The sequence below is a fragment of the Anomaloglossus baeobatrachus genome, chromosome 2, assembly GCF_048569485.1.
Source record: "Anomaloglossus baeobatrachus isolate aAnoBae1 chromosome 2, aAnoBae1.hap1, whole genome shotgun sequence".
In the NCBI taxonomy this organism is placed as follows: domain Eukaryota; kingdom Metazoa; phylum Chordata; class Amphibia; order Anura; family Aromobatidae; genus Anomaloglossus; species Anomaloglossus baeobatrachus.
The window spans coordinates 764157053-764301231 of record NC_134354.1 but is presented as its reverse complement, the minus strand read 5'-3'; the positions used below and the strand labels follow the sequence as shown (position 1 = coordinate 764301231).

Below are 144179 nucleotides of genomic sequence, written 5' to 3'. Positions count from 1 at the left end.
AAGGGATGGTGCTGTACATAACAATAAAGTACACTATGCTAAGGGATGGTGCTTTACATAATACAATACAATACACTATACTAAGGGATGGTGCTATACATAACAATACACTACACTACACTATACTAAGGGTTGGTGGTATACATAACAATAAAGTACACTATACTAAGGGTTGGTGCTATACATAACAATAAAGTACACTATACTAAGGGTTGGTGGTATACATAACAATAAAGTACACTATACTAAGGGTTGGTGGTATACATAACAATAAAGTACACTATACTAAGGGTTGGTGGTATACATAACAATAAAGTACACTATACTAAGGGTTGGTGGTATACATAACAATAAAGTACACTATACTAAGGGTTGGTGCTATACATAACAATAAAGTACACTATGCTAAGGGTTAGTGCTATACATAACAATACAATACACTACACTAAGGGATGATGCTATACATAACAATACAGTACACTACACTAAGGGATGATGCTATACATAACAATACAGTACACTGTACTAAGGGATGGTGTTATACATAACAATACAGTACACTATACTAAGGGATGGTGCTATACATAACAATACAGTACACTATGCTAAGGGATAGTGCTATACATAACAATACAATACACTACACTAAGGGATGATGCTATACATAACAATACAGTACACTATACTAAGGGATGGTGCTATACATAACAATACAGTACACTATACTAAGGGATGGTGCTATACATAACAATACAATATACTACACTATACTAAGGGATGGTGCTATACATAACAATACACTACACTATACTAAGGGATGGTGCTATACATAACAATACAGTACACTGTACTAAGGGATGGTGCTATACATAACAATACAGTACACTATACTAAGGGTTGGTGGTATACATAACAATACACTACACTACACTAAGGGTTGGTGGTATACATAACAATAAAGTACACTATACTAAGGGTTGGTGCTATACATAACAATAAAGTACACTATGCTAAGGGATAGTGCTATACATAACAATACAATACACTACACTAAGGGATGGTGCTATACATAACAATACAGTACACTATACTAAGGGATGGTGCTATACATAACAATACAGTACACTATACTAAGGGATGGTGCTATACATAACAATACAATACACTACACTATACTAAGGGATGGTGCTATACATAACAATACACTACGCTATACTAAGGGATGGTGCTATACATAACAATACAGTACACTCTACTAAGGGATGGTGCTATACATAACAATACACTACACTAAGGGATGGTACTATACATAACAATACAATATACTACACTATACTAATGGATTGTGCTATACATAACAATACACTACACTATACTAAGGGATGGTGCTATACATAACAATACACTACACTATACTAAGGGATGGTGCTATACATAACAATACAGTACACTGTACTAAGGGATGGTGCTATACATAACAATACACTACACTAAGGGATGGTACTATACATAACAATACACTACACTAAGGGATGGTACTATACATAACAATACACTACACTATACTAAGGGATGGTGCTATACATAACAATACACTACACTATACTAAGGGATGGTGCTATACATAACAATACAGTACACTGTACTAAGGGATGGTGCTATACATAACAATACACTACACTAAGGGATGGTACTATACATAACAATACACTACACTAAGGGATTGTGCTATACATAACAATACACTACACTAAGGGATGGTGCTATACATAACAATACACTACACTAAGGGATGGTACTATACATAACAATACAATATACTACACTATACTAATGGATTGTGCTATACATAACAATACACTACACTATACTAAGGGATGGTGCTATACATAACAATACACTACACTATACTAAGGGATGGTGCTATACATAACAATACAGTACACTGTACTAAGGGATGGTGCTATACATAACAATACACTACACTAAGGGATGGTACTGTACATAACAATACACTACACTAAGGGATGGTGCTATACATAACAATACACTACACTATACTAAGGGATGGTGCTATACATAACAATACAGTACACTGTACTAAGGGATGGTGCTATACATAACAATACACTACACTAAGGGATGGTACTATACATAACAATACACTACACTAAGGGATGGTGCTATACATAACAATACACTACACTAAGGGATGGTGCTATACATAACAATACACTACACTAAGGGATGGTACTATACATAACAATACAATATACTACACTATACTAATGGATTGTGCTATACATAACAATACACTACACTATACTAAGGGATGGTGCTATACATAACAATACACTACACTATACTAAGGGATGGTGCTATACATAACAATACACTACACTATACTAAGGGATGGTGCTATACATAACAATACAGTACACTATACTAAGGAATAGTGCTATACATAATACAGTACACTATACTAAGGGGCGATACTATATATAAGGCTGCATTCCTGTATCTGTAGAAAGTGTCGGTGTACTGCCTGATTTTATTCTCTTACAGATCACCGACCCATGTCCTATTCATCATAATTAGATCAGAACAGCATGAGTCTGTGTCATCAGATAAAAAAAATTCAGACTGTACATGGACATTTCACACAAATGTGGCCCAAACAACAGAATTACTCCATGTCCTACAGTACAAATACAGAATAATATTTCCGTCCATTGACCGCTGACGTCTCGTCTGTTTAGAGTCGTTTTCTGTTGTTTCTTCTCCGTCCGGTCAGACCTTCATGACGACATCTTCCGGCCACAACTCGTCTTGTTACACTGATCACCGCAGCCCTGAAAATAACAAGGTCACATTGTATACATATATTTATCTCCTGAATAAAAATCCCCCTCCACTGCGCCTCTGACTACAAATATGTACCCCATCATTAATATATTAGCCACACACCTTATAAAATGTAAAGTGATACGTCAATACTGTGTCCTTCATTAACTATAATTTCCACTGCCCAATAAATATAAAATAATCCATCTCTGTGAGTCTGCCCACCAATTCATTGTAAGGCTGTGTGCACACGTTGCATTTTTGTTGTGTGTTTTGCGATCTAATTTGTTGCCGAAAATTTGCAGCGTTTTACAGTAGAAGTAAAGTGAATGGGATTCATGAAGCCTCATGCTCACGCTGATTATTATTTCCATGCAGATTGGTAGCAGATTACAATCTGCGGCATGTCAATTCTCAGAGCGGTTTTGCAGGATATTTAACCCATACTGATGAGTGCGGAAAAATACGCAACAAAAACATATTTCCTGCAGCGTTTTTTCTACCAACACATCAGAATTTGAAGCAGAATTTTCTTAGCTGTAGTCCCTGTCCTGTGTCCCCCCCCCACATTCATTATAAGTCCCTGATTGTGTGATTATGAATTAGGGTATAGGAAAGGAGGCTATCAGGTACAAAATTTGGACCAGTGCCCTACATGCATGATGGTTAGATGTATAGACCCATGTAGTGTTCTAGATCCTGTAAACATGTTTGTCCCCCCACATGTGATGATTTCCCTAATCCTGTCCCCAATCCTCGAACCCTTTCTGGTATAATCTCCTCCATCCTGGAACCCCTCCTGATATAATGTCCCCCATCCTGGGCTCCTTCCTGGTATCATGTCCCCATCCTGGAACCCTTCTTGATATAATGTCCCCCATTCTCGACTCCTTCCTGGCATAATGTCCTCCATCCTGGAACCTTTCCTGGTATAGTGTCCCCCATCCTAGGCTCCTTCCTGGTGTAATATACCCCATCTTTGAACCCTTCCTGGAATAGTGTCCCCCATCCTGGAACTATTCTTGATATAATGTCCCCCATCCTGGAACCCTTCCTGATATAAGGTCCCTCATCCTGGGCTCTTTCCTGGTATTATGTCCCCCATCCTGGAACTCTTCTTGGTATAATGTCCCCCATCCTGGGCTCCTTTTTGGTATAATGTCCCCCATTCTGGAACCCTTCCTGGTATAGTGTCCACCATCCTGGGCTCCTTCCTGGTATAATGTCCCCTTTCCTGGAGCCCTTCCTGATATACTGTTCCCCATCCTGGAAACCTTCCTGGTATAATGTCTCCTATCCTGGAACCCTTCCTGGTATAATATCCCCCATCCTGGGCTCCTTCCTGGTATAATGATCCCCATCCTGGGCTTCTTTCTGTTATAATGTCCCCCATCCTGGAACCCTTCCTGGTTGTTATGCACATACCTGCTCAAACACGGGTAAAGGAAGAAATAAAGTCTACAACACAACAGCCGTACCCACACCCTACTGGTACAGGCTAAAATATCCTTAGCCGCAAAACTAAAAACACCAACTCAGACCTGGCTCCCTGAAAGGCCATCGAGCTGTTTCTCATTCTTCCTAAGGAACCAGAAGGGAGGTGTGCAGAGGTTGACGGGGGACTCATGGTGAGGAAACTTAAGACACATGCTCAAGAGGGAAAAATGAATAATAATAAATAAAAGCAAAGGAAATCTAACCGGCGACCGAGCAAAGGTGTTGGGAGGGTAAATGAGTGAACACAGAACAATAAAAACAACTGGTCTCTGCCTAGCTGGCACAATCCTTTAGTTGCAGGGCTGGAACTCCTGAGCTCCTTAGAAATATAGCCAGCAAAGAAGACTGGTGCAAGGTAATTATAAATGTCCCCACCCAAGCTGTGATAGGATAGAGACAAAAAAGAAAGAAAAGCAGTTGGACACAGACCGACTAGGCTGCGGCTCAGCAGGGGAGGAAACTGGCCACATAGCAAAAGGTCACCAGATCGAGTCCCAAAACTGAGGCATAACACTCATGTCCCCTATTCTGTGCCCCGTCCTGGCATAATGTGCTCCATCCTGGGCCCCTTCCTGGTATAATGTCACCCTTTCTGGGACAATGTATGCCATCATTGGCTTCTTTCGAGTATAATATCCCCCATACTCAGCCTTGTTCCTGGTATAATGGCCCCCATCCTGTCCCTTTCCAGTAATAATGTTCCCCATCCTAGGTACCTTCCTGGAATAATGCCCACCTCCTAATCCTGACTGCTTCCTGATATATAATGTTCCCAGTTCTACTCTTCATATATATATATATATATATATATATATATATATATATATATATATATATATATATATATTTATTCAAAATAAGTCCTCTTACTTTCTTCCACTCCATGCCGTACGGTTTCCTCTTCAGTGCAGGAGCCGATAGCTGACTTCAGCTTACCGACCATGGTGCATGAAGTCATAGCCATGTGCCAACCATCACCGGCAGGCTGACATCAGCTGCTAGCCTCTGATTGGCTGGCGGGGCATATTGCAGTGCAGGGAACTGGTGGGTCTCTGCACCGCAATACATTTCAGCTAAATTTGTGTCCTCAGGAGAGATTCGAAATGTATTCGTAGCAATCAGTGTTATGGAATTGTACTAATATTCCTTTGTTACACAGGTTTACAAGCTTTGGATGTCCGCACAATTGTTTCCATTCAGTGACATCAAGCAGATATTTTGAAAATTGTAAAGAAACCTGGGAAGATGGATTTAGTACAACTGATGATGATCTTTAGGGGGTTGATCACGATTTGACAAACACGTTTTCTTTCTTTCAGAAACAGCGCCCCCTCTCATTATGAGTTGTCTCTGGTATTGCATGTCAGACCCATCTTGGTGCATTTTTGCTGTCGATCTGCGAGAAAATGAATTATTTGCCGGTTATGAACTGCATCATAATCTGCATTACGCCAATTTTCAGTAAATTATTTACATTTTTTTTCTTTTTTGGACACTACACTTTTTGGCCACCAGAGGGAGATATTTGCTAGCAAAAAATAAAGTCCAGTGGAAATCACGACTGGAACCAGAACTTACACTGGTTGATTTGAGGATATGATTAAGTGACGCATGCATCTTCTAAGCGGCCCATAGCGGAGCTCCTTGGAGAAAGGACTAAGGGGCATAATTACTTTTGTGTCTTTCTGTGTATAATTAGGACCCTTAAGCTTAATATCTTCTCATGTGTGCACGCTCCAATGTAATCACTTTAGGCTGCTATCATCTTGTCCTTAGGAAGAGCAGCTCTGAAGCACAAACTGCTGATCTAAGAAGTGAAATGCTGTGCAGAGAACTGAATACGGCAGATTCTTCGGCACCCTGAATATGTAAACCCCTGGATATCGGTAACGGTCCAGCCATGCACAGCTCCGGTGACCTCCAGGTATGGCGGGGGACGTGTAACCAGACGGAACGCTTCATCGCAACGGTTTGGAAACAAAACCCCAGTGTGCGCTCCCATGACATTTCCCATTAATCCTCCCACATCCATGTGTCTCCATTGCTGCCCACTCAGTAATAACCAGATTTGCCATCTGTCACTGGGCATCTAGAAATGTGAAAAAAGACGATATTCCTCAAAGTGGCATGGCTAGAAGTGCAGTTAGCTAGTAACTAACATTGTTCATCCTGATCCTCCTGGTTCATGAACAGAAAACCAGAACTAGAGGCAGGAACGCACCTTATTAATGCAGTTTTGGTGCTTTCCAAGAGCATTGAGTCCCAGATCCAGAATCTTAATAAGGTTTGGAAGTTTCTGAACTCCAGAACCCCTGCACATACATCCATCATTCATATGATAAAATTATTCATCCCTTTATCCTTCACAAGAGGGCGCTCAAGAATAAATGAGTATGCAGGGAGCTCCCCCTAGTGGTGACAGTGAGATTTCATCTTCTCGTTTTGCATGGAGCCCCAGCCAGTGTTACTCCTCTGTGCCAGGCCACCATCAGGGCATAGCAACCATGACTCATGTATGGGGCCCGGGTAATTACTTAGTTTTATTAAGCCCTGGGTACGGGCCGGGCCCCCCTCTTCACCGGGCCCCAATCACAGCCGTAGCACAGGAGCCCAGCAGTGTTGCTTCGACTATTCTACATGGATAATTTGGGCAGCACATGCAAATTAGTCATGTGCTGGAGGCAGGGTCAGTGGTGCAGAGAAGGACACCGGCGCGTCATCCAGCGGCCCAGCATGCAGCAGCGTGATGTGGTCATCACTCAGCAACCTCATCGCACTGCTGCAATTAACAGAGCCGTGGAGATAGTGAGGATGCGGCAGCCGGCGGGGACAGGTAAACGGTGAGTTGAAGACAGGAGCGAGCGGGACGATTGCTGGGGCCCACCGACCCCAGACCCTGCCTTGCTTCAGCTGGATGTGCTTTGGTGGATGCACATCCAGCTGAATTTCCTCAGAGAGGGCAATGTGGGCGCTGGAGAGGGTGAATAAAATATTTTGCTTTTTTTCTTACGGCAGACAAATATGCCACGAGGGGCACAGGAAGGGGAGATATATACCATGAGGAATGTATCTCCTAGAAAGGGGACAGAAACCAGGATGGGGACATATATACCAGAATGTGCTCAGGAGGGGGATATATATACTCGGAGGCCCCCAGGATGGGACATATATACCAGGATGGGGAAAAATAATCCAGAATGGGACATAAATACCAGGAGTGGCCCAGGAAGGGGACATATATACTAGCAGGAGAACATAAGTATATACGAGGAAAGGGACAAATAAACAAGGATGGAGACATATATACCAAGATGGGGACATATATACCAGGATCGGCCCAGGAATGGGACATATATACCAGGAAGGGGACATATTATATCAGGAGGAGGACATATATACAGTGGAACCTTGGTTTAAGAATAACTTGGTTTGAGAGCGTTTTGCAAGACAAGCAAAGCTTTTTAAAAATTTGTAACTTGGTTTAAGAGCAATGCTTTGCAATAAGAGCAAATTCCCACCGTGCACCACTTCCGGTTCTGTCCTTTCACCGCGCTCTGACCCGCCCTGGAGGTAACTTTCTGTCCATATGTACTGTTTACTGTATACAGTATGCCATTGTACAGTACAGTATATACTACCGTATATATCATGTCTATCAATTTGCATTTGTGGATACATTATTGTACTTTTTCGGGTAACCAGTACAGCACATTGCTTGGACTGTACGTCTTACACACCAACAATTTTATTGTAAGCTAATGTATAGTTTTATTTGTTTTACATGTTTTTTACTGTACAGTATTTTGTATTAGTGTACTGTAATAAATGAATACAGGACATTATTTTGTATTACTGTAATAAGTTTGTATAAATACAGTAAATATTTTTGGGTTGTGGAGCGAATTGTCTGCGTTTCAATTATTTCCTATGGGAAAATTCACTTTGATATAAGAGTAACTTGGTTTAAGAGCACACTCCCGGAACCAATTATGCTCGTAATCTAAGGTTCCACCGTACTGGGAAGGGGACCAAAACCAGGATGGGGTCATATATAGCAGAATGTGCCCAGTTGGGGGGACATATATACCAGGAGGGGCCCAGAAGGGGGACATATACACCAGGATAGGCCAGGATGGGGACATATACAAGGAAGGGTACATATACACCAGGAGAAGGACATATATACCAGGAGTGGCCCAGGATGCAGGATGGAGATATATACCAGGAGGGGATTTTTAAATATATATATATATATATATATATATATATACACTTGGTTTTTATTGATACAAAAGATATAAGACTGACAAAAACTAAGGTTGAACCTACCCTAAATTGACTTACTGCCACATTGCCTTTAAGGTGAGATTCTGCAGCCAGGTATTGTGTGTTTTGGGATGTGTGTGGGGGATATTATACAGAGAGGCAGTGTGTGTGAGGGGATATTATACATAGGGGCTTTGTAGGAGAGATATTATGGAGAGGGGCAATGTAGAAGGTGTAGAGGGTGTATTATGGAGAGGAGCAGTGTAGAGGGTGTATAATGGAGAGAGGCTGTGTAGGGGGTGTATTATTACTTTTCTGAGGGAAATACTTCATTTTCTGGAACAACTACAAGGGTGCTAACATTTTTGTCCATGCCTGTGTGTCCATATAGTATATACAGTATATATGTTTTTCCAAGAGTGGTGGTGAGACGGTGGAAGGTTTATGGGTGGCAGTGGAGCTGGGGTGGTGCCTGGGTGGAGTTTCAAGGGAGCCCAAAAATTTTGCCAGTATGGGGCCCTGAAATTCCTAGTGTTGTCCCCGCCTCCGCGTAGATGGATGCCTCACTTTGGCAAGTTATAAACCCACCATGTGCAAAATGCTGCCCCTGCAGGTTGGGAAGGGTACTGCATGGGTTGAAGAGTTCATCTGACCCAACAGATGCCACTTTTCATATTCCTGGTTGTCAGGTGTCATGTCTGTGTCTGTGTCCGTAAAACAGGAAAAAAAAGTGTTGTAAAGTGTTACTGATTTACAGCAGCCGCTTGATACAAGGGTTCATCAGGATCGGATAATACAGAATTATGTGTTTCCATGGACCTGATGTTAAAGATTAACACTTTATGATAATGACAGTGACGCTCCCAGGATCAGAGGTCAGACGAGGTGCGGAGACCTGGGGACAAGGATCTGATCGCCCCCAGATTTATCGCTTCTATTGATGACATCACGTGGTCCGTCCTGACAAGTGTCCGCCTGGTAACTATCGCATGTTCCCTCTTACACCCCCTCTCTCGGACGCTGCTCCCTGTCCCTCTCTTTGTCGCCTTTTCTGCTGTTTTTACTTATATTGTAGCACAGGGTAGACCTCAGATCCCCCGAGCGGCTGGAAGTCTTCAGGTTTGTGGCCATCGATGATTCACATTTGTACGGAAAGTTTGTTAAAAGCCCAAATTCTGCTGTGTAGCATCCGGTATCGATATAATTACATTATCCAGAATAATGCACTCTGCAGATATAGATACTGACCCCGGGGGAGGCCGCAGACCCCCCACACCGGGGTATAACACAAGAATAGCCTCCATGTCCCTGATTCCGCTATGTTTATGTTCTGGGTCCCCTGTACGAACTAAGAACCAAGATGTCTCTGAACTTAAAGCGCACCAATCACCAGGATTTTCGTATATAGCCTAAAGCCAGTGCTATACGGGAACTATCAGGCTGACTCTATACACACTTGTAGTGGGCAGCTCGGATGTTTAGGTTTTGAAATCCAAGAAAGTAAAGTTTATAAAATCTGCAGCTTCTTGAGTGACAGCAGCTGAGGAGCAGATAATATCTAGGCGGGATATTCAGAGTTATCCCATCCCCTGTTAGAATTAGCATAAGTATTATACAAACAACCTAGCGTGACCTGTGGTGAGGCCATACCATGTGACCAGAAGAGGCGGGGCCTCAGCCAACTGAAAAATGTTGCTTTCTGATATCAGCTTTGTTGGCTGAGGCCCCACCCCTTCTGGTCACATGGGTATGACATCAGCACAGGTCCTGCTAGGTTGACTGCATAATGCTTATGCTAATTCTAACAGGGGGAGGGGATAAGTATGACTCCCCCCAGGTATTATCTGATTCTCAGCTGCTGTCACTCAACAAGCTGCTGATTTTATAAACTTTACTTTCTTGGATTTCAAAATCTAAACATCCAAGGTGACCACTACAGGTATGTATAGACTCAGCCTGATACTGCCAGTATAGCACTGGATTTAGCTTATATACGAAAATCCTGGTGATTGGTGCCATTTAATAGGAACCAAAGGCAGATGGAAATGCCTATAGGGATATGTTCATATATAGATAGAGGGATAGATAGATAGATGGATAGATAGATGGATAGATAGAGGGATAGATAGAGGGATAGATAGAGGGATAGATAGATAAATAGAGGGATAGATAGGTAGATAGATAGATAGATAGAGGGATAGATGGATAGATAGATAGATAGATAGATAGATAGATAGATAGATAGATAGATAGATAGAGGGATAGATAGATAGAGGGATAGATAGATAGAGGGATAGATAGAGGGATAGATAGAGGGATAGATAGATAGATAGAGGGATAGATAGAGGGATAGATAGATAGATAGATAGATAGATAGATAGATAGATAGAGGGATAGATAGAGGGATAGATAGAGGGATAGATAGATAGATAGATAGAGGGATAGATAGAGGGATAGATAGATAGATAGATAGATGGATAGATAGATAGATAGAGGGATAGAGGGATAGATAGATAGATAGATAGATAGATAGATAGAGGGATAGATAGATAGATAGATAGATAGATAGATAGAGGGATAGATAGATAGATAGAGGGATAGATGGATAGATAGAGGGATAGATAGAGGGATAGATAGATAGATAGATAGATAGATAGATAGATAGATAGATAGATAGAGGGATAGATAGAGGGATAGATAGCGGGATAGATAGATAGAGGGATAGATAGGTAGATAGATAGATAGAGGGATAGATGGATAGATAGAGGGATGGATAGATAGAGGGATAGATAGATGGATAGAGGGATAGATGGATAGAGGGATAGATGGATAGAGGGATAGATAGATAGATAGATGGGATAGATAGAGGGATAGATAGATAGATAGATAGATAGATAGAGGGATAGATAGAGGGATAGATAGAGGGATAGAGGGATAGATAGAGGGATAGATAGAGGGATAGATAGATGGATAGATGGATAGATGGATAGATAGATGGATAGATAGATAGAGGGATAGATGGATAGATAGAGGGATAGATGGATAGAGGGATAGATGGATAGATGGATAGAGGGATAGATAGATAGAGGGATAGATGGATAGATAGAGGGATAGATGGATAGAGGGATAGATATATAGATAGATGGATAGATGGATAGATGGATAGATGGATAGATGGATAGATGGATAGATAGATGGATGGATAGATGGATAGATGGATAGATGGATAGAGGGATAGAGGGATAGAGGGATAGATGGATAGATGGATAGAGGGATAGAGGGATAGATATATAGATAGATGGGTAGATAGATAGATAGATAGATAGAGACAGTGTCTTGAAAAGTTTTCATACTCAATTAACTTTTCCACATTGGTTTTTCACGTTACACCCCCAAACTGTAATGTATTTTATTGGGATTTTATGTGATATACTAACACTGAGTAGCAAGAATTTGTGAAGTGTAAAGGAAATTATATAGGGTTTGCTAAATATTTTAACAATATAAATCTGATATTTGTTATGTGCATTTGTATTCAGCCCCTGAGTGAATACTTTGTAGGACACGTTTTGCTGCAGTTACTACACTGAGTCTTTTGGGGTCTGTCTCTTCAGCTTTGCAGATCTAGAGGTGACATTTTTCCTCTTCTTTGCACACAGCTCTCGCTCAGTGAAATTGGATGGAGACATCAGGGAACAGCAATTTTCACGTCTTGTCACAGATTCTCAATGAATTTAGGTGTGAACTGTGACTGCGCCGTCCATTGTGGCTCTGGCAGGAGGTTTAGAGTCATTGTCCTGCTGGAAGGTGAATCTATGCCCCAATCTCAAGTCTTTTGCAGCCTCTAACAGGTTTTCTTCCAGGGTTGCCCTGTATTTAGCTTCAAACAAAAATAATCTAGGGTGTCAGCAGCAGCCCACCACCAGGTAAGGAGACGAGCAGACTAAGGCACACTGAAAGAGAAGCCCCTGCAGAGGAGAGCCGCCCTCTATGTGCCTAGTCCCCATGCTCCAAAAAATATAACTTCACCAGGTCACGAGTATGGTCCTGAACACATCATCCACTAGTAGGATTTTCCATTGCGTCGATACTATGCACCAAGCGTTCCACGTGTGATACCTAACCACTCCGCTAACTAGAAATAAAGTGCAGCGGTCCCGACCACCCAGGTCTATGAATGCTCCATAGGCCCATTCCACATAGGAGAGACCGGCCAACCGAAGCCAGCCAATGGAAGTGCCCACCATGTTGTATCTTTGTGTTAAAGGCATGTTGTCCATCCTTTCCAGCATGATATCATAATGTTCCCGAGGACAGTTACTATCCTCTGAGCTCCTACATTTAAGGTTGGCCCTCACTCACATGGACCAGCGCCAAGCCTTGTCTTAAAAGTTCAAGTGGATCCTGATAGAATCCAAAAGATGTAAACCCACCCCAAGAGCCTGACTTTGGCAATCGTTGAGCACCAGAGGCTTCTGAAAATGGGTCATCAGAAACCTTTTGTCAAGGAGCTTCCTTGACAGAGTCCTGATCTCCCACATTCTCAGACCCCACCGGAAAGTTAACTTCAGAACCAGGGTAGCATAAGCTGGAAGAAGTCCATGCGGTGTGCGAAGATCCTTCCCTTGCCCTCCTGTCTCCCATTCCTAGAAGAAAGGCTGAAACCATCCACTACAGGGGAATACCCATGGAGGAGCCCTCTTTTTCCAGAGGTTTGCAATATGGAGCTTAATGAAGGCGTTCACTAGGAATACCACAGGTTTGACCATAACCAACTATTTTAGCCTTCTTGTATGGCAAGTAACCTCCCTCATGACCAGGTTCAGTCTATTCTCCCTTAACAGTTGGAAAAACAAACTGCTGACCCAAATTACTTCTAACTGTATCCCAATGTTACTTTTTTCCAACACAAATGTTGCTTCAGCCCCATATTTCTTTATTTTCACAAGGATAATAGGAGAAAATAGACCTGACAATGTACTGTGCAATTTCTCCTGAGCACGCTGATACCCTATATTTGGTGGAAAACTACTGTTTGGGCGCACAGTAGGGCTCGGAATGGAAGGAGCGCCATTTGACTTTTGGAGTGCAAAATTGGCTGGAATAGATAGCAGACCCCATGTCGTGTTTGCAGAGCCCCTGAGGTGCCTAAACAGTGTAAACTCTGCACAAGTGACCCCACTTTGGAAACAAAACCCCTCAAAGAATTTACCTAGATGTTTGGTGAGTACGTTAAGCCCACAGGTGCTTCACAAACGTTTATAACCTTAATCTGTGGAAATATGAAAATACATTTTTGGCACAAAAATTATACTTTAGCCCCAACGTTTAGATTTTTACAAGGTTAACAGGAGAAAACAGATCATAAAATTTGTTGTGCTATTTATCCTCAGTGTACTTATACCCCATATGTAGCAGAAAACTACTGTTTGGTAGCATGCCAGGGCTCGGAGGGGAAGGAGCGCTATTTGACTTTTGGAGTGCAAAATTTGCTGGAATACATAGCAAATGCAATGTCGCATTTGCAGAGCCCCTGCTGTGCCTAAACAGTTTAGTGCCTAAACGGTGGAATTCCCCCACAAGTGACCGCATTTTGGAAACTATATTCCTCAAGGAATTTATCTAGAGGTGTGGTGACTATCTTGAACCCCCAGGTGTTTCACAGAATATTATAAAGTTCAACCGTCAAAATAAAAAAAAAAAAATCACATGTTTTATTTTTACCAGTGTAACTGAAAAAAATGGACAATAAAATTTGCTGTGCAGTTTGTCCTGAGTACACAATGCCCCATATGTGGGTGAAAACTACTGTTTGGGCGCACTGCAGGGTTCCGAAGGGAAGGAGCACTATTTGAATTTTGGAGTGCCATTTTGGCTCAGATAGATTGCAGACACCATGTCACATATGAAAAGCCCCTGACATGCAAAACAGCAGAAGCCCCCACAAGTGATCCCATTATGAAAACTACACCTGGAATGGTTCTGTGAGATCGGGAACACAAAGCAGGATCAGAAGCAACCACACCTGTAATTATTAGAGTGAGAACCAGCTGATCATTGCTGCACTCACTATTCTGCTGGTGCAGTCACTGTGTACACACATTACATTACTTATCCTGTACTGATCCTGAGTTACCTCCTGTATTATACTCCAGAGCTGCACTCACTATTCTGCTGGTGCAGTCACTGTGTACATACATTACTGATCCTGTACTGATCCTGAGTTTCCTCCTGTATTACACTTCAGAGCTGCACTCACTATTCTGCTGGTGCAGTCACTGTGTACATACATTACATTACTGATCCTGTACTGATCCTGAGTTACCTCCTGTATTATACTCCCGAGCTGCGCTCACTATTCTGCTGGTGCAGTCACTGTGTATATACATTACTTATCCTGTACTGATCCAGCGTTACATCCTGTATTACACTTCAGGATTATTCAGCGTTACATCCTGTATTACACTTCAGAGCTGCACTCACTATTCTGCTGGTGGAATCACTGTGTACATACATTACATTACTGATCCTGTACTGATCCTGAGTTACCTTCTGTATTATACTTCAGAGCTGCACTCACTATTCTGTTGGTGCAGTCACTGTGTACATAAATTACATTACTTATCCTGTACTGATCCTGAGTTACATCCTGTATTATACTCCAGAGCTGCACTCACTATTCTGCTGGTGCAGTCACTGTGTACATATATTACATTACTGATCCTGTACTGATCCTGAGTTACCTCCTGTATTATACTCCAGAGCTGCACTTATTATTCTGCTGGTGCAGTCACTGTGTACATACATTACATTACTGATCCTGAGTTACCTCCTGTATTATCCTCCAGAGCTGCACTCACTATTCTGCTGGTGCAGTCACTGTGTACACACATTACATTACTGATCCTGTACTGATCCTGAGTTACCTCCTGTATTATACTCCAGAGCTGCATTTATTATTCTGCTGGTGCAGTCACTGTGTACATACATTACATTACTGATCCTGAGTTACCTCCTGTATTATCCTCCAGAGCTGCACTCACTATTCTGCTGGTGCAGTCACTGTGTACACACATTACATTACTGATCCTGTACTGATCCTGAGTTACCTCCTGTATTATACTCCAGAGCTGCATTTATTATTCTGCTGGTGCAGTCACTGTGTACATACATTACATTACTGATCCTGAGTTACCTCCTGTATTATCCTCCAGAGCTGCACTCACTATTCTGCTGGTGCAGTCACTGTGTACATACATTACATTACTGATCCTGTACTGATCCTGAGTTACATCCTGTATTATATTCCAGAGCTGCACTTATTATTCTGCTGGTGCAGTCACTGTGTACATGCATTACATTACTGATCCTGTACTTATCCTGAGTTACCTCCTGTATTATATTCCAGAGCTGCACTTATTATTCTGCTGGTGCAGTCACTGTGTACATGCATTACATTACTGATCCTGTACTGATCCTGAGTTACATCCTGTATTATATTCCAGAGCTGCACTCACTATTCTGCTGGTGGAGTCACTGTGTACATGCATTACATCACTGATCCTGTACTGATCCTGAGTTACATCCTGTATTATACTCCAGAGCTGCACTCACTATTCTGCTGGTGCAGTCACTATGTACACACATTACATTACTTATCCTGTACTGATCCTGAGTTACATCCTGTATTATACTCCAGAGCTGCACTCACTATTCTGCTGGTGCAGTCACTATGTACACACATTACATTACTTATCCTGTACTGATCCTGAGTTACCTCCTGTATTATACTCCAGAGCTGCACTCACTATTCTGCTGGTGCAGTCACTGTGTACATACATTACATTACTGATCCTGTACTGATCCTGAGTTACCTCCTGTATTATATTCCAGAGCTGCACTTATTATTCTGCTGGTGCAGTCACTGTGTACATACACTACATTACTGATCCTGTACTGATCCTGAGTTACCTCCTGTATTATACTCCAGAGCTGCACTCACTATTCTGCTGGTGCAGTCACTGTGTACATACATTACATTACTGATCCTGTACTGATCCTGAGTTACATCCTGTATTATACTCCAGAGCTGCACTCACTATTCTGCTGGTGCAGTCACTGTGTACATACATTACATTACTGATCCTGAGTTACATCCTGTATTATACTCCAGAGCTGCACTCACTATTCTGCTGGTGCAGTCACTGTGTACATACATTACATTACTTATCCTGTACTGATCCTGAGTTACATCCTGTATTATACTCCAGAGCTACACTCACTATTCTGCTGGTGCAGTCACTGTGTACATGCATTACATTACTGATCCTGTACTGATCCTGAGTTACCTCCTGTATTATACTCCAGAGCTGCACTCACTATTCTGCTGGTGCAGTCACTGTGTACATACATTACATTACTGATCCTGTACTGATCCTGAGTTACCTCCTGTATTATACTCCAGAGCTGCACTCACTATTCTGCTGGTGCAGTCACTGTGTACACACATTACATTACTGATCCTGCACTGATCCTGTGGTATACACTGAAGTCACATTGAGTTCACTGACTGCATTTGCTGCGGACCATGGCTCCCAACATTTGAATCCTCATTTGCCTCCTATTTTTGCATAAATCTCGCCCCGTCTGCGGACTAATCCATAATGATGTGATGATTGGGATGTGTGCCAGAGCCGTTTGCATGGAGCCTGTGGCCTATTTCTGCAGAAAAGGCAAAAGCTAAAAATCAAATTTCTATCATTTTTGTACCTTTTTGCTATGACGCACGGCTTCCCCCTCCTACTATTAAAAGGGTATTTTTATATTTAAATAATTATTTCTTTATTTTAAAGTTTGTAAATGAAGGTTATGGAATTTTCCAATGTTTTCCCAGCTGTTATAAGAACTTTGCTTTCATTCAACTTCATTGTTTACTTTAAATTGATACAAATTGGTGAAATTGATTAGAAATTGTAAAACTTTTAATTATAGATAGATTAACCCTTATTTGATTAACTGTAATGCCGCCCCCAACATAGGACATACACGTAGATCCCACGTGGGGTGTGAGTATATGCAGCCGGAAACTCCCTCGATCGGCACTGCTGTCTAACAGGTTAGATACAGTTGTGAATGTCTGACAGCAGCATTAAAGGGAATATCTGAAGGCCAAAGACATTTTCATCTAAATCCTTATCTATTTAGTGCAGTAATCTAAACTAATTTCGACTATCCCTACATTAAAAATTCCCTCTCCTTGCCTAATTGCACTATTTTTTTTCCTATTTCCTCTGATGACGTTTTGTTTGAGAATCTCAGTGCATGGTGGGGTACTCAAATTAAGCGTCATCAGGGAACAGAGGCTGCGGTCACTGACACAGCTTCTGTCCGCTCCCTGAAACGAAGCATCATCAGTGGCACTTATTTCAGGGGCTGGGCTCGTCCCTGCGTACTGTGCGCAATGACAGTGCACTCTTTACTAGTGATCTGAGCAGATTGCACTGTCAGTGTTTCTGGTGTGGGGAGACCTGATATGTCACTTGTGGAATTGGCATTGATCTTTGTGTGCTTATTATTCCACCAATACACACTTACCGTGCACTCTTCTCTGTGGCTGGCTCGTTACTACTGATCTGAGCAGGCACCAGAGCGTGCTGTCATTGTGCACATCTCACAGTGCACAGGGAGTAGCTCATCCCCTGAATAGAGCATTACTGATGACGCTTCATTTCAGGAAGGAGTCAACAGCCTCTGCTCCCTGATGATGCTTTGTTTGAGTATCTCAGAATATACTAGGATTCTCAAACTAAGCGTCATCAGAGAGGAGCTAGGAAGAAAAAAATACTATAGCATTTAGCGTAGTTAGTGAAGGAGAGATAATTTTTAATGCAAGTACACTAAAAATTTGTTTAGATTATGGCCCTAAATAGATAGGGATTTAGCTGATTTTGGCCTTTGGACCACCCCTTTCAGTGCCGTTGTCAGAGATTGACAGCTGTATCTAAACAGTTAGACAGCAGAGCCGATCACCATTAGAGAAAGTTGCCGTCTGTGTATGTCTTATGTTGGGGAGGGTATTACAGTTTATCAACTAAGGGTTATTTTATCTATAATTAAAAGTTTTACAATTTCAAATCAAGTTGACCAATTTTAAATGGTTCTAAATTGTATGGACACTCCGACCCCTCTCCAACCTCAATAGTAAGTTATCGATGGGTTACGATGGCAGCCAAAGGCTCACTGAATCCCCCCATCACCACCGTCTTTGTGCTGTTTTCAAGTCTACTAGGGGAACTAAAAATACTGTGTGTGTAAAAAGTAGGTAAAAAATGTAATATATATTAATATAACTTTTATACATATATTGTATATACTTACCACTTTGAAGGAGCCTGGTTGTGGAGAAGTTTAGGTGTAGTTTAAGTTGCAGCTGTGAAGTTTCATGCTGAAAAAACATAGGAGTATTTGTTGTATCTTTCATCACCCGTCTGTTTTACCTTCGTTGTGTTGTTTTATTGTAGTAGTGGGACTAGTGTCTTGCTGAGCAACTCACTAGTCAGGGGCAGCGAAGGCATAAGGCACCTGATGGCGAACCGGGGGAAGGACCCATCTAGGGATGTTAGGGAGCTCAGGGATCAGTCACAGGTGAGTGTTAGGTCGTGACTTCTTTTCTCTACTCCCTATTGCCAGGGCCTTCCTCTATATCCTCCCTGGTTTTCCCTCTGTGTTGCCTCACATGCCCAGTCACTCCCTCGCACTGGCGTGACACAAATACAGTAGACAGTAAAATTGTTTTAAAAATATTGAAAAAAAATTATAAAAATTCAACTCACCCTTTTTTCCACTATTAAATTTGGAATTTCTATTAGGATACAATAAAACTTTGACTCCTTTGAGACTTAACAGTTAAGTAAAGAGATGTCATATTACTGTGTATAAAGTACTAGTGTTAGGTTAAAACTCCACCCCTTTATAGTGGCCCCTCCCCTCTGACTACTTTCCACAGCGCCTTGATAATCTTGTCTAGCTCATGGTCGTTATACCTGTAGTGTTTAATAATTGAGTCCTTTATAGTGATGAGCGAGTACTAAAAAGCTCGGGTGCTCGAAGCTCGGGCCGAGCCTCCCAAGATACTCGTGTACTCGGCCCGAGCAACGAGCCCAATGTTATCCTATGGGAGACCCGAGTATTTTTGTGAAATGACCCCCGGCAGCATGGAGAAACCCTAAAAATGGCACAAAAGTCTCAGAAGAGTGCTCAAATGACATGGCAACAGCATGGGGAAGACCCCTTGAAGCATTTATCACTCAAAAGTCACAGCTGTGAACAATTTTGTCCGCGTTTTACGCCATTTTTACGGACTCACCAGAAAACCTTCCAAAATGACCCCAAAATGATTTTTCATGGCAGAAATGTTAAGGGCACATACCCAATAGTGAGATAGAGCTGGTGTATGTTACTTTTTGAGATTAATACATGAAAGATTTTACGTGAAAACATTGTGTGGCACTCCGATGTCCCTGAGAAGAGACGTACATGAAGGCCTCTTGAGTCTAATGTGCCCATTTTGAGGAAGTGAGTCTTTGTAGTATTTTCCTTTGCCAGGGCAGTCCAAAATTGTGAGGTTCACCAATGTCCCTGGATAGAGACGTGCATGATGGCCTGTAAACCTGAAGTGCCCATTGTAAGGAAGTGGGTCTATTTTAGTATAGCCCTTTGCCAGGGCAGCCAAAAATTGGGAGGCTCCACATTGTCCCTGGATAGAGACGTGCATGATGGCCTGTAAACCTGAAGTGCCCATTGTAAGGAAGTGGGTCTATTTCAGTATAGCCCTTTGCCAGGGCAGCCAAAAATTGGGAGGCTCCACATTGTCCCTGGATAGAGACGTGCATGATGGCCTGTAAACCTGAAGTGCCCATTGTAAGGAAGTGGGTCTATTTTAGTATAGCCCTTTGCCAGGGCAGCCAAAAATTGGGAGGCTCCACATTGTCCCTGGATAGAGACGTGCATGATGGCCTGTAAACCTGAAGTGCCCATTGTAAGGAAGTGGGTCTATTTTAGTATAGCCCTTTGCCAGGGCAGCCAAAAATTGGGAGGCTCCACATTGTCCCTGGATAGAGACGTGCATGATGGCCTGTAAACCTGAAGTGCCCATTGTAAGGAAGTGGGTCTATTTCAGTATAGCCCTTTGCCAGGGCAGCCAAAAATTGGGAGGCTCCACATTGTCCCTGGATAGAGACGTGCATGATGGCCTGTAAACCTGAAGTGCCCATTGTAAGGAAGTGGGTCTATTTCAGTATAGCCCTTTGCCAGGGCAGCCAAAAATTGGGAGGCTCCACATTGTCCCTGGATAGAGACGTGCATGATGGCCTGTAAACCTGAAGTGCCCATTGTAAGGAAGTGGGTCTATTTTAGTATAGCCCTTTGCCAGGGCAGCCAAAAATTGGGAGGCTCCACATTGTCCCTGGATAGAGACGTGCATGATGGCCTGTAAACCTGAAGTGCCCATTGTAAGGAAGTGGGTCTATTTCAGTATAGCCCTTTGCCAGGGCAGCCAAAAATTGGGAGGCTCCACATTGTCCCTGGATAGAGACGTGCATGATGGCCTGTAAACCTGAAGTGCCCATTGTAAGGAAGTGGGTCTATTTCAGTATAGCCCTTTGCCAGGGCAGCCAAAAATTGGGAGGCTCCACATTGTCCCTGGATAGAGACGTGCATGATGGCCTGTAAACCTGAAGTGCCCATTGTAAGGAAGTGGGTCTATTTCAGTATAGCCCTTTGCCAGGGCAGCCAAAAATTGGGAGGCTCCACATTGTCCCTGGATAGAGACGTGCATGATGGCCTGTAAACCTGAAGTGCCCATTGTAAGGAAGTGGGTCTATTTTAGTATAGCCCTTTGCCAGGGCAGCCAAAAATTGGGAGGCTCCACATTGTCCCTGGATAGAGACGTGCATGATGGCCTGTAAACCTGAAGTGCCCATTGTAAGGAAGTGGGTCTATTTTAGTATAGCCCTTTGCCAGGGCAGCCAAAAATTGGGAGGCTCCACATTGTCCCTGGATAGAGACGTGCATGATGGCCTGTAAACCTGAAGTGCCCATTGTAAGGAAGTGGGTCTATTTTAGTATAGCCCTTTGCCAGGGCAGCCAAAAATTGGGAGGCTCCACATTGTCCCTGGATAGAGACGTGCATGATGGCCTGTAAACCTGAAGTGCCCATTGTAAGGAAGTGGGTCTATTTTAGTATAGCCCTTTGCCAGGGCAGCCAAAAATTGGGAGGCTCCACATTGTCCCTGGATAGAGACGTGCATGATGGCCTGTAAACCTGAAGTGCCCATTGTAAGGAAGTGGGTGTATTTCAGTATAGCCCTTAGGCAGGGCAGCCAAAAATTGGGAGGCTCCACGTTGTCCCTGGGTAGAGACGTGCATGAGGGCCTCAAAACATTGTTCCCATTGCAAAGGAGCGGGTCTCCTGTCGTTGTAATGTCCATTCTGCAAAGAATGGGCGAAAAAATTTACCACTGGGGGTATACCTGAAACAAAGACCTAACTATTGTAACGGTCATCATGATGGCGCATGAGGAGAAGGAGGAGCAGTCCAGCGATTATCCAAAGTCGAGAAGTGTACCCATGGGTGAGTGGAGGTACATGGCAAACTTTAAACTCCGCTCTCATTTGCTGGTGGTGTGGTGAAGTCTGGCCCAATCCAACCCTTGTTCATCTTTATCAGAGTCAGCCTGTCAGCATTTTCAGTTGACAGGCGGGTGCGTTTATCTGTAATGATTCCACCTGCGGCACTAACAACACGCTCTGACAAAACGCTAGCAGCAGGGCAGGCCAGGACTTCCAAGGCGTAGAGAGCCAATTCATGCCACGTGTCCAGCTTGGATACCCAATAATTGTAAGGCACAGAGGAATGTCGGAGTACAGTTGTTCGATCTGCAAGGTACTCCTTCAGCATCTGGGCAAACTTAGGATTTCTTGTGGCACTACCCCGCACCTCAGGGGCTGTGGTACGTGAGGGGCTGAGAAAACTGTCCCACATCTTAAAGACTGTTCCCCTACCTCTGGCGGATTGGACTTGTGCCTCTCTCGGCTGTACGCCTCGGTTGTCCACTGATTCCTGACCTATGCCGCTAGCGTTTTGTGAGGGGAATGCTTTGCCTACTTCCGTGAGTATGGCCTTCCGAAACTGCTGCATTTTGGTTGACCTCTCCTCCACGGGAATAAGAGACAAAAAGTTCTCCTTGTAGCGTGGGTCTAACAGTGTTACCAACCAGTAATGATTGTCGGCCAAGATGTTCTTAACGCGAGGGTCACGAGACAGGCAGCTTACCATAAAGTCAGCCATGTGCGCCAGACTCTTAACAGCCAGGACTTCAGTAGCCTGACCAACAAGATGACTGAACATGCTGTCCTCCTCCTCCTCCTCCTCCTCCTCCTCCTCCTCCTCATCTACCCTGTCCTCTGGCCAGCCACGCTGAATCGAGGATATGACTGGTGTGCATGTCATATCCTCAATTTGGCCGGAGAGTTGATCCATGTCTTCATCCTCCTCCTCGTCATAGTCCTCCACTGCACGTTGTGATGAGACGAGGCTGGGCTGTGTGTTATCACCCACACCCACTACTGTTTCTTGCTGCAACTCATCGCGCTCCGCCTGCAATGCATCATGTTTGTTTTTCAGCAGGGACCGTTTTAGAAGGCAGAGTAGCGGTATGGTGACGCTAATAATGGCGTCATCACCACTCACCATCTTGGTGGAGTCCTCAAAGTTTTGGAGGATGGTACATAGGTCTGACATCCATCTCCACTCCTCAGGTGTTATGTGTGGAGTTTGACCCATTTCCCGACGGCTTAGGTGATGCAGGTACTCAACAACTGCCCTCTTCTGCTCACATATCCTGACCAACATGTGCAGAGTTGAATTCCAACGCGTGGGGACATCACACACCAGTCTGTGAGCCGGAAGATGCAAACGGCGCTGAAAGCCGGCAAGGCCGGCTGAAGCAGTAGGTGACTTTCGAAAATGTGCAGACAGGCGGCGAACTTTTACCAGCAGATCAGACAGCTCTGGGTATGACTTTATAAACCGCTGAACCACGAGGTTGAGCACATGGGCCACGCATGGAACATGTGTCAGCTGGCCTCGCCTCAAAGCCGCCACCAGGTTCCGGCCATTGTCACAAACGACCTTTCCTGGCTTTAGGTTCAGAGGTGTGAGCCAGTGATCTGCCTGCTGTTTCAGAGCTGTCCACAGCTCTTCTGCATTGTGGGGTTTGTCACCTATGCAGATTAGCTTCAGCACAGCCTGTTGCCGCTTCGCCGAGGCAGTGCTGCAGTGCTTCCAGCTTGTGACTGGTGTGGAGGGCACAGTGGATGAGGATGCGCAGGAGGAGGAGGAGGCTGAAGAGCATGACATTCCGGAGCTGTAGAGTGTGGGTGAAACACTGACTGAGGTAGGGCCTGCAAACCTTGGTGTGGGAAGGACGTGTTGCGTCCCTCGCTCAGACTGGGTCCCAGCTTCCACAATATTAACCCAGTGTGCCGTCAACGAGATGTAGCGGCCTTGCCCACAAGCACTTGTCCACGTGTCTGTGGTTAGGTGGACCTTGGGTGAAACAGCGTTGTTCAGGGCACGTGTGATGTTTTGTGACACGTGGTTATGCAACGCGGGGACGGCACACCGGGAGAAATAGTGGCGGCTGGGGACCGAGTAACGTGGGACAGCTGCCGCCATCAGGTCACGGAATGCTTCTGTCTCCACCAGCCTAAAAGGCAACATTTCCAGCGCAAGCAGTCGCGAAATGTTAGCATTTAGAACTGTGGCATGTGGGGTGTTGGCAGTGTATTTGCGCCTGCGTTCAAAGGTTTGCTGAATGGATAACTGAACGCTGCGCTGGGACAAGGACGTGCTTGATGATGGTGTTCTTTCTGCGTAGGCAACTGCAGGTGCAGGAGTGGAGGAGGCTTGTTCGCAGGCAGCATGGACAGAGGATTGGCTCGCATGCACAACCAGCGAAGACGTAGCAGTGACATCAGCAAGCACTGCTCCTCGACTCTGTTGTACTTCCCACAAAGTCGGGTGCTTGGCTGACATGTGCCTGATCATGCTGGTGGTGGTCAGGCTGCTAGTTTTGGTACCCCTGCTGATGCTGGCACGGCAGGTGTTGCAAATGGCCTTTTTTGAATCATCTGGATCCAACTTAAAAAACTGCCAGACTCGTGAAGACCTAACATTTGTACAGGCACCTTGTGTCGTCGTGTTGTTCCGGGGAACGGTTGCCTGACTTCTGCCTGGGGCCACCACCCTGCTTCTTACTGCCTGTTGTGATGCTACGCCTCCCTCCCCCTGTGCACTGCTGTCCTCGCTCTGCATATCCTCCTGCCAGGTTGGGTCAGTTACTGGATCATCCACCACGTCGTCTTCCTCTTCCGCACCCTGCTCCTCCTCCTGACTTGCTGACAATTGTGTCTCATCATCGTCCACCACTTGTTGAGACACGTTGCCAACTTCGTGAGAACGTGGCTGCTCAAATATTTGGCCATCTGTACAGACGATCTCCTCATGACCCACTTCAATATGAGCTGGCGAGAGGCCAGAATGTGTGAATGGAAACGTGAACAGCTCTTCCGAGTGTCCAAGTGTGGGATCATTAATGTCCGAGGAGGACGTGTACTCAGCCTGGTGGTAGGAAGGAGGATCAGGTTCAGAAATGTGCGGTGCAGTATCACGGCTACTGACACTTGACCGTGTGGAAGACAGAGTGTTTGTGGTGGTGCCAATCTGACTGGAAGCATTATCCGCTATCCAACTAACAACCTGTTGACACTGGTCTTGGTTCAAGAGCGGTGTACTGCTGCGGTCCCCAAGAATTTGGGACAGGACGTGCGAGCGACTAGATGTGGCCCTTTGTTGTGGCGAAATTAGAGCTTGCCCACGACCTCGGCCTCTGCCTGCACCACCATCACGTCCACTTCCTTGTTCCTTGCCAATGCCCTTGCGCATTTTGCAATGCTGTGCACTGCTGACGTGTATATTCACTACTTGTGCGTTATATCAAAGTTTCTGGAAATTGCACACAAGTGCACCTGTACGCTGCCACCGACAGGCACACACGTGCGGTTTTTAAATGCAAGCACGGACGCAATAATAACCTAACACAGGTTTTAGGAGCAAAAATTAAGAACTCTGACACTATCAGCCACTGCTGACTGACGTGTATTATACACTACACTTGTGCGTTATATAATAGTTTGGTAAACGCACACCAGTGCACCTGTACGCTGCCACCAACAGGCACACACGTGCGGTTTTAAAAACCAAGCACGGACGCAATAATAACCTAACACAGGTTTTAGGAGCAAAAATTAAGAACTCTGACACTATCAGCCACTGCTGACTGACGTGTATTATACACTACACTTGTGCGTTATATAATAGTTTGGTAAACGCACACCAGTGCACCTGTACGCTGCCACCAACAGGCACACACGTGCGGTTTTAAAAACCAAGCACGGACGCAATAATAACCTAACACAGGTTTTAGGAGCAAAAATTAAGAACTCTGACACTATCAGCCACTGCTGACTGACGTGTATTATACACTACACTTGTGCGTTATATAATAGTTTGGTAAACGCACACCAGTGCACCTGTACGCTGCCACCAACAGGCACACACGTGCGGTTTTAAAAACCAAGCACGGACGCAATAATAACCTAACAGGTTTTTTTGGGGAGCGACAATTACAGTACAGACAAGTCAGACACTATCTGGACTGTTTTACACTGTGTACACCAGCCCCAGATATGAAGGCTGGTATACGGTCACCACTACCCTGCCTGCCTGCCTGCCTGTATACTGCTACAATAGTCCTGACAAGGACTCTTTTGGTCACTAGCCTGTATTCAGACCTGGCTATACCCTGCCTGTATATAGCAACAATAGTCCTGAGAAGGACTCTGCTACTGTACGCCGACCTGGCTATACCCTGCCTGCCTGTATACAACTAGAATAGTCCTGAGAAGGACTTTTGGTCACACTGTTTGCAGCCCTGCAACTGAAAAAGCTATAAAGGGCCGCAAAGCTTTCCCTGAATCAGCGACACTCTCCCTGCACTCACTGTCAGAATAGCTGTGAGCAGAGCACAGCGCGCCGGCCTATATAAAGGCTCGGTGACGCTGTGCAGGCCGGCCAATCACTGCAATTCCACAACTAACAGGGCTGTGGCATTGCAGTGGTCTGCCAGCCAATCCCTGCATGAGGGCTGGCTCTCAAAAGAGCGCCAACATGCAGAAATGAAGACCACGAGTAAAGCACGAGTATCGCGAGATTACTCGTTCCCCGCCGAGCAGCCCGAGTACAGTGATACTCGTGCGAGTACCGAGTAGTGACAAGCATGCTCGCTCATCACTAGTCCTTTATAATATAAATCATCTCCCCAGGTGCCGATTTCTTGCTGAGCTTGTTCTTATGCAGAAGAAGCCAATCTGAAAAAGCAATGCTGCAGGGTAAAGCATGAGGGTAAAGTAGCAGCTCTAGGCTCCAAAAAATCAAGAAGTATATTTTTTACTATTTTAGATTCCAACAGATGAAGGGTTGAGCCCCCAATTATAGTTTAGTTGTTATGACAAAGCTGAAGATATGTGGTAGCCTCATTTAGAAAACCTGCATGATTTATTACAGGTAGGGTCCCCTATCCTCTATACAGTATCCTCAACTAAAGCAAAGAGTGACTACAAAGAGGGTCTCTTGCTCTGGAGGCCCAATAGCCAATCATTTTAATGAAAAATGTGCAATGCTTTAATTCGCCTATAGGGGCGCTGCAGCAAGTTTGCAGTTCCCATAAAAAGGTTGTCATTGTGATGATTTAGCTACTTCCTGTTACTTTCTGTCACTTCCTGTTCTAAAACATAGAAAAAGACAAAGGTTATAACCTCCAAGATGACCAAAATGTTTCTAAAAACTTTACAGAATGAATAACTTAGTGTTTTATTATTTTTCCCACTTCTTCTTTTCTAAGTGGAAATTCCCTTTAAGTGATGTCACTACAGCCGCATTGTAACATCAGTATTTTCCGGTACTTTATTAGGAGCGTCTTAGTTACTAGACCGGGATCTTTTGGCTAATAGAGTGAAGAATGGCTTCTAAGAGCTTCTTTTACTAAGGATCCATTCATTTAAAGAGATCCTTTCATTTCCCATAAATATTTTCTTCCCTGGTGTAAATGCCGCTGTTCTCCTGAATTCGACTTTGTTTTTCTCATGTTTCTGCGCCTCTCTGTTCCTGAGATATGGCCCTAAATTCCCTGTAAGTAATTCTAGTTGTTTTATACAAGTGGGCGTGACCCATTCAAAATACTTCCCAGTTGTCTAAGAAGACTATATTTATATGCCAGGAAGAGGAGACCGTATCTCAGGATCAGAGAGGTGTAGGAAAAAAAGAAAAACAGCGCTGGATTCAGGAGAACAGCGGCATTTACACCAGGGAAGAAATTTACATATCTATGGTAAATGACAGAGCCCCTTTAAATGAGAAGAGTCCTCTCCTGCCAGATTTTTCTTCAGATTTCCGCTGATCTATGCAGCGGGACACTATGGGTTCAGCTTATTATTGGGGAATCTCTCTAAAAGGTATAATCCAAAATGGAAAGCCCCTTTAAATTCTCAGTGAAGCAGAGATACGTGCTGTTCTACCTGGCGGGAGTGTCCTCTGGTATTCTTGTTATGTCTATATGTCATAGACGGTAGTTGTGTCCTCGGGGCATTTTGCTTCATCGAGTGTATAATATTAGATACCAGTCAGGTGTATTTCTGTAATTGTGACAGTGTACCCGACCAAATGTGTCCATCCTAATAAGTTTTCGTAAAGATCATCATATCGGAGCTCATGTATCAGTAACATCAGTGCATATTTCCAATATTGATATATTAAGAGAAATATAAAGCATCCTTACAAAGCCATTCTTTTAAAAAGATAGTGCTGAATTAAAAATTCATTCGATGATTTTTTCCAAAAACAGCGCTATACCTGTCCAATAGATTGTAAGTAGTATTGCGCCTCAGCCTGATATAAGACATACTGGTGTGAGTCCTATGTCAGGAGCTGGTCTCTGACAGCAGCATTTAATGGATGCAATTGTGTGGCATACAGTTAGGTCCAGAAATATTTGGACAGTGACACAATTTTGGCGAGTTGGGCTCTGCATGCCACCACATTGGATTTGAAATGAAACCTCTACAACAGAATTCAAGTGCAGATTGTGACGTTTAATTTGAAGGTTTGAACAAAAATATCTGATAGAAATTGTAGGAATTGTCACATTTCTTTACAAACACTCCACATTTTAGGAGGTCAAAAGTAATTGGACAAATAAACCAAACCCAAACAAAATATTTTTATTTTCAATATTTTGTTGCGAATCCTTTGGAGGCAATCACTGCCTTAAGTCTGGAACCCATGGACATCACCAAACGCTGGGTTTCCTCCTTCTTAATGCTTTGCCAGGCCTTTACAGCCGCAGCCTTCAAGTCTTGCTTGTTTGTGGGTCTTTCCGTCTTAAGTCTGGATTTGAGCAAGTGAAATGCATGCTCAATTGGGTTAAGATCTGGTGATTGACTTGGCCATTGCAGAATGTTCCACTTTTTTGCACTCATGAACTCCTGGGTAGCTTTGGCTGTATGCTTGGGGTCATTGTCCATCTGTACTATGAAGCGCCGTCCAATCAACTTTGCGGCATTTGGCTGAATCTGGGCTGAAAGTATATCCCGGTACACTTCAGAATTCATCCGGCTACTCTTGTCTGCTGTTATGTCATCAATAAACACAAGTGACCCAGTGCCATTGAAAGCCATGCATGCCCATGCCATCACGTTGCCTCCACCATGTTTTACAGAGGATGTGGTGTGCCTTGGATCATGTGCCTTTCCCTTTCTTCTCCAAACTTTTTTCTTCCCATCATTCTGGTACAGGTTGATCTTGGTCTCATCTGTCCATAGAATACTTTTCCAGAACTGAGCTGGCTTCATGAGGTGTTTTTCAGCAAATTTAACTCTGGCCTGTCTATTTTTGGAATTGATGAATGGTTTGCATCTAGATGTGAACCCTTTGTATTTACTTTCATGGAGTCTTCTCTTTACTGTTGACTTAGAGACAGATACACCTACTTCACTGAGAGTGTTCTGGACTTCAGTTGATGTTGTGAACGGGTTCTTCTTCACCAAAGAAAGTATGCGGCGATCAGCCACCACTGTTGTCATCCGTGGACGCCCAGGCCTTTTTGAGTTCCCAAGCTCACCAGTCAATTCCTTTTTTCTCAGAATGTACCCGACTGTTGATTTTGCTACTCCAAGCATGTCTGCTATCTCTCTGATGGATTTTTTCTTTTTTTTCAGCCTCAGGATGTTCTGCTTCACCTCAATTGAGAGTTCCTTAGACCGCATGTTGTCTGGTAACAGCAACAGCTTCCAAATGCAAAACCACACACCTGTAATCAACCCCAGACCTTTTAACTACTTCATTGATTACAGGTTAACGAGGGAGACGCCTTCAGAGTTAATTGCAGCCCTTAGAGTCCCTTGTCCAATTACTTTTGGTCCCTTGAAAAAGAAGAGGCTATGCATTACAGAGCTATGATTCCTAAACCCTTTCTCCGATTTGGATGTGAAAACTCTCATATTGCAGCTGGGAGTGTGCACTTTCAGCCCATATTATATATAGAATTGTATTTCTGAACATGTTTTTGTAAACAGCTAAAATAACAAAACTTGTGTCACTGTCCAAATATTTCTGGCCCTGACTGTATATGTTCTGACACCCACAGACCCTCTCCTGCTGCAGGAAGGCCCCTTATGATCACCAGCTTTGATATCAGCAGTTTCACTATATACTGCAGTACTATCATATTGCAGCATATAGAGCAAGCAAACAATCACTCTCTTAGGGAAACAAAAAAAATAAAAAAAAATAAATAAAACCCACCTTCTCCAAAGTTCAGTGGTGGCAGCTTTACACTGCTCCATCCATGGCTCAGCATTGTGCTTGGTGATGTACGGCTCAGCATTGTGCTTGGTGATGTACAGCTCAGCATTGTGCTTGGTGATGTACGGCTTGGCATTGTGCTTGGTGATGTACGGCTCAGCATTGTGCTTGGTGATGTACGGCTTGGCATTGTGCTTGGTGATGTATGGCTCAGCATTGTGCTTGGTGATGTATGGCTCGGCATTGTGCTTGGTGATGTACGGTTCGGCATTGTGCTTGGTGATGTACGGTTCGGCATTGTGCTTGGTGATGTACGGCTCGGCATTGTGCTTGGTGATGTACGGCTCGGCATTGTGCTTGGTGATGTACGGCTCGGCATTGTGCTTGGTGATGTACAGCTCGGCATTGTGCTTGGTGATGTATGGCTCAGCATTGTGCTTGGTGATGTATGGCTCAGCATTGTGCTTGGTGATGTATGGCTCAGCATTGGGCTTGGTGATGTACGGCTCGGTATTGTGCTTGGTGATGTATGGCTCAGCATTGTGTTTGGTGATGTACGGCTCGGTATTGTGCTTGGTGATATACGGCTCGGCATTGTGCTTGGTGATGTATGGCTCGGTATTGTGCTTGGTGATGTACGGCTCGGCATTGTGCTTGGTGATGTATGGCTCGGCATTGTGCTTGGTGATGTATGGCTCAGCATTGTGCTTGGTGATGTACGGCTCGGCATTGTGCTTGGTGATGTACAGCTCGGCATTGTGCTTGGTGATGTACGGCTCGGCATTGTGCTTGGTGATATACGGCTCGGCATTGTGCTTGGTGATGTATGGCTCGGCATTGTGCTTGGTGATTTATGGCTCTGCATTGTGCTTGGTGATGTACGGCTCGGCATTGTGCTTGGTGATGTATGGCTCGGCATTGTGCTTGGTGATATACGGCTCGGCATTGTCCTTGGTGATGTACGGCTCAGCATTGTGATTGGTGATGTACGGCTGGGCATTGTGCTTGGTGATGTACAGCTCAGCATTGTGCTTGGTGATGTACGACTCGGCATTGTCCTTGGTGATGTACGGCTCAGCATTGTGCTTGGTGATGTACGGCTCAGCATTGTGCTTGGTGATGTACGGCTCAGCATTGTGCTTGATGATGTACGGCTCAGCATTGTGCTTGGTGATATATGGCTCGGCATTGTGCTTGGTGATGTATGGCTCGGCATTGTGCTTGGTGATGTATGTCTCGGCATTGTGCTTGGTGATGTACGGCTCGGCATTGTGCTTGGTGATGTATGGCTCGGCATTGTGCTTGGTGATGTATGGCTCGGCATTGTGCTTGGTGATGTGCGGCTCGGCATTGTGCTTGGTGATGTATGTCTCGGCATTGTGCTTGGTGATGTACGGCTCGGCATTGTGCTTGGTGATGTACGGCTGGGCATTGTGCTTGGTGATGTACAGCTCAGCATTGTGCTTGGTGATGTACGGCCCGGCATTGTGCTTGGTGATGTACGGCTCAGCATTGTGCTTGGTGATGTACGGCTCAGCATTGTGCTTGGTGATGTATGGCTCGGCATTGTGCTTGGTGATGTATGGCTCGGCATTGTGCTTGGTGATGTATGGCTCGGCATTGTGCTTGGTGATGTATGTCTCGGCATTGTGCTTGGTGATGTACGGCTCGGCATTGTGCTTGGTGATGTATGGCTCGGCATTGTGCTTGGTGATGTATGGCTCGGCATTGTGCTTGGTGATGTGCGGCTCGGCATTGTGCTTGGTGATGTATGTCTCGGCATTGTGCTTGGTGATGTACGGCTCGGCATTGTGCTTGGTGATGTATGGCTTGGCATTGTGCTTGGTGATGTGCGGCTCGGCATTGTGCTTGGTGATGTATGTCTCGGCATTGTGCTTGGTGATGTACGGCTCGGCATTGTGCTTGGTGATGTATGGCTCGGCATTGTGCTTGGTGATGTATGTCTCGGCATTGTGCTTGGTGATGTACGGCTCGGCATTGTGCTTGGTGATGTATGGCTCGGCATTGTGCTTGGTGATGTATGGCTCGGCATTGTGCTTGGTGATGTATGTCTCGGCATTGTGCTTGGTGATGTATGGCTCGGCATTGTGCTTGGTGATGTACGGCTCGGCATTGTGCTTGGTGATGTATGGCTCAGCATTGTGCTTGGTGATGTATGGCTCAGCATTGTGCTTGGTGATGTACGGCTCGGCATTGTGCTTGGTAATATATGGCTCGGCATTGTCCTTGGTGATGTACGGCTGCTGCAGCTACTCGGCCATGAAGCTCCCGGTAGGCGCAGTGTTTGTGCTGATGTTACCAGAGGAGGTCCGGATTCTGCAGTTAATGGGTCAGCAGAATGTTGGTGACTTTTCTTCCCTTTGCTCCTCATCACTCGGCCCCCCGCTCTGTTACAATACAGGGTCTCCACTTCGTGGCTGAGTTGCTGCGGCTCCTTCCACTTCTCGATAATATCACTCACAGGGGATGCAATCAGGGGGCCATTGTCTGACCTTATTCACTGTTGACCTGGGGCAATCATGTTATTATAAAATAGCGGCTTGCTGGAAGACTCACATTTGGGGTGAAGACCTGCGGCACTCGCTCAGTAGAAGCCGCCCATGATGCTTTCTTAGCCAAGACTGTGCACACAAAAGTGCACCTTTTTTCTGTGGTTTTTAAAAAGTCCAGCAAAAAAGCTAAGATTTTCCCACAATTGAGCAATTAGCAGTTCTCAGTAAAATACACATCTTCTAATGTACCTCTTAAGATTTCTTCCTCTTTCTTGACTGGAAGGCTACATTCCAAAAAAACAGTAACCGTCATTTCATCCTCCTCCCCCCTCCATAAATCATTACTACTCATCAACCTTGTAACATACAGTCATGGCCGAAAGTGTTGACACCCTTGAAATTGTTCTAGAAAATGAAGTGTTTATCCAAGAAAATGATAGCACTTATCCATGTTTTGTCATACACGTTTATTTCCTTTGTGCGTATGTTTTGGAACGACACAAAAGGAAACAGAAAGGAGACAAAATTGTTGTCAGCTTTCCAAAATTTCTGAGCAAACAATTTTGTTTCAAGCACGTGATGCTCTTTTAAACTCATCTGTGGCAAGTAACAGGTGTGGGCAATATGGAAATCACACCTGAATCCAGACAAAAAGGGGAGAAGTTGTCAGTCTTTGCATTGTGTGTCTGTGTGAGCCACACTAAACATGGAGAACAGAAAGAGAAGAGAACTGTGAAAAACATAAACAATGTCATGGTTACAAGTCCATCTCCAAAGCTCTTGATGTTCCTTTGTCCATGGTGCGCATTATAATCAAGAAGTTTACAACCCATGGCACTATAGCTAATCCCCCTGGACATGGAGAAACAAAATTGATGAAAGGTTGCAACGCAGGATAGTCTGGATAGTGGATAAGCCACCACAATCAAGGTCCAAGAAACTCAAACTATCCTGCAGGCTTAGGGGTCATCGGTGTCAGCGTGAACTTTCTGTCCACATTTGAATAAACTGAAACGCTATGCATGAGACCCAGGAGGACCCCACTGCTGACACAAAGACATAAAAAAGATAGACTGCAGTTTGCCAAATTGTACGTGAGTTACCAAAATCCTTTCGGAAAAGCGTCTTGTGAACAGATGAAACCAAGATAGAGCTTTTTGATAAAGCACATCATTCTCTTCTTTACTGAAAACGGAATGAGGCATACAATGAAAAGAGCACAGTACCTACAGTCACATATGATGGAGGCTCAAAGATGGTTTGTGGTTGTTTTGCTGCCTCTGGGTGTCGTTACTGTGCGCAAGACATCATGAAATCTGAAGATTACCAAAGGTTTTGGGTGGCAATGTAGTGCCCATTGTCAGATGCTGGGTTTGTGTCGTAGGTCAGGCAGGGGTCTTCCAGCAGGACAATGACCCCAAAAACTTCAAGAAGCCCCAGAAGTGGATGTAAACAAAGCACTGGAGAGTTCTGAAGTGGCAGCAATGAGACCAGATCTGAATCCCATTGATACCTGTGTAGAGATCTAAACATTGCTGTTGGGAGAAGGTGCCTTCAAATCTGAAAGCTGAGAACAGGGTCCTCAGTGTCCCCTCAGAGTGGGAGGGTGTAATACTATTGTATGAACTGAGGATTTCGATTGCGTTAGGGCAATGACAACCAGAGACAGGTTCTTGGTGCAAAGAAGTTTTATAATATGCAACCAACAATATGTACACAGAATAGAACATAAACACGGTATATACCTGCCAGGTTCGGAGCAAAGGGGAATTCCCGGGACCGCGCACCGGACTCCCCCAGGGAGGCCACCAGGAGCGAATCCCTATACAGGGGCTGTCTGGCGATCACCCCAAAGGCCTAAATGCGCTGCAGCCGGGACACGAAAGGGCAACAGGTTATCGTCCAAAAATGTCCGTACTGGATGTGGAACACGGGTCCTAGGGTGGATATGTACCGGAAGGGACCGGGCACAAACGCCAACTGGAGACGGCAGACAGAGTCCGGGATCAGCGAGGGCACAGCTCGATGAGACCAGGTGGAGTCCAGGGCCGGTGTCAGGTGATTCACCGAGATCCAAAATAGCAACCAGGAAACGAGAGCAGCGGGGCAGGAGTAGACAGAAAGCAGTATACTCAAGCAACTAGACTAAGCTTAGGGGCGGGCTTTTAAACAGATGAACAGGAAGTAGGGCAACAGAACAGACAGAGGGAGCATGTGCAACCATGCCACTAATAGATCAGGTGGCCCGGTGACCACTACCAAGTCATTTACACAGCTGACATTAGCCCCACTGCTGGACACTTGGCGGTCATAAACTTATCACCCATTCTGGTCTTTGATTGTATACAGTGATGAACAAAAGTATTGGTGTGCCACCCCCGTGCCAGCATCCGGGCTGCTCGGATCCGGGTCCGCGGTGGCTCGAGGGGTGTCCGGACCCGGGGGTCGTGCGGCCACTCAAATGAAGGGGGTATTTACAGGGGATTGTGTTAGAGTTCGTGACGCCACCCATGGTATATGGTAATTTGGAGTACCACCGCTGCAGTTGGGAGTACCCGGGGGTGATGGAATGGGACAGCCAGGTGTTCACGGGTAGGGGGGATGCCTCGGGACTCGGTGATGGTGAGGGAGAAGTGCTGTTGGGTGCGAATGGGGTCACTTGCGCACTCACTCAGTCCATTTAGCTGACACCGACAACTGGGTAAACCAAAGTTCTGGACACTACTGCCGCTGAGGGGACCTAGTTCGGGTCCCGGCCCCAGTGGTGCTGCCTGGTGATCCGTGACCTGCCTCCTGGCACTAAGTACACTTTTCTGTTGGTCCCGGTAGTATAGAACTAGTCGGGTCCTGCTCCCCACTATGGCTAAGTGTGGGAGCTTGCTCTCAGGGTTCACACTTGGGATTTTTGGACTGTTTGAGTGGAAAGTCCTATCCCCCTCGTTGCGCTAGTACCCCGATTTTGGAGCGAGTGGAGAGCGGATCTTGAAGGCTCCATTCTTGTCGCTACTCCCTGACCTAGGGTCCATGTACCCCGTCGTGCCCTGGTCCCAGCCCGGTGATGGTGCAAGGCTGTCCTCCTCGACAGTTCCGTGCCCCTTGCCACGATCCCCTGCGACCAGGGGTCCAGCTCCTCTAGGCCCAGACCACCGTCTGCCGCCTAGATAGCTTCTAGGAGCCCAGCTCCTGACCTCCTCTCTCCTTCACCTCTCAAGCTCAGCTTCCTACTCCTGACACTCCTGACCTCCCCTAACTAACCCCCCAATTGGGTAACCCTATTCCACTCAGTCCGTCCATTGGTGTGTCTGGTGGGTGTGGTGCAGAGTGTACCTAGGGTTTTGATTAGCTGATGTAGGCAACACCATGTAGTTGGGGACCCAGAACCAAGGAGGAGGTGGATACTGCACGGGAGGGCAGATTGCACAATACCCTGTGACGACCTGAGAGGCCACGGGCATCACATTGGCACCCTTGAAAATTAGTGCAATTATTTCCTCTCCGTGTATTGGAACAACACAAAAAAAGAGAAAAAAAGGCAAAATGAATAAAGTTTCACACAAAACGTATAAATGGGCAGAACAAAATTGTTAGCACCTCTTCAAAATTGTGGGAAAAGAACTGTGTTTCAAGCAGATGGCGCACGTTAACACTCACCTGTGGAAAGCCTCAATCACGCAGTGGAAAAATTACTGTGTTTTCGCCCTACAAAGGAAACCGGTTCATGGGCAGTGTGGGAGTGGGCACTTTTTCTCTGATAGCTATATTTGTGACATTGTTATTTTATTTATGCAGAGAGGTAGTATAGGGATGAGCGAGCACTAAACTGCTCGAGTGCTCATTATTCGAATCAAGCCGGTCGGACGCTCGGATGGGCTCATCTCGAGTAACAAGTATAATGGAAGACAATGGGAAACTCCAGCATTTTTCCAGCAGACCCTACCAGCCCTGGTGGGCTGAGGGGATCAAAAATCACTGAGATGGATGGAAACAGCCCTCAAATGAAAGTAAACAGCATGGAGAAGACACCTGGACATATCTCTGACTTCTAGGTCGCTGCTGGGAAGTAAATAATTTTTAAAAATGATGTGGGATCCCCCTATTTTTGATAACCAGCCAAGGTAAAGATGACAGCTGGGGGCTGATATTATCAGGCTGGGGAGGCCCAGCTTAAAATAGCAGCTTACAGCTGCCCCCAGGGGTGGCGCATCTATTAGCTACCCCAATTTTAGCGCTTTGCTGCGGCTGTTCCCAAATGCCCTGGTGAGGGGGCAATCGGGGTAATATTTTTGGTGGGGTTGATGTCAGCTGTGCAATGTCAGCTGGCATGAAGTCCAGGGTTTAATACTGGAGAGGTGTTTAATGTGACACGTCACGTCTGAGGCGGCTGCAGGCTGCAATTTTTAGGCTGGGAAGGGCCAATTAACCATCTACCTTCCCAGCCTGATAATATCAGCCCCCAGCTGTCTGCTTTACCTTGGCTGGTTATCAAAATGATTAAGTTAATTAAGGCTAAAAATACTATTTAGTGCCAAATGAAAGGCACTAAGGGGGGCAAGTGTACAAACCCTGCTCTAATCTAAGATCTCCCTGCTTTCAGAGGACAGTGTGCAGAGCATTGCACCCCCGGGTCTCATATAAGACCCGATGACACGATGTGGCTGGCCAATCACAGTAATGCTGTAGATCCCCTGAGGCTCTGGTTGCCACAGGGTACTGCACCTCAATTAAGGTGCGGTATTCATCTCAGGTAAGGGGGGGTTAATCACCGGTGTTCCACATTCACACACTACATATAGCTTAGGAGCCTTCACACGGGGTGGGATGGCTCAGGGTAGGTAGGGGGTGGCCATCACGATCATGGGACTTCCCCGGTCACTGAAGCCAGCCACCTGAGGGACGGGTTCCACTTGGGGTACAAATAGGCGCAACACACTCACATCAAGAGCAGACCCGTCAGGACCATAGTTCTGGCAAGACATCTCTGGAAAACGTGGACTTTTCTAGGCCCGGGGTTTGGAGCGGGAGCTCAGCCGGGGTACCTAACTGGAGGACACCCTAGAAATAGGACTCTCTCTCCTTCCCACCAAAAACACCAGTGGTGACCCCTTACCGGATCTGGGATCGACCTGAACCCATCATGGCAGTGACCAGTGTGACCGGGCTGGCAGCTGAAGTTGTGAGTAAACTACACCCTGAACCCACAGAGACCTTACCGGGGCCACCACCCAGCGCTTAGGCACCAACGGCCGTTAAATCCCTCTTCATCCACCCAGGGCCCACTCCGCCTGTAGGGAGCGACACCATTCCGGCTGCCTTAACACCTGTCCGGGCGCGGAATTTTGTAGCTGCGACTACTACTGGCCGCAGTCCACAGGTGGCGTCACCACAAACTTTCCCCAACACCCCGCTTCCCCCACCATTTACTGTACGCCTCGGGGCGACAGAACCGGGCAAGACCACCCTGTGACAACGCCTGACCCGACCCGAAACAGCCCGGTGACGAGTACGTTAACCGCCTGTAATACCAGTAGCCAAGATGGTTACGGCATTACCATTTGTGGTAGGCAATCCCCGCATGTTGATTGGCTATCTAACAGTTGGGAATTATGCGACGCGGGGACTGAAGCACCCGAAATACTCGATCGTGTGAGAACCCTTTTGAGTATTTCGGGTGCTTCAGTCCCCGCGCCACATGATTCTTTAGTGTTATGACTGAGGTAGAATTAAAAAATTGCTGTTTGATGTAAAAGGATGATCCATAGCGTATTGGTAAAATGACACCTATATCAATGGCGACTTTACGTATGGTGGGTAGGTGGTCGACGCTCACAAAAGATGTTCCGCAGCAGCAGACGTCCATCTTTCCTAATATCAGACATGATATAAATACCCCTCTTTTTTTGGTGACGGCCGTGGTGTATAAATAAGTTGGTGCCTGTGGATTGTGTGTCCCCTGCCAGGCTGGGGGCATTGTGCCCAGGAGCAGAGCCCTTCTCCTGCGAGCAGCAGGCGTGTGGCACCTCCTCCATGGGCTGGACCAGCAGCAGTGTTGTTGTATATTACACTCCAGTATTACAGTACAGCAGTCACTCAGGCTCCAGCACACAGAGGATTGCCAGTGCCAGGAGGATTGTCAGCAGCACCAGGGCGCAGGTCAGGAGCATGCATAGCATTGTCCCCCCAGCTGCAGACTGCTGCAGGGGGGTGGTCTTCTTATTGGGGGGTCTGGGGGCTCCTGTGCACAGGGAATGCAGAGACCCTCTTTGTTCTGCGCTGCCTTGGAGGTTCTTTTGTTGTCGCTGCCTGTGCATCCACCTTTCATCGTTAACCCTTTAGTGGTCCAGCACTTCCCAAAAAATGCAATTGATGGGGTAAACCTACACTTTGGGGAAACACGACGCCCCCGCGTGGCGGTGCTCTGGAAGCACAGTATGGAAGTGCGGGGTTGGCACTGGCGTCATATAGCGGTCCATGAGCGTGGTCGAAATTTGGGTACTTGAGATTGATTTCCTTCGTCATTCGAGGGTATTTATAAGGGTTTTTCATAGGTCCGTAAATGATCGGGCTATTTGGATGCGGCTGCGGTACAGAGGGTATACATATGTATACGGTATACAGTATACATGTCCCATCAGGTGCCCATATAGACATTCAGCATGGAAATAAACATCACCCCTTCCCCCGGTGCCCCATCAGGTGCCCATATAGACATTCAGCATGGAAATAAACATCACCCCTTCCCCCGGTGCCCCATCAGATGCCCATATAGACATTCAGCATGGAAATAAACATCACCCCTTCCCCCGGTGCCCCATCAGATGCCCATATAGACATTCAGCATGGAAATAAACATCACCCCTTCCCCCGGTGCCCCATCAGATGCCCATATAGACATTCAGCATGGAAATAAACATCACCCCTTCCCCCGGTGCCCCATCAGATGCCCATATAGACATTCAGCATGGAAATAAACATCACCCCTTCCCCCGGTGCCCCATCAGGTGCCCATATAGACATTCAGCATGGAAATAAACATCACCCCTTCCCCCGGTGCCCCATCAGGTGCCCATATAGACATTCAGCATGGAAATAAACATCACCTCTTCCCCCGGTGCCCCATCAGGTGCCCATATAGACATTCAGCATGGAAATAAACATCACCCCTTCCCCCGGTGCCCCATCAGATGCCCATATAGACATTCAGCATGGAAATAAACATCACTCCTTCCCCCGGTGCCCCATCAGGTGCCATATAGACATTCAGCATGGAAATAAACATCACTCCTTCCCCCGGTGCCCCATCAGATGCCCATATAGACATTCAGCATGGAAATAAACATCACTCCTTCCCCCGGTGCCCCATCAGATGCCCATATAGACATTCAGCATGGAAATAAACATCACCCCTTCCCCCGGTGCCCCATCAGGTGCCCATATAGACATTCAGCATGGAAATAAACATCACTCCTTCCCCCGGTGCCCCATCAGATGCCCATATAGACATTCAGCATGGAAATAAACATCAGTCCTTCCCCCGGTGCCCCATCAGATGCCCATATAGACATTCAGCATGGAAATAAACATCACCCCTTCCCCCGGTGCCCCATCAGGTGCCCATATAGACATTCAGCATGGAAATAAACATCACTCCTTCCCCCGGTGCCCCATCAGGTGCCCATATAGACATTCAGCATGGAAATAAACATCACCTCTTCCCCCGGTGCCCCATCAGGTGCCCATATAGACATTCAGCATGGAAATAAACATCACCTCTTCCCCCGGTGCCCCATCAGATGCCCATATAGACATTCAGCATGGAAATAAACATCACTCCTTCCCCCGGTGCCCCATCAGGTGCCCATATAGACATTCAGCATGGAAATAAACATCACCTCTTCCCCCGGTGCCCCATCAGATGCCCATATAGACATTCAGCATGGAAATAAACATCACTCCTTCCCCCGGTGCCCCATCAGGTGCCCATATAGACATTCAGCATGAAAATAAACATCACCTCTTCCCCCGGTGCCCCATCAGGTGCCCATATAGACATTCAGCATGGAAATAAACATCACCCCTTCCCCCGGTGCCCAATCAGCTGCCCATATAGACATTTAGCATGGAAATAAACCACCCCTTCCCCCGGTGCCCCATCAGGTGCCCATATAGACATTCAGCATGGAAATAAACATCACCCCTTCCCCCGGTGCCCCATCAGGTGCCCATATAGACATTCAGCATGGAAATAAACATCACCCCTTCCCCCGGTGCCCCATCAGCTGCCCATATATACATTTAGCATGGAAATAAACATCACCCCTTACCTCGGTGCCCAATCAGGTGCCCATATAGACATTCAGCATGGAAATAAACATCACCCCTTCCCCCGGTGCCCCATCAGGTGCCCATATAGACATTCAGCACGGAAATAACCATCTCCCCTTCCCCCGGGATATACTCCGCAGGGGGTACAGTGGGGAGCAGCATTATATGGACGGCTCAGTGATTTTAATGGAACCCTTGTAATACCTTATTTCCCCTGTGGGGGCGCTGCAGGGAGATTGCATACTTTTTATCTGACTTCCCCTCCTCTTATTAGCTGAAGGTTGGGGACCATTCTTCCGTAATGGGACACGGTCACTCTGGAAGACCCCCTAACATGAGGGAGCGTGCGGGATGTCACCCTCTGATTTAGGGTGGGTGGGGGGATCATTTAGCCTCTCGCCTCTGTACCATTGACGAATAATCTTCACCCTTGTGACATTGAGGATAACCCCCCTCCCATCATTTATCCACAGTGACGGAAAGAAAGAAATGACTGGCATCATTGTTTAAGAGACGTTATTAGCCCAGATATCCCTGGCATTCGGCCCTAACAATGGCTGCCTCAGCCTCAGAAGGTCCCAGAATTCTGCCCCCAAATGTTCTCTAGACTGCCCGTCACATTCCCCCTAGTGCCGTCCACAAATACCCCACACACTGCAGCCACAGATGTCGCCCAAAGTGCCATAGAAGTGTTCTCAGTCATTATACAGGAGGGGGAGGAGGTGAGCTGTGACATCGGTTATTGTGAATGGTGGAGCCTGTGTTATCTGGTGTATATAGAAGTGTTATCGGTCATTGTACAGGAGGAGGTGAGCTGTGACATCAGCTATTGTTAATGGTGAATCCTGTGTTATCTACTGTATCTAGAGGTGTTATCAGTCATTGCACAGGAGAAGGTGAGCTGTGACATTTCTTATTTTGAATAGTGAATCCTGTTTTATCTACTGTACATAAAGGTGTTCTCAGTCATTGTACAGGAGGAGGTGGTGAGCTGTGACATCGTTGTTGTAAATGATGGATCCTGTGTTGTCTACTGTATATGAAGGTTGTGTCAGACATTATACAGCAGAGGGAGCAGGTGAGCTGTGACATCATCTCTTATGAATGGTGGATCCTGCGTTATCGCCTGTATATAGAGGTGTGATAAGTCACTGTACAGGAGAAGGAGGTGAGCTTTGACATCACCTATTGTGAATGGCAGATCTTGTGTTATCGCCTGTATAGGTGTGATAAGTCATTGTACAGGAGGAGAGGGTGAGCTGAGACATCACCTATTGTGAATGGTAGATCCTGTGTTATCTACTGTATATAGAAGTGTTATTAGTCATTATAAAGGAGAGGGAGGAGGTGAGCTATGACATCACATATTCTGAATGGTGGAGCCTGTGTTATCTCCTGTATATAGAGTTGTTATCAGTTATTGTACAGAAGGAGGAGGTGAGCTGTAACATCTATTGTGAATGGTGGAACCTGTGTTATCTCTTATATTTAGAGGTGTTATCAGTCATTGTACAGGAGGAGAAGGTGAGGTGTGACATTTCCTACTGTGAATAGTGGATCCTGTTTTATCTACTGTACATAAAGGTGTTCTCAGTCATTGTACAGGTGGAGTAGGTGAGCTGTGACATCACATTGTGAATGGTGGATCCTGTGTTATCTACTGTATATAGAGATGTTTTCAGTCATTGTACAGGAGGAGGAGGTGAGCTGTGATAGCACCTATTGTGAATGATGAGGTCCTGTGTTATCTACTGCATACAGAGATGTTATCAGTCATTGTACAGGAGGAGGAGGTGAGCTGTGACATCTCCTATTGTGAAAGGTAGATCCTGTATTATCTACTGTATATAGAGGAGTTATCAGTCATTGTACAGGAGGAGGAGGTGAGCTGTGACATCACTTATTGGGAATGGTGGATCCTGTTTTATCTACTGTATATAGAGAAGTTATCAGTCATTGTACAGGAGGAGGAGGTGAGCTGTGACATCTATTGTGAAGGGTGGATCCTGCATTATCTACTGTATATAGAGGAGTTATCAGTCATTGTACAGGAGGAGGAGGTGAGCTGGGACATCACGTATTGTGAATTGTGTTTCCTGTGTTATCTCCTGCGTATTGAGGTATTGTGACAGATTAGTAGCTCAGTAGTTAGCACATCATCTGCAAGGAGTTTGTATGGTCTTTTCATGTTTACGTGAGTTTTGTCCGGGTTTTCTAGGAATAGATTGTGAACTCTAATGGGGACAGTGATGATGATATCGTCTGTGGAAAATAAATAATTATCAGTTACTGTACAGAAAGGGGAAAGGTGAGCTGTGCCATCATCTATGATACATCCTGTGTTATCTATTGTACATAGAAGTGCTATCTTATTATAATCCTGTCTGTGATGATAATGAGACTGCTGGAAAGTCATTTGCACAGAACAGGAAATGTGAGTCTAGTATTAGGCCTAGTTTCCAGTGAGAAAATTGCAAAACTTTAGATCTTTTTTTTATATGTAGATAGTGATATGAAAAAAATAATCAGAAATAAAAAAAAACCCGTACATTGCACATTAAAACCTGATATAAACAATTTTTGGATTCTCTACCAATGAGGCAGTTGCCGCCTTAGGCCCTGAGACGTCATTGCCCCATAGTCAATGTAATTACACCAGTTTTCTGACCTACTTGCAATGGGGAAAAAATAGCAAGTGCGTGCGATGACCGCCACACCAAAACTTATCCAACTTTTTGTTTGTGTCGGGTAAATATTTGTCACCACTTTTTATCTTAGCCCAAGTAATGGCGGTAGCCTGGCGAGGAGGCCTGGCATTGTGCGGTAGTGTGGACGCGTTCCTAACAGACATACCGTGCTCAGCCGGTGTGCCAACTTTACAGTACACCAGTGTTATAAGTGGCATAAACCATATATACATAATACAACCACTCACTGCCAAAATTATAGCGCCACACATGGGTCATATAACAATGCTAAAATAAAAAAGGTTCATATAATGTCTCCAAAACAGCTCCATATAGTTCTAAAATAATCCGACCATAAAATGCTAAATACCGCAATGCAATGCTCAAAAAATAAGAAACAGATAATGTCATGAGCACAAGATATAGTGCTCAAATAATACTGCCATAAGATGCCACATAGCGCTAAGCACTGCTGAAAAATATCGCACAATCTCTACAAATAATACCGACATAAATTGCTAAATACCGCAATGCAATGCTCAAAAAATAAGACAGATAATGTCATCAACACGAGATATAGTGCTCAAATAATACGCCATAAGGTGCCAAATAGTGCTAAGCGCTGCTGAAAAATATCGCACAATGTCTACAAATAATACCGCCATAAATTGCTAAATACCGCAATGCAATGCTCAAAAAATAAGTCAGATAATGTCATCAACACAAGATATAGTGCTCAAATAATACGCCATAAGGTGCCAAATAGTGCTAAGCACTGCTGAAAAATATCGCATAATGTCTACAAATAATACCGCCATAAATTGCTAAATACCGCAATGCAATGCTCAAAAAAGAAGACACAGATAATGTCATCAGCACAAGATATAGTGCTCAGATAATACTGCCATAAGATGCCAAATAGTGCTAAGCACTGCTGAAAAATATCGCATAATGTCTACAAATAATACCGCCATAAATTGCTAAATACCGCAATGCAATGCTCAAAAAAGAAGACACAGATAATGCCATCAGCACAAGATATAATGCTCAAATAATACTGCCATAAGATGCCACATAGCGCTAAGCACCGCTGAAAAATATCACACAATGTCTACAAATAATACCGCCATAAATTGCTAAATACCGCAATGCAATGCTCAAAAAATAAGACAGATAATGTCATCAACACAAGATATAGTGCTCAAATAATACGCCATAAGATGCCAAATAGTGCTAAGCACTGCTGAAAAATATCGCATAATGTCTACAAATAATACCGCCATAAATTGCTAAATACCGCAATGCAATGCTCAAAAAAGAAGACACAGATAATGTCATCAGCACAAGATATAGTGCTCAGATAATACTGCCATAAGATGCCAAATAGTGCTAAGCGCTGCTGAAAAATATCACACAAAGTCTACAAATAATACCGCCATAAATAGCTAAATACCACTATACAGCACCCCCAAAAAAAGTAAAATTTCAACAAAGCTAGTACCATAAAGCGCTAAATACCGCTAAACAGTGCTCAAATATTGGTCCAGATAATAACAAGCATAAGGAGGGGGGAGTTTATCATTCCTGTACGCCACTTTCTGCCATCAAGACGTCACAAAATTTGACCCAAGGGGCATTTGTGCAAATAGTTTTAATGCAACTGTTTGCCCTTTTGTGTAATTTTTCTTCCGCTTGGGCGGTGCACAGTGGCAATATTACACTTTTCAAGTCATTAATTGGCTGATATACAAGGCTGTAATCTAGTGGGGTGTATAATGCTGCCTCCTCCTTTCAAAGCCTCAGTCCAATGGCAGGTGCAATGCATACTGGGTAATGAGGGAAAGTTCCTGTACATATAGTGCTGGCAGAATGCTGAACAATTTTTTTTTTTATTTTTTTTTTTTTTAAATGGTCAATTCAAAGTCCAGATCCTGGACAGATCAGACTGATAGGTACCCAAAAATCTGTTTTATCTTATTCTAGGGTACACCGTCTAGACTGGTTGAAATTTTATCCACTACTTGGCTGAAATCTGGTCTAGCTAAAGCCGTCAGAAGACCCTATGGATAGACTAGTCTGGTGCAGCCAGTTGTTTTTCTGGGGTCACTCCAGGTCTCCGGATGAGTGTATATATATGGAGCCGCAACATTAATGGATAAAATGTAACACTTATAGAAAAATAAAGACGAAGTACTGTATATAAATCAAAGAGACCCCTGGTCTACGCGTTTCGAACCTGCGTTTGGCTCTTAATCATGATCCTTTTCTGCACAATTGTCCGAATAGGCCAAAGGGTTGATATTGTGGACAAAAAGGATCAGGCATATCGGATTTTAACATGCCCTATCCTTTTATTCTCAGAAGGGATAAGTATCTGCCAGCGCTCACTCCATTGTCCCCAATAAAAGAGAGTAATAAGAAGTGGGCAGCTTTACATCTGAAGGAACTTAGGTCCTGGAGAAAGTTGGATCTGATCTAGATCAATCAGGACTCATTCTAGAAGCTATAGACGAGAGTAGAGATCCACATAACAAGACGTCTTACAATGTCCTCAGAACTGGCACCAAACTAAGAACACCTCCAACATCCTATCTACGAAACATTCCAATATCTAAGATGAATGGGCCATAAAGACTTCCATATCTTAGCAAAACCAAACCTGTCAGACGTCTGAAGATCCTAGGAAGGGATCCATCTTTGTTTTCTGACAGAGAACTCATTACTAAGACAATCTCTTAAAGGGAACCAAACATCAGGTTTTTCGTGTATAAGGTGCAGCCAGTGCAGCACGGGCACTATCAGGCACAGTGTGTACATACCATCAGGGGGCAGCTCGGGTGTTCAGGCTGTGAAATTCATCTTTATAAAGTTTGAAAATTCATGTGTCGCAGGCGGGGAGGACGCCGCCGCCGCTGCGCTCGCTAACGCTGCGATGGCTGCTCGGTGGCTCGAGCGGTGGGCCGGATACTGGGACTCGAGCGGCGCTCCTCGCCCGTGAGTGAAAGGGGTGGTTGGTTTGGGGGATTTAGTCCGTGACGCCACCCACGGGTCGTGGTGAAGATGGGCACCACCGCTGCTGGTGACAGGGATCCCGGGAGCGATGGTAGGGAGCAGCTGGGATGTTGTTTTCCCCCTCTGTGGGTAGGGGTCGGTGGTCCCGGGGCCCGGTGGTGAGACGGGGAGGCAGGGTTGGTGAGGTGCAGGGTTGCAGGGACAGCGCGGCGCGGTGCCGGATGGCACTGTGGTACTCACTCAGTAAGAGATGCACAAAGTCCTCCTTAAACCAAACGGCTGGATGGACGGGTCTTGCAGCCGGCTGCAGTGTCTTTCCCCGGACAGGTGATGGCGGCTGTCTTTCCTTGCACCTTTGTGTACTGTTTCACTATGATGGGTCCCCAACTGTAGTCCGCTCCCCGGTGTATGGATGGCGGAGGAGCCCGTTTGCCCGCAGGCGCTGGCCCTTGGGTCTCTAGCCTTTGGCGGTAGCTGTATACCCTCACGGTGCGGACGGTTGCCTTCTAACGGGTCTTTGGCTGTTAGGAAACTCCTGGGGTTCCTGTCACACTCAGATTTGACTGTTGACGGCGACTCCAAGCCTAGTCGGGGTCCGATGGCCCTGCCTGTGTATGCTGGCTTCACTTCGCTCCCCGGTCGGTACCGGTGGGCCAACGCCCGACCCCGGTCCTACGGTTCCGCGTTGATTCACCACTCCTGCAGACGGCCACCACCGTCTGCCAACCTTGTTGTCAGTGCCTGGGCCACATACACAGACACTCCCCACTTCACTCCTCTCACTTCAACCTCCTCAACTACTCTGTCACTTTTCCCTGTGAACTCCTCGGTGGGCGGGGCCAACCGCCTGGCTCCGCCCCACCTGGCGTGGACACCAGACCCCGGAGGGAGGCAACAAGGGTTTTGTGTTTGGCTAATGTTACTGTCTAGTGGGGGTGGGGTGTGTGTGTGTTACCTGTGACGGCCTGGCTAGTCCAGGGCGCCACACATGCAGTTTTTGATTGACGTGTGCACCTCGCTGCTAATGTCCAGGCGGGTTATGCACATGGATTCCCGCCCCCCCGCCCACCCCGCCCCCTGTTCCTCCCTCTCACTGGCCGTATGTAAATTTCTAATATTCAGTTACATGGTGTCGGAGTTAGCGCCTGCGCATAGCGCTCATCTCCGGCGCCATGTTTCTGAAGCCCACAGTATTATGGTGCATGCGAGGGCAGTGCAGGAGAGGGCGGCGCATGCGCCCTCGCTTCTTCAGATCTGTTGTGACCGCGGCAGCGCGCGCGGTCACAACAGGACTGGAGAACAGCTTATCTTACCGATTAGCTGCAGCAGACGTCTTCTACGATATCGTCTGCTGCAGCTAATCGGTAAGATCAGCTGTTCTCCAGTCCTGTTGTGACCGCGCGCGCTGCCGCGGTCACAACAGATCTGAAGAAGCGAGGGCGCATGCGCCGCCATCTCATGCACTGCCCTTGCATGCACCATAATACTGTGGGCTTCAGAAACATGGCGCCGGAGATGAGCGCTATGTGCAGGCGCTAACTCTGACGCCATGTAACTGAATATTAGAAATTTAGATACGGCCAGAGGGAGGGAGGAACAGGCGGGGGGGGGACAGGGATACACGTGCATAACCCGCCCGGGCATTAGCAGCGAGGTGCACACGTCAATCAAAAACTGACTGCACCTTATATAGGAAAATCCTGATGTTTGGTTCCCTTTAATATATTGTTCTTCACTGTTTGAAACCCCATAAAGTCTCCAGGGCTGAGGGATTCCACATATCTGTTCCATATTGGCCAATTTGTCCTCTTCTTGGCATCGCGTCTTCAAACTAGAAGACAAAAAGCCACTCTCTCAAAATTACAAATGAGGACGTCATGATAACGAGATGGAGCACAACTGGACCTTCTACTGATCCCAAAGATCTGACATTCACAATCCCAACAATGGAAGCCTATCTCTTGAGTTCAGTGGGGAAGTAAGTTGATACACACAGCACTTCTGGGGTGGTGCTCAAGTAGGCTCCAAAACCGTTTCAAGTAGATGTAGAAACTTGGCACGCAAGATAAATGTGAATAGTGGTCTTTTATTGAGAAGAACTTGTAGGACCAGCACAAGCACAGACGTTTCGGTCAAAGACCTTCATCAGTGCGTGCAGAGGGTCCTCAGCAGGTATAGCAATTTGGCAATGGACGTAGTCAGGTATGACGCGGTGTCCACATAGACATCGGTGGACACCACGTCATACCTGACTACGCCAGTTGCCAAGTTGTCTGTGCTTGTGCTGGTCCTACAAGTTCTTCTCAATAAAAGACCACTATTTACATTGAGTGCCAAGTTTTTACATCTTCCAGTGGAGAAGTAAGTTTTACATCAATGACCAGAACCTGGACACTTCTACTCACTCTTGGAATCGATGGACGTCCCTGATCCATTAACCCCTGACATTCATACAGACTAATCAGTAGGTACAGTGCCTACAAGTAGTCTTCAACCCCCTGCAGATTTAGCAGGTTTGATAAGATGCAAATAAGTTAGAGCCTGCAAACTTCAAACAAGAGCAGGATTTATTAACAGATGCATAAATCTTACAAACCAACAAGTTATGTTGCTCAGTTAAATTTTAATACATTTTCAACATAAAAGAGTGGGTCAATTATTATTCAACCCCTAGGTTTAATATTTTGTGGAATAACCCTTGTTTGCAATTACAGCTAATAATCGTCTTTTATAAGACCTGATCAGGCCGGCACAGGTCTTTGGAGTTATCTTGGCCCACTCCTCCATGCAGATCTTCTCCAAGTTATCTAGGTTCTTTGGGTGTCTCATGTGGACTTTAATCTTGAGCTCCTTCCACAAGTTTTCAATTGGGTTAAGGTCAGGAGACTGACTAGGCCACTGCAACACCTTGATTTTTTCCCTCTTGAACCAGGCCTTGGTTTTCTTGGCTGTGTGCTTTGGGTCGTTGTCTTGTTGGAAGATGAAATGACGACCCATCTTAAGATCCTTGATGGAGGAGCGGAGGTTCTTGGCCAAAATCTCCAGGTAGGCCATGCTATCCATCTTCCCATGGATGCGGACCAGATGGCCAGGCCCCTTGGCTGAGAAACAGCCCCACAGCATGATGCTGCCACCACCATGCTTGACTGTAGGGATGGTATTCTTGGGGTCATATGCAGTGCCATCCAGTCTCCAAACGTCACGTGTGTGGTTGGCACCAAAGATCTCGATCTTGGTCTCATCAAACCAGAGAACCTTGAACCAGTCTGTCTCAGAGTCCTCCAAGTGATCATAAGCAAACTGTAGACGAGCCTTGACATGACGCTTTGAAAGTAAAGGTACCTTACGGGCTCGTCTGGAACGGAGACCATTGCGGTGGAGTACGTAACTTATGGTATTGACTGAAACCAATGTCCCCACTTGCCATGAGATCTTCCCGGAGCTCCTTCCTTGTTGTCCTTGGGTTAGCCTTGACTCTTCGGACAAGCCTGGCCTCGGCACGGGTGGAAACTTTCAAAGGCTGTCCAGGCCGTGGAAGGCTAACAGTAGTTCCATAAGCCTTCCACTTCCGGATGATGCTCCCAACAGTGGAGACAGGTAGGCCCAACTCCTTGGAAAGGGTTTTGTACCCCTTGCCAGCCTTGTGACCCTCCACGATCTTGTCTCTGATGGCCTTGGAATGCTCCTTTGTCTTTCCCATGTTGACCAAGTATGAGTGCTGTTCACAAGTTTGGGGAGGGTCTTAATTAGTCAGAAAAGGCTGGAAAAAGAGATAATTAATCCAAACATGTGAAGCTCATTGTTCTTTGTGCCTGAAATACTTCTTAATACTTTAGGGGAACCAAACAGAATTCTGGTGGTTTGAGGGGTTGAATAATAAATGACCCTCTGAATAAACTTTTCACAATTTAAAAAAAAAAAATAAAAAAAGAAATAACATTCTTTTTTGCTGCATTTCACACTTCCAGGCTGATCTACAGTCCAAATGTCACAATGCCAAGTTAATTCCGAATGTGTAAACCTGCTAAATCTTCAGGGGCTTGAATACTACTTGTAGGCACTGTAGATTAGTAGGAGATAGCTTTGAGGATTGAGGGTCCTTGGGGAACTGGATAGGACCTCTTTTGGAGGCCATAAGTTGTTCATCTAGGACCCATTTTCTCTTTTTGGGTAGATAGGTAGAATATACATTCGGGAATCTGGTAGACCATCTCAATTGATCATTAATAGCACTGGTGAGTCTTTTGGGCAATATATGAGCCAAAAACTCAACATGTTGACTCGTTGTTATTTATGGCCCCAGATATCACACCTTGGGGGTCTCCTGTTCTTTATCTGGTCTACTTCAGGTATTATTAATCTCTTTGGTGAATTTGCTTTCTAATTGTAGCCATGCGTGCTTTCCAAGTCTCCCGACGCTGCTGTGAGGTTTCCACACAAAAGTCCCGGAGGTCTAATATGTGTGTGATTATTGTGTCCAGGAAACAGATCTCCCTTCTGAGCCGTCTCCACCGCTATCCTAATAAAAGTGAGCAATCGGTGACGCTTCCGTCCTTTAATAATCATAATTAACCCATTGATTGTTTCTAACATTGCATCTTAAAAATGGAAACGAAAAGCCATGTTCCCAAAATTATAAATGAGTATGTGTCATGGTCAACAGACAGACCTGTGGTGTCTGGCTGTAGAAGGTCGCAGTGTTTGGCTACACAATCTGCTCCCTGACATTCTATTCTTCCTGCTGTGATGAAAATGGTCTCCAATGTATCTTCTCTGCTTGTAGTTAATCCCTTTCCTTTTTTGGAACCTGCGGATATCCTCACTTTTCAGCTGCTAATCATCATCACTTCCTCTTGTGTCCTTATATACCCACATTTCCCCTTGGTGTTTGTTAGTGATAGAGTTATATTCCTATACAGACCTTGGATACAAGCAGTCGGCTTGTATTCATCTGGAGAAACATTGCTGTTTGTTGCAGTTCTTCTCCATGAGTCTTCTTGGAGATCAGTTGTTCGTTCACTTTCCCCTTAATGTGCTCACCGTGTCTTCTTTAGAGCTTAGTGGGGTTGACTAAGCGCTCATCCCATCCGTTTCTTACCTAGGGCCCAATTCAGGGTCAGCCAGGGCCAGGTACCCTGCTCGGTGCATAGACGTGGAACCTATCTAGAGTGGTCAGGGGTGCAAGGGACCAGTGGAAGGTTGGATTAGGGGGTCACCATATCCCCCCTTCCTAGATACAGGGTTCCCCTCTTCCTTTCCCTCCCTTTTCACCATTCGCTTGGTATTTCCTTCCCCATACCTAACGTGCCAGTATGGTAGCTCCTGAAGGTCCAGTGGGGGTTCAAGCTCAACTTAAAAATGGTCCTTTCCTCTTCCATACCTGCCAAAGGCAGAAAAATTAGCAAATGGAGCCATAGGTCCTTGGGCGATTGGGGGTACAGAGGTAGCAGTCGGTGCAAAGAGGGGCTTTTCGGTTCCAGGACCCAGTTTTACTTCCCAAATATTCACCCCTTGCATGGAGTATAGGTGTCATGATTCGCCTCCCTATCCACATGGCTAGGGGGCGGAGCATTCTCTCGGGCCTCACTTCCGGCCCCTGGATGCCTTAAAAGCTGGCATTTCCAGTGAACCAGTGCCGGCTATAAGCTTAGCTCTGCTTTGCCTGTGATTGCTGGTCCTGTGAGTGATATCCTGATCTGTCTGTTCCTGTGCCCCCGTGCCCTTGTCTGTGTTCTGTCCCCTGGTCGTCCCTCCTGTCCTGTGTCCCCCCTCCTATTCCCCACTCGGTTGCTTCCTCCGGTACTGACCTTAGCCTGACTTTGACTTCGCTTCTGCTTGCTCCTCCGGTCCTGCTTCTGCCCGTACGGTGTTTGACCCAGCCTGTCTGACTATTCCTCACATACCCTGCAGTTCTGCCTCTCAGCTGTGCTGATTAGGCAGTGCATGAGAACGCTGTGCATTTCCTTCCTGGTTCTCATTGCTCTGTGTAGTGTCGTCTGCTGCAGAGCTCTGGCTCCCCCTGGTGGCAGCATTACAATAGGACAGTTTAAAAGATACATAGTGATATCAGTAGTATAGCACTATTTTAATTTGTTAGTTTATGTTATGGTCACAGTATAGCGGTAATATTTGGTCACTGTACAGTATGGCAGTACTGTATTGCATTTCTATTTTGGTATTGTACAGAAGGTATTTGTGTACTGTATGGCAGTGGACGCTCTGCATATCATTTTAGTGTTATTGGGCCAATGTTTGAAACTTTATTTTGGGCACTTTACTATATGGAGTTTACTGCACTTTATGCTATAGTTACACTATATGACGGTACACCCCAGAAAATACTACACAAACCACCATAAAGTATAGGGCTAACTCTGAGAAGGGGCCCCATTACACGTTTTGCTTTGGGCCCCATATTTATGTGTGTGGGAGGCCGAGACAGTGCCGAAACCTTCATGCAATATAGAATGGGAGCGAGGCTTTCATCTTCATCCCGAGAGATAAAGAGAACCTTGTGGAATTTAACAAAACAGGTTTAGCTGCATCTACCGTATAGTATTGCGGCTCATATGTAAGAAATCACAAGACAGTGCGTGCGTCACAAATGTATATAACCTGGTGTCAGACCTCTGCTGATAATTCAGTATAAAATCTGCCGCCAGCAGTTTCAGCTAAATAGATTTCAAGGGAAAAATATATTCACCAGTTTACATTCCTATCTATATTCACCCGCAGAAATTCAAGAAGTTATAATATACTCATTAGTCTCAGTATTATAGTAGTTATATTCTTGTACATAGGGGCAGTATTATAGTAGTTATATTCTTGTACATAGGAGCAGTATTATAGTAGTTATATTCTTGTACATAGGAGCAGTATTATAGTAGTTATATTCTTGTACATAGGGGCAGTATTATAGTAGTTATATTCTTGTATATAGGGGCAGTATTATAGTAGTTATATTCTTGTACACAGGGGGCAGTATTATAGTAGTTATATTCTTGTACATAGGGGCAGTATTATAGTAGTTATATTCTTGTACATAGGTGCAGTATTAGAGTAGTTATATTCTTCTATATAGGGGACAGTATTATAGTAGTTATATTCTTGTACATAGGAGCAGTATTATAGTAGTTATATTCTTGTACATAGGGGCAGTATTATATTAGTTATATTCTTGTATATAGGGGGCAATATTATAGTAGTTATATTCTTGTACGTAGGAGCAGTATTATATTAGTTATATTCTTGTACATAGGGGCAGTATTATAGTAGTTATATTCTTGTACATAGGGGGCAATATTATAGTAGTTATATGCTTGTACATAGGGGCAGTATTATAGTAGTTATATTCTTGTACATAGGGGGCAATATTATAGTAGTTATATTCTTGTACATAGGGGCAGTATTATAGTAGTTATATTCTTGTACACAGGGGGCAGTATTATAGTAGTTATATTCTTGTACATAGGGGCAGTATTATAGTAGTTATATTCTTGTACATAGGTGCAGTATTAGAGTAGTTATATTCTTGTATATAGGGGACAGTATTATAGTAGTTATATTCTTGTACATAGGAGCAGTATTATAGTAGTTATATTCTTGTACATAGGGGCAGTATTATAGTAGTTATATTCTTGTATATAGGGGGCAATATTATAGTAGTTATATTCTTGTACGTAGGAGCAGTATTATATTAGTTATATTCTTGTACATAGGGGCAGTATTATAGTAGTTATATTCTTGTACATAGGGGGCAATATTATAGTAGTTATATTCTTGTACATAGCGGCAATATTATAGTAGTTATATTCTTGTACGTAGGAGCAGTATTATATTAGTTATATTCTTGTACATAGGGGCAGTATTATAGTAGTTATATTCTTGTACATAGGGGGCAATATTATAGTAGTTATATTCTTGTACATAGCGGCAGTATTATAGTAGTTATATTCTTGTACATAGGGACAGTATTATAGTAGTTATATTCTTGTACATAGGGGGCAGTATTATAGTAGTTATATTCTTGTACATAGAGGGCAGTATTATAGTAGTTATATTCTTGTACATAGGAGCAGTATTATAGTAGTTCTATTCTAGTACATAGGGGCAGTATTATAGTAGTTATATTCTTGTACATAGGGGCAGTATTATAGTAGTTATATTCTTGTACATAGGGGCAGTATTATAGTAGTTATATTCTTGTACATAGGGGGCAGTATTATAGTAGTTATATTCTTGTACATAGAGGGCAGTATTATAGTAGTTATATTCTTGTACATAGGAGCAGTATTATAGTAGTTCTATTCTAGTACATAGGGGCAGTATTATAGTAGTTATATTCTTGTACATAGGGGCAGTATTATGGTAGTTATATTCTTGTACATAGGGGCAGTATTATAGTAGTTATATTCTTGTACATAGGGGCAGTATTATAGTAGTTATATTCTTGTACATAGAGGGCAGTATTATAGTAGTTATATTCTTGTACATAGGGGGCAATATTATAGTAGTTATATTCTTGTACATAGTGGCAGTATTATAGTAGTTATATTCTTGTACATAGGGGGCAGTATTATAGTAGTTATATTCTTGTACATAGAGGGCAGTATGATAGTAGTTATATAACAAAACCAGTTGAATGATTAGGTCCATAATGTCAACACCCATATATATGAACGGTCACCAGAAAAGACCACAAGAACAGCAAAAAGACCACCATAGGACCACCATAGGACGTTAAGGTACACTGGCCTCTATAAAAACGACCACCCACATCACCTCTGCACCTCCCGACGAAGCGGCAGCGAAACGCGTCGAGGTGCAGGGGGGTGTGCATTGTGAGGGTCTCCCCAGAAACCTTTTTGGTAAGATATCGTTTCCAGCAACACTGTTTGCTGGTTTTATCCAGGATCCCTGCTGGCACTATTTTGTCATGGAAAACTTTGGGCATCTACCACTATCTAAGAGGGTCTGATCGGTGCATTACTATGTCAGGGGCTGTATTATGCTTGTAATTGCATCCCCTGACGTAGGATCAAAACTGAACTTTCTTTCTATGCAATATTGCTCCTTATACTGTCAGATTGCTGTATATATATGGCTAACCTCACCTGTAATTGTAATGTGAATTGATGAGGAAATTATGCAATAATCGACATTGTATGCTCTATATGTCATGGGATCTTTTTGATAATCTGTTGATCTGTCCTTTTGGCTATTGTATCCTATGGATTTTTTCTTACATGATCATGGTTCTGGGTTGAACCCCCCAGGCGCGCCCCCCTGTTTTTAACATGTATCCACCAACACTACTGTGTGCTCTGAGCTTCTTTTGCTACTATCCCTTGTATTAACTTTGTATATTCATGAATAAATTTGCACCTTATTATAAAATGAAATATGTCTTGTAATATTAATTTAGATAGAGGTGCAATAATTATATAAACATGAAGGTCTTTTTGCTGTTCTTGTGATAGTAGTTATATTCTTGTACATAGGAGCAGTATTATAGTAGTTATATTCTTGTACATAGGGGCAGTATTATAGCAGTTATATTCTTGTACATAGAAGCAGTATTATAGTAGTTATATTCTTGTACATAGGGGCAGTATTATAGCAGTTATATTCTTGTACATAGGGGCAGTATTATAGTAGTTATATTCTTCTACATAGGAGCAGTATTATAGTAGTTATATTCTTGTACATAGGGGCAGTATTATAGTAGTTATATTCTTGTACATAGGGGCAGTATTATAGTAGTTATATTCTTGTACATAGGGGCAGTATTATAGTAGTTATATTCTTCTACATAGGAGCAGTATTATAGTAGTTATATTCTTGTACATAGCAGTATTATAGTAGTTATATTCTTGTACATAGGGGCAGTATTATAGCAGTTATATTCTTGTACATAGAAGCAGTATTATAGTAGTTATATTCTTGTACATAGGGGGCAGTATTATAGTAGTTATATTCTTGTATATAGGGGGCAGTATTATAGTAGTTTTATTCTTGTACATAGGGGGCAGTATTATAGTAGTTATATTCTTGTACATAGGGGGCAGTATTATAGTAGTTATATTCTTGTATATAGGGGGCAGTATTATAGTAGTTTTATTCTTGTACATAGGGGGCAGTATTATAGTAGTTATATTCTTGTACATAGGGGCAGTATTATAGTAGTTATATTCTTGTATGTAGGAGCAGTATTATAGTAGTATACACCTATACATTTTTATGCATTTATATATTGTTATGTTATTTGATAAAGCATTACTCCTTTTTATGTAGATCAGGCTTCCTATCTTCTAGTGTTTGGAGCAGCCTGAACACAAGGGCAATGTTAATACAGCAGGAGTATTATGAATGGAAATAAGGATTAAAGGTGTCATATGAAGTGTCTGACCTTAGATAAATGCCGCCTGTAAATCTGTACAGGTCAGTTGCTTCATACCATGATTAATTAAAGAAATATTACACTGGCAGTTTATTGTCTTTGTCTATAGTTACTGTATAGCTATTGTTCTCTGTTATCAGTCATTTCAAGCTGGATAATGGTATAATTGACAGAAAGGGCAGAAAAAATCCATGTTCAGATCTATAAATGAAATATCAGTGTCTCTTGCAGACTGCGCATCAGGTCTGATTACAGGAAATGTGGTTGCCATTATACTGCGTCTGCCTAGTTATCATACATAGATAGAATATTTACTATGTTTTATGCTAAAAATCACTAGAAAAAGTGGCCACAAGGTCTTTCCCTCTTGTTGCATTTCCAATTTTACTGCCTGTTGTAAAGTCTAAACCGCCTATGTCATCAGAGATGCCAAAAAGTGGGGGCAGGGCGTCATGCTTACGATGCAGAACATTGGGGTGTGGGTCCGTATCCCTCTATTGGAAGTTTATTTATCGCTGTAGGCAAAGTGGGGGCGGGTCTTTGTCTCTCTACAGGAAGTGGAGGTGGGTCTTTGTCTCTCTACAGGAAGTGGGGTTGGGTCTTTGTCTCTCTACAGGAAGTGGGGTGGGTCTTTGTCTCTCTAGAGGAGGTGGGGATGGGTCTTTGTCTCTACAGGAAGTGGGGTGGGTCTTTGTCTCTACAGGAAGTGGGGTGGGTCTTTGTCTCTCTACAGGAAGTGGGATGGGTCTTTGTCTCTCTACAGGAAGTGGAGATGGGTCTTTGTCTCTCTACAGGAAGTGGGATGGGTCTTTGTCTCTCTACAGGAAGTGGAGATGGGTCTTTGTCTCTCTACAGGAAGTGGAGATGGGTCTTTGTCTCTCTACAGGAAGTGGGATGGGTCTTTGTCTCTCTACAGGAAGTGGAGATGGGTCTTTGTCTCTCTACAGAAAGTGGGCTTGGGTCTTTGTCTCTCTGCAGGAAGTGGGGATGGGTCTTTGTCTCTACAGGAAGTGGAGATGGGTCTTTGTCTCTCTATAGGAAGTGGGGATGGGTCTTTGTCTCTACAGGAAGTGGGGATGGGTCTTTGTATCTACAGGAAGTGGAGATGGGTCTTTGTCTCTCTACAGAAAGTGGGCTTGGGTCTTTGTCTCTCTACAGGAAGTGGGGATGGGTCTTTGTCTCTACAGGAAGTGGAGATGGGTCTTTGTCTCTATAGGAAGTGGGGATGGGTCTTTGTCTCTACAGGAAGTGGGGATGGGTCTTTGTCTCTACAGGAAGTGGGGATGGGTCTTTGTATCTACAGGAAGTGGAGATGGGTCTTTGTCTCTCTATAGGAAGTGGGGTTGGGTCTTTGTCTCTCTATAGGAAGTGGGGTTGGGTCTTTGTCTCTCTACAGGAAGTGGGGTTGGGTCTTTGTCTCTCTACAGGAAGTGGAGGCGGTTGTTTGTCTTTCTAGAGGAGGTGGGGATGGGTCTTTGTCTCTCTACAGGAAGTGGAGTTGGGTCTTTGTCTTTACAGGAAGTGGGGTTGGGTCTTTGTCTCTCTACAGGAAGTGGGGATGGGTCTTTGTCTCTCTACAGGAAGTGGAGTTGGGTCTTTGTCTTTACAGGAAGTGGGGTTGGGTCTTTGTCTCTCTACAGGAAGTGGAGTTGGGTCTTTGTCTCTACAGGAAGTGGGGGCGGGTCTTTGTCTCTCTATACGAAGTAGAGGTGGTTCTTTGTCTCTCTGCAGGAAGTAGTGGCGAGTCTTTGTCTTTCTACCAGAAGTAGTGGCGAGTCTTTGTCTTTCTACAGAAAGTAGTAGCGAGTCTGTCTTTCTACAGGAAGTAGTGGCTAGTCTGTCTTTCTACAGGAAGTAGTGGCTAGTCTGTCTTTCTACAGGAAGTAGAGGTGAGTCTTTGTCTTTCTACAGGAAGTGGTGGTGAGTCTTTGTCTTTCTACAGGAAGTAGAGGTGAGTCTTTGTCTTTCTACAGGAAGTAGTGGTGAGTCTTTGTCTTTCTACAGGAAGTAGTGACGAGTCTTTGTCTTTCTACAGGAAGTGGTGGTGAGTCTTTGTCTTTCTACAGGAAGTAGTGGCGAGTCTTTGTCTTTCTACAGGAAGTAGTGGCGAGTCTGTCTTTCTACAGGAAGTAGTGGCTAGTCTGTCTTTCTACAGGAAGTAGTGGCTAGTCTGTCTTTCTACAGGAAGTAGTGGTGAGTCTTTGTCTTTCTACAGGAAGTAGAGGTGAGTCTTTGTCTTTCTACAGGAAGTGGTGGTGAGTCTTTGTCTTTCTACAGGAAGTAATGACGAGTCTGTCTTTCTACAAGAAGTAGTGGCGAGTCTGTCTTTCTACAGGAAGTAGTGGCAAGTCTATCTACAGGAAGTGGTGGCGAGTCTTTGTCTTTTTACAGGAAGTAGTGGCGAGTCTGTCTTTCTACAGGAAGTAGTGGCGTGTCTGTCTTTCTACAGGAAGTAGTGGCGAGTCTTTGTCTTTCTACAGGAAGTAGTAGCGAGTCTGTCTTTCTACAGGAAGTAGTGGTGAGTCTGTCTTTCTACAGGAAGTGGTGGCGAGTCTGTCTTTCTACAGGAAGTGGTGGCGAGTCTGTCTTTCTACAGGAAGTGGTGGCGAGTCTTTGTTTTTCTACAGGAAGTAGTAGCTAGTCTGTCTTTCTACAGGAAGTAGTGGCGAGTCTTTGTCTTTCTACAGGAAGTAGTGGCGAGTCTTTGTCTTTCTACAGGAAGTAGTGGTGAGTCTTTGTCTTTCTACAGGAAGTAGTGGCGAGTCTTTGTCTTTTTACAGGAAGTAGTGGTGAGTCTTTGTCTTTCTACAGGAAGTGGTGGTTAGTCTTTGTCTTTCTACAGGAAGTAGTGGCGAGTCTGTCTTTCTACAGGAAGTAGTGGTGAGTCTGTCTTTCTACAGGAAGTAGTGGCGAGTCTGTCTTTCTACAGGAAGTGGTGGCGAGTCTGTCTTTCTACAGGAAGTGGTGGCGAGTCTTTGTCTTTCTACAGGAAGTGGTGGCGAGTCTTTGTTTTTCTACAGGAAGTAGTAGCTAGTCTGTCTTTCTACAGGAAGTAGTGGCGAGTCTTTGTCTTTCTACAGGAAGTAGTGGCGAGTCTTTGTCTTTCTACAGGAAGTAGTGGCGAGTCTTTGTCTTTTTACAGGAAGTAGTGGTGAGTCTTTGTCTTTCTACAGGAAGTGGTGGTTAGTCTTTGTCTTTCTACAGGAAGTAGTGGCGAGTCTTTGTCTTTCTACAGGAAGTAGTGGCGAGTCTTTGTCTTCCTACAGGAAGTAGTGGTGAGTCTTTGTCTTTCTACAGGAAGTGGTGGTTAGTCTTTGTCTTTTTACAGGAAGTAGTGGTGAGTCTTTGTCTTTTTACAGGAAGTAGTGGTGAGTCTTTGTCTTTCTACAGGAAGTGGTGGTTAGTCTTTGTCTTTCTACAGGAAGTAGTGGCGAGTCTTTGTCTTTCTACAGGAAGTAGTGGCGAGTCTTTGTCTTTCTACAGGAAGTAGTGGTGAGTCTTTGTCTTCCTACAGGAAGTAGTGGCGAGTCTTTGTCCTTCTACAGAAAGTGGTGGCGAGTCTTTGTCTTTCTACAAGAAGTAGAGGCGAGTCTTTGTCTCTCAACAGGAAGTGGGGGTGTGTTTTTGTCTTTCTACAGGAAATGTGGCAAGTCCCCATCTCTTCTCAGGAAGTAGGGGAGGATCTTTGTCTCGGTTCCTGCTCTCCTGTCTATTAAACATGATAAAGACCTAAGAACGGGGTAGGAGAAACATATGCTTAGAAGTAAGATAAGGAAAGGAAGTTCCAGCACTTGTAGTGTTGGCAGAATGCTGATAAAAATGAACCACCCACTGAAAAAAAAAGTGAGTTGGAAGTTACAGAGCATGAGGATTGGACTTATTATACTCGTATGAGCACCAAAAGAAACTTTATCTCATTGCAGGGGATGAGGGCAGCCAGTCTGTGCGTCTTTTAAGGTCTAGTGTTAAAGGACATGGATGCGCTGCTCTGGATGAGATATCTTAGATGAAGCTCTAGGGGGGATTAGTATTCCCAGTGATTGTTAAAGGGTCTGACATTGACTTATAATGGGGAACCAATCACCCTCGTACTCCAGATCGTTGAGTGTCCCAGGGGGCAGCCCCCCACAAATCAGACTATATTATGTCTCCATATATAAGCCCCCCCCTATATTCCTGATCTCAGCATGCCCCTTACAAATGATGTCCTCCATCATATTTTGCAGACGTGGGGATGATGTGAGTTATCACCAATGGGGAGCTCCTCCACCACTCTCCGGAGGCTGAAGCTGGGGAAGCTGAAGATTGTGCGCAGACGTCTCCTGCAGCATTATGAGCATCAGCCGTTCATCTCGCTGCTGGCCGGTCTCTACAGCTGCCGGTGGAAACGGTACCAGCGCCAGAAGACGGAGCCGGGCCAGTGCTGCTGCAAAGTGGTAAGACACATCCAGAGGATTATTGACTTCTGCTCTAGTCACAGCCGGAGCTGCAGTCATACACAGCTTGCAGATCACCATCCACATCAATAGCTACATAATGCAGATTTCCATAATGCCAGTTCTGTGTATACGGTCTCTGAACGTCCTCATGCAAAATATAATCAGGTAATGTACTTTTTTTTAGAGGAAGGACAGCAGTGAATAATACTACCGTAATATGGCTCTCATAATAGTGCTGAAATTAAATCACCGTAAAGTGTTAAGCAACAGTACCATCATTTTCACTTCTTACGATATATGTAACAGTGCCATAAAGTAAGCGTGCCAAAATGATACTAGTAGACAGTGCCATTATGTGCACAAAAAATACCGCCATATAGTGCTTACGTAATAGTACCATTCAATTAATGTATATGTGCATAATATGAGCAAAAGGAGTGCCCTATAGTAAAAACATACGGTATGCAGTGCACAATATTACTGCTATATACCAGATAAATAATACCGCCACATATGTGGGTTGTCAGGGACCTGGGGTCAGGAATGTCAGGGGCCTGGGGTCTTCGGGTCTGATCTCCAGACTGTAATGCTGTGTGTTTCTCTTTGTAGAAGGAGCTGGTGTTCTTCATCCTCCTGGTCGCCGCTTTCTGTCTGGCTTTAGTTTTCTTGTATTTTTGGGGGGAAGCAAAGAACGACTACAATGACTTTGATTGGTGAGTGCCTCCTGCGGATACTGACTGCGATGAGAAGAGCCACATAGTATGACGCCTTATAGCAGCACATGGAGAACGGGGCAGCGGGGACCCTGAGGCCGTATTATAAATGTCAGCCATGGTTATCTGGTCATATTAATATACAGAATGGGGCCCTGGAGGAGAGCGGTGTATCTGCTCCACCGCTCCATTCAGAGCACAGCCACCGCTCCATCCACGGGGATATATGAGCATTTTTATCAGGGTCAGGTGGGTCTCTCTTGGCCACAGAATATAACACTAGACTAATACCTCCTGCTGTATACAGATTAACCACAAACAGGATAAATGTGAACCCGCTATATACAGGAGATAACACAGGATCCACTATTCACAATAGGTGATGTCACAGCTCACCTCCTCCCCCTCCTGTACACTGACTGATAACACCTCTATATACAGTGGACACCACAGGATCTGGCATTCACAATATGTGATGTCACAGCTCACCTCCTCCTCCTGTACAATAACTGATAACACCTCTATAAACAGTAGATAACACAGGCTCCACCATTCACACTAGGTGATGTCACAGCTCACCTCCTCCTGTACAATGACTGATAACACCTCTATATACAGTAGATAACACAGGGTACATCATTCACAATAGGTGATGTCACATCTCACCTCCCCCTCCTGTACACTGACTGATAACACCTCTATATACAGTGGATACCACAGGATCTGCCATTCACAATAGGTGATGTCACAGCTCACCTCCTCCTCCTGTACAATAACTGATAACACCTCTATATACAGAAGATAACTCAGGATCCACCATTCACAATAGTTGATGTCACAGGTCACCGCCTCCTCCAGTACAATGACTGATAATACCTCTATATACAGTAGATAACACAGGCTCTACCATTCACAATAGGTGATGTCACAGCTCACCTCCTTCTCCTGTACAATGACTGATAACACCTCTATATACAATAGATAACAAAGAATCCATCATTCACAATAGGTGATGTCACAGCTCACTTCCTCCTTTACAATCACTGATAACAGCTGATAACACAGGATTCACCATTCACAATAGGTGATGTCACAGCTCACCTCATCTTCCTGTACAATGACTGATAACGTTTCTATATACAGTAGATAACACAGGATCCGTAATTCACAATAGGTGATGTCACAGCTCACCTCTTCCTCCTCCTGTAGAATGACAGATCACACCTCTATATATAGCAGATAAAACAGGATCCACCATTCACAATAGGGGATATCACAGCTCACCTCCTCCCCCACCTGCTCAATAACTAATAACACCTCTGTATACAATAGATAACACAGGATCCACCATTCACAATAGTTGATGTCACAGCTCACCTACTCCTCCTGTACAATCACTGATAACCTCTATATACAGTAGATAACACGGTCTATTGATTTGTCTGACATTTGGATATAATGGGGCGATAATTTTGGATATTCGGGGATGATGATGTCTGAGCAATGTGTCAGTAAATATTGATTCTCGGTGCACTGGTGGTTTGTATGTTACACATCAAACATTAAACATTTGTCTCTGTCCCCCTCCAGGTACTCATACAAAGGCCTGGGCTACTGGTTCCTGTGGTCCTTACTGATCCTAGTGGTGGTGGCCGTGCTGTTCACCTATGTAGCCATATTAGTGGTAAGTCTAAGCTGAGCTCGTATTATAGACAATGTATTTATTTTCCAGACTTCCAGATGCAAAAAGTCCTGAAAAAGAGGTTTCTGGTAAATTGAAAAGTCCAGCGCCTTTCTACTAATGCTCCATATACACTGCAGTAATCAGTGGCTTAACTAGCGTCTGATGGGTCCGGTGCAAAATGTGGCACTTGTACCATTATAAATCCTGTAAAGACGTGTTGCTCCCCCTTCATTATTTACTAATGTCCCCTATCCTGTACTAGTGTCCTACATCCTTGGCCCCTTCCTGGTATATATGTCCCCCATCCTGCCATCCGGGTATATATGTCCCCTATCCTGGTATATGTCCCCCATCCTGGGCTGCTTCCTAGTAAATATGTCCCCATCCTGGTGTATATGTCCCCCATCCTGATAAATATGTCCCCCCATCCTGATAAATATGTGCCCCATCCTGGTAAGTATGTTCCTCATTCTGGTGTATATGTCCTCCATCCTGGTAACTATGTCCCCCATCCTGGTATATAGGTCCTCAATCCTGGTGTACATGTCCCCCATCCTGGGCCCCTTCCAGGTAAATATGTCCCCCATCCTGGTGTATATGTCCCTCATCATGGTGTATATGTTCCCCATCCTGGTGTATATGTCCCCTATCCTGGTATATAGCTCCCATCCTGGTATATATGTCCCCTATTCTGGTATATATCCCTCATTCTGGGCCCCTTCCTCGTAAATATTTACCCATCCTGGTGTATATGTCCCCCATCCTGATAAATATGTGCCCCATCCTGGTAAATATGTTCCCCATCCTGGTGTATATGTCCCCCATCCTGGTGTATATGTCCCCCATCCTGGTAAATATGTCCCCATCCTGGTATATATGTCCCCCATCCTGGTGGATCAGTACAGGATAAGTAATGTAATGTATGTACACAGTGACTGCACCAGCAGAATAGTGAGTGCAGCTCTGGAGTATAATACAGGAGGTAACTCAGGATCACTACAGGATAAGTAATGTAATGTATGTACACAGTGACTGCACCAGCAGAATAGTGAGTGCAGCTCTGAAGTATAATACAGGAGGTAACTCAGGATCACTACAGGATAAGTAATGTAATCTATGTACACAGTGACTGCACCAGCAGAATAGTGAGTGCAGCTCTGAAGTATAATACAGAAGGTAACTCAGGATCACTACAGGATAAGTAATGTAATCTATGTACACAGTGACTGCACCAGCAGGATAGTGAGTGCAGCTCTGGAGTATAATACAGGAGGTAACTCAGGATCAGTAATGTAATGTATGTACACAGTGACTGCACCAGCAGAATAGTGAGTGCAGCTCTGAAGTATAATACAGGAGGTAACTCAGGATCACTACAGGATAAGTAATGTAATCTATGTACACAGTGACTGCACCAGCAGAATAGTGAGTGCAGCTCTGAAGTATAATACAGGAGGTAACTCAGGATCACTACAGGATAAGTAATGTAATCTATGTACACAGTGACTGCACCAGCAGAATAGTGAGTGCAGCTCTGGAGTATAATACAGGATGTAACTCAGGATCAGTAATGTAATGTATGTACACAGTGACTGCACCAGCAGAATAGTGAGTGCAGCTCTGAAGTATAATACAGGAGGTAACTCAGGATCACTACAGGATAAGTAATGTAATGTATGTACACAGTGACTGCACCAGCAGGATAGTGAGTGCAGCTCTGGAGTATAATACAGGATGTAACTCAGGATCAGTAATGTAATGTATGTACACAGTGACTGCACCAGCAGAATAGTGAGTGCAGCTCTGGAGTATAATACAGGGTGTAACTCAGGATCAGTACAGGATCAGTAATGTAATGTATGTACACAGTGACTGCACCAGCAGGATAGTGAGTGCAGCTCTGGAGTATGATACAGGATGTAACTCAGGATCAGTAATGTAATGTATGTACACAGTGACTGCACCAGCAGAATAGTGAGTGCAGCTCTGGAGTATAATACAGGATGTAACTCAGGATCAGTACAGGATCAGTAATGTAATGTATGTACACACTGACTGCACCAGCAGAATAGTGAGTGCAGCTCTGGAGTATAATACAGGAGGTAACTCAGGATCAGTACAGGATCAGTAATGTAATGTATGTACACACTGACTGCACCAGCAGAATAGTGAGTGCAGCTCTGGAGTATAATACAGGAGGTAACTCAGGATCAGTACAGGATCAGTAATGTAATGTATGTACACAGTGACTGCACCAGCAGAATAGTGAGTGCAGCTCTGGAGGATAATACAAGATGTAACTCAGGATCAGTACAGGATAAGTAATGTAATGTATGTACACAGTGACTGCACCAGCAGAATAGTGAGTGCAGCTCTGGAGTATAATACAGAAGTAACCGTAAAGTAACATATTTATAAAGTGCCAGCAGTGTTTTGCAGATATATTCTTTCTGTAATCTGTTCTCGCTCTCATGTGATGACTTTTCTTGTCCGTGTTCCTGGTATATGGAGGGACTCGGGTGACCGGGGACTTTCTCTCTGTGTAACACAATAGCACCTCTGAAATGTGACATAAAATCTATTTTGGACTTGTTGGTATTTTTTTTACTTGCCATAAACAGTGATAAGAAATAGTTCTGAATTCCTCCTTTGTTGTGTTATTCGCGGGGGGAGATATTTTTATAACTTTTATGTTGGGTGTAAGAATATCCGGCCTCGGCTGATCCCCCCCGTGCGGTGCGGGCTCTTATTACACTGATGGGCCGTGCGGCTTCTCCCTATAGATGACACGTGTGCTCTTATAGACAATGAGGGGAACAGAAACCATTGCACAAAACTTTTTTTTTTTTAATAAAACTTTTTTTTTTTTCTATTTTTTAAATCAATGTGAACAGTCTTATTCCATTACTGTATTTGCAGCAGGGTTAATGTAGAATAAAAAGTTACTTTTTTCCTGCTTGATACATTCTATTTATAAAGTGTTGAAAAGGTCCAATTGTAACAAACCCTCAGCTGTCACAAGCATCGGATCTGCACGGGTTTTGAGCTTCTGGATGTAATTAAGAATGTTTCCATTCACTGACAGCAATCATATTGGGAAGTTAAAAGTATACTAGAGAGTTGTAGCGAGCCCAAAAAGTTGCAAAAAGTGAATTCCGCTGGGTGATTACTCACATTTGACATGTATACATTGTATCATCTTGCTGTATTAATAGAAAACTTTTTTATTTTTTAGGTTTTGGCAGTATGTCTGCTCTCAGAAGGTCAGCAGCTTTACCTGCACTGGAGCCACAAGGTGATTAATGAACACCAATTTTAATGTTCTCTATAGTCGTCAGAGCTCCATTTACTGAAGCAAAGCTCCAAAACCTCTTCACCAGCATAGATACATGATGAAATTCTGTCTTCTTGCATTCACCACTAGGGGGAGCTCAGGAGATTAGTGCATACTGATGTTATTATCGACTGCAGTGTGTCCCTGAGCTCCCCCTAGTGGTGGCTGCCGGCACACAGAATCTTCTCACGTACAGTAATGCCATATACAAAGGTAAATTAGCAAATGAATCTACATTAATAAGATGATTCTTAGCTGTCTCAAGAACATGTTACTGTATTTGCTTTCTTTCCTAACAATGTGTTTTCTCTTTGCCAGGGCGGGATGCTGTTTCTATTTATTTTCTTTATTGCTGCCCTTGCTGTTTTGTCTAATTTATGGGGTGAGGAATGGGCAGCTGTTCGCCTCTCATTCCAGGTAAGTGTTGCTCAATTTGGCCATTTTTGAAAATGGAAAACTCAATGAAAAATTGCTGACAGACTTACACTATCACCAGCAGAATAGTGAGTGCAGCTCTGGAGTATAATATTAGATGAGTACAGGATAAGTAATGTAATGTAATGTACACAATGATTGCACCAGGAGAATAGTGAGTGCAGCTCTGGAGGTTAATACAGGAGGTAACTCAGGATCAGTACAGGATCAGTAATGTCATGTATGTACACAGTGACTGCACCAGCAGAATAGTGAGTGCAGCTCTGGAGTATAATACAGGAGGTAACTCAGGCTCAGTACAGGATCAATAATGTCATGTATGTACACAGTGACTGCACCAGCAGAATAGTGAGTGCAGCTCTAGAGTATAATACAGGATGTAACTCAGGATCAGTACAGGATCAGTAATGTAATGTATGTACACAGTGACTGCACTAGCAGAATAGTGAGTGCAGCTCTGGAGGATAATACAGGATCAGTAATCTATGTACACAGTGACTGCACCAGCAGAATAGTGAGTGCAGCTCTGGAGTATAATGCAGAAGCTAACTCAGGATCAGTACAGGATCAGTAATGTGATGTATGTACACAGTGACTGCACCAGCAGAATAGTGAGTGCAGCTCTGGAGTATAATGCAGAAGGTAACTCAGGATCAGTACAGGGTCAGTAATGTAATGTATGTACACAGTGGCTGCTTCTGCAGAATAGTGAGTGCAGCTCTGGAGTATAATGTAGGATGTACCACTATCGCAGACAGATGAATCTTCAGTAATCCTGGTAATCTCTCTGCTCCAGGTGACGGCTCCGTACCTCCATATTGGCTCTCTGGCGGCTATGACCCTGCTGTCTTGGCCAGTAGCACTTTATTTTGTGAGGATGAAAACAAGAGGTAAGTGTCACCCGCTGCTGTTACTGTATATACGCGGCCCCAGAACGGTCCAGGATGGGAAGATTTATACTGTACGCAGTGGTGTGAAGAGCTGCGCTCGCCCGGACTTACCAACCATCCCAGAATGTACACAGTCCCTAGAAAAAGGGGAAACCTCTCAGACTCTCCTTGATACATCTTTATTCAGGGGGGATCTGTATACAGGGGGGGGGGGGGATCACTGTACTGCGACCTGGAGCCTTAGGGGCTTTGCCGCTGCAGCAGTGGTTGGTGCACGGTGCCGCACTACAAGGTTTAGGAAAGGGACCCACTGAAGAGGTTTGCCGTGACGTGGCAGTGGCTTAATACAGTCTGATCAGAATGGTAACAAAAGAACCTCATGTTCTATTTAATTATATTTTTGCCTAGCGGCTTTAGATCATTGTATTTTTGTGGGATGTGCGATCCATGTCTATTTCTCCATAGCACATCTGTATACAGGGGGGGATCTGTATGCAGGGGGGGGGGATCTGTATACAGGGGGGGGATCTGTATGCAGGGGGGGGATCTGTATACAGGGGGGGATCTGTATTTTGGGGGGGGGATCTGTATACAGGGGGGGATCTGTATACAGGGGGGGGATCTGTATGCAGGGGGGGATCTGTATACAGGGGGGGGGGATCTGTATTTTGGGGGGGGGATCTGTATACAGGGGGGTATCTGTATACAGGGGGGGGATCTGTATGCAGGGGGGGATCTGTATACAGGGGGGGGATCTGTATGCAGGGGGGGGATCTGTATACAGGGGGGGGATCTGTATGCAGGGGGGGGCATGTATACAGGGGGGGGATCTGTATGCAGGGGTGGGATCTGTATACAGGGGGGGATCTGTATGCAGGGGGGGGATCTGTATACAGGGGGAATCTGTATGCAGGGGGGGATCTGTATACAGGGGGAATCTGTATGCAGGGGGGGATCTGTATACAGGGGGAATCTGTATACAGGGGGAATCTGTATACAGGGGGAATCTGTATACAGGGGGAATCTGTATGCAGGGGGGGGGTCTGTATACAGGGGGACTCTGTATGCAGGGGGGGGGATCTGTATGCAGGGGGGGGATCTGTATACAGGGGGGATCTGTATGCAGGGGGGGGGATCTGTATACAGGGGGGGATCTGTATACAGGGGGAATCTGTATGCAGGGGGGAATCTGTATACATGGGGGATCTGTATGCAGGGGGGGGGATCTGTATACAGGGGGGGGATCTGTATGCAGGGGGGGGATCTGTATACAGGGGGAATCTGTATGCAGGGGGGGATCTGTATACAGGGGGAATCTGTATACAGGGGGAATCTGTATGCAGGGGGGGGATCTGTATACAGGGGGAATCTGTATACAGGGGGAATCTGTATGCAGGGGGGGGATCTGTATACAGGGGGAATCTGTATACAGGGGGAATCTGTATGCAGGGGGGGGATCTGTATACAGGGGGAATCTGTATGCAGGGGGGGATCTGTATACAGGGGGAATCTGTATACAGGGGGAATCTGTATGCAGGGGGGTATCTGTATACAGGGGGGGGATCTGTATGCAGGGGGGGATCTCTATACAGGGGGAATCTGTATGCAGGGGGGGATCTGTATACAGGGGGAATCTGTATGCAGGGGGGGATCTGTATGCAGGGGGGGATCTGTATAGAGGGGGAATCTGTATGCAGGGGGGATCTGTATACAGGGGGGGGATCTGTATGCAGGGGGGGGATCTGTATACAGGGGGGGGATCTGTATACAGGGGGGGGATCTGTATACAGGGGGGGGATCTGTATGCAGGGGGGGATCTGTATACAGGGGGGGGATCTGTATGCAGGGGGGGGATCTGTATACAGGGGGGGGATCTGTATGCAGGGGGGGATCTGTATACAGGGGGAATCTGTATGCAGGGGGGAATCTGTATACAGGGGGAATCTGTATGCAGGGGGGTATCTGTATACAGGGGGGGATCTGTATGCAGGGGGGGGATCTCTATACAGGGGGAATCTGTATGCAGGGGGGGATCTGTATACAGGGGGGGGATCTGTATGCAGGGGGGGGGGATCTGTATACAGGGGGAATCTGTATGCAGGGGGGGATCTGTATACAGGGGGAATCTGTATGCAGGGGGGGATCTGTATACAGGGGGAATCTGTATGCAGGGGGGGATCTGTATGCAGGGGGGGATCTGTATAGAGGGGGAATCTGTATGCAGGGGGGGATCTGTATACAGGGGGGGGATCTGTATGCGGGGGGGGATCTGTATACAGGGGGAATCTGTATGCAGGGGGGGATCTGTATACAAGGGGAATCTGTATGCAGGGGGGGATCTGTATACAGGGGGAATCTGTATGCAGGGGGGGATCTGTATACAGGGGGAATCTGTATGCAGGGGGGGATCTGTATGCAGGGGGGGATCTGTATAGAGGGGGAATCTGTATGCAGGGGGGGATCTGTATACAGGGGGAATCTGTATGCAGGGGGGATCTGTATGCAGGGGGGGATCTGTATAGAGGGGGAATCTGTATGCAGGGGGGGGATCTGTATACAGGGGGGGATCTGTATGCAGGGGGGGGGATCTGTATACAGGGGGGGGATCTGTATTTTGGGGGGGGGATCTGTATACAGGGGGGGATCTGTATACAGGGGGGGGATCTGTATGCAGGGGGGGGATCTGTATACAGGGGGGGGGATCTGTATACAGGGGGGGATCTGTATGCAGGGGGGGCATGTATACAGGGGGGGGATCTGTATGCAGGGGTGGGATCTGTATACAGGGGGGGGATCTGTATGCAGGGGGGGGATCTGTATACAGGGGGAATCTGTATGCAGGGGGGGATCTGTATACAGGGGGAATCTGTATGCAGGGGGGGATCTGTATACAGGGGGAATCTGTATACAGGGGGAATCTGTATACAGGGGGAATCTGTATACAGGGGGAATCTGTATGCAGGGGGGGGGGATCTGTATACAGGGGGACTCTGTATGCAGGGGGGGGGATCTGTATGCAGGGGGGGGATCTGTATACAGGGGGGATCTGTATGCAGGGGGGGGATCTGTATACAGGGGGGGATCTGTATACAGGGGGAATCTGTATGCAGGGGGGAATCTGTATACATGGGGGATCTGTATGCAGGGGGGGGGATCTGTATACAGGGGGGGATCTGTATGCAGGGGGGGATCTGTATACAGGGGGAATCTGTATACAGGGGGAATCTGTATGCAGGGGGGGGGATCTGTATACAGGGGGACTCTGTATGCAGGGGGGGGGATCTGTATGCAGGGGGGGGATCTGTATACAGGGGGGATCTGTATGCAGGGGGGGGATCTGTATACAGGGGGGATCTGTATACAGGGGGAATCTGTATGCAGGGGGGAATCTGTATACATGGGGGATCTGTATGCAGGGGGGGGGATCTGTATACAGGGGGGGGATCTGTATGCAGGGGGGGATCTGTATACAGGGGGAATCTGTATGCAGGGGGGGATCTGTATACAGGGGGAATCTGTATGCAGGGGGGGGATCTGTATACAGGGGGAATCTGTATACAGGGGGAATCTGTATGCAGGGGGGGGGATCTGTATACAGGGGGAATCTGTATACAGGGGGAATCTGTATGCAGGGGGGGGATCTGTATACAGGGGGAATCTGTATGCAGGGGGGGGATCTGTATACAGGGGGAATCTGTATACAGGGGGAATCTGTATGCAGGGGGGTATCTGTATACAGGGGGGGGATCTGTATGCAGGGGGGGATCTCTATACAGGGGGAATCTGTATGCAGGGGGGGATCTGTATACAGGGGGAATCTGTATGCAGGGGGGGATCTGTATGCAGGGGGGGATCTGTATAGAGGGGGAATCTGTATGCAGGGGGGGATCTGTATACAGGGGGGGATCTTTATGCAGGGGGGGATCTGTATACAGGGGGGGGATCTGTATGCAGGGGGGGGATCTGTATACAGGGGGGGATCTGTATGCAGGGGGGGATCTGTATACAGGGGGGGATCTGTATGCAGGGGGGGGGATCTGTATACAGGGGGGGGATCTGTATGCAGGGGGGGGGATCTGTATACAGGGGGAATCTGTATGCAGGGGGGGATCTGTATACAGGGGGAATCTGTATGCAGGGGGGGATCTGTATACAGGGGGAATCTGTATACAGGGGGAATCTGTATACAGGGGGAATCTGTATGCAGGGGGTATCTGTATACAGGGGGGGGATCTGTATGCAGGGGGGGGATCTCTATACAGGGGGAATCTGTATACAGGGGGGGGATCTGTATGCAGGGGGGGGGATCTGTATACAGGGGGAATCTGTATGCAGGGGGGGATCTGTATACAGGGGGAATCTGTATGCAGGGGGGGATCTGTATACAGGGGGAATCTGTATGCAGGGGGGGATCTGTATGCAGGGGGGGATCTGTATAGAGGGGGAATCTGTATGCAGGGGGGGATCTGTATACAGGGGGGGGATCTGTATGCGGGGGGGATCTGTATACAGGGGGAATCTGTATGCAGGGGGGGATCTGTATACAGGGGGAATCTGTATGCAGGGGGGGATCTGTATACAGGGGGAATCTGTATGCAGGGGGGGATCTGTATACAGGGGGAATCTGTATGCAGGGGGGGATTTGTATGCAGGGGGGATCTGTATAGAGGGGGAATCTGTATGCAGGGGGGGATCTGTATACAGGGGGAATCTGTATGCAGGGGGGATCTGTATACAGGGGGAATCTGTATGCAGGGGGGATCTGTATACAGGGGGGCATCTGTATACAGGGGGGGATCTGTATGCAGGGGGGGATCTGTATACAGGGGGAATCTGTATGCAGGGGGGGATCTGTATACAGGGGGAATCTGTATGCAGGGGGGGATCTGTATGCAGGGGGGATCTGTATGCAGGGGGGGATCTGTATACAGGGGGAATCTGTATGCAGGGGGGATCTGTATGCAGGGGGGATCTGTATAGAGGGGGAATCTGTATGCAGGGGGGGATCTGTATACAGGGGGAATCTGTATGCAGGGGGGATCTGTATACAGGGGGAATCTGTATACAGGGGGAATCTGTATGCAGGGGGGATCTGTATACAGGGGGGATCTGTATGCAGGGGGGATCTGTATGCAGGGGGGATCTGTATGCAGGGGGGATCTGTATACAGAGGGGGATCTGTATACAGAGGGGGATCTGTATGCAGGGGGGGATCTGTATGCAGGGGGGGGATCTGTATGCAGGGGGGGATCTGTATGTTGGGGGGGATCTGTATACAGGGGGGGATCTGTATGTTGGGGGATCTGTATGCAGGGGGGGATCTGTATACAGGGGGAATCTGTATGCAGGGCGGGATCTGTATGCAGGGGGGGGATCTGTATGCAGGGGGGGATCTGTATACAGGGGGTGATCTGTATGCAGGGGGGATCTGTATACAAGGGGGGGATCTGTATGCAGGGGGGGATCTGTATACAAGAGGGGGATTTGTATACAGGGGGGAAATCTGTATGCAGGGGGGAATCTGTATGCAGGGGAGGATCTGTATGTTGGGGGGGATCTGTATGTTGGGGGGGATCTGTATACAGGGGGGAATCTGTATGCAGGGGGAATCTGTATGCAGGGGGGATCTGTATGCAGGGGGGGATCTGTATACAGGGGGGGATCTGTATACAGGGGGAATCTGTATGCAGGGGGGGATCTGTATGCAGGGGGAATCTGTATGGAGGGGGAATCCTTATGCAGGGGGGGGATCTGTATGCAGGGGGGGATCTGTATGCAGGGGGGGGGGATCTGTTTTCAGGGGGGGATCTGTATACAGGGGGGAATCTGTATGCAGGGGGGGATCTGTATGCAGGGGGGGATCTGTATACAAGGGGGGGATCTGTATGCAGGGGGGGATCTGTATACAAGGGGGGGATCTGTATACAAGGGGGGGATCTGTATACAAGGGGGGATCTGTATACAGGGGGGAGATCTGTATACAAGGGGGGATCTGTATACAAGGGGGGATCTGTATACAGGGGGTTTGGTCTTTGGTGTATATTTAGGGTATCTTTGTACACATTGTGTATGCAGGGGTTCTGGTTAGGGGTCTGTATGCAGGGAGGGGGTCCTTCATGCATGCAGCTGAGAGCCTGTATACAGAGGGTATCCTGTTTAGGGTCTGATACAGTATTGATCTGGTGTATGGTCTGTATAAAGGGGAAGCTGATCTAGGGTCTCTGTATAGGGAGGATCTTCTCTAGATTCTGTACTAAGGGGTAGATCTGGTCTAGGGTTGCTATATAGGAGGGATCTGGTCTACAGTCTGTATATAGTATTGATCTGGTCTGTGGTCTGTATACAGGAGGAATCTGTTCTAGGATTTCTATATAGGGGACCTGGTGTACGGTATGCATACAGGAGGGATCTGGCCTATTTTCTTTATATTAGGGGACCTGGTCCATGGTCTGTATACATGGGGGTCTGGTGTATGGTCTCTATATAGGGTGATCTGGTCTAGGCTCTGTATACAGGAGGGATTTAGACTAGAGTCTCTATATAGAGGATCTGGTCTACGTTATGTTCACAGGAGGGATCTGGTCTATTGTCTCTATATAGGGGGGTCTGGTTTTTGGTCTGTATAAAGGGGATCTGGTTTGTGTACAGGAGTATCTGGTCTTTAGCCTGTATACAACAGGATATGGTCTAGAGTCTGTATACAGGGGAGATCTGGTCTAGTGTCTGTATATGATTTGCTGAACATCTCTGACCCATATTGTGTGTGTCCTGTGCAAATCTACCCATCGTCTTTATATATATATTTTTTTTTTAATTTATTTTTATATATATATATATATATATATATATATAAAAATATATATATATATATATATATATATATATATATATATATATATATATATAACACTGCATACCTCTCAAGCGGCTGGTTTAGTCTTTGTCCGGGTTCCACTAGCTGCAATCACCATAATATTCGTCATCAGGTTTTGCATTTTTTATTAGGGCTAAATAAAAAAAAAACAAGTGAAATTCTGTTTGATTTAATAAGATAATAAACTATTCCACAGTCTGTTCTGCTCCATCTCCAAAACACTGACATTTCACATTGTGCAGGAACAGATTGTTTTGTTTTTTGTTTTTTTTTTAATTATTAAATAATTATTTGGATAATTCATGTAAAGAGCGAACCTCCAGCTCCATAACATTGTAAGGTGCTCTGGCGATTTACTTTCCAATGGCATAACTAGAGTTCTATGGATCTTGGTACAAAATTTGGACCTTGGCCTCCCCCCCCCTCCCATCTGCATGTTGGTAAGATCTGTGGGCCCTATGTGTTGTACCCCACTCCCTCTTCGTTATGTAGTAATGTCCCTGATCCTGCACTATGGTATATATGTCCCATATCCGTGGCACCTTCCTGGTATATATGTCCTCAATCCTGATATAGATGTCCTCTACCTTTGGCCCATCCTGGAATATATGTCTCCCATCCTGAGCTCCTTCCTGGTATATATGTGTCCCATCCTGGTATACATATCTCCCATCCTGGAATATATGTCTCCCATCCTGGGCTCCTTCCTGGTATATATGTCCCCCATCCTGGTATACATGTCCCCCATCCTGGTATACATGTCCCCCATCCTGGTATACATGTCTCCCATCCTGGGCTCCTTCCTGGTATGTATGTCTCCCATCCTGGTATATATGTCTCCCATCCTGGTATATATGTCTCCCATCCTGGTATACATGTCTCCCATTCTTGTCCCATCCTGGAATATATGTCTCCCATTCTGGTCCCAATCCTGGTATATGTCCGTCGCCCTGGATCCCTTTCTGGTATATATGTCCCCTATCCTGGTATATGTCCCCCATCCTGGACTCCTTCCTGGTATATATGTCCCTCCTCCTGGTATTATATGTCCTCCATTCTTACTCTAACACATAAAAAATAAACATTGCCATGACACTAGGCATCTTCTTCTGTAGTCGATACATAGGTTGGCAGTTGACATCGGTATGCCTGCTATGTTGACGCATGACGTCACTGCCACACAACACCAATGCTCAGAATGCCTGATGTCTTCGACATACATAAAACACAAGAGAAAAGCCCCCGAACAAATAGAGACCTAAAATCAGATACCCTAAAAACAAACTCTAAATCAGATACTCTAAAAAAAATACACTTGCCCAAACCAGACTCCCTAGACTAATATAGACCCCAGACCAGACCCCCCTAGACTAATACAGACCCCAGACCAGGCCCACTAGACTAATACAGACCCCAGACCAGGCCCATTAGACTAATACAGACCCCAGACCAGGCCCACTAGACTAATACAGACCCCAGACCAGACCCCCTATACTAATACAGACCCCAGACCAGGCCCACTAGACTAATACAGACCCCAGACCAGGCCCACTAGACTAATACAGACCCCAGACCAGGCCCACTAGACTAATACAGACCCCAGACCAGGCCCACTAGACTAATACAGACCCCAGACCAGACCCCCTATACTAATACAGACCCCAGACCAGGCCCACTAGACTAATACAGACCCCAGACCAGGCCCACTAGATTAATACAGACCCCAGACCAGACCCCCTATACTAATACAGACCCCAGAACAGGCCCAATGGACTAACACAGACCCCATACCAGACCCCTAGACTAATACAGACCCCAGACCAGGCCCACTAGACTAATACAGACCCCAGAACAGGCCCACTACATTAATACAGACCCCATACCAGACCCCTAGACTAATACAGACCCCAGACCAGGCCCACTAGATTAATAGAGACCCCAGACCAGACCCCCTATACTAATACAGACCCCAGAACAGGCCCACTGGACTAATACAGACCCCAGACCAGACCCTAAAATAATACGAACTAATACAGAACCTGCATCAAAAAATAGACCCTCAGACCAGAACCCTAATACAGACACCAGACTAAACCTCTAAAATAATACAGACTCCAGTCCCCCGTAACAAATACAGACCCCAAACCAGATGACGTAAACTAATAAAATCACAGACCTGACCTCCTATACTAACACAGACCCCCTAAGTAAAAATAAACTCCAGACCAGTCCCTAAACCAATAAAAACCCCAGACCATATTCCCTTAACTGAACGAAACCCCCAGACCAAACCCTTTAAAATTAATAAGGAATCCCCACCAGACCCCTTAAATAAATGCAGACACCAACGACAGACTCCCTAAACAAATACAGACTCTAGATAAGACCCCTGTAAAGTAATACAAATACCCAGAACAAATCCCTAGAATAATACAGACCCCAGAGGAGACGGGTGTCAGTTTTTCGATCATTGTGGAAATTATATAATATTTAGAAGCAGTCATAATAACATTTTTTTGTAGCGTTTCTTCGTTATTTGATAAAAAAATATTTATTTTTTTTACTTTTTTGCATGTTTTTTTTCCATTTTTTTCCCAGTGTCTCAGCTGATGGTCATCAGTCCGTACATCGCCGTGCTGCTACTCCTGTATTTACTACCACTGGGGATGTATTCCCCCTGCATAAGGGAGAAAGGGACGCTTGGGGCAAAGCCGTTGCTGATGGGGCACAGGGGATCCCCGACGGTGAGTGCCCAGCGGAGGGCGCCGTATGAAAAGCCCCATTATAATTACGGCCTTGAATTAATTAAATCCTGTCTTTACTCCTCCGTAGTTTGCACCGGAAAATACCAAAATGTCCTTTGAAAAAACAATAGAATATGAAGGCGATGGTCTGGAGAGCGACGTCACCATCAGGTAAGGTCTATTCTGTGTAATCTTCCTAATATCATTGCACCTCACATCCGAAAAAAAAAAAAGCGTCAAAATTGACGTCTATATACATGGGCGGACAAGGTCTCATTAACCAATTAAAAAAAAAATCTTTACTTTTATATAGCGTTAACATATTCCGCAGTGCTTTACATACATCAGGAATGCTGTCCCCATTGGGGCTCACAATCTAAATTCCCTATCTGTATGTTTTGGAGTGTGGGAGGAAACCCACGCAAACACGGGGAGAACATACAAACTCCTTGCAGGTGTTGTCCTTGGTGGGATTCGAACCCAGGACCCCAGCGCTGCAAGACTGCAGTGCTAACCACTGAGCCACCACAAGACTGCAGTGCTAACCATTGAGCCACCGTTTGTTTGTTTCCACTACTGCACAGGCGCAAATACTAAAACATGTTCTGCCCCCATTTGTGCTCGCGCAGCACAATTTGTGCCATCCTTTGGTTACATGTCTTATACTTAGAGAGGAGAGGGATCTCAAAATAAAAATTTGAGATGCTTTAAAGTCTCTTATCACAAAAAAAAACAACTTTTAAGCATATTTTTGGACGTTTTTGCCAAAAAATGGCTAAAACCCCTTAACTCCGCCTTTTATCACCTTTAGATGCCGCGTCTGATAAAGACCAGGACACCTAAGGGGTTTGTCACAAATAAGTCCCACGTTTCTGCAAAAGGGAGATATCGATTGACACATGATATATCCAATATCCTAAAAAAGTTGAAACATTTTATATACTTACCCCCCCCCCCCAAGAAAAACCCCCAAATCAGAAATAGTGGGAGTTACTGCCATAAATTAATCTGGGGCTTGGCTATGTCTCCTCCTTTTTAGCCCCGTCAACTTTTTAGAAAATTCATTGAATTTTTATCAACTGCACAAAAAATGGTCGTAAATTACGCGATGAATTCTCATCTCCGTTTTTTTTTCCTTCCACAATCCCAAAAATTAATTATGGGTTATTTATTGTACTATATGAAGATTTGCTCCTAGAAGGCGGCAATAACAACCCCCCACCCCAACCCCCCCCCACAATATTGCAGAGAAGTCCCAAAAAAAGCTGCAATTTTAGGGCCAAAGGAAGTTGTGCTGTCAGATACCGCCATACAGTGCTAAATAAAACTTCTGTACAATGACTACATTATACTGCTATTCAGAGCCTAAATAATACCTACATATACTGTAGCATACAAATATGCTGCCATGTAGAGGACCACGTATTACCGCCAAATAATTCTCACAATACTGCCACAATATTGCACTTTAGTACCCAAATTACACCGTTATACAGTGCCCATGTACTGAAGGTAAAAAAGTTCTACATTGATAGCATATCAACAGGCTATGCCACCATAGTCTGATAGATGCAATTACCGCCTCATATCCCTAGAACGGTTGCGATCTTTCCCTGTGTCGTCCAGGGGTTTGGAAGAGTGAGATGGCGGTATTATAAGGAATGGAGTCAGCGGAGAGATTGTTACATTCGATGTCTGAGGAGATAAAGGTTTTACACAATGGAGTCTACAGATCTGGGGACCCGGTCGCCTGTGGGGTAGGATTTATCTGTAAATGAACTGATGGGACAGGGTCCAGCTATTAATTCCCCGGCCTGACAGAAGAGACGCCGGACCCCCCTGCACAGCCCCACAATCCCCGTGTGAACAAGAAAAAGGCTGAGCCACGACAACCTGAGAGCAAAAATGGATCTCCAAGATTATCTATGATATACTCATCTATATCTGCAGGAAGAATCTAAGCGGAAAATAAAAGAGATTATATATCTGTATGTAAGAAGATCGCTACTATCCACTGAGGGAGACCATACAGATAGAACGCTACAATAGTGCTGCAATAATGACACTCTCCTAACCTAGTCTGGAACATGGGGGCAGTATTATAGTAGTTATATTCTTGTACATAGGGGCAGTATTATAGTAGTTATATTCTTGTACATAGGGGCAGTATTATAGTAGTTATATTCTTGTACATAGGGGGCAGTATTATAGTAGTTATATTCTTGTACATAGGGGCAGTATTATAGTAGTTATATTCTTGTACATAGGGGCAGTATTATAGTAGTTATATTCTTGTACATAGGGGCAGTATTATAGTAGTTATATTCTTGTACATAGGGGAAGTATTATAGTAGTTATATTCTTGTACATAGGGGCAGTATTATAGTAGTTATATTCTTGTACATAGGGGCGGTATTATAGTAGTTATATTCTTGTACATAGGAGCAGTATTATAGTAGTTATATTCTTGTACATAGGAGCAGTATTATAGTAGTTATATTATTGTACATAGGAGCAGTATTATAGTAGTTCTATTCTTGTACATAGGGGGCAGTATTATAGCAGTTATATTCTTGTACATAGGAACAGTATTATAGTAGTTATATTCTTGTACATAGGAGCAGTATTATAGTAGTTATATTCTTGTACATAGGGGCAGTATTATAGTAGTTATAGTCTTGTACATAGGGGCAGTATTATAGTAGTTATATTCTTCTACATAGGGGGCAGTATTATAGTAGTTATATTCTTGTACATAGGGGGCAGTATTATAGTAGTTATATTCTTGTATATAGGAGCAGTATTATAGTAGTTATATTCTTGTATATAGGAGCAGTATTATAGTAGTTATATTCTTGTACATAGGGGCAGTATTATAGTAGTTATATTCTTGTACATAGGAGCAGTATTATAGTAGTTATATTCTTGTACATAGGAGCAGTATTATAGTAGTTATATTCTTGTATGTAGGAGCAGTATTATAGTAGTTATATTCTTGTATATAGGGGCAGTATTATAGTAGTTATATTCTTGTACATAGGAGCAGTATTATAGTAGTTATATTCTTGTACATAGGAGCAGTATTATAGTAGTTATATTCTTGTACATAGGGGCAGTATTATAGTAGTTATATTCTTGTACATAGGAGCAGTATTATAGTAGTTATATTCTTGTACATAGGAGCAGTATTATAGTAGTTATATTCTTGTACATAGGAGGCAGTATTATAGCAGTTATATTCTTATACATAGGAGCAGTATTATAGTATATTCTTGTAAATAGGGGCAGTATTATAGTAGTTATATTCTTGTACATAGGGGCAGTATTATAGTATATTCTTGTATATAGGAGCAGTATTATAGTAGTTATATTCTTGTATATAGGGGCAGTATTATAGTAGTTATATTCTTGTATATAGGGGCAGTATTATAGTAGTTATATTCTTGTACATAGGAGCAGTATTATAGTAGTTATATTCTTGTACATAGGAGCAGTATTGTAGTAGTTATATTCTTGTAAATAGGGGCAGTATTATAGTAGTTATATTCTTGTACATAGGGGCAGTATTATAGTATATTCTTGTATATAGGAGCAGTATTATAGTAGTTATATTCTTGTATATAGGGGCAGTATTATAGTAGTTATATTCTTGTATATAGGGGCAGTATTATAGTAGTTATATTCTTGTACATGGGGGGTAGTATTATAGTAGTTATATTCTTGTACATAGGAGCAGTATTATAGTAGTTATATTCTTGTACATAGGGGCAGTATTATAGTAGTTATATTCTTGTACATAGGAGCAGTATTATAGTAGTTATATTCTTGTACATAGGGGCAGTATTATAGTAATTTCTTGTATATAGGGGCAGTATTATAGTAGTTATATTCTTGTACATAGGAGCAGTATTATAGTAGTTATATTCTTGTACATAGGGGCAGTATTATAGTAATTTCTTGTACATAGGGGGCAGTATTATAGTAGTTATATTCTTGTACATAGGGGGCAGTATTATAGTAGTTATATTCTTGTACATAGGAGCAGTATTATAGTAGTTATATTCTTGTACATAGGGGCAGTATTATAGTAGTTATATTCTTGTATCTAGGGGCAGTATTATAGTAGTTATATTCTTGTACATAGGGGCAGTATTATAGTAGTTATATTCTTGTACATAGGAGCAGTATTATAGTAGTTATATTCTTGTACATAGGGGCAGTATTATAGTAGTTATATTCTTGTACATAGGAGCAGTATTATAGTAGTTATATTCTTGTATATAGGGGCAGTATTATAGTAGTTATATTCTTGTATATAGGGGCAGTATTATAGTAGTTATATACTTGTACATAGGGGCAGTATTATAGTAGTTATATTCTTGTATATAGGGGCAGTATTATAGTAGTTATATTCTTGTATATAGGGGCAGTATTATAGTAGTTATATTCTTGTACATAAGGACAGTATTATAGTAGTTATATTCTTGTACATAGGAGCAGTATTATAGTAGTTATATTCTTGTACATAGGGGCAGTATTATAGTAGTTATATTCTTGTACATAGGAGCAGTATTATAGTAGTTATATTCTTGTACATAGGGGCAGTATTATAGTAATTTCTTGTATATAGGGGCAGTATTATAGTAGTTATATTCTTGTACATAGGGGGCAGTATTATAGTAGTTATATTCTTGTACATAGGGGCAGTATTATAGTAGTTATATTCTTGTACATAGGAGCAGTATTATAGTAGTTATATTCTTGTACATAGGGGCAGTATTATAGTAATTTCTTGTATATAGGGGCAGTATTATAGTAGTTATATTCTTGTATATAGGGGCAGTATTATAGTAGTTATATTGTTGTATATAGGGGCAGTATTATAGTAGTTATATTCTTGTACATAGGGGCAGTATTATAGTAGTTATATTCTTGTACATAGGAGCAGTATTATAGTAGTTATATTCTTGTATATAGGGGCAGTATTATAGTAGTTATATTCTTGTACATGGGGGTAGTATTATAGTAGTTATATTCTTGTACATAGGAGCAGTATTATAGTAGTTATATTCTTGTACATAGGGGTAGTATTATAGTAGTTATATTCTTGTACATAGGAGCAGTATTATAGTAGTTATATTCTTGTACATAGGGGCAGTATTATAGTAATTTCTTGTATATAGGGGCAGTATTATAGTAGTTATATTCTTGTACATAGGGGGCAGTATTATAGTAGTTATATTCTTGTACATAGGAGCAGTATTATAGTAGTTATATTCTTGTACATAGGGGCAGTATTATAGTAGTTATATTCTTGTACATAGGAGCAGTATTATAATAGTTATATTCTTGTACATAGGGGGCAGTATTATAGCAGTTATATTCTTGTACATAGGGGGCAGTATTATAGTAGTTATATTCTTGTACATAGGAGCAGTATTATAGTAGTTATATTCTTGTACATATGGGCAGTATTATAGTAGTTATATTCTTGTACATAGGAGCAGTATTATAGTAGTTATATTCTTGTATATAGGGGCAGTATTATAGTAGTTATATTCTTGTACATAGGGGGCAGTATTATAGTAGTTATATTCTTGTACATAGGAGCAGTATTATAGTAGTTATATTCTTGTACATAGGGGCAGTATTATAGTAGTTATATTCTTGTACATAGGAGCAGTATTATAGTAGTTATTTCTTTATCGTTCCTTATGGGAGACCCAAACCATGGGTGTATAGCTACTGCCTCCGGAGGACACACAAAGTACTACACTAAAAGTGTAGCTCCTCCCTCCGAGCATATACACTCCCCGGATGACAAATCCAACCAGTTTAATGCTTTGTGTCAGGAGGTCACACACACACATGCATCCTCTTTTGATTTTTCATTTTTTCTAAAGATTTGGAAGAAAAGCGGGTCCACTGGACTCCCGGCATGTCCCTTCTCACCCCCCTGGCGGCGGTGCTGTTAAGGTTGACTTCAAGGCAGGAGCCCTTCATGCCGCGCTCCTTCACCATCCCTTAGGGGCTCTGGCTTGAAGTTAGAGCCAACACGGTTCTCCCTGCCTTGCAGGAGACCGGCCTCCATCCGCAGCCCTTTTGCAGGACCCTGCTGGACGGAGCACTGAACCCCCACCCCACCCAGGGACTGGGCCCTGCGTCTCAAAGCTAAGTATAGAGACGTTATTCAGAGGGTCCTTTCTGCAATGTGGGGCACTTTTATTGGGGGGGACAGTGATTTACTTTAATAATGCTGCCTTTTACTGTGTTTCCGGCCGGTTCCACGGTTTTTACTGAGAACCGCGCCGATGATGCCTGATTGTCGGCCGCATGCATAACTCTAGGCCCCGGCTTCAGCCGCGGCCTAGTTTCGTTTCGTTCCCCTGCATGTCAGTCATGCAGGGGGACACTGCAGCGCCGCCCGCCGGCCGCTCTGCACAGGGGAGGACGCTCCTCTCTGAGGAGATGATTCCCTCCCCTGTACATCTCCTTAGCCCTCCGATTACCGCTCCTGGGTTAACCCCCGCCTCCCCCTCACTCTGGCGCCATTTTCTCAGCGTTCTTAGTACACTGGTCGGCGCTGGCTGCACTGCAGAAGGAGTGAATATCTGGCTGGGGGTCCAGGCTTGGTATCCGGAGGGCACACATAATAGCGGTCTGATAAGTCACAACCTCTGGTTGTGCACTTTTATACACTCTCAGGGCATTCTGAAGGAGTTAATTCTTTATTATAGAACCTCCTCCTCAGCAGCATGTCTCACTAGGAGCAGGGCTCCAAGGCTGTACACTACATGCTCTGCATGCAAGCTCGTATTGCAAACCCACACTGTAATGCCTTCTAATGTGGTGGTGCCTCAGCCTGGAGTCTCCCCAGGCTGCACCCCCGGCTTGGGTAGCATCTTTTTCCAATGCTATTTCCCAGTCCTTGCAGACTCCATTGGACAGTTGTCTCGGACGCTGCTAAGCATGCATCAGCCCCCTTCTCAGGGTGCCTCTGCTGCTCCAGCTCGCTCTGCAGAGCTCACAGAGTCTGTTTCATCTAATCCCAGACCCCGTCCTCCTAAACGGAGACGCAGGGACTCCTCTCCTTCCTCGTCCCACGGCTCTGCCTCACGGGCCGAGTCACAAGGCGAGGAGGATGCCCTTATTGTGGGCTCAGACGCTTCGTCTATGTACCCCATTGATACCGATGGTGATGCAGATGTTAGCGATTTGATAGCGTCCATTAACTCCGTTCTGGACCTTAACCCTCCAGTGTCAGAAGATCAAGCCTCTTGGGTAGAAAAACACCAGTTTATCTCACCTAAGAGAGCAGGCCACTGTGACTAAACCCAGGGCCTGTCCTGACAAACGCTTTAAGCGTACTTCTGACTTACTGGGGGCTCGGACGCTCTCCATGTACCCTATTGATCTGTCCGAAAGTGACGCAGATGCTAATGATTTGATTGCGTCCATTATATTTGTACTGGACCTCAATCCGCCTGTATCAGGGGAGCACCCCTCTTTGGCAGAAAAGCATCAGTATACCTTGCCTAAGAGAACAAGGAGTGTGTTCCTTATCCACTCCAGCATTCAGGTCACTGTGACCAAGCCCAGAGCCTGTCCTGACAGACGCTTCCCAGAGCGTGGTTCTGATGACTGTTTCCCCTTTCCACCAATGGTGGTCAAGGAGTGGGCTCATTCACCAAGGGTGGACCCTCCGGGGTCTAGACTTTCAGCCCGGACAGTTGTATCAGTGGCTGACGGCTCCTCTCTGAGGATCCCACTGTCCGCCAGGTTGTCCTTCTGGCCAAATGTATATATGAGGCGGCAGGGGCCTCGTTCTCCCCATCTTTTGCAGCAGTGCGGGCTCTCAAAGCCATCTCTGCTTCTCGGGAGGAGATGCAGTCCCTCACCAGGGCCTTTATGCCCGAATTGGTTGCCTTAACTTCCAGGCTTCAGTCTTTTCATCCTATAGCTGGAGACTGTCACCGCACTGCGGTGGCCTCGGCTACTTCCCTCGCTATCCGCAGGTTCCTGTGGCTTCGAGAGTGGAAGGCAGATGCTTCTTAAGAAGTTCCTTGCTGGACTCCCTTTTGCTGGGACCAGTCTATTCGGTGAACAACTGGATGAAATTATTAAGGAAGTTTTTGGCAGGAAGAGTACTTCCATGCCACAACCCAGGAAACCTTCCAGGGCAGGAACCAGTCGAGGTTTCGTTCCCTTCGTTTCCTCTAACTGGTCGTCCTCTAAGCCCTCGGACTCGTCCACTAACTCAGCCAAGGTCCGTAAACCAACTGGCGCATGAAGCCGTGTCCTAAGTCGGCAGGAGCTGCTGCCACCAGGGCAGCCTCCTCTTGATTATCTGGCCGCGCCAGTAACGTCCTTGGTCGGTGGCAGGCTCTCCCTTGACCCCGACCCAGGAACTTACGTACCTGGGAATGCAATTCGAGACTCTGCTGGCACTTGTGAAGCTGCCCTTAGTCAAACAGCAGTCTCTTCATCTGGCGGTTCGCTCTCTGCTGAGGCTCCGCCGTCATTCCATCAGGCACCTCATGCAGGTGCTGGGTCAGATGGTGGCGTCAATAGAAGCGGTTCCCCTTGCCAGTTCCATCTGCGTCCCCTGCAGCTGGACATTTTCCGCTGTTGGGGCAAGGGACTTCGTCCTTGCACAGACTGGTGGCTCTATCGCCACAGACCAGGAGCTCTCTTTAAGTGGTGGCTTCGGCCCCTCTCTCTGTACCAGGGACGCTCCTTTCTGGCCCCGTCCTGGGTGATTCTCACCACGGATGCCAGTCTATCCGGCTGGGGAGCAGTTTCTCCACCACCGAGCACAGGGCACTTGGACTCCGTCCGAATCAGCCCTCTCGATCAATGTGCTAGAAATCAGGGCTGTAGTCCTTGGACTCGCAGCCGCCTAGCAATGTTGGAAGTTCAACATATCCTTCAGTGGACGGAGGACTCCGAGTCCACCATATCCGCAGTCCACATCCCAGGGAAAACTGGGAGGCAGATTATCTCAGCCGTCAAACCGTGGACAGCGGCGGGTGAGCCCTGCATCCGGCAGTGTTCCAGTCAATTTAGCAGGCAGGGCACTCCGGAAGTGGATCTAATGGCATCCCGGCACAACAACAAGGTCCCGGTTTACGTGGCTCGCTCCCACGATCCTCAGGCCTTGGCACGGACGCGCTGGTTCCAGATTGGTCCCAGTTCCGTCTGGCCTACGTGTTTCCCCCTCTAGCTCTCTTGCCCAGAGTCCTGCGCAAGATCAAAATGGAGGGCCGTCGGGTCGTACTCATCGCCCCAGGCCCAGGCGAGCTTGGTTCCCAGACCTGCTCCGTCTGCTCGTGGAGGTGCCGTGGCATCTCCCGGACCGGCCAGACGTTCTCTCAGAGGGTCCGTTTTCCACAACAATTCTGCGGCTCTCAGATTGACGGCGTGGCTCTTGAGCCCTGAATCCTTACGGCTTCAGGCATTCCTTCCGAGGTCATCTTCACTATGACTCAGGCTCGGAAGTCTTCCTCGGCCAGGATTTACCTCAGGACTTGGAGAATTTTCCTGTCCTGGTGTCGTTCTTCCGGCCATGCTCCTTGGCCGTTTTTTCCTTGCCGACCATCCTGTCCTTTCTCTCAAGGGACAGGTCTCGGCTCTGTCAGCATTGTTCCAGCGGCATATCGCCCGACTAGCCCAGGTGCGCACCTTCATGCAGGGCGCATCTCACATCATTCCGCCTTTCCGGCGGTCTCTGGATCCCTGAGACCTTACTCTGGTCCTCATGGCCTTACAGAAACCCCCCTTTGAGCCTCTTAGGGAGGTTTCGTTGTTTAGTCTTTCACAGAAAGTGGTCTTTCTGGTGGCCATAATTTCTCTCAGGAGAGTCTCTTATTTGACTGTGCTCTCTTCGGAGTCACCCTTTTTGGTTTTTTTCACCAAGACAAGATGGTTCTCCGTCCAACTCCGGGCCTTCTCCCTAAGGTGGTGTCTCCTTTCCACCTTAACCAGGACATTTCATTGTCTTCCCTTTATTCGGCCCCTATGCATCGCTTTGAGAAAGCGTTGCATGCCTTAGATTTGGTGCGGACGCTCCGGATCTATGTGTCACGCACCGCTGTTTTCTTAGGCGGTGCACCTCTCTTTGCGTGCTGACCACACGTCAGCGCAAGGGTCTCTCGGCTTCTAAACCGACCCTAGCTCATTGAATAGGTCGGCCATATCCGATGCCTACCAATGTTCTCAGATGCCTCCCCCGCCGGGGATTAAGGCGCACTCGACCAGAGCCGTCGGTGCCTCTTGGGCTACGGCTCAGCAGGTCTGTCAGGCTGCCACTTGGTCTAGTCTGCACTCTCTTTCGAAGCACTACCAAGTGCATGCTCATGCTTCGGCAGATGCGAGCTTGGGCAGACGCATCCTTCGGACGGCTGTTGCCCATTTGTGAAGTTAGGTTTCGCCTACTTCTCGGTTTCTGTTTATTTCCCACCCATGGACTGCTTTGAGACGTCCCATGGTTTGGGTCTCCCATAAGGAACGATAAAGAAAAAGAGAATTTTGTTTACTTACCGTAAATTCTTTTTCTTATAGTTCCGACATGGGAGACCCAGCACCCTCCCTGTTGCCTGTTGGCAGCTTTCTTGTTCCGTGTGTTTTCACCGGCTGTTGTTGTAGACAGAAGTTCCGGTTGTTCCGGGTTTTACTCTATCTCTACTTATGGGTGGATGTCCTCCTTCAGCTTTGGCACTAAACTGGTTGGATTTGTCATCCGGGGAGTGTATATGCTCGGAGGGAGGAGCTACACTTTTAGTGTAGTACTTTGTGTGTCCTCCGGAGGCAGTAGCTATACACCCATGGTTTGGGTCTCCCATGTCGGAACTATAAGAAAAAGAATTTACGGTAAGTAAACAAAATTCTCTTTATTCTTGTACATAGGGGCAGTATTATAGTAGTTATATTCTTGTACATTGGGGCAGTATTATAGGAGTTATATTCTTGTACATAGGGGGAAATATTATACTAGTTATATTCTTCTACATAGGGGCAGTATTATAGTAATTTCTTTATATATAGGGGCAGTATTATAGTAGTTATATTCTTGTACATAGGGGGCAGTATTATAGTAGTTATATTCTTGTATATAGGGGCAATATTATAGTAGTTATATTCTTGTACATGGGGGTAGTATTATAGTAGTTATATTCTTGTACATAGGAGCAGTATTATAGTAGTTATATTCTTGTACATAGGGGCAGTATTATAGTAATTTCTTGTATATAGGGGCAGTATTATAGTAGTTATATTCTTGTACATAGGGGGCAGTATTATAGTAGTTATATTCTTGTACATAGGAGCAGTATTATAGTAGTTATATTCTTGTACATAGGGGCAGTATTATAGTAGTTATATTCTTGTACATAGGAGCAGTATTATAGTAGTTATATTCTTGTACATAGGAGGCAGTATTATAGCAGTTATATTCTTGTACATAGGGGGCAGTATTATAGTAGTTATATTTCTTGTACATAGGAGCAGTATTATAGTAGTTATATTCTTGTACATAGGGGCAGTATTATAGTAGTTATATTCTTGTACATAGGAGCAGTATTATAGTAGTTAAATTCTTGTATATAGGGGCAGTATTATAGTAGTTATATTCTTGTACATAGGGGGCAGTATTATAGTAGTTATATTCTTGTACATAGGGGCAGTATTATAGTAGTTATATTCTTGTACATTGGGGCAGTATTATAGGAGTTATATTCTTGTACATAGGGGGAAGTATTATACTAGTTATATTCTTCTACATAGGGGCAGTATTATAGTAGTTATATTCTTGTACTTAGGGGCAGTATTATAGTAGTTATATTAATGTACAAAGGAACAGTATTATAGTAGTTATATTCTTGTACTTAGGGGCAGTATTATAGAAGTTATATTCTTGTACTTAGGGGCAGTATTATAGTAGATATATTCTTGTACTTAGGGGCAGTATTATAGTAGATATTCTTGTACTTAGGGGCAGTATTATAGTAGTTATATTCTTGTACATAGGGGCAGTATTATAGTAGTTATATTCTTGTACATAAGGGGCAGTATAATAGTAGTTATATTCTTGTACACGAGGGTCAGTATAATATTGTGTTAATCTGTCTTTACTAGCTTAGGGTATATTATTATCAGGTGCTGATTTTAAGTCTGGGATTATATAATACCGTAGCTGTATGTACTTGTGTTTCGGTTCCTGATTTGTAGGTAGTGAAATGATTTGGGTGTAGATCCGGGCACTGAGCTGATTTGTGCCGTGCCACATTCCTGATTCAGGATCCCTAACAAACCCGTCATTGTCACTGCATAATTGGATGGTTATGTGCTGCATTTGTGGCTTTCATCCAGTGCTCAGCACCTATGGTCGGCGACTAATCCCATATTTACTGATAATTACTGTAATGTTCTTACCTTGCAGTTATGACGGAGTGCCCTTTCTAATGCATGACAGCACTTTAAAAAGAACAACAAATGTGGCGGTCGTGTTTCCCAACCTAACGAAAATCAATGCTGCCTTTTTACCTTGGGATATGCTGGAGAATCTGAATGCTGGGAAGTGGTTCATACAGGTAATTCCAATATCCTGTGTATATGCCGCAGTGCCAGGCTCATTTAAAGGGAAATATGGTAAATTATCATTTAAGGCATCATCTTACAGTATTCTGCTATTTCTTGTTTCTGTAGCTCACTATTCAGCTTTGCTGTGTAGACTAGGACAGAATGATCAGTCATCTCCTAATCTTTAGAAGGGGATTAAATTTGATCAGAATATAAGCACTTTTTTTTTAAAGTTACCTTTAAGAAGTTCCCTTTAACACTTCTTTTTCTTATTCCCCAGAAACCGCCATTTTCATATATGGAATCCTTGTCTAATGAAGCCCAGCAGACGGCAATGAATCAGTCCATTTACAAACTGATCGATTACCTAAAGCTCGCCAACCGTGCCAATAAGACTGTTCTCTTTGACCTCTATCGCCCTCCGCAGGATCATCCCTATCGAGAAACTTGGATTAACCGGACATTGGAAGTCATCAATGAAGCTGCTATTGATCCAAAACTGGTACATGGATGTTAAAAATAATTCTGTGCTGCATGATAAAGTCTAATATATCATATAAAGGGAATCTGTCAGGTGATTTTCTAGTACAATACGAATCTTTAAATTGGGCTTAAGCAGCTCTAACAGGATCAGTAAGTTTTATTGCTCTACCTTTTCCTGTTATCTTGTTGTAAGCACCGGAGAATTTAGTGTGACATAGTAACTAGTCAAGCATATGTAAATACAGAATGCATATGCCCTGCTCCCCCTTCCCATCTCTCAGTGCTGGCATCAGTGATAGTAAATATGAACTGGTTTTGCACTGCGACCCCTACCCATACTCCCTTCCACCTCTCAGCAGTAATAGTGAATGAAGGTGGGTAAGGTGGAGTAGTGCATATGCAATTTGTGTTTACATACACTTAACTAGCTGTCATGAGACACTAAATTCTCAAGAGCTTACAGCAAGATAACAGAAGGAGCTACAGCAATAAATGGAAGGGGGAGCAGGGTATATGCAAATTGTAGTTACATACACTTGACTAGCCATCACAAGACACTGAATTCTCAAGAGCGTACAGCAAGATAACAGGAAAAGATACAGCAATAAATGGGAGGGGAGAGCAGGGCATATGCAGTTTGTATTTACATATGCTTCACTAGTGACTACGTCACACTGAATTCTGTGGAGCTTACAACAAGATAATTGGAAAAGGTAAAGCAATAAAACGTACTGATCCAAAAAGGTCTGCTTAAGCAGCAGAGCATATGCAGTTTGTATTTACATATCCTTCACTAGTTACTAGGTCACACTGAATTCTATGGAGCTTACAACAAGATAATAGGAAAAGGTACAGCAATAAAACTTACTGATCCAAAAAGGTCTGCTTAAGCAGCAGGGCATATTCAATTCTATGGAGCTTACAACAAGATAATAGGAAAAGATACAGCAATAAAACTTACTGATCCTAAAAAGCCTGCTTAAGCAGCAGAGAATATGCAGTTTGAATTTACATATGGTTGACTAGTAACTACATCACATTGAATTCTATGGAGCTTACAAAATAATAGGAAAAGGTACAGCAATAAAACTTACTGATCCAAAAAGGTCTGCTTAAGCAGCAGGGCATATTCAATTCTATGGAGCTTACAACAAGATAATAGGAAAAGCTGCAGCAATAAAACTTGCTGATCCTAAAAAGCCTGCTGAAGCAGCAGAGCATATGCAGTTTGTATTTACATACGCTTGACTAGTTACTACGTCACACTGAATTCTATGGAGCTTACAAGATAATAGGAAAAGGTACAGCAATAAAACTTGTTGATCCTAAAAAGCCTGCTGAAGCAGTAGAGCATATGCAGTTTGTATTTACATATGCTTGACTAGTTACTACGTCACATTGAATTCTATGGTGCTTACAAGATAATAGGAAAAGGTACAGCAATAAAACTTACTGATCCAAAAAGGTCTGCTTAAGCAGCAGGGCATATTCAATTGTATGAAGCTTACAACAAGATAATAGGAAAAGGTACAGCAATAAAACTTACTGATCCTAAAAAGCCTGCTTAAGCAGCAGAGCATATGCAGTTTGTATTTACATATGCTTGACTAGTTACTAAGTCACACTGAATTCTACGGAGCTTACAACAAGATAACAGGAGAATCTACAGCAATAAAAGTTACGGATCCTAGAAAGGTCTGTTTCAGTCTTATTTAACCCCTTCACGACCATGGACGGATATATCCGTCATGGATCGTGTCCCGGTAAGCCCCGCCCCCTGCCGCGGGCAGGCGGCGTGGATCGGCACACATATCAGCTGTTTTCAACAGCTGACATGTGTGCCTACATGTTCCGAGTGGAATCGCATTCCACCCGGAACATTAACCCCTTAGATCTCGCTGCCAAAGTCTGGCAGCGAGATCTATATGCGCGCGGCCATCTTTTTTACTTACCGCCGCCCCCTCCGGACGTCACGTGAGTGATCACGTGACGTTCGGTGGTTGCCATCGTAGCACAGGGTCATGTGATGACGCCTGGTGCTACGAAGTTTCACTTTCATTCTTCCTCGGCACGGAGCAGAGGAAGAAAGAAAGTGACTATTTCTGCTGTTTACAGCGGTATAGCTGTGATCAGCAGATAGCGATCAGCAATCGGATTGCTGATCGCTATAGCCCCCTAGGGGGACTATTAAAATAAAATAAAAAAAGTAAAAAAAAAGTTTTAAAAAATTAAAAATAAAAACAAAAAACCTAAAAGTTCAAATCACCCCCCTTTCCCCCCATTGAAAATTAAAGGGTTAAAAAATAAATAAATATACACATATTTGGTATCGCCGCGTTCAGAAATGCCCGATCTATCAAAATATAAAATCAATTAATTTGATTGGTAAACGGCGTAGTGGCAAAAAAATTCCAAACGCCAAAATTACGTTTTTTGGTCGCCGCACGTTTTACGCAAAATGTAATAACAGGCGATCAAAATGTAGCATCTGCGCAAAAATGCTACCATTAGAAAAATCAGCTCGAGACGCAAAAAATAAGCCGTCACTGAGCCATAGATCCCAAAAAATAAGAACGCTACGTGTTTCGGAAAATGGCGCAAAACGTGCGCCACTTTTATTGGACAAACTTGTGAATTTTTTTTAACCCCTTAGATACAAGTAAACCTATACATGTTTGGTGTCTACAAACTCGCACCAACCTCAGGTATCATACCCACACATCAGTTTTACCATATAGTGAACACCGTGACCCAAAAACTATTGTGCCATCACACTTTTTTTGCAATTTTTCCACACTTGGAATATTTTTTTGCTGCTTTCCAGTACACCATATGGTAAAACTTATGGTTTCATTTAAAAGTACAACTTGTCCCTCAAAAAACAAGCCCTCATATGGCAAGATTGACGGAAAAATAAAAAAGTTACGGCTCTCGGAAGAAGGGGAGCAAAAAACAAAAACGCAAAAACGGAAAGTGCCCCGGGGCTGAAGGGTTAAAGATAACATTAGTAATCTACTAGAAAATCACCTGACAGATTCCCTTTAAAGGGATAGCAGCAATTATGCTCAAAAATAGAAACATTGCAAACCTCTTCTTATTAAATAAAATTATGTCCCCGCTATTTATTTGGGATTAGTTATAATTTAGGAAAATGTAATCCCAAATAAACAGTGGGGACATACTGTGATTGTACTTATAACATTTTACATATGATTTTTACCTTCAAATTCAACGCGGGGGCGCTGTTGCATTGTAGTTTATAGAGACTTCTAGTTACTGGTGATGGTGAAAAGTGGTACTGCAGGAAGAGAAGTCAATTCCTGTAAGATTCATCATGGTTTTTTTTTTTGTTTTTTTTTTTTTTTTAAGGTTTTATGGTTAGCAAATGATATGAGACCCTTCGTCCAGTCCTTGCACCCTGGTTTTCAGCAGACATTGGGGTTCAAAGCGAATATCGAAGACCTTGTCAGCAATCACATCGTGAAGCTCAACCTGCCGTACAGCGAGATGTCCCAGCGAGACATCAGGTAGTTGCTACAGACCGTGCCTTATAATGTCTGCCTTTTTATTTCTATATGCTATGCTTAAAGGGGATCTCCATTTTTAGGGTGCTCTGATTATGAATGCTGGGAATGGCCCTATGGCACCCAAGCAAGTTTTCCGCTTTTCTACCCTCAGCACAATGTTAATACTGGTCCTATGTATTTTTCTGGTTGCCAGGGATATACTTCCTGACAACCAGTCTTTTATACGAGGTTGTCATGCAGCATATCCCTAGCAACCAGTCTGTCCTAAGTATTAACAACAAGGGGGCAATAATTCTGTGTCTTAAAAGTATACTATTCTCAACGAATCTGCTTCTTGTCAGTGAATGGGAACTGGGCAGGTAGGTGCCGGATGCCCACGGTGCCTGGGGGTTTCCGCTCTGCTTAGGTTTCCATTGAGGATATCCAACACTCTGCGTTTATGGAGCAGATACAGCTCCATTGCTGGCTGTGTTATACACCCAGCGCCCAAGTTTAGCCTCTTTGATGCCTCTGTCAATAATGACAGAAGCAATTAAAAGGTTGGAAATTGGGGAAGGTGCCCTTTCTGACGCCTGTTGGCTCCCATGCAATATGGTTGGCGATTGCATTGTCATGGCGGCTGGGAAGCTTCTTGACAGCCACCATGTCTGCCATGTTTGTACATCTATACATCCCAGTTTGGAGGTGGGCTTCCTAAGATATATAAATTCACAATTAAATATTGTATTATATTCTACTGACAATCAAGTTCACAGGATCAAGTCCCCTAGGGAGACTTATATAAAATATTTGAAAAAATAAATAAATCCTATAAAAAAAAATAAATAAATATATATATGTGTATATATATATATATATATATATATATAGTCCAAATATGTAAAAATAAATTAAAAAAATATTATATATATATATATATATTTATTTATTTAGATATTTATTTATTTATTTTTCCTTTTTTTTTTTACATGTTTGGAATAAAGGAAATTTTGAATTAATAAAATATTAAAATATTTATTCCAAATGGTGAATGCTAAAACCAAAAATAAGAAAACAAAATATACACCATGGCAGAATTGCTGTTTTTTTGGTCAGATAATGTGGACCCCAAAATGGTACCAATAAAACTAAAGCTCTTTTCCCAAATAAAAAGTGGTCATAACAGCTCTAGCGACCCAAAAAAGTCTAAAAAGTTATAGTTCTTGGAAAATGTGAAGGAAAAATGGAAAGCGAAGAGGAACCCATTGGTATTTCGTTGCTCAAGGGCCCCAAATGACACTAAGGGCGGCTTTGCACGTTGCAACATCGCACGTGCGATGTCGGTGGGGTCAAATCGAAAGTGACGCACATCCAGCGTCACTTTCGACATCGTTGTGTGTAAATCCTAGATGATACGATTAACGAGCGCAAAAGCGTCGTTATCATATCATCGGTGCAGGCTCCGACTTTTTCATAATTACGCTGCCGCGACAGGTACGATGTTGTTCCGCGTTCCTGCAGCAGCACACATCGCTGTGTGTAAAGCCGGAACATGCCGCCGGTGGCTATACGGAAGGAAGGAGGTGGGCAGGATGTTTACATCCTGCTCATCTCTGCCCCTCTGCCGCTATTGGCCGCCTGCCGTGTGACGTCGCTATGACGCCGCACGACCCGCCCCCTTAGGAAGGAGGCGGGTCGCCGGCCAGACCGACGGTCGCAGGGCAGGTGAGTGCATGTGAAGCTGGCGTAGCGATAATTTTCTCTACGCCAGCTATCACAAGATATCGTACCTGCGACGGGGGCGGGGACTATCACGTGCGACATCGCAGCATCGACTTGCGATGTCGCAACGTGCAAAGCCCGCCTAAGGCTGCATCACAATGTGACTGCAGAATAACGAGGCACATGGGATTCCTATACTGTTCTTCACGCTAGGCTATCCCTGTCATCAGGGTTACTCCTAATGGTGGAGAGACCTGGATATTTTCCTGAGCAGAGCTAATCTATCTTCTGTCTCCTCTAGGGAAGGAAGGGGCAGGAGTGTGATGAAAACACAGATGTAGACAGACAGGGAAAAACAGAAACTGAGACACACTAAAAATTCACAGGAATAAACAGTAAGAAACTAAGGAGAAAAGAAAGAGAAGTAAGGCTGCAACAATAAAAGGACAACAAGGGTTAACACCACAACAGCTCACAGCAATAAAGCACTACAATCACCAGTAAGTCTGGATTACAACACCTCACCAGACCAGTATAGAAAAGCTATAGCTGGCACTAATGGAATAGTCTAGCCAGCATATATAGGAGGGGAGCGAATGTGACTGGCTCTTTCTCTACATGTGACGAAAGGAGATTAACAAGCAGACTAGAAGACTAACTCTTGCTAGCCTGCCTATGAACTACCAGTCTGTGTGGGTCAACACCTGAGTCTCCCTCGCTGATCACAGATATCAGAGAAGTTAGCAGGCAGAGCGGGACAATCTGTAGTCTCCTGACGCCGCCATGACAGTTGATGATGGTTGCAAAGCCCTTCTTGTGACAGGCCATCTCTGAATAGGAACTTTCCTAGTTACATGTAGAGGATAAAACCTGTACAGACCTAATTGTTACCCGGGGCAGTGCTGCATCGCAGCCACGGCTCCTGACAAATGCCTTGCCAGGTTAATAGGCATCCAGATGCTTTGACTTCCTGGTTTTAAGCCATGGTGGCATCAGGTTGCTAAGACAACGAGCACCTAGACTTGACGTTGGGCCTAGCGGCCTACCTAATGAGAAGACCTCCAGCCATTATGTCTTGCCTAGAATTTCAGGTGACGTCTGAGGCCATGTTCCTTGGATAGTCAGATAACTGTTATTCTACGCCTGGTCCTGACCCTTTACCCTGCTTTTGACTGTTACCCTATCTTGTCCTTTGACCATAAGCATGCTTCTATTCTCCCTGCCATAACCCTCGGCTCGGGCACCGCTACAGCAATGTCATCTGAACATCAAATAAATATATCCTGACAGTTTGGTTGTTAAGGATACACTGCCTAGCAACCAAAGCCTTTTATATAAGGTTATTATAGTAACCTAGCAACCAGAATCTGCGTTGTGTCGATCACCATTAATACATCGCCTCCGGTAAAAGCAGTGCATGTTATAATGTGGTGATATCGCCACAGCGTCGGCACAAAACTCACACGGCTTCTTCCTGCACCCTGGCAGCAGAACACGAGTCTGACATTAGCTCAGGATTATTTAACGCCGGCCATGTTTATGCAGAAATCTATTTTCGGCCGGATTGTTTCCTGGCAGTGACACAATGATAATGCTGATTATCCACACACGGCCATACAATCCCAGATCACGGCCCACCGCTGTGTTTCCCGGCCCACCGCTGCGTCTCACGGCCCTCTGACAGTAATAGTCGCCCACACGCACCTGGCTCCAGAGATGTCCAATTACACCAGCATAAAAAGCCAACATTGATTACCCCGCCATTGTAAGATCTGTGCAGCCCCCTTATACTGTCACATCACCCTGCGACTGCGGATAAAGAACCTCGCCGGCCACAATACAGAGCGATATCAGCCCCGCAGGAAACATTCCCCACCAGCTATATCTAATATACCAAGTATTGCCAGTACCCTGTGTACTAAAATATAAGAAGAATGTAAACATATAACTAGTATAATACTGCTCCTATGTACAAGAATATAACTACTATAATACTGTCCCTATGTACAAGAATATAACTACTATAATACTGTCCCTATGTACAAGAATATAACTACTATAATACTGTCCCTATGTACAAGAATATAACTACTATAATACTGTCCCTATGTACAAGAATATAACTACTATAATACTGCCCCTATGTACAAGAATATAACTACTATAATACTACCCCTATGTTATGTACAAGAATATAACTACTATAATACTGTCCCTATGTACAAGAATATAACTACTATAATACTGCTCCTATGTACAAGAATATAACTACTATAATACTGTCCCTATGTACAAGAATATAACTACTATAATACTGTCCCTATGTACAAGAATATAACTACTATAATACTGCCCCTATGTACAAGAATATAACTACTATAATACTACCCCTATGTTATGTACAAGAATATAACTACTATAATACTGCTCCTATATACAAGAATATAACTACTATAATACTGCCTCTATGTACAAGAATATAACTACTATAATATTGTCCTCTATGTACAAGAATATAACTACTATAATACTGTCCTCTATGTACAAGAATATAACTACTATAATACTGTCCCTATGTACAAGAATATAACTACTATAATACTACTCCTATGTACAAGAATATAACTACTATAATACTGTCCTCTATGTACAAGAATATAACTACTATAATACTGTCCCTATGTACAAGAATATAACTACTATAATACTGCCCCTATGTACAAGAATATAACTACTATAATACTGCTCCTATGTACAAGAATATAACTACTATAATACTGCCCCTATGTACAAGAATATAACTACTATAATACTGCTCCTATGTACAAGAATATAACTACTATAATACTGCTCCTATATACAAGAATATAACTACTATAATACTGCCTCTATGTACAAGAATATAACTACTATAATATTGTCCTCTATGTACAAGAATATAACTACTATAATACTGTCCTCTATGTACAAGAATATAACTACTATAATACTGCCTCTATGTACAAGAATATAACTACTATAATACTGCCTCTATGTACAAGAATATAACTACTATAATACTGTCCTCTATGTACAAGCATATAACTACTATAATACTGCTCCTATGTACAAGAATATAACTACTATAATACTGCTCCTATATACAAGAATATAACTACTATAATACTGACCCTATGTACAAGAATATAACTACTATAATACTGCCCCTATGTACAAGAATATAACTACTATAATACTGCACTTATGTACAAGAATATAACTACTATAATACTGCCCCTATGTACAAGAATATAACTACTATAATACTGTCCTCTATGTACAAGAATATAACTACTATAATACTGTCCCTATGTACAAGAATATAACTACTATAATACTGTCCTCTATGTACAAGAATATAACTACTATAATACTGTCCCTATGTACAAGAATATAACTACTATAATACTGTCCTCTATGTACAAGAATATAACTACTATAATACTGTCCCTATGTACAAGAATATAACTACTATAATACTGCCCCTATGTACAAGAATATAACTACTATAATACTGCTCCTATGTACAAGAATATAACTACTATAATACTGCTCCTATATACAAGAATATAACTACTATAATACTGCCTCTATGTACAAGAATATAACTACTATAATACTGTCCTCTATGTACAAGAATATAACTACTATAATACTGCCTCTATGTACAAGAATATAACTACTATAATACTGCCTCTATGTACAAGAATATAACTACTATAATACTGTCCTCTATGTACAAGAATATAACTACGATAATACTGCTCCTATGTACAAGAATATAACTACTATAATACTGCTCCTATATACAAGAATATAACTACTATAATACTGACCCTATGTACAAGAATATAACTACTATAATACTGCCCCTATGTACAAGAATATAACTACTATAATACTGCCCCTATGTACAAGAATATAACTACTATAATACTGCTCCTATGTACAAGAATATAACTACTATAATACTGCTCCTATGTACAAGAATATAACTACTATAATACTGCTTCTATGTACAAGAATATAACTACTATAATACTGCTCCTATATACAAGAATATAACTACTATAATACTGCCTCTATGTACAAGAATATAACTACTATAATATTGTCCTCTATGTACAAGAATATAACTACTATAATACTGTCCTCTATGTACAAGAATATAACTACTATAATACTGCCCCTATGTACAAGAATATAACTACTATAATACTGTCCCTATGTACAAGAATATAACTATTATAATACTGCTCCTATGTACAAGAATATAACTACTATAATACCGCCTCTATGTACAAGAATATAACTACTATAATACTGCCTCTATGTACAAGAATATAACTATTATAATACTGCCCCTATGTACAAGAATATAACTACTATAATACTGCCCCTATGTACAAGAATATAACTATTATAATACTGCTCCTATATACAAGAATATAACTACTATAATACTGCCCCTATAATAAATATAACAGGATTGAGTCATGTATTTTCCTTGCTTTTTAGTGCATATGCTGCTGCCAATATTACCACTAACCTGTATGTGATCAGCGAGCCGTGGCTCTTCTCCTTGGCTTGGTGCTCTGGAGCTTATTCCGTCACCACAAATTCTGTGCACATACTGAAGAAGATGCGGGAGCCCATGTTTCTCTTGGTAAGATATATATGTGTGCAGTTGTTATATATATTTGGTTATTGGTCCTCTTACGTATGAGGGTCTCGCACTCTCTGGGGTTCATGATCTGCCCTGCATTGTTTTCCAGACCCCGGGGCAGTACAACCTGATGTGGATTCTCACCGATATAGTTTCGGCCTTCCTGATCACTCTCATCTTTGTGCTGCACTGGTGAGTCTGACTTGTCTGATACCTTTATCGTCTAGGGTAGTGGAGGGAGATCACAGTTTCCTGGTGGTCCAGTGTTTTGGAGGGGAAATAATTATCCCTGGTGGGCTAGTGTAGTGGATGGGTAATACTGATTTCCTAGTGGGCTAGGGTAGTGCAGGGGAGGTAGCAATTTCACTGGTGGTAGTGTAGTGGAGGGCAAATGCAGTTTTCCTGGAGTTCTAGCTTATTGGAGGGGAAATGACATGTTCCTTGGTGTAGTGTGGTGGTGGGTAATACTGAATCCTGGTGGTCTAGGCTTGTGAAGGAGTATTATTGGTTTCCTTGGTGGACTAAGATAGTGGAAGGATAATACTGATTTCCTGGTGGCCTAGTGAAGTGTAGGTGAAAAAGTAGTTTTCCTGGTGGTCTAGTGTATTAGGGGTTAATACTGGTTTCCTGGTGGTGTAGGGTAAAAGAGAAGGTAACTGATTGCTCCCATTGATCATAAGGTTTTTGTATTTGCCCTGGTTTTAGGTGGAGAGAAAGAGGCTTCTCATGTTGCCCGGAAAGTAATGAAGTTCCCGACAGTGGATTCTACAACACATTCAAAACAGGTACGTGGTCGGGGGGAAAAGCCCCCCATACAGTATGATGCCCCCACAGCCTCCCACATAGTATGATACCCCACACAGTTTGATGGATACCACAGCCCCTGCACAGAGTATGATGCCCCCACAGCCTCCCACATAATATGATGCCCAACACAGTAGGTTGGACCCCACAGCCCCCTGTACACAATATAATGTTCCTTTAGTATCCCACACAGTATGATGACCTCTTACACAGTATGGTGACCCCACAGAACCTCCACACGCACAGTGTGATGTCCCCACACACAGTATGATGTCCCCACACACAGTATGATGTCCCCACACGCAGTATGATGTCCCCACACGCAGTATAATGTCCCCACACACAGTATGATGACCCCACACGCAGTATGATGTCCCCAGACACAGTATGATGTCCCCACACGCAGTATGATGTCCCCACACGCAGTATAATGTCCCCACACACAGTATGATGACCCCACACACAGTATGATGTCCCCACACACAGTATAATGTCCCCACACGCAGTATGATGACCCCACACACAGTATGATGTCCCCACACGCAGTATGATGTCCCCACACGCAGTATAATGTCCCCACACACAGTATGATGACCCCACACACAGTATGATGTCCCCACACACAGTATAATGTCCCCACACGCAGTATGATGACCCCACACACAGTATGATGTCCCCACACACAGTATAATGTCCCCACACGCAGTATGATGTCCCCACACACAGTATAATGTCCCCACACACAGTATAATGTCCCCACACACAGTATGATGTCCCCACACGCAGTATGATGTCCCCACACGCAGTATGATGACCCCACACACAGTATGATGACCCCACACACAGTATGATGTCCCCACACACAGTATAATGTCCCCACACGCAGTATGATGACCCCACACACAGTATAATGTCCCCACACACAGTATGATATCCCCACACGCAGTATGATGACCCCACACACAGTATGATGTCCCCACACACAGTATAATGTCCCCACACACACTATGATGACCCCACACACAGTATAATGTCCCCACACACAGTATGATGTCCCCACACACAGTATGATGTCCCCACACACACTATGATGACCCCACACGCAGTATAATGTCCCCACACGCAGTATGATGACCCCACACGCAGTATGATGTCCCCACACACAGTATGATGACCCCACACGCAGTATGATGTCCCCAGACACAGTATGATGTCCCCACACGCAGTATGATGTCCCCACACGCAGTATAATGTCCCCACACACAGTATGATGACCCCACACACAGTATGATGTCCCCACACACAGTATAATGTCCCCACACGCAGTATGATGACCCCACACACAGTATGATGTCCCCACACACAGTATAATGTCCCCACACGCAGTATGATGTCCCCACACACAGTATAATGTCCCCACACACAGTATAATGTCCCCACACACAGTATGATGTCCCCACACGCAGTATGATGTCCCCACACGCAGTATGATGACCCCACACACAGTATGATGACCCCACACACAGTATGATGTCCCCACACACAGTATAATGTCCCCACACGCAGTATGATGACCCCACACACAGTATAATGTCCCCACACACAGTATGATATCCCCACACGCAGTATGATGACCCCACACACAGTATGATGTCCCCACACACAGTATAATGTCCCCACACACACTATGATGACCCCACACACAGTATAATGTCCCCACACACAGTATGATGTCCCCACACACAGTATGATGTCCCCACACACACTATGATGACCCCACACGCAGTATAATGTCCCCACACGCAGTATGATGACCCCACACGCAGTATGATGTCCCCACACACAGTATGATGTCCCCACACACAGTATGATGTCCCCACACACAGTATGATGTCCCCACACACAGTATAATGTCCCCACACACAGTATGATGTCCCCACACACAGTATGATGTCCCCACACACACTATGATGACCCCACACACAGTATGATGTCCCCACACACAGTATGATGTCCCCACACGCAGTATGATGTCCCCACACGCAGTATAATGTCCCCACACGCAGTATAATGTCCCCACACACAGTATGATGTCCCCACACGCAGTATAATGTCCCCACACACAGTATAATGACCCCACACGCAGTATGATGACCCCACACACAGCATGATGACCCCACACGCAGTATGATGTCCCCACACACAGTATGATGTCCCCACACACAGTATAATGACCCCACACGCAGTATAATGACCCCACACGCAGTATGATGACCCCACACACAGCATGATGACCCCACACACAGTATAATGTCCCCACACACAGTATGATGACCCCACAGACAGTATGATGTCCCCACACACAGTATGATGACCCCACACGCAGTATGATGACCCCACACGCAGTATGATGACCCCACACGCAGTATGATGTCCCCACACGCAGTATGATGTCCCCACACGCAGTATGATGACCCCACACGCAGTATGATGACCCCACACGCAGTATGATGTCCCCAAACACAGTATGATATCCCCACACAAAGTATGATATCCCCACACGCAGTATGATGTCCCCACACACAGTATGATGTCCCCACACACAGTATGATGTCCCCACACACAGTATGATATCCCCACACACAGTATGATATCCCCACACGCAGTATGATATCCCCACACGCAGTATGATGACCCCACACGCAGTATGATGACCCCACACGCAGTATAATGTCCCCACACACAGTATGATGTCCCCACACACAGTATGATATCCCCACACACAGTATGATATCCCCACACGCAGTATGATATCCCCACACGCAGTATGATATCCCCACACGCAGTATGATGACCCCACACGCAGTATGATGACCCCACACGCAGTATGATGACCCCACACGCAGTATGATGTCCCCACAAGCAGTATGATGTCCCCACACACAGTATGATGACCCCACACGCAGTATAATGTCCCCACACACAGTATGATGACCCCACAGACAGTATGATGTCCCCACACACAGTATGATGTCCCCACACGCAGTATGATGTCCCCACACGCAGTATGATGACCCCACACGCAGTATAATGTCCCCACACACAGTATGATGACCCCACAGACAGTATGATGTCCCCACACGCAGTATGATGACCCCACACGCAGTATGATGACCCCACACGCAGTATGATGACCCCACACGCAGTATGATGTCCCCACACGCAGTATGATGTCCCCACACGCAATATGATGTCCCCACACGCAGTATGATGACCCCACACGCAGTATGATGACCCCACACGCAGTATGATGACCCCACACGCAGTATGATGTCCCCACACGCAGTATGATATCCCCACACGCAGTATGATGACCCCACACGCAGTATGATGACCCCACACGCAGTATGATGTCCCCACACGCAGTATGATGTCCCCACACGCAGTATGATGTCCCCACACGCAGTATGATGACCCCACACGCAGTATGATGACCCCACACGCAGTATGATGACCCCACACGCAGTATGATGTCCCCACACGCAGTATGATATCCCCACACGCAGTATGATATCCCCACACGCAGTATGATGTCCCCACACGCAGTATGATGACCCCACACGCAGTATGATGTCCCCACACGCAGTATGATGTCCCCACACGCAGTATGATATCCCCACACGCAGTATGATATCCCCACACGCAGTATGATGACCCCACACGCAGTATGATGTCCCCACACGCAGTATGATGTCCCCACACGCAGTATGATGTCCCCACACGCAGTATGATATCCCCACACGCAGTATGATATCCCCACACGCAGTATGATGACCCCACACGCAGTATGATGACCCCACACGCAGTATGATGTCCCCACACGCAGTATGATGTCCCCACACGCAGTATGATGTCCCCACACGCAGTATGATGACCCCACACGCAGTATGATGTCCCCACACGCAGTATGATGTCCCCACACACAGTATGATGTCCCCACACGCAGTATGATATCCCCACACGCAGTATGATATCCCCACACGCAGTATGATATCCCCACACGCAGTATGATGACCCCACACGCAGTATGATGACCCCACACGCAGTATGATGTCCCCACACGCAGTATGATGTCCCCACACGCAGTATGATGACCCCACACGCAGTATGATGTCCCCACACGCAGTATGATGACCCCACACGCAGTATGATGACCCCACACGCAGTATGATGACCCCACACGCAGTATGATGTCCCCACACACAGTATGATATCCCCACACACAGTATGATATCCCCACACGCAGTATGATGTCCCCACACGCAGTATGATGACCCCACACGCAGTATAATGTCCCCACACGCAGTATGATGTCCCCACACACAGTATGATGTCCCCACACACAGTATGATGTCCCCACACACAGTATGATATCCCCACACGCAGTATGATGACCCCACACGCAGTATGATGTCCCCACACACAGTATGATATCCCCACACGCAGTATGATATCCCCACACGCAGTATGATGACCCCACACGCAGTATGATGTCCCCACACACAGTATGATATCCCCACACACAGTATGATATCCCCACACGCAGTATGATGACCCCACACGCAGTATGATGTCCCCACACGCAGTATGATGACCCCACACGCAGTATGATGTCCCCACACGCAGTATGATATCCCCACACACAGTATGATGACCCCACACACAGTATGATGTCCCCACACGCAGTATGATGACCCCACAGACAGTATGATGTCCCCACACACAGTATGATGTCCCCACACGCAGTATGATGTCCCCACACGCAGTATGATGACCCCACAGACAGTATGATGTCCCCACACACAGTATGATGTCCCCACACGCAGTATGATGACCCCACACGCAGTATGATGACCCCACACGCAGTATGATGACCCCACACGCAGTATGATGTCCCCACACGCAGTATGATGTCCCCACACGCAGTATGATGACCCCACACGTAGTATGATGACCCCACACGCAGTATGATGACCCCACACGCAGTATGATGACCCCACACACAGTATGATGTCCCCACACACAGTATGATGTCCCCACACACAGTATGATGTCCCCACACACAGTATGAGGCCCCCTTACAAAGTCTGATGACCCCACAGAACACCACATGCAGTATAATGTCCCCACACACAGTATGAAGACCCCACACACAGTATGATGTCCCCACACACAGTATGATGACCCCACACACAGTATGATGTCCCCACACACAGTATGATGACCCCACACGCAGTATGATGTCCCCACACGCAGTATGATGTCCCCACACGCAGTATGATGTCCCCACACACAGTATGATGACCCCACACGCAGTATGATGTCCCCACACACAGTATGATGTCCCCACACACAGTATGATGACCCCACACGCAGTATGATGACCCCACACGCAGTATGATGACCCCACACACAGTATGATGACCCCACACACAGTATGATGACCCCACACACAGTATGATGACCCCGCACGCAGTATGATGACCCCACACACAGTATGAAGATCCCACACACAGTATGATGACCCCACACGCAGTATGATGTCCCCACACGCAGTATGATGTCCCCACACACAGTATGATGACCCCACACGTAGTATGATGTCCCCACACGCAGTATGATGTCCCCACACACAGTATGATGTCCCCACACGCAGTATGATGTCCCCACATGCAGTATGATGACCCCACAAGCAGTATGATGTCCCCACACGCAGTATGATGACCCCACACGCAGTATGATGACCCCACACGCAGTATGATGACCCCACAAGCAGTATGATGTCCCCACACACAGTATGATGACCCCACACGCAGTATGATGACCCCACACGTAGTATGATGACCCCACACACAGTATGATGTTCCCACACACAGTATGATGACCCCACACGCAGTATGATGACCCCACACACAGTATGATGTCCCCACACACAGTATGATGTCCCCACACACAGTATGATGTCCCCACACACAGTATGAGGCCCCCTTACAAAGTCTGATGACCCCACAGAACACCACATGCAGTATAATGTCCCCACACACAGTATGAAGACCCCACACACAGTATGATGACCCCACACGCAGTATGATGTCCCCACACGCAGTATGATGACCCCACACACAGCATGATGACCCCACACGCAGTATGATGTCCCCACACACTATGATGACCCCACACGCAGTATGATGACCCCACACACAGCATGATGACCCCACACACAGTATGATGTCCAAACACACACTATGATGACCCCACACGCAGTATGATGACCCCACACACAGTATGATGACCCCACACACAGTATGATGACCCCACACACACTATGATGACCCCACACGCAGTATGATGTCCCCACACACAGTATGATGTCCCGACACACAGTATGATGACCCCACACGCAGTATGATGACCCCACACACAGTATGAAGATCCCACACGCAGTATGATGTCCCCACACGCAGTATGATGACCCCACACGCAGTATGATGACCCCACACGCAGTATGATAACCCCACACGCAGTAATGGTGACCCCACACGCAGTATGATGACCCCACACACAGTATGATAACCCCACACGCAGTAATGGTGACCCCACACGCAGTATGATGACCCCACACGCAGTATGATAACCCCACACGCAGTATGATGACCCCACATGCAGTATGATGACCCCACACACAGTATGATGTCCCCACACACAGTATGATGTCCTCACACACAGTATAATGTCCCCACACGCACTATGATGACCCCACACGCAGTATGATGACCCCACACACAGTATGATGACCCCACACGCAGTATAATGTCCCCACACGCAGTATGATGACCCCACACGCAGTATAATGTCCCCACACACAGTATGATGTCCCCACACGCAGTATGATGACCCCACACGCAGTATGATGACCCCACACGCAGTATGATGTCCCCACACACAGTATGATGTCCCCACACACAGTATGATGACCCCACACGCAGTATGATGACCCCACACACAGTATGATGTCCCCACACGCAGTATGATGACCCCACACACAGTATGATGACCCCACACGCAGTATGATGACCCCACACGCAGTATGATGACCCCACACGCAGTATGAGGCCCCCTTACAAAGTCTGATGACCCCACAGAACACCACATGCAGTATAATGTCCCCACACACAGTACGAAGACCCCACACACAGTATGATGTCCCCACACACAGTATGATGTCCCCACACACAGTACGAAGACCCCACACACAGTGTGATGTCCCCACACACGGTATGATGTCCCTACATCTCTCCCTTATACCATTGTCAAAGGCATTTCACTTGGCCAAATCAGACCTCTTACTTTACTCATGAGGGGCAAGCACCCCAAAATCACTGTCTGCAAACCGAGTGTGTGGTTTGGCTTTTATCCTAAGTCATGTGGCAAGGCTCAATAGAAGGCTGACACTGACTTTTAGGATTGTCACTGAAAGGTGGCACTATAGTTCTAGTCTTGCTCTCTGAAGAGATATTTTACCCATAGATGTCACGAAACAGAACGATGCCTCCACAGTGCGCGACACAGTAAAATGTCCCCCACAGCCCCCCACACTGTAATGGCAAATACCGCTGAAATTGAGATGCTATGTGATGCGAGGGAAGGCCATATGGTGCAGTACGGCACTGTTCATGGGATTATCAGCAGCAGCCAAAGGTCTGTATATGGCTCCTGGCTGTTATCACCTACATTGACGCTAGGGGGAGAGATAGGACCCCCTGAGACCTTGATGACTAAGGGTATGTGCGCACGTTGCTTTTTACCTGCTTTTTACCTGCTTTTTTGCTGCTTTTTCTTCTGCGCTGTTTAATGCCAAAATGGATGTGTTCTTCTATTCAAGCAAAGTCTATGGGAATTTGGGTTTCTTGTTCACACTATGTTGTTCAAAATGCTGCCTTTTTGTGGCAGAACTTTGGTCAAAAACTCAGCTTTGCAGTGCAAAACCCAAATGGCAAAAACAATTGACATGTTGCTTCTTTGAAAAGCTGAGTTTTTGACCAAAGTTCTGCCTCAAAAAGGCAGCATTTTGAACCACAAAGTGTGAACAAGAAACCCAAATTCCCATAGACTTTGCTTGAATAGAAGAACACATCCATTTTGGCATTAAACAGCGCAGAAGAAAAAGCAGCAAAAAAGCAGGTAAAAAGCAGGTAAAAAGCAACGTGCGCACATACCCTAAAAGTCAGGAACTCAAATACTCGTAGGGGTGCGGTGACACTGATTTTTATTTTTCTTACTTAAAGCTTTTGTTAGACCTTGAAAAGCCTCTTGTGTTCCCTTTAAGAGCCTGTCGAGGACATGCAGTGTTGATATATGCATTTGTAAGAGCGAGCGGCAGCGGCGGTTATTATCTACGGATCCATTAGGGATGCGGGAACACTCCACTTGTCTGCTGGGATCTGGAGGCTGGTGCTGAGTAGCTGAACGGATCGGTACATTGTGTCCTGATGTAATCACACAGCGGTCACACCGCAGCGCAACAAGTCATCAGAACATGGGAAAACCACTGCATGCTTAAAGGGAAACTCTGCCTTTACACTGCAAATTGATATCACAGCCATAGTACAATTGTCAGGTCCCTCAAGGCTCCGAACTGCCACCATAAGGTTAAACACTCCTATTACTGTGGGACATGAACTTTTGATTTGTAAAAGAAACAAAAAACTGCAGCTTGTCTTGTGTTATTTAGCCAGGACTAGTCCCTCAGGGCCTTCATTCCCCCAGGCTAGTCTGGGTTCAGTTCCCTCTAGATGTGATCGTTATCCTACTCTTCATCCAGCGCAGCGCATATGTTTATCGTTTGCTCTAAGCATCCCTTCTTGAGCATGTGCAGTGAAGCGGACTCTTCTCCACTTTATCTTTGCACTGCACATGTCCAGGAGAGCACAGGAATGCGGGATGTGGTGATAGAATGGCGTGCACAGCGGGGAATACTGTCACTATGTCAGTACAGCTCCTTAGGCATGCCCACTGCGGATATGCAGCTATCCAGGCTTCACTGCACATGCTTGGAAAGGGATGCTCAGAGCAAATGTTAAGCACATGTGTGGTGCTGGAATAAATTGTACAGAATGAAGCTGTACAGTCCTCCAGGCTTCATTGCACATGCTCAGAAGAGGATGTTTGTCACTACATCAGGACAGCTCCTTAGGCATCTGCACTGCGGAGATGCAGCTGTCCAGGCTTCACTGCACATGCTTAGAAAGGGATTCTCAGAGCAAACATTAAGCTCATGCGTAGTGCTGGAATAAAGAGTACAGAATGAAGCTGTAGTTTTCTAGACTTCACTGCACATGCTCAGAAAGGGATGCTCAGAGCAAACGATGAGCACATGCATGGTGCTGAGAGTACAGAAAGAAGCTGTGGCATTCCCCAGGCTTCACTGCACATGCTTAGAAAGGGATGCTCAGAGCAAACATTAAGCTCATGCGTGGTGCTGGAATAAAGAGTACAGAATGAAGCTGTAGTCTTCCAGACTTCACCGCACATGCTCTGAAAGGGATGCTCAGAGCAAACGTTAAGCTCATGTGTGGTGTTGGAATAAAGAGTACAGAATGAGGCTGTAGAGTCCTCCAGGCTTCTCTGCACATGCTCAGAAAAGGATGTTTGTCACTACATCAGGACAGCTCCTTAGGCATGCGCACTGCGGAGATGCAGCTATAAAGTCCAGGCTTCACTGCACATGCTCAGAAAGGGATGCTCAGAGCAGACATTAAGCTCATGCATGGTGCTAGAATAAAGAGTACAGAATGAAGCTGTAGAGTCCTCCATTCTTCACTGCACATGCCCAGAAAGAAATGCTCAGAGCAAACATTAAGCTCATGCGTGCTGCTGGAATAAAGAATATAGAATAAAGCTGTAGAGTCTCCAGGCTTCACTGCACATGGTCAGAAAGGGATGCTTAAAGCAAATGTTAAGCGCATGCATGGTGCTAGAAAAGAGAGTACAAAATGAAGCTGTAGCATCCTCCAGGCTTCACTGCACATGCTCAGAAAGGGATGCTCAGAGTAAACGTTAAGTGCATGCGTGGTGCTGGAATAAAGATTACAGAATGAAGCTGTAGAGTCCTCCAGGCTTCACTGCACATGCTCAGAGCAAACGTTAAGCTCATGCGTACTACTGGAATAAAGAGTACAAAATGAAGCTGTAGAGTCCTCCAGGCTTCACTGCACATGCTCAGAAAGGGATGCTCAGAGCAAACGTTAAGTGCATGCGTGGTGCTGGAATAAAGATTACAGAATGAAGCTGTAGAGTCCTCCAGGCTTCACTGCACATGCTCAGAGCAAACGTTAAGCTCATGCGTACTACTGGAATAAAGAGTACAAAATGAAGCTGTAAAATCCTCCAGGCTTCACTGCACATGCTCAGAAACGGATGCTCAGAGCAAACGCTAAGTTCTTGCATGATGCTGGAATAATGAGTACACAACTTGGTAAACATGTCAGTCATATGCAGAGGGGTGTGATTACAGGAACCGAAGCCAGACTAGTCTGATGTGAAGTAATACCTTCCTGGACTGTTGATAACTATCATCCTTGTGTGTTTACATAAGACGACCTACAATTATAATTTTAAAATCACTTTTTTTTTTGTCTTATGGTATGCACTTTTTGGGGGTTTTTTTGTCTTCTGGTATGTGCTTTTTGGGTTTTTTTTGTCTTATGGTATGTGCTTTTTGGGGGGGTTTTGTCTTATGGTATGCGCTTTTTGGGGTTTTTTTGTCTTATGGTATGCGCTTTTTGGGGTTTTTTGTCTTTTGGTATGCACTTTTTGGGTTTTTTTTTGTCTTATGGTATGCGCTTTTTGGGGGTTTTTTTGTCTTATGGTATGCACTTTTTGGGGTTTTTTGTCTTCTGGTATGTGCTTTTTGGTTTTTTCTTTTTCGCTCCTAATTGGGAGACCCAGACAGTGGGTGTATAGCTACTGCCTCTGGAGGCCGCACAAAGAACTACACTTAAAAGTGTAAGGCCCCTCCCCTTCTGGCTATACACCCTCCCGTAGGAGTACGGATTCCTCAGTTTTAGCTTTGTGCGCAGGAGGTCAGACACGCACGCATAGCTCCATTGTTTTTAGTCAGCAGCAGCTGCTGACTATGTCGGATGGAAGAAAAGAGGGCCCATACAGGGCTCCCAGCATGCTCCCTTCTCACCCCACTCTATGTCGGAGGTGTTTGTAAGGTTGAGGTACCCATTGCGGGTACGGCGGCAGGAGCCCACATGCTGATTCCTTCCCCATCCCTTTTTACAGGGCTCTGGGTGAAGTGGGATTTACTGGTCTCCAGGCACTGAGACCGTGCTCCATCTACAGCCCCTGGAGAAGATGCTGGATTGGAGCGGAGTACATCAGGGACATGGCCCTGCTTCCTCAAGGTACTCTGTGTCCCCGTGCATTTGGCGCTCACACAGCAGCATGCTGGGTGTTGTAGTGCGCCGGGGGACATCAGCGCTACGGCGCTTGTGCCATGGCCTCATTCAGCTTCGCTGAAGCAGGCACACTTCTGGGAATCGGTCGCGCCGGCCGCTGGGACTGCGGCGCGGCTGGCACTTGTGGTGCGCCGGGGACTTCAGCGCGGCCCGCGCTTTTACGGCGGCCGCGCTGATAACTCGAGTCCCCGGCTTTTGCGGCCTGCTTCCGTTCGTTCCCGCCCCCAGACCTGCCAGTCAGGAGAGGGGCGGGACGCTGGTCAGTGCATCAGCGCTGAGGGCTGGAGTCGTTTTTACATACTCCAGCCCTCACAGTAGGCACAGAGGGGACACTGTTTCCCGCACTTTTGTTTGGGAACTCCCACGGACCGCCCCTCTCCACAGACGCCGGCAGCCATTCCTGCTGACACGCTGAGCTGCAGAGGGGAGCCGGGGAGACCCAGACAAGGAATTCTGCGCCTCTTACCCGCTATTCAGCGGGCGGTAAGCAGCCCTCAGGGCTCACCCCCTCTTGTGCCAGTAGTATTCTTAGTATTTTGTTTCTACAAATACTTGGTATTACATAGCGCTGGTCGCCCTTTGGCTATAGACTCTCTCACATTGCAGAGAGCCAGCAGCATGTCGTCCGTAAAACGCAAGGGTGCCAAGGCACAGACATTATATGCTTCCTGCACCGCATGTGGGACTTTTCTACCGGCAGGCTCCACGGACCCCCATTGTGTGCAGTGCTCGGCCCCTGCGGCGCTTGCACAGTCGGGACCTCTGCTGGACGTGACCCAGGGTGTACCACCTGTGAATGCTGTCCAAGTGACAGGAACTGAGTTTGCAGCTTTTGCTGACAGAATGTCTCTCACTATGTCACAAATTCTTGACACATTGCGAGCTAGGCCTGTACTTCAGGCCACGGACACTGTGCAATCATTGCCCCCTGGTCCCCCTCAGCTGAATTACCTCCAAGCTCCGGGACGGGCACATACACCTCAGGGTGAAGACTCTGACTCGGACGATGGCCCCGGGCAGCCTAAGCGGGCTCGCTATGACGGGCCTTCACATTCATCTCAATGGTCAGGATCCCAGCGAGATGAATCTATGGGTGATGAGGCGGACGTAACTGATCAGGATTCTGATCCTGGGACCGCTCTCAATCTAGATACACCAGATGGTGACGCCATAGTTAATGATCTTATATTTAACATCAATAAGATGTTAAATTTTTCCCCACCAGCTCCTCTTGTAGAGGAGTCAGCTTCGCAGCACGAGAGAATCCATTTCAGATACCCTAAGCGTACATTAAGCACTTTTCTGGACCACGCTGACTTTAGAGACGCAATCCAGAAACCCCACGCTTATCCTGAAAGGCGTTTTTCTAAACGGCTTAAAGATACACGCTATCCTTTTCCCCCTGAGGTGGTCAAGGGTTGGACCCAGTGTCCAAAAGTGGATCCTCCAATTTCCAGGCTTGCAGCTAGATCCTTGGTTGCAGTTGAAGATGGAGCGGCACTTAAAGATGCCACTGACAGGCAGATGGAGCTCTGGCTGAAATCCATCTATGAAGCGATTGGAGCGTCATTAGCGCCTTCTTTTGCGGCCGTATGGGCACTCCAAGCTATCTCAGCCGGGCTTGCGCGAGTCGACTCAGTCACACGTGCATTTGCCCCGCAGGTAGCACCATTGACCTCGCAAATGGCGGCATTCGCGTCGTACGCGATTAATGCTGTTCTTGACGCTACAAGCCGCACGGCAGTGGCGTCAGCCAACTCCGTTGTTTTGCGTAGGGCCCTGTGGTTGAGACATTGGAAAGCAGATTCTCATTCCAAGAAGTGCTTAACCAATTTGCCTTTTTCTCGTGACCGATTGTTTGGAGAGCGTTTGGATGAAATCATCAAACACTCCAAGGGTAAGGACTCATCCTTACCGCAACACAGACAAAACAAACCCCAACAGAGGAAGGGTCAGTCTGGTTATCGGTCCTTTCGAGGACCGGGCAGGTCCCAATTCGCCTCGTCAAAAAAGACTCAAAAAGACCAGAGACGCTCAGATTCTTGGAGGTCTCAGTCACGCCCAAAAAGGACAGCCGGAGGAACCGTTGCCAAGACGGCGTCCTCCTGACTTGCGGTCTCCGATTCCCACACCCGCGGTCGGTGGGAGGCTTTCCCACTTTGGCGACATTTGGCTGTCACGCGTCAAAGACCGTTGGGTGAGGGATATTCTGTCTCACGGGTACAGAATAGAGTTCAGTTCTCGTCCGCCAACTCGTTTCTTCAGAACTTCTCCACCACCAGACCGAGCCGATGCTCTGTTGCAGGCGGTGGCCGCTCTAAAGGCGGAAGGAGTGGTGACCTCCGTCCCTCTTCAGGAACAAGGTCACGGTTTTTACTCCAATCTGTTTGTGGTCCCAAAAAAGGACGGATCGTATCGACCCGTCCTGGATCTAAAGTTGCTCAACAGACACGTAAAAGTCAGGAGGTTCCGGATGGAATCCCTACGCTCCGTCATAGCCTCAATGTCTCAAGGAGATTTTCTAGCATCAATAGATATCAAAGATGCGTATCTCCACGTGCCGATTGCACCAGAGCATCAGCGTTTCCTACGCTTCGTCATACACGACGAACACCTGCAGTTCGTAGCGTTACCTTTCGGTCTGGCAACAGCCCCCCGGGTCTTCACCAAAGTCATGGCAGCAGTAGTAGCTGTTCTGCACTCGCAGGGTCACTCGGTCATCCCGTATCTAGACGACCTGCTTATAAAGGCACCCTCTCAAGAGGCATGCCAGCACAGTCTGAAGGTGGCACTAGACACTCTCCAGAGTTTCGGGTGGATTATCAACTTTCCAAAGTCTCATCTAACCCCGACCCAATCTCTGACTTATCTTGGCATGGAGTTTCATACTCTCTCAGCGATAGTGAAGCTTCCACTGGACAAGCAGTGCTCGCTACGGACTGGAGTGCAATCTCTCCTTCAGAGCCAGTCGCACTCACTGAGGCGCCTCATGCATTTCCTAGGAAAGATGGTAGCAGCAATGGAGGCAGTCCCGTTCGCGCAGTTTCATCTGCGCCCTCTACAATGGGACATTCTACGCCAATGGGATGGGAAATCGACGTCCCTCGACAGGACTGTCTCCCTCTCTCAGACTGCCAAGGACTCTCTGCGTTGGTGGCTTCTCCCCACCTCATTGTCACAGGGAAAGTCGTTCCTTCCCCCGTCCTGGGCAGTGGTCACGACGGATGCGAGCCTATCAGGGTGGGGAGCGGTGTTTCTCCACCACAGGGCTCAGGGGACGTGGACTCAGGAAGAGTCCACCCTGCAGATCAATGTTCTGGAAATCAGAGCAATCTATCTTGCCCTGCGAGCCTTCCAACAATGGCTGGAAGGCAAGCAGATTCGGATTCAGTCGGACAATTCCACGGCGGTGGCGTACATCAACCACCAAGGGGGAACACGCAGTCGCCAAGCTTTTCAAGAAGTCCAGCGGATTTTGACGTGGGTGGAAAGCAGAGCGTCCACCATATCCGCAGTTCACATCCCAGGCGTGGAAAACTGGGAAGCAGACTTTCTCAGTCGCCAGGGCATGGACGCAGGAGAATGGTCCCTTCACCCGGACGTGTTTCAGCAGATCTGTTGCCGCTGGGGGACGCCGGACGTCGATCTGATGGCGTCACGGCACAACAACAAGGTCCCAGTTTTCATGGCACGGTCTCACGATCACCGAGCACTGGCGGCAGACGCCTTGGTTCAGGATTGGTCGCAATTCCGACTCCCCTATGTGTTCCCACCTCTAGCATTGTTACCCAGAGTTCTCCGGAAAATCAGGTCCGACTGCCATCGAGCCATACTCGTCGCTCCAGATTGGCCAAGAAGGTCGTGGTACCCGGATCTGTGGCATCTCACGGTAGGCCAACCGTGGACACTACCAGACCGTCCAGATTTGCTGTCTCAAGGGCCGTTTTTCCATCTGAATTCTGCGGCCCTGAACCTGACTGTGTGGCCATTGAGTCCTGGATCCTAGCGGCCTCAGGTTTATCTCATGAAGTTGTTGCCACAATGAGACAGGCTAGAAAACCATCCTCAGCTAAGATCTATCACAGGACGTGGAAGATATTCTTAGCGTGGTGCTTGGCTCAAGGGTTTTCTCCCTGGCCATTTGCATTGCCAATTTTTCTTTCCTTCCTGCAGTCTGGGTTGGAAAAAGGTTTGTCGCTTAGCTCTCTTAAGGGTCAAGTCTCCGCGCTATCCGTATTCTTTCAGAAGCGCTTGGCACGGCTTTCTAAAGTACGCACGTTTCTCCAAGGAGTTTGTCATATCGTTCCTCCTTACAGACGGCCATTGGAACCCTGGGATCTGAACAAGGTTCTCATTGCTCTCCAGAAGCCGCCTTTCGAGCCTTTGAAAGAGGTTCCCCTTTCTCGGCTTTCACAAAAGGTAGTTTTTCTTGTGGCGGTCACGTCTCTTCGAAGAGTGTCCGAGCTAGCGGCGTTATCTTGCAAATCTCCCTTCCTGGTGTTTCACCAAGACAAGGTAGTACTGCGTCCAATTCCAGAGTTTTCTCCCAAGGTGGTTTCTTCCTTTCATCTCAATCAGGATATCACTTTGCCATCTTTGTGTCCGCATCCAGTTCACCAATTTGAAAAGGGTTTACATCTGTTGGACCTGGTGAGAGCACTCAGGATTTACATTTCTCGCACGGCGTCTCTACGCCGTTCTGATGCGCTCTTTGTCCTAGTCGCTGGTCAGCATAAGGGATCGCAAGCTTCCAAATCCACCCTGGCGCGGTGGATCAAGGAACCAATTCTTCACACATACCGTTCTGCTGGGCTTCCGATTCCATCTGGACTGAAGGCCCATTCTACCAGAGCCGTGGGTGCGTCCTGGGCATTGCGGCATCAGGCTACGGCTCAGCAAGTGTGCCAGGCGGCTACCTGGTCGAGTCTGCACACGTTTACCAAACACTATCAAGTGCATACCTACGCTTCGGCAGATGCCAGCCTAGGTAGACAGGTCCTTCAGGCGGCGGTGGCCCACCTGTAGGAAGAGGCTGTCTGACAGCCCGTTCATGTGGTATCTTTTTACCCACCCAGGGACTGCTTTTGGACGTCCCACTGTCTGGGTCTCCCAATTAGGAGCGAAAAAGAAGAAGGGAATTTTGTTTACTTACCGTAAATTCCTTTTCTTCTAGCTCCAATTGGGAGACCCAGCACCCGCCCTATTTGTTCTTAGGGTTTCGTTTTTCGGGTGCACATGTTGTTCATGTTGTTTCTTAAGTTCTCCGATCTTGTTATCGGATTGAATTTGTTTTTGAAACTGTTATTGGCTTTCCTCCTTCTTGCTTTGGTACTAAAACTGAGGAATCCGTACTCCTACGGGAGGGTGTATAGCCAGAAGGGGAGGGGCCTTACACTTTTAAGTGTAGTTCTTTGTGCGGCCTCCAGAGGCAGTAGCTATACACCCACTGTCTGGGTCTCCCAATTGGAGCTAGAAGAAAAGGAATTTACGGTAAGTAAACAAAATTCCCTTCTTTTTGTCTTATGGTATGTGCTTTTTGGGGGGGTTTTGTCTTATGGTATGCGCTTTTTGGGGTTTTTTTGTATTATGGTATGCGCTTTTTGGGGTTTTTTTGTCTTATGGTATGCGCTTTTTGGGGTTTTTTGTCTTATGGTATGCACTTTTTGGGGTTTTTTTTGTCTTATGGTATGCGCTTTTTGGGGGTTTTTTTGTCTTATGGTATGCACTTTTTGGGTTTTTTTGTCTTGTGGTAGTCGCTTTTTTGTTTGTTTTTTGTTGTTCTATTTGTTAGTTTTTTTGCACCAAAATCTTCACTAGGGCGCACATGATTCATCATTGTTGCGCAAAGTAAAAAAGTTCTTTATTTTTGTCTTTTACCGATTTTGCAATTGTTTTAGCTCAAATAGATTAATAGAATCGCTAAAACTCCCCCCCCTAAAAAAAATCTGTAGCCCAAATTGTCTAGAATCTTCAATCTCAGCTCAGAATAGTCAACACTAGAAAAAAACAGGCAAACACATAAAATGAACGTTATAAAAGGCACAAATTAAAACAGCCAAAAATACCAACAACTAGGCAAAAAAGGCACAAATGCAATAATGAACTGTGCTATACAGTTACATGATAAAATGTTATCTACCTGCAGTCACCACTAGGGGGAGCTCAGGAAATACAATCTGTGTTATATACTGTACGACTTCCATAAACAGTATGCAGTAAGCTATTGAGCTCCCCCTAGTGGTGGCTGCAGGTAGCCAGAATTTTATCATATAGTTCTAGGGCCCCAATTTATCATTTGCAAGAGATTTTTTGCAAATTTTTTTTGATCTTGTAATTTTTGGCACCAAGTTCATCAAAATGGAGCACTTGTTTCATGAATTTTGTGCAAAGTCAAAAATGGTCTTTTTTCCTCTTTTATCCATGTCTATGACATTTTGGGCAGAGTTGCCCGTTTTATAAAATGTTGCCAAATTTGCACACAGGTTTTTTTGCCTACATGGCCTCAGTCCAGATGTGGGGGGACGGGGGGGGGATAACTGGAGTACATTTGCCCCAAATATTGCAATTTTTTGAAAAGTTGCAAAAGATGAATTAAGTGAAAACCTCTGGAAACCTCAAATTTTGCCAATGACGACCAATAAAAGAAATAAAAACAAGTGAAAACATTGGAAAAAGGCGCAAATGGAAAGATGAATTTGGTGAACACAAAAATAGGTGCAAAACACCAAAATCAGGCGCAAAGGCTAAAATGAATTATGTTGATTAACATTGGAAATGTTTTACTGATCTTGTCCTGGTTTTGAGTTCCTTTGTTTCTTCTCCTTTTGAGTTATACACTGTGTGCAGAATTATTAGGCAAATGAGTATTTTGATCACATGATGCTTTTTATACATGTCGTCCTACTCCAAGCTGTATAGGCTGAGAGCCAACTACCAATTAAGTAAATCAGGTGATGTGCCTCTCTGTAATGAGGAGGGGTGCGGTGTAATGACATCAACACCCTATATAAGGGGGGCTTAATTATTAGGCAACTTTCTTTCCTTTGGCAAAATGGGTCAGAAGAGAGATTTGACGGGCTCTGAAAAGTCCACAATTGTGAGATGTCTTGCAGAGGGATGCAGCAGTCTTGAAATTGCCAAACTTTTGAAGCGTGATCACTGAACAATCAAGCGTTTCATGGCAAATAACCAGCAAGGACGCAAGAAGCGTGTTGGGCAAAAAAGGCGCAAAATAACTGCCCATGAATTGAGGAAAATCAAGCGTGAAGCTGCCAAGATGCCATTTGTCACCAGTTTGTCCATATTTCAGAGCTGCAACGTTACTGGAGTATCAGAAAGCACAAGTGTGCCATACTCAGGGACATGGCCAAGGTAAGGAAGGCTGAAAACCACCACCTCTGACCAAGAAACATAAGATAAAACATCAAGACTGGGCCAAGAAATATCTTAAGACTGATTTTTCAAAGGTTTTATGGACTGATGAAATGAGAGTGACTCTTGATGGGCAGATGGATGGGCCAGAGACTGGATCAGTAAAGGGCAGAGAGCTCCACTCCGACTCAGACGCCAGCAAGGTGGAGGTGGGGTACTGGTATGGGCTGGGATCATCAAAGATGAACTTGTGGGACCATTTCGGGTGGAGGATGGAGTGAAGCTCAACTCCCAGACCTACTGCCAGTTTCTGGAAGACAACTTCTTCAAGCAGTGGTACAGGAAGAAGCCGGTATCATTCAAGAAAAACATGATTTTCATGCAGGACAATGCTCCATCACATGCATCCAACTACTCCACAGCGTGGCTGGCCAGTAAAGGTCTAAAAGATGAAAAAATAATGACATGGCCCCCTTGTTCACCTGATCTGAACCCCATAGAGAACCTGGGGCCCCTAAAAAAATGTGAGATCTACAGGGAGGGAAAACAGTACACCTCTCTGAGCAGTGTCTGGAGGCTGTGGTGGCTGCTGCACGCAATGTGGATCGTAAACAGATCAAGCAATGACAGAATCTATGGATGGTCGGCTGCTGAGTGTCATCAGAAAGAAAGGGGGCTATATTGGTCACTCATTTTTTTGGGTTTTGTTTTTGAATGTCAGAAATGTTTATTTCCAAATTTTGTGCAGTTATATTGGTTTACCTGGTGAAAATAAACAAGTGAGATGGAATATATTAGGTTTTTATTAAGTTGCCTAATAATTCTGCACAGTGATAGTTACCTGCACAAACAGATATCCTCCTAAGATAGCCAAATCTAAAAAACCCCTCTCCAACTTCCAAAAATATTAAGCATTGATATTTATGAGTCTTTTGGGTTGATTGAGAACAGAGTTGTTGATCAATAATAAAATTATCCTCTAAAATACAACTTGCCTAATAATTCTGCACACACTGTATTGTTTCTTCTCCTTTTGAGTTATATTGTTTCTTCTCCTTTTGAGTTATATTATTTCTTCTCCTTTTGAGTGTCATTGTTTCTTCTCCTTTTGAGTGTCATTGTTTCTTCTCCTTTTGAGTGTCATTGTTTCTTCTCCTTTTGAGTTACATTGTTTCTTCTCCTTTTGAGTTACATTGTTTCTTCTCCTTTTGAGTGTCATTGTTTCTTCTCCTTTTGAGTGTCATTGTTTCTTCTCCTTTTGAGTGTCATTGTTTCTTCTCCTTTTGAGTTCCATTGTTTCTTCTCTTTTTGAGTTCCATTGTTTCTTCCCCATTCACATCCAAATCTAAGTTCAGTAGTGATAGTTTGTGGTTATCAGAGAACAGATTCATGATGGAAATGACTGAATGCACCACCTTTTTAAATGAAAGTTAACCCCTTTAAGTGAAAGTTAACCACTTCTAATGAAGTTTTTAAGGTACTGTAAGAGTGCAGCCTTACATTGCCATCTAGTGGAGAAATGATGTAACGGACACAACTTTTTGAGCCAACATATTGAATGGTAGTAGCCCCACGGATAAGAATTATTGGTCCACCGCTTTATCTGCCGCCTCTGGTTTCTTTTTATCCCCACAGAGATGGATATGTCGATATCAGAAGACAGCTACGTCAGAAGTCCCCCGACTAGCCCAAGTGCCAGACCCAATGACGAACACGTGGGCTCGGCAGAGATTGCCTGAAAGAGACAAAGAATGCCCAGAACCGCCAATGATGCCAGCGACAGCAATGACCACCCATGCCCAGGTCCGTATAGAGGTCGTACCCCCGCTGTGGCGGTACCACCCTGACCATGGACTAGATGGATGGAGAATGAACTGGTGCCCGACCTCTGAAAAAAATGGAGGGGTATAGAGTAGTGACCCCTCAATACTATGATCCTACCGGCAAAACCACTCCGGGCAAAACTAACACCCATAGTGGTGCCCACTGTGCCGGCCTCATAGAAAACATACTCACCCGTTCCAGCGACCTGTGAGCCGCCCACCAGTGGTCACTGCCAGACACGCCTTCTTCCTGTGCTGACGGCTGCCCCTAGAGGGCGCTGTGTACCCAGAAGTCTCCATCACCGATGGCCACTTCTCAGTGCTGCCCCCGCAGGCAAGGAGGAGCCATTTTGCACTTTTTTTCATTTGTGGCTCAATGAACTAGAATCAGTTATGGACTCCTCGATTACCAGGATCTGATGAATATAAGCAGGGGCCCTCAGACATGTGACAACGCACACAGACAAATGTGCGGATCGCACAACGCACACATACATATCTGCAGATCCCACAACGCACACATACATATCTGCAGATCCCACAACGCACTCAGACATATCTGCAGATCCCACAACACACACAGACATATCTGCAGATCCCACAACACACACAGACATATCTGCAGATCCCACAACGCACTCAGACATATCTGCAGATGCCAAAACACACACAGACATATCTGCAGATCCCAAAACACACACAGACATATCTGCAGATGCCAAAACACACACAGACATATCTGCGGATCCCACAACACACAGACATAACTACGGATCCCACAACACACACAGACATATCTGCGGATCCCACAACACACAGACATATCTACGGATCCCACAACACACACAGACATATCTGCAGATCCCACAACGCACACAGACATATCTGCAGATCCCACAACGCACACATACATTACCGAGATCTGATGAATATAAGCAGGGGCCCTCGGACATGTAACAACGCACACAGACAAATCTGCAGATCGCACAACGCACACATACATATCTGCAGATCCCACAACGCACTCAGACATATCTGCAGATCCCAAAACACACACAGACATATCTGCGGATCCCACAACACACAGACATATCTGCAGATCCCACAACACACACAGACATATCTGCAGATCCCAAACGCACTCAGACATATCTGCAGATGCCAAAACACACACAGACATATCTGCAGATCCCACAACAAACACATACATTACCGAGATCTGATGAATATAAGCAGGGGCCCTCGGACATGTGACAACGCACACAGACATATCTGCAGATCCCACAACGCACTCAGACATATCTGCAGATCCCAAAACACACACAGACATATCTGCGGATCCCACAACACACACAGACATATCTGCAGATGCCAAAACACACACAGACATATCTGCAGATCCCACAACACACACAGACATATCTGCAGATCCCACAACACACACAGACATATCTGCAGATCCCACAACACACACAGACATATCTGCAGATCCCACAACGCACTCAGACATATCTGCAGATGCCAAAACACACACAGACATATCTGCGGATCCCACAACACACACAGACATATCTGCAGATCCTACAACGCACTCAGACATATCTGCAGATCCCAAAACACACACAGACATAACTGCGGATCCCACAACACACACAGACATATCTGCGGATCCCACAACACACACAGACATATCTGCGGATCCCACAACACACACAGACATATCTGCGGATCCCACAACACACACAGACATATCTGTAGATCCCACAACGCACTCAGACATATCTGCAGATGGCAAAACACACACAGACATATCTGCAGATCCCACAACGCACACATACATATCTGCGGATCCCACAACACACACAGACATATCTGCAGATCCCAAAACACACACAGACATATCTGCGGATCCCACAACACACACAGACATATCTGCAGATGCCAAAACACACACAGACATATCTGCAGATCCCACAACACTCACAGACATATCTGCAGATCCCACAACACACACAGACATATCTGCAGATCCCACAATGCACTCAGACATATCTGCAGATGCCAAAACACACAGACATATCTGCGGATCCCACAACACACACAGACATATCTGCAGATCCTACAACGCACTCAGACATATCTGCAGATCCCAAAACACACACAGACATATCTGCGGATCCCACAACACACACAGACATATCTGTGGATCCCACAACACACACAGACATATCTGCGGATCCCACAACACACACAGACATATCTGTAGATCCCACAACGCACACAGACATATCTGCAGATGGCAAAACACACACAGACATATCTGCAGATCCCACAACGCACACATACATATCTGCGGATCCCACAACACACACAGACATATCTGTAGATCCCACAACACACACAGACATATCTGTAGATCCCACAACACACACAGACATATCTGCAGATGGCAAAACACACACAGACATATCTGCAGATCCCACAACGCACACATACATATCTGCGGATCCCACAACACACACAGACATATCTGCGGATCCCACAACACACAGACATATCTGCGGATCCCACAACACACACACACAGACATATCTGCAGATGCCAAAACACACACATACATTACCGAGATCTGATGAATATAAGCAGGGGCCCTCGGACATGTGACAACGCACACAGACATATCTGCAGATCCCACAACGCACTCAGACATATCTGCGGATCCCACAACACACACAGACATATATGCGGATCCCACAACACACACAGACATATCTGCAAATCCCACAACACACACATACATATCTGCGGATCCCACAACACACACAGACATATCTGCAGATCCCACAACGCACTCAGACATATCTGCAGATCCCAAAACACACACAGACATATCTGCGGATCCCACAACACACACAGACATATCTGCAGATCCCACAACACACACAGATATATCTGCAGATTCTACAACGCACTCAGACATATCTGCAGATCCCAAAACACACACAGACATATCTGCGGATCCCACAACACACACAGACATATCTGCGGATCCCACAACACACACAGACATATCTGCGGATCCCACAACACACACAGACATATCTGCAGATCCCACAACGCACACAGACATATCTGCAGATCCCACAACGCACACAGACATATCTGCAGATGCCAAAACACACACAGACATATCTGCAGATCCCACAACACACACATACATTACCGAGATCTAATGAATATAAGCAGGGGCCCTCGGACATGTGACAACGCACACAGACATATCTGCAGATCCCACAACGCACTCAGACATATCTGCAGATCCCAAAACACACACAGACATATCTGCGGATCCCACAACACACACATACATATCTGCGGATCCCACAACGCACACAGGCATATCTGCAGATCCCACAACACACACATACATATCTGCGGATCCCACAACACACACAGACATATCTGTGGATCCCACAACACACACAGACATATCTGCGGATCCCACAACACACACAGACATATCTGTAGATCCCACAACACACACAGACATATCTGTAGATCCCACAACGCACTCAGACATATCTGCAGATGGCAAAACACACACAGACATATCTGTAGATCCCACAACGCACACATACATATCTGCGGATCCCACAACACACACAGACATATCTGTAGATCCCACAACACACACAGACATATCTGTAGATCCCACAACGCACTCAGACATATCTGCAGATGCCAAAACACACACAGACATATCTGCAGATCCCACAATGCACTCAGACATATCTGCAGATGCCAAAACACACACAGACATATCTGCGGATCCCACAACACACACAGACATATCTGCAGATCCTGCAACGCACTCAGACATATCTGCAGATCCCAAAACACACACAGACATATCTGCGGATCCCACAACACACACAGACATATCTGCAGATCCCACAACGCACACAGACATATCTGCAGATCCCACAACGCACTCAGACATATCTGCAGATGCCAAAACACACACAGACATATCTGCAGATCCCACAACGCACACATACATATCTGCGGATCCCACAACACACACAGACATATCTGCGGATCCCACAACACACACAGACATATCTGCGGATCCCACAACACACAGACATATCTGCGGATCCCACAACACACAGACATATCTGCGGATCCCACAACACACACACAGACATATCTGCGGATCCCACAACACACACAGACATATCTGCGGATCCCACAACGCACACAGGCATATCTGCAGATCCCACAACGCACTCAGACATATCTGCAGATCCCACAACACACACATACATATCTGCAGATGCCAAAACACACACAGACATATCTGCAGATCCCACAACACACACATACATTACCGAGATCTGATGAATATAAGCAGGGGCCCTCGGACATGTGACAACGCACAGAGACAAATCTGCGGATCGCACAACGCACACATACATATCTGCAGATCCCACAACGCACTCAGACATATCTGCAGATCCCAAAACAGACACAGACATATCTGCGGATCCCACAACACACACAGACATATCTGCAGATCCCACAACACACACAGATATATCTGCAGATCCCACAACACACACAGATATATCTGCAGATCCCACAACACACACAGATATATCTGCAGATCCCACAACACACACAGATATATCTGCAGATCCCACAACACACACAGATATATCTGCAGATCCCACAACACACACAGATATATCTGCAGATCCCACAACACACACAGATATATCTGCAGATCCCACAACACACACAGATATATCTGCAGATCCTACAACGCACTCAGACATATCTGCAGATGACAAAACACACACAGAGATCTGCAGATCCCACAACACACACATACATTACCGAGATCTAATGAATATAAGCAGGGGCCCTCGGACATGTGACAATGCACTCAGACATATCTGCGGATCCCATACCACACACAGACATATCTGCGGATCCCACAACGCACACAGGCATATCTGCAGATCCCACAACACACTCAGACATATCTGCAGATCCCACAACGCACACATACATATCTGCGGATCCCACAACACACACAGACATATCTGCAGATCCCACAACACACACAGATATATCTGCAGATCCTACAACGCACTCAGACATACCTGCAGATCCTACAACGCACTCAGACATACCTGCAGATGACAAAACACACACAGACATATCTGCGGATCCCACAACACACACAGACATATCTGCAGATCCCACAACGCACACAGACATATCTGCAGATCCCACAACGCACTCAGACATATGTGCAGATCCCAAAACACACACAGACATATCTGCGGATCCCACAACACACACAGACATATCTGCAGATCCCACAACACACACAGACATATCTGCGGATCCCACAACACACACAGACATATCTGCGGATCCCACAACACACACAGACATATCTGTAGATCCCACAACGCACTCAGACATATCTGCAGATGGCAAAACACACACAGACATATCTGCAGATCCCACAACGCACACATACATATCTGCGGATCCCACAACACACACAGACATATCTGCAGATCCCAAAACACACACAGACATATCTGCGGATCCCACAACACACACAGACATATCTGCAGATGCCAAAACACACACAGACATATCTGCAGATCCCACAACACTCACAGACATATCTGCAGATCCCACAACACACACAGACATATCTGCAGATCCCACAACGCACTCAGACATATCTGCAGATGCCAAAACACACAGACATATCTGCGGATCCCACAACACACACAGACATATCTGCAGATCCTACAACGCACTCAGACATATCTGCAGATCCCAAAACACACACAGACATATCTGCGGATCCCACAACACACACAGACATATCTGCGGAACACACACAGACATATCTGCGGATCCCACAACACACACAGACATATCTGTAGATCCCACAACACACACAGACATATCTGTAGATCCCACAACGCACACAGACATATCTGCGGATCCCACAACACACAGACATATCTGCGGATCCCACAACACACACACACAGACATATCTGCAGATGCCAAAACACACACATACATTACCGAGATCTGATGAATATAAGCAGGGGCCCTCGGACATGTGACAACGCACACAGACATATCTGCAGATCCCACAACGCACTCAGACATATCTGCGGATCCCACAACACACACAGACTTATATGCGGATCCCACAACACACACAACATATCTGCAAATCCCACAACACACACATACATATCTGCGGATCCCACAACGCACTCAGACATATCTGCAGATCCCAAAACACACACAGACATATCTGCGGATCCCACAACACACACAGACATATCTGCAGATCCCACAACACACACAGATATATCTGCAGATTCTACAACGCACTCAGACATATCTGCAGATCCCAAAACACACACAGACATATCTGCGGATCCCACAACACACACAGACATATCTGCGGATCCCACAACACACACAGACATATCTGCGGATCCCACAACACACACATACATATCTGCAGATGCCAAAACACACACAGACATATCTGCAGATCCCACAACACACACATACATTACCGAGATCTAATGAATATAAGCAGGGGCCCTCGGACATGTGACAACGCACACAGACATATCTGCAGATCCCACAACGCACACAGACATATCTGCGGATCCCACAACACACACAGACATATCTGCGGACCCCACAACACACACAGACATATCTGCGGATCCCACAACGCACTCAGACATATCTGCGGATCCCACAACACACACAGACATATCTGCGGATCCCACAACACACACAGACATATCTGCAGATCCCACAACGCACACAGACATATCTGCAGATCCCACAACGCACACAGACATATCTGCAGATCCCACAACACACACATACATTACCGAGATCTAATGAATATAAGCAGGGGCCCTCGGACATGTGACAACGCACACAGACATATCTGCAGATCCCACAACGCACTCAGACATATCTGCAGATGCCAAAACACACACAGACATATCTGCGGATCCCACAACACACACATACATATCTGCGGATCCCACAACACACACAGACATATCTGTAGATCCCACAACGCACTCAGACATATCTGCAGATGCCAAAACACACACAGACATATCTGCGGATCCCACAACACACACAGACATATCTGCAGATCCTGCAACGCACTCAGACATATCTGCAGATCCCAAAACACACACAGACATATCTGCGGATCCCACAACACACACAGACATATCTGCAGATCCCACAACGCACACAGACATATCTGCAGATCCCACAACGCACTCAGACATATCTGCAGATGCCAAAACACACACAGACATATCTGCAGATCCCACAACGCACACATACATATCTGCGGATCCCACAACACACACAGACATATCTGCGGATCCCACAACACACACAGACATATCTGCGGATCCCACAACACACAGACATATCTGCGGATCCCACAACACACAGACATATCTGCGGATCCCACAACACACACACAGACATATCTGCGGATCCCACAACACACACAGACATATCTGCGGATCCCACAACGCACACAGGCATATCTGCAGATCCCACAACGCACACATACATATCTGCAGATGCCAAAACACACACAGACATATCTGCAGATCCCACAACACACACATACATTACCGAGATCTGATGAATATAAGCAGGGGCCCTCGGACATGTGACAACGCACAGAGACAAATCTGCGGATCGCACAACGCACACATACATATCTGCAGATCCCACAACGCACTCAGACATATCTGCAGATCCCAAAACACACACAGATATATCTGCAGATCCTACAACGCACTCAGACATACCTGCAGATGACAAAACACACACAGACATATCTGCAGATCCCACAACACACACAGATATATCTGCAGATCCCACAACACACACAGATATATCTGCAGATCCCACAACACACACAGATATATCTGCAGATCCCACAACACACACAGATATATCTGCAGATCCCACAACACACACAGATATATCTGCAGATCCCACAACACACACAGATATATCTGCAGATCCCACAACACACACAGATATATCTGCAGATCCTACAACGCACTCAGACATATCTGCAGATGACAAAACACACACAGAGATCTGCAGATCCCACAACACACACATACATTACCGAGATCTAATGAATATAAGCAGGGGCCCTCGGACATGTGACAATGCACACAGACATATCTGCAGATCCCACAATGCACTCAGACATATCTGCAGATCTCAAAACACACACAGACAAATCTGCGGATCCCATACCACACACAGACATATCTGCGGATCCCACAACGCACACAGGCATATCTGCAGATCCCACAACGCACTCAGACATATCTGCAGATCCCACAACGCACACATACATATCTGCGGATCCCACAACACACACAGACATATCTGCAGATCCCACAACGCACTCAGACATATCTGCAGATCCCAAAACACACACAGATATATCTGCAGATCCTACAACGCACTCAGACATACCTGCAGATCCTACAACGCACTCAGACATACCTGCAGATGACAAAACACACACAGACATATCTGCGGATCCCACAACACACACAGACATATCTGCAGATCCCACAACGCACACAGACATATCTGCAGATCCCACAACGCACACAGACATATCTGCAGATCCCACAACGCACTCAGACATATCTGCAGATCCCAAAACACACACATACATATCTGCAGATCCCACAACGCACACAGACATATCTGCGGATCCCACAACACACACAGACATATCTGCGGATCCCACAACACACACACAGACATATCTGCGGATCTCACAACACACACACAGACATATCTGCGGATCTCACAACACACACAGACATATCTGCGGATCCCACAATGCACACAGACATACCTGCGGACCCCAGCTAAATGACTGCATTCGTTGAAGTATCCCTCGCCAAATATACCAAAAAATGGGGCTCTGTATACACCACAGGGCCCCTCTGTCCCTGTTCAGGAAACACCATCCCCTATTTTTGCCATTTCCCTGGATCTTGGACATTTGCGATCCAGAGTCGCCTGCCCTTGTATGTATACTGCATATAGCCCCAAGTGACCTGCACATGCTGGGAGTTATAGTTCCACAGAGGCAGGCGAGGTATGCGTCACACGTGCTAAGCCGATATTGAGCAAGGTTTTTTATCCTATTTTTATGTAGATGGCGGCTTGTATTTTGTACGGTTATCGTGGCATTTGTATTATTGTACAAGCACAAAAAATTTGTTTTTTTTTAAAAAAAAAATAAATATTTAATAGTTTCTCATTTTCATCAACTTAGAAAATGATCACGTTTGAGGTTTACTGAGATCCAAACTGGAGAAGCTGCTGCTTAGAGCAATAATGTATTTTTTTGTAAAGGCTCCTGTGATGTGGGGACATCCTGCCAGTGATATCAGACATCTCTGCTGCTTATTAAAGAAAATGGATTTTTATACAAAAGTTGTACTGTATCTGTATCATTAATATGAAAATAAAAAGATCATGCTATGTTCAATACATTTTTTTTTCGCATTTTTTTTATACTCTGGAGCTGCACTCACTCTTCTGCTGGTGCAGTCACTGTGTACAGACATTACATTACTGATCCCGAGTTAAATCCTGTATTATACTCCAGAGCAGCATTCACTATTCTGCTGGTGCAGTCACTGTGTACATAAAATACATTACTGATCCTGAGTTACATCCTGTATTATACCCCAGAGCTGCACTCACTATTCTGCTGGTGCAGTCACTGTGTACATAAAATATATTACTTATCCTGTACTGATTCTGAGTTACCTCCTGTATTATACTCCAGAGCTGCACTCACTATTCTGCTGGTGTAGTCACTACATTACATTTCTTATCTTGAGTTACATCCTGTATTATACTCCAGAGCTGCACTCACTATTCTGCTGGTGTAGTCACTACATTACATTTCTTATCTTGAGTTACATCCTGTATTATACCCCAGAGCTGCACTCACTATTCTGCTGGTGCAGTCACTGTGTACATAAAATACATTACTTATCCTGTACTGATTCTGAGTTACCTCCTGTATTATACTCCAGAGCTGCACTCACTATTCTGCTGGTGCAGTCACTGTGTACATACATTACATTACTGATCCGGTACTGATCCTGAGTTATATCCAGTATTATACCCCAGAGCTGCACTCACTATTCTGCTGGTGCAGTCACTGTGTACATAAAATACATTACTTATCCTGTACTGATTCTGAGTTACCTCCTGTATTATACTCCAGAGCTGCACTCACTATTCTGCTGGTGTAGTCACTACATTACATTTCTTATCTTGAGTTAAATCCTGTATTATACTCCAGAGCTGCACTCACTATTCTGCTGGTGCAGTCACTGTGTACATACATTACATTACTTATCCTGTACTGATCCTGAGTTACCTCCTGTATTATACTCCAGAGCTGCACTCACTATTCTGCTGGTGCAGTCATTGTGTACATACATTACATTACTGATCCGGTACTGATTCTGAGTTATATCCAGTATTATACTCCAGAGCTGCACTCACTATTCTGCTGGTGTAGTCACTACATTACATTTCTTTTTCGCTCCTAACTGGGAGACCCAGACAATTGGGTGTATAGCTATTGCCTCCGGAGGCCACACAAAGTATTACACTTAAAAGTGTAAGGCCCCTCCCCTTCTGGCTATACACCCCCAGTGGGATCACTGGCTCACCAGTTTTGTGCTTTGTGCGAAGGAGGCAACACATCCACGCATAGCTCCACTGTTTAGTCAGCAGCAGCTGCCGACTATGTCGGATGGAAGAAAAGAGGGCCCATACTTGGGCTCCCAGCATGCTCCCTTCTCACCCCACTTCATGTCGGAGGTGTTTGTTAAGGTTGAGGTACCCATTGCGGGTACGGAGGCTGGAGCCCACATGCTGCTTCCTTCCCCATCCCTTTTTACAGGGCTCTGGGTGAAGTGGGATTCTATCGGTCTCCAGGCACTGAGACCGTGCTCCATCCACAGCCCCTGGTATCTGCTGGACATGGAGCGGAGTATCTTCAGGGACATGGCCCTGCTACATGGAGGTACTCTGTGTCCCTGTGGGGACCGCGCAGACACACGGCAGCACTGCTGGGTGTGTTAGTGCGCCAGGGACAGCGGCGCTGTCCGCACTAGTGCCATCGCACACCACAGCGTTGCTGGGTGTGTTAGTGTATTGGGTGACTACTGCGCTAACCGCCGCTGCCATTTTTATTTAAGGCGCCGCTGGGATTTGTGGTGCGCCGGGGACTTCCGCGCCGGCCAGCACTGATATGCCGGCCGCGCTTATTAACTCGAGTCCCCGGCTTCTGGGCCTAGTCTCCCTTCGTTACCGCCCACAGGCCTGACAGTCAGGGTAGGGGCGTGACGCTGCATAGCACAGCAGCGCTGAGAGCTGGAGTATGTTTTGCATACTCCACCCCTCTCACTGTGTGCACTGTGAAACCGGATTCCCGCACTTTCTCAGGCACGCCCACGGCTTCCTTCTCTACAAGGACACCGGCAGCCATTAGTGTCAGTTTCTGTACGATACAGAGACAAGTGTGGAAGACCCTGGCATTCTGATAGTCACACAATCGCTGCAACAGGCGTTAAGCAGCACCTGTGGTGCTAACCCCACTAGTGCAGAAGTGCACTTATAGATATGCTTGTACTATATACATTGCACTGTTTGGTCGCACGTTGTATATACCCTCCTGGATTGTGCGGAGGAGTTATCAGCATATTCTCTGTGTAAAACAAAGGTGCAGAACCACATGTTTTTCTATGCAGCCGGTACAGCATGTACGGCTATACGGCCGGCAGGTTACATAGACCTCCATTATATCCAACTCAGCCGGAGTCTCTGCTAATGGCCAGAGGATGAGGACGGTGTCTGCAGTATTTACTGACAGATTTTCTGAGACTATGGCTATGATACTAGAAGCCTAGCAGTCCGGACATGTCTCTCACAATATGGGCACTGTTGAATCATTGATCCATGGCCCCCCTCAGTGTGAACAACTAACAGCTCCGGGAATGTCACACGCATCCCAGAGTCACGGCTTTGCACAGACGTCAGTCCCAGACAGCCTAAGCGGGCTCACTATGAGCGGCCCTCGGTTTCATCAGGGTCCTAGCAGAAGGACTCTCTGTGTAATGAGGCGGAAGTAGCGGCTCAGGATTCTGATCCTGAGACCGCTCTCAATCTGGATACACCTAATGGTGACGCCATAGTGAATAATCTTATAGCGTCCATCAATAGAATGTTGGTTATTTCTCACCCAGCTCCTCCAGTGGAGGAGTCAGCTTCACGTATTTTTCTGGACCACTCTGCCTTCAGAGAGGCAGTCCAGGAACACCACGCTTATCCAGATATGCGCTTCTCCAAACGGCTCAGGATACAAGTTATCCCTGCCCCCTGACGTGGTCAAGGACTGGACCCAGTGTCCCAAGCGGCATCCTCCAATCTCCAGGCTTGTAGCTAGATCCATAGTTGCAGTGGGAGATGGAGCTGCACTTAAAGATGCCACTGACAGACAGATGGATCTCTGGTCTAAATCCATCTATGAGACTGTCGGCGCACCGTTGGCTCCAGCATTCTCACCCTTGGGGCACTCCAAGCTATTTCAGCTTGTCTTACACAGATTGACACGGTTACACGTACATCTGTGCCGCAGGTGGCATCCTTAACCTCTCAAATGTCTGCATTTGTTTTTTACGCGATTCAGGTTGCCCTAGACTCTGCGAACCGTACGGCAGTAGCCTCCGCTGCTCCGTGTTTTTAAGCAGAGCCTGGTCTGCTCGTTAAGTGAATGGAAGGCAGATTCTGCTTCCAAAAAAGGTTGCTTAACCAGTTGCCTTTTTCTGCTGACCGACTGTTTGGTGAGCGTTTGGATGTAACCATTAAACAGTCCAGGGGTAAGGATTCATCCTTTCCTCAGCCCGGACACAACAAACCCCAACAGAGCAGGAGGCAGTCGTGGTTTCGGTCTTTTCGAGGCTCGGGCAGGTCCCATTTTTCCTCGTCCAATGTGGACTCAAAAGGATCAGAGGAGCTCAGATTCTTGGCGGGCTCAGTCACGCCCAAAAAAGAGACAGTCTGAAAACCCGCTTCCAAGGCGGCTTCCTCATGACTTGCGGCCTCCTCTCTCCGCATCCTCGGTCGGTAGCAGGCTCACCCGCCTTGGCGATATTTAGCTGCCATAGGTCAATGACCGTTGGGTGTGAGACATTCTGTCTCACGGGTACAGGATAGAGCTCACTTCTCGTCCTCCAACTCGATTCTTCAGAACTTCTCCACCTCCCGGCCGAGCCGCTGCTCTTCTGCAAACAGGGTGCACTCTACAGGCAGAAAGAGTGATGACCCCCGTTCCTCTTCAGGAACAAGGTCACGGTTTTTACCCCAAATTATTTGCGGTGCCTATAAGAACGGGCCGTTCCGTCCCGTTCTGGATCTAAAACTGCTCAGCAAGCTCGTGGACACCAGGCGGTTCCGGATGGAATCCCTCCGCCATGTCATCGCCTCAATGTCCCAAGGAGATTTCCTAGCATCATTAGGCATCAAGGATGCTTATCCACACGTGCCGATTGATCCAGAGCACTAGCGTTTCTACGCTTCGTTATAGGAGACGAACACCTTCTGTTCGTAGCTCTACCTTCCGGCTAGCGACAGTCCCACTGGTCTTCGCCAAGGTCAGGGCAGCAGTAGTCACAGTCCTGCACTCTCAGGGTCACTCTGTGATCCCATATTTAGACGATCTACTTGTCAAGGCACTCTCTTAGGACACATGCCGACACTGCCCGAACGTTGCGCTGGAGACTCTCTAGAGTTTTGGGTGGATCATCAACTTTTTGAAGTCAGATCCGACCCCGACCCTATCGCTAACATATCTAGGCATGGAGTTTCATACTCTCTCAGCGATAGTGCAGCTTCCGCTAGACAAACAGCATTCTCTACGGGCTGCAATCTCTTCTTTAAGAACCAGTCGCACACATTGAGACGCCTCATGCACTTCCTACGTAAGATGGTAGCAATGGAGGCAGTTCTTTTCGCGCAGTTTCATCTGCGTCCACTACAATGTGACATTCTCCGCCAATGGGACGGGGAGTCGACCTCCCTCAACAGAGTCGTCTTTCTTTCTCAGGCGGCCAAGGAATCTCTACGGTGGTGGCTTCTTCCCACCTCATGGTCAAAAAGAAGGTCCTTCCTATCCCCATCCTGGGCGATAGTTACGACAGACGCGAGTCTATCAGGGTGGGGAGCAGTTTTTCTCCACCACAGCGCTCAGGGTACGTGGACTCAGCAAGAGTCCACCCTTCAGATCAATGTTCTTGAACACAGAGCAGTGTATCTTGCCCTACAAACCTTCCAACAGCAGCTGGACAGCAAGCAAATCCGACTTCAGTCGGACAACTCCACAGCGGTGGCATACATCAACCACCAAGGAAGAACGCGCAACCGGCAAGCCTTCCAGGAAGTCCGGCAGGTTCTGATGTGGGTGGAAGACACGGCATCCACCATATCCACAGTTCACATCCCAGGCGTGGAAAACTAGGAAGCTGACTTCCTAAGTCGCCGGGGTGTGGCCGAAAGGGTATGGTCTCTTCACCCGGACGGGTTTCAGGAGATCTGGCGCCGCTGACAGAGGCCGGACGTCGATCTAATGGCGTCACGGCACAACATCAATGTGCCAGCTTCATGGCACGGTTTCACAATCATCGAGCTCTGGCGGCAGACGCCTTAGTTCAGCATTGGTCGCAGTTCCAGCTACCTTATGTGCCACCTCTGGCATTGTTGCCCAGAGTGCTGCGCTAGATCAGGACCGACTGCGGCCGCGCCATCCTCGTCGCTACAGATTGGCCGAGGATGTTGTGGTTCCCGGTTCTGTGGTGCCTCACGGTAGGCTAACCGGGGGCACTACCAGACCAATCAGACTGGCTGTCTCAAGGGCCATTCTTCCATTTGAATTCTACGGCCCTCAACCTGATGGTGTGGCATTGAGTCCTGGAACCTAGTGTCGTCAGGATTACCTCAGGACGTGGTTGCCACCATGAGACAGGCTAGCATACCAACGTCCGCCAAGATTGACCACAGGACGTGGAAGATATTCTTATCTCGGTGCTCGGCGCAGGGTGTTTCTCCCTGGCCGGTTGCATCGTCTATGTTTCCTTCCTTCCTGCAATCTAGGTTGGAAAAAGGGTTGTCGCTCAGTTCCCTTTAGGGACAAGTCTCAGCGCTATCTGTATTTTTTCAGAAACGACTTCCTCAGGTACGCACGTTCCTACGGGGAGTTTGTCGTCTCAGCACTCCGTACAAGCGGCCGTTAGAGCCCTGGGATCTGAACAAGGTTCTAATTGCTCTCCAGATGCCGCCTTTCGAGCCTTTGAAAGAGATCTCCCTTCCCGCTTTTCTCGGGAAGTGGCCTTCTAGTAACGGTCTCGTCTCTTAGGAGAGTTTCCGAGCTAGCAACGCTCTCATACAAATCTCCCTTCCTGGTCCTTCACCAGGACAGGGTAGTTCTGCGTCCGATTCCGGAATTTCTCCCTAAGGGGGTATCCCACTTTCATATCAATCAGGATATCACCTCACCTTCTTTGTGTCCTCGTCCAGTCCATCAATTTCAGAAGGATTTGCATCTGTTGGTTCTGGTGAGAGCACTCAGGTTCTACTTCCCGCATGGCGCTCCTGCGCCACCCGGATGCACTCTTTGTCCTTGTCGCTGGTCGGCGTAAACAGTCGCAAACTTCTGAATCCACCCTGGCTCGGGGGATCGAGGAACCAATTCTTGAAACCTACAGTTCTACTGGGCTTCTGGTTCTCTCAAGGCTGAAGGCCCATTCTACCAGAGCCGTGGGTGCATCCTGGGCATTACGGCACCAGGCTACGGCTCAGCAGGTGTGTCAGGCACCTACCTGATTGAGTCTGCATACTTTTACCAAGCATTTTCAGGTGCATACCTACGCTTCGGCAGACGCCAGCCTAGGTAGATAAGTCCTTCAGGCGGCGATTGCCCACCTGTAGGAAAGGGCTGTTTGACGGCCCTATCACGAGGTATTCTTTTACCCACCCAGGGACTGCTTTTGGACGTCCCAATTGTCTGGGTCTCCCAATTAGGAGCGAAAAAGAAGAAGGGAATTTTGTTTACTTACCGTAAATTCCTTTTCTTCTAGCTCCAATTGGGAGACCCAGCACCCGCCCTGTTTTCTCGGGGTTTTTCTGTTTTTTCGGGTACACATGTTGTTCATGTGGTATGGTTCAGTTCTCCGATGTTTCCTCGGATTGAATTGGTCTTTAAACCAGTTATTGGCTTTCCTCCTTCTTGCTTTGGCACTAAAACTGGTGAGCCAGTGATCCCACGGGGGGTGTATAGCCAGAAGGGGAGGGGCCTTACACTTTTAAGTGTAATACTTTGTGTGGCCTCCGGAGGCAATAGCTATACACCCAATTGTCTGGGTCTCCCAATTGGAGCTAGAAGAAAAGGAATTTACGGTAAGTAAACAAAATTCCCTTCTTCTTATCTTGAGTTACATCCTGTATTATACTCCAGAGCTGCACTCACTATTCTGCTGGTGCAGTCATTGTGTACATAAAATATATTACTTATCCTGTACTGATTCTGAGTTACCTCCTGTATTATACTCCAGAGCAGCACTCACTATTCTGCTGGTGTAGTCACTACATTACATTTCTTATCTTGAGTTACATCCTGTATTATACTCCAGAGCTGCACTCACTATTCTGCTGGTGCAGTCATTGTGTACATACATTACATTACTGATCCGGTACTGATCCTGAGTTACATCCTGTATTATACCCCAGAGCTGCACTCACTATTCTGCTGGTGCAGTCACTGTGTACATACATTACTGATCCGGTACTGATCCTGAGTTACATCCTGTATTATACCCCAGAGCTGCACTCACTATTCTGCTGGTGCAGTCACTGTGTACATAAAATACATTACTTATCCTGTACTGATTCTGAGTTACCTCCTGTATTATACTCCAGAGCTGCAGTCACTATTCTGCTGGTGCAGTCACTGTGTATATACATTACTGATCCTGCATTATACTCCAGAGCTGCACTCACTATACAATCCCCCATTCTCCTAGGAGCCCCGTTTCTTCATTATGATAAACCTGCGATATGTTATAATAATAAGTGACACTTCAGACTTTTTCACAATTATATATTTTTTTCTTTTCAAATTCAAAATTTCAGGACAATTTGGGACGTCGTCATTTAAGTTAAATAAATAAAGAAGTTAAATTTCCTCTTAAATACCGGGGGCTCCTCTAAGACTCTGGGATTAGGAATATATTATAATCTGTGGAGTTTGTATGAAGCGTCGGGTCCTCTCTGAGTATTTCCGGTCTCTCCCGCGTCGTCGTCGTTGTTCGATGGCTCCGAGCATATTCTAGACACTGACGATGCACACGACATTGACCTCTCTCCCTACGGAAAGTGTTCTTCGGCGCAGTACCAAAGGGTCCATCCAAATTCAGCGCCCCCTACAGTGCGGGGAGCGTGGTGCGCCCTCACAGGTAGTCGTCCTCGCTGGATGAGGTGTTTGATCCTTCGCTCTCTGAATCGGATGAGGTTTGGGGTTCAGCCCTGCTCATGTTCCAGACTTGGGGGGAGAACGTCTTACCCCAGCTACACGGGTACCCCACGGACTTCAGGCAGCGGATCAAGTCCAGCACAAGATGCCAGCGCTCCCGCTCAGTTCACTTGCTGCCTTTAGCCCCCCGCTGCTTGCTCATGGAGGTCAGCATCTGGCTGATGTAGGAGGTCAGCAGGTCGTCCATCTTGTAGCCCTGGACAAAAAAAAGGTAAAAGATCTGTGACCGCTGGCTCCAAAGATTGCAAGCAATGCCCATCTGAACCTTGTCTGCACCAACCACTTTGCCCCTATCGCCCCATTACTATTCCTTTTGTGCAGCAAGGAAGTAGCAGATTACTCCTCTCTCCCCGGTGAGAACATATGTACGCTCGGCTGAACGAAGCGTGCACGTGTATGAGGAAAAGCACTCAGCAGATGGCTATTGGAGGTGTATGGGCACCTGTAGGCTGTGGGCATTGATGGGTCCAGTTATCTGCATGGGGCAGTGGCGGGTTTTCTCTATATTCTCCTTTTTCTTAAAGGGAACCGGTAAACAGACTTGGCGACTATAAGCTGTGGCCACCACCAGCGGGCTCTTATATACAGCATTCCTGCGCTGTATATAAGAGCCTAGGCCGCTGTGTAGAATGTAAAAACACCTTTATAATACTCACCTGGGGGGTGGTCCAGTCTGGTGGGTGTCACTGCACTCTCCGGTCCGGTGCCTCCTTTCTGCTGCAATCTCCGTCCTCCTTCTGAGGCCCGTGTGCACTACACGTCCTACATCATCCACACTAGCCGGCATTGAGGTCCTGTGCAGGTGCGCTGTGAGCTGCACTGCTGAGGGCAGACCAAAGTATTGTAGTGCACATGCGCGGGCAGTTTTTAACCTTTCCTTGCGCATGCGCATTATAGCACTTTGTTTTGCCCTCAGCAGGACAGATCAAAGTGCGCCTGCGCAAGACTGCAATGCTGGCCAGCGTGGATGACCGCAGAGAGAAGGCGTCGGACCAAAGAGCAGCAACGTTAATCGGACGGGAAAGCAGCAACGTTCATCGGACGGAAGAGCAGCAACGTTCATCGGACGGAAGAGCAGCGACGACCATCGGACCGGAGAGCAGCGACGACCATCGGACCGGAGAGCAGCGACGACCATCGGACCGGAGAGCAGCGACAACCATCGGACCGGAGAGCAGCGACAACCATCGGACCGGAGAGCAGCGACAACCATCGGACCGGAGAGCAGCGACAACCATCGGACCGGAGAGCAGCGACACCCATCAGACCGGAGAGCAGCGACACCCATCGGACCGGAGAGCAGCGACACCCATCGGACCAGAGAGCAGCTACACACATCGGACCGAAGAGCAGCGACACCCATCGGACCGGAGAGAGCAGCGACACCCATCGGACCGGAGAGAGCAGCGACACCCATCGGACCGGAGAGAGCAGCGACACCCATCGGACCGGAGAGAGCAGCGACACCCATCGGACCGGAGAGAGCAGCGACACCCATCGGACCGGAGAGAGCAGCGACACCCATCGGACCGGAGAGAGCAACGACACCCTTCGGACCGGAGAGCAGCGACACCCTTCGGAAAGGAGAGCAGCGACACCCATCGGAAAGGAGAGCAGCAACACCCATCGGAAAGGAGAGCAGCGACACCCATAGGACCGGAGAGCAGCGACACCCATCAGACCAGAGAGCAATGACACCCATCGGACCGGAGAGCAGCGAAGTCCATCGGACCGGAGAGCAGCGACACCCATCGGACCCGACCATCCCTTAGGTGAGTATTATAAAAGTGTTTGTTCTACACAGCGGCCTGGGCTCTTATATACAGCATGTTAGAACGCTGTATATAAGAGGTCAGTGGTGGTGGCCGCAGCTTATAGTCACCAAATCTGGTGACAGGTTCCCTTTAAGTTAAAAAAATGTAATGTCTACCCAAAAATGTATAAAATGAAGCCAGCCCCCAGTAGTGGAAAGTATGAGCTCCGGATGATGGGACACTTACCAGCGAGGTCTCGCACAGCAGTTTGCTGCCTCTCACCAGATTCCCGATGGTTATGTGGAAGTACGTGTTCCCACTGCTCCAGTTCGAGATCTTCGTGAAAGGATGAGTGGCCAAAATGTCCTGCAAGAGACGGCGCGGCTGAGATTAGAGGAGCGGCCCTGCTGCCGAGACACGGCAATGATCTCCCCTTCTCTGGGAGGATTACACCATTGCCGTCTTTATAGGACACCACATAACAGGGAGGATTTTGGGGGTTTGACAGGAAGAACCCAAGGGAAAGCAGGCAGAAGGCACAAAATAGTCTAAGGGCATCTTCACGAGGATTCTGCACTAAATTCCACACAAAAAAAGCTTAACAAGTGCTGGTAACACCTTCACGAGGATTCTGCGCTAATTCTGCGCTAAAATCCACGCAAAAAAAAAGTTTCATATCTGCTTGTAACATCTTCACGGGGATTCTCAGCTAAAATTCACAACAAAAAAACCTTCAAATTTGCTTGTAACATCTTCATGAGGATTCAGCACTAAAATCCACACAAAAAAAGCTTAAAATCTGCTGGTAACATTTTCACGGGGATTCTGCGCTAATTCTGCGCTAAAATCCACGCAAAAAAAGCTCCATATCTTGTAACATCTTCACATGGATTTTTTTTTTAATGTGGATTCTACGCTAAAATCTACACAAAAAAAAGCTTAAAATCTGCTTGTAACATCTTTGACCTGATTTTTTTTTTTTTAAGGCAGATTGGGAGCTACAATCCACGAAAAAAAAAAAGCTTCATATCTGCTTATAACAATCTACCATTCCTCTGAAAGTGACTATAATTCTCGGATCGTGGGAGGAAAAACATCCGGCCATTTCCTTGGCATTTTTATAAAACAGAGGCAAAATGAGCATTTTTGTTTCTGTTTTTATTATAGTTTTTTGATTAGTTTTTTCTTACAGGAATCTCCACAGAAATGTGTCAGCCTTATTGATACCCCCTCAATTTAATTAAAAAGGCATCAAAATCCAGACTTATGCTATGTGCGCACTAGAAAATGGACTTTTTTTAAGAAAAATCCGCACCCTCTGGCAGAATACTGCACCCGTGTTTTTGCTGCGGTTTTTCCGCAGGTTGTTCCCTGCAGTTTTCTTACCATTATCTCTGGTAAAAAACACAGGTATCTTCAGAAAAGAAGTGACATGTACATTCTTTTTGCTGCAGAAATTCTGCAGCAAAATCTGTAGTGCAAAAATACGCAGTGTGCGCACAGCATTTTTTTTTTTCC

At 45.6% G+C, this 144179-nt stretch overlaps 2 protein-coding genes across 2 annotated transcripts in view; one reads left to right on the top strand and one right to left on the bottom strand.

Annotated features, from left to right (window-relative positions):
- Positions 1 to 39159: 39159 nt before the first annotated feature.
- GDPD4 (glycerophosphodiester phosphodiesterase domain containing 4) lies at positions 39160 to 132791 on the top strand. Its single transcript, XM_075337502.1, has 16 exons — positions 39160 to 39249; positions 61746 to 61955; positions 62568 to 62671; positions 64262 to 64355; positions 67591 to 67650; positions 68008 to 68106; positions 68921 to 69014; positions 78487 to 78632; positions 78721 to 78803; positions 91069 to 91219; positions 91489 to 91710; positions 95061 to 95218; positions 101477 to 101624; positions 101734 to 101816; positions 102330 to 102409; positions 122960 to 132791. Exons 2-16 carry the CDS (start codon positions 61773 to 61775, stop codon positions 123061 to 123063), a joined length of 1809 nt encoding a protein of 602 aa, XP_075193617.1. The 5' UTR covers positions 39160 to 39249; positions 61746 to 61772; the 3' UTR covers positions 123064 to 132791.
- Positions 132792 to 140472: 7681 nt separating this feature from the next.
- Positions 140473 to 144179, bottom strand: part of MYO7A (myosin VIIA) — a 136549-nt gene continuing 132842 nt past the window's right edge. Inside the window, 2 exon segments of the mRNA XM_075337501.1 lie at positions 140473 to 141103; positions 142908 to 143027. Coding sequence (XP_075193616.1) covers positions 141014 to 141103; positions 142908 to 143027 — 210 coding nt within the window. The 3' untranslated portion in view covers positions 140473 to 141013.

Coding starts and splice junctions, on each gene's coding strand:
- GDPD4 (XM_075337502.1), top strand. CDS start 61,773: ATGGGGAGCTCCTCCACCACTCTCCGGAGGCTGAAGCTGGGGAAGCTG. Junction 69,015..78,486: donor TGTGAGGATGAAAACAAGAG/GTAAGTGTCACC, acceptor TTTTTTTCCCAG/TGTCTCAGCTGATGGTCATC. Junction 91,711..95,060: donor CTGCTATTGATCCAAAACTG/GTACATGGATGT, acceptor TTTTTTTTTAAG/GTTTTATGGTTAGCAAATGA.